Genomic DNA, 132,029 nt, shown 5'->3' on the forward strand with positions numbered 1-132,029 from the left:
GGCACTGGCCTGCGATTATGCAGTCCCTTACACAGAAGGCTTAGATACACTGTTCGTTGTGACACACTGCCCTCATCACCAGTATTAAAATGATCTGCAATTCAAGCCACAGTAACCCTTCTGGGGTTGGCATTTTGTGGCTACTCACCTCAGCTACCTTTAAGCACTATTTGCTGTTTCAGGGACACTTTAACCCAATCGTCTGACCCTTATCCAACCCACTCAGGTCTGTGTAATCATGTCTGCTGCATTCTCAAATCAAAACTTAAGAACCAGTTTACATTCGCAGGTGACGACTTTAAAAATACCTCTGGACATCATTTAATTACATCTGGCAACACATACTTCTTTGAAATTCAGGATCTGTTACAGACTTGTGCAGTCTGGAGCCTTACAAAATTCTAATTTATCATGCAGATCTTTTTCCAAGTGAATTGCCATGATCTTGGGCTGTAAACAGCACTGCTGATGGATTACGATCAGTGCGTGAATCATCTAAAACTGTGTGGATCTTAAATACAGTAGACAGCAGAGTAAACATGTGAATCAGTTATGGATTGGGTTATTCAAACAGGTGCATTTCTGATAAATGATGCAAGGTTTATCATTACTTATCTTCTAGATATTCGAGTGATGGAACCATCTAAATAAAGTTAACAAAGCTAGAGATTGATGAGAAAGGCAAGACAGGCTAAATAAGGAGTCCTCACTCAGATAAATTAAATGCCAAACAAGAGTTATATTTGTCAGGAGTTAAACAGCACCACAACAGTCCACAAACGTGCAACAAATTCAAACTACTATGTAGACACCCCTCCTGTTTACCCCACCCATTGTTAATAAGTATAAAAAATAAATCATTTAAGTTATATAAATATATGTAATTGTGCAGAAAATCAAATACATAAGGACATGGTTTAAAATCCTTCTGGATAAATTGGAACCTCACTTGTGAGTCAGGCTTTCTTGTTTACCATCAATGACTGTCCATGCAAATTTAAATGAATGTGCACAAAATCATGGAAACGTAAATGACAAAGTAAATTTAGTAATATATACGTATCCTTTATTAATTAATCCTTAATATGATGTTCAAAGAATCAAAGCGCTGTCTGATCCCCAGTAACAAGTAATGAGTAGAAATGTGTAAATCACAAGTGAATTACTTTGATAATGGGCTGCTAATGGCACATCTGATAATATAATAGCATTTTAAACTCAGATCCCAGCAGATCCAGTTTATTGTTAAAAGTCACACCACCCTGGTGAGAAGTACCAAGACAACTGTATCTTGCCTACAGTCAAGCATGGTGGTGGTAGCATCATGGTCTTGGGCTGCATGGGTGCTGCTGGCACTGGGGAGCTGCGGTTCATTGAGGGAAACATGAATTCCAACATGTACTGTGACATTCTGAAACAGAGCATGATCCCCTCCCTTCGAAAACTCCCTTTTCCAACAGGACAACGACCCCAAACACAACCTTCAAGATGACAACTGCCTTGCTGAGGAAGCTGAAGGTAAAGGTGATGGACTAAACCCAATTGAGCACCTGTGGCGCATCCTCAAGTGGAAGGTGGAGGAGTTCAAGGTGTCTAACATCCACCAGCTCCGTGATGTCATCATGGAGGAGTGGAAGAGGATTCCAGTAGCAACCTGTGCAGCTCTGGTGAATTCCATGCCCAGGAGGGTTAAGGCAGTGCTGGATAATAATGGTGGTCACACAAAATATTGACACTTTGGGCACAATTTGGACATGTTCACTGTGGGGTGTACTCACTTATGTTGCCAGCCATTTAGACATTAATAGCTGTGTGTTGAGTTATTTTCAGAAGACAGTAAATCTACACTGCTATACAAGTTGTACACTGACTACTCTAATTTATATCCAAGTTTTATTTCTATAGTGTTGTCCCATGAAAAGATATAATAAAATATTTGCAGAAATGTGAGGGGTGTACTCACTTTTGTGATACACTGTATGTATATATGGCAAATAAAGTATGATTAGAGTAGTTAAATGACATGAGGGAACTCCTTACAGACAGTAACCAGAGGTGATGATTAAAGCCGTGTTCTATTCAAGCAAGAGTTCCAATTTTCCCCCACACACATTTCTATGCTAAAAAACAAGCGAGGCGCATAATTGCTAAAAACGTTTGTCTTTTCACTGCATTATTCAAACACTAAACACTTACATCTAAATCTAAATCACAGACAATTTTCTCTCCCAAAACCATTTCAACAAACTGAGAAAAACAAACAATATTAATGTTGTAAACACTGGCGATTGCCATTTAGCTGGTGGACCAATTTCATTTCAATCTAAATTTGTGATGAAGTTTGGTGAAAAGGACAGAGAAATAAACTGAAGCATAAAATCAGAAGAAAATACACAGACATAGCTTTGGTTAAATGAGCGCAAAGACCACATTTCATTAATTTTTTACTAAAAAAAAGTTTGATTATTTAAATTTCAAGTTCTGATGTGTGCTATTTAATGTTTGTTTGCATTTTAAACTATGGGAAGCCTTTAATATCACTAGGTTTCTGCATGTACTTGTGTTTTGTTTACTATCCTGTCTGAGCATCCAACCTCTAAACTTCAAGTGATGAACTGTACTGTTATTTTGTTATTTTTATCTCCCTATACTCCCAATTTAATGTAGCCAGTTTATCTTCCTCTGCTGGAGACCCTGATCACATCCGAGGAGGGTATACTTGCCTGACATATACTCCCTCCGACGCATGCACAGTCCACGGACCTCTTCTTATTTGCCCACAGTGGATACAAAGAGTCACACGCTGACCTCCTCTTCTGTACAGGCACCTCGGGCTGCTTACCAGGGTTCTTACACAGCACCGAAGATCCCACCCTCTTTTAGTCTGGTCTTTTCCCACCCAGCAATTTTGTCTTCCAATTGTGCCTGCTAGGGGGTGCCAAGTCGACTGGCAGCAGAGCTGAGATTCGAAGTCAAAGGGTTCAGAATCCCAGCCCTGTGTGCTAGCGGAATATCCCACTGTGCCAGCTGGGCGCTCCTGTACTGTTTTATACAATTAAGTATTATGAGCCATTTGGTTTCTGGGGCTGCTGTGATGCATCCTCCAGCATGCTTCACATTTGTTTGGGTATGTTTTTTGTGTCCATTGGTATTTGACACAATATTATATATTTGTTATAATAAGCTGTTATAAAAAACTCCTCTATAGGGTCTATGGGTCAATTTACAGTGGCTGGCCAAGAAAATAACCACACAAAGGTTGAGCAGTAAGTCTGAAGTTTTATTCGTACAAGTTGTATATATAAACAAGAAGAGTATGTGTATGTGAAGGTCAGTTCCCTAATCTAGGATGAGTGGAGTGTGTGTGTGTGTGTGTGTGTGTGTGTGTGTGTGTGTGTGTGTGTGTGGGTGTGTGTTTGTGTGTGTGTGTGTGTGTGTGTGAGTTGGTGTGTATGTGTGTTGGATATTGGTGTGTAGAGATGGTTACGGCAAGAGATAATTTTAATCATAAGAGAAATAAAGAAATACAGAAGCATAAAAATAAGGGGTCAGATGCCTTAGCAACAGCCCTAACTGTGTTGGTGCTAAGTGGATGGGGTGACATTTACCAGAAATACTCAGCTTGTTTTGTAACAGAATGTTCCAACGGTTAACTACTATTAAATGATAGTTAACCTTGTGTAACCATGTATCTACGATGTCAAAGAGAGAACTCAACTCTGTGTGTATGTGTGTGTCTCTGTGTGTGCATTCTTGAGAAAGCTAGAAAAAATATTTGTGAACCCTTTAGAATGATCAAAAAAGACCTTGAATGGTTGTCTACCTGCAATGAGGAGACTCTTTTATGAGGTTATATGCATTATGCCAGTATGGTTTCATTACACTTGTCCCCACAGTGGAAAGAGTGTCTCTGAATCAATATACACTATACCATGCATGTTATGCATATTGTTATTCAGTATTATTCCTCTAAGGTTCTATCTATCTATCTATCTATCTATCTATCTATCTATCTATCTATCTATCTATCTATCTATCTATCTATCTATCTATCTATCTATCTATCTATCTATCTATCTACCTACCTACCTACCTACCTACCTACCTACCTACCTACCTACCTACTACCTACCTACCTACCTACCTACCTACCTACCTACCTATCTATCTATCTATCTATCTAGTTTGTCTGTCTATCTATTCCATCCATCCTTACATCTATTCCATCCATCTTTCCACCAATTCTGTCTGTACGTCTGTTCACCCATTTATTCCATCCATCTGTTCCATCCATCCACCCACCCATCCATCCATCCATTTACCATTCATCCATCCATCTGTCTAATTCATTTGGCATACAGCACATTTGCTAGTGAAATTATTACTATGGAGCAATCCATGTTCAAAATCCAGCAAATAGCTAAATGCATAAAACTCTGACTCAGCTTATTGAATTTTGATGCTAAGAGGGGAATGAAATGGTTTAATGCTTGAGCAGACACACCGGCAGTGGTGGTGCTATCAATAACAAGTGAGAGCCCAAAATCAGCACATCTCACTTTATTAATGTTGCCTTTCTGCTCCCAGATCTGATCTGATGACAGTTGAAAAGCCTGTGATTTATGATATCAGAGTTATCAGATCTCTAGAAGTTGGGACCATCAGGACACACACTTGCTGGGTTTACAAACACATTTTGTTGTGTTGTTGTGTGACCTGGTTTGATACAGAGTTAAATAATGTGTCTAACACCATGATTAAGAGGGCTGGGCATTGATTAAATTAAAAGATGTATTGACATAGCTTACAGAGCAACTGATGGGCTACAGTCAGTAATTGTATACCAAAAAGTGCATCTATTTAGTATATGTATCTCAGAAAATGGCAAATGAATGGACTGTATGAAGAAAATACATTTACTGAGCATTTAATTAGGTACACTAATCTATCACAAACATACATTGATTATTTAATAGAGTACACAGTACACATTTCATAAAAATGAACTATATCCCCTCCATGCACTCTCTTAACCAGTGTTTCTCAGGGCTCTGTACTTGGCCCACTTCTATTCTCTACCTACACCCGCTCTTTGGGTTAGGTCATAGCCTCCCATGGCTTCTCTTAACACTCCTATGCAGATGATACTCATCTCATTCTGTCATTTCCTCCTTCAAACACACAAGTCTCAGCTCGCATCTCAGCATGTCTGCGAGATATCTCACAATGGATGACAGCTCATCATCTAAAACTTAATCCCAGCAAGACAGAGCTGTTACTTATTCCTGGATATCAATCTCCAATCCAGGACCTAGTCATCTCTCTTGATGACTCCCAGATCAGACCATCTGATAATGTAAGAAGGCTTGGTGTTGTCCTGGATAATTAGCTGACCTTCTCTTCTTATGTAGCCAACATGACAAGATCTTGCCAGTTCCTCCTCTACAACATCAGGAAGATTCGGCCATTTTTCTCCATGGAAGCTACTCAGATTCTTGTGCAGTCAGTTGTAATCTCACTGTTGGACTAACCTAAACACTGCCACATCACCCCACTGCTGCATTCTCATCACTGGCTTCCTGTAGCTGCACACATTCAGTTTAAAGCCCCAAGCTACATTTGTGGTCTAATCAAACCCCGCTCTGTACCACGCAACCTCCGAGCCACTAGTCTCACTCGACTTAAACCTCCACCCAGGACTCAAGGAAGACAAGCATCAAGGCTCTTCTCTGTACTGGCACCCAAGTGGTGGAATGAGCTTCCTCTGTCTGTCTGAACATCTGAGTCTCTTGCTGTCTTGAACGATTAAAAACCCACCTCTTTACTAAGCACTTAAGCTGACTTGTACTTACTTACTTACTAACACTCTTATTCATTTATTAAAAAAAAAAAAAAAAAAAAAAACTTTGGTTCTAACAGCGTTTCAGCAGATTTGTGTTCTTGGACTATTGTTTACTTAAACTAGAGTAAGGTAATGTTTACTATGAAAGCACTTCTGTAAGTCGCTCTAAATAAGAGTGTCTGCTAAATGCCGAAAATGTAAATGTATACTTCAGGCATTGAAAGTCGCTCACTTCTGTACGAAGGAGGAACGCACACCGGCCAAATACCTTACTGACTGAGTATGTCTCAGCACTGATCGCGTGCATGAGGATCTCCTAAATAGAGCATGATCAGGTGCTGACAATCAGTGCAGATTGGCACTGCTACAGCTTCTGGGATTTGCAGTTAGTTTTGGGCTACAGCGGGTCGACTTGCGCTTCCGACTGCACGCGGAAATGGCCGCAGGTAATCGACCTGTTACAGATTCCACATTTTAACTACATTTTCTGTTTTTTTACCCAGAGGTGGTTCTGACCGAAACCTGTTTACCGACCCAAGTAAGGACTGCTGTGCCAACAATGCTGCTCCTGTTAGATGACGAGTACCTGGCATGTTTGCACCAAAAATGTCCGGAACTCACTACAGACTTTATCACAGACTAGACTGAATAATGAAGAATTTCAATTGCTTGTTTATTTAAAATTATTTTTACAAAAAATATTTTGTGTATGTATGATTTGTGTACAACAATTATTCTCCAGGCCACACAAGGAGGATGAGGGTCCCTGCTGAGTCTGGTACCTCTCAAGATTTCTTCTTGTAATTTTAAGGGAGTTTTTCCTTGCCACTGTTGCCCTTGGCTTGCTCAACAGAGGGTTTTGGTCTGTCAGTCCAAATTCTGTGAAGCTGCTTTGAGACAATGTCTATTGTAAAAAGTGCTATACAAATAAATTTGATCTATGGTCCAGCTCTGATGCTCACATGCCCATTGCTTGTGTTTCGGCAGTGGACTTGGGAATGGGCACTCTAACTGAATATGCAGCATATGCAGCAGTGTTCTAAAACATTTCTATTATACCCTTGATGACCTTTTTTTACCAGTTTGTGCTACAGTAGTTCTTCTGTGGGATCAGACCAGATGTTTTAGCCTTTTCCCCCAAGAGCTTGGACAGCTTAAATATGCTAAATACTAACCACTGAATACCAGGAACAACCTACTAGACATTTAGCCTATTAGGCTATTTTGGAGATGCTGAGACCCAGCCGTCTAGTCATCACAATTTGGGTTTGTCACTGCTACTCAGATCCTTATGCTTGCCCATTTTTACTGTGTCTGAACAAATTGACTTCAAGAACTGAAATTCACCTGCTGCTTACTATATTCCACCCTTTACAGGTGCAATCATAACAAGATAATCAGTGTTATTTACTACAACTGTCAGTGGTTTTATCTTTATAGCTGATCGCTGTATATAGTAAATGTATAAATTAGCATATACGTGGTGAGATTTCTCAACCACCCCTGTCTGAGACGAGATTAAATGGTGTTTTAAATTGTACGCCGGGGTGTTGATTTGTAAAGCGGCGCCTGGAATGATTTTTATCTTTTGCGAGATAGAGCAAGTCTGATTTGAATGTGATCTTATATCTGAGGATTAAATGACAGTCTGTGAATAAATCATTGAGTCAACACATATATTATCTACCAATTTCTCTTATGCAGGATAATTAGGTCCAGTGTGGTCGATGGCCGACCCCATAGTCTGACCTTTTATTCTGCACGCTATAATTAGAGCAAGTAATGAAAAATGCATATTCATGTAAAATACTTTTTTTTTCTATTGCAAATGTCATGCATCCTAATTACCTTAAGAGAGAAACGTTCCCATAACACCTCACATGGGCGTAGATGTTTTTTGAGCATTTCCTTTCTGCTACTGCTAAACAACACCAAACAAAGCCACTTTCATCTGATTTGACAAGAAATGCCTGATTAATTCCATCAAAGCTCGCTGTTGTTTGATGTCGGAAGGTTAGAAAGTAGCAGTAAAAAGAGGATTAAGCACAGAATGTGCCACTTTGGCATCAATAAATGATTAATATTCTCACTGCACTGCACATGATCTGAACCCACAGAGGTCTTTCGTGTCATTTGTAATTGGCCGGTGCGTGGAGATGTTTTCTGTGCACCTGTTAGGTCCCGCAAGACTCCTTCTCAGATGAAGCTGTGTATAATTATTAAGCCCACCTGTACTGTAGAGAAATCAGACTTGAGATGTTCTAGTCTGTTAATCTTTTGTCAGAAATTTGTTTATTTGTATGACAGCAACCATGGGACTTGAATTTATTGACAGCAAATAGACCTGGTCTCCAGTTTGCATTGAGGTATTCATTTATTGTGTAGTACTTAATTCCTTTATTATAATAAATCCATATATGCTTAGAGTTTATGATTGCAAATTCTCTTTCAGACATGTCATCTATACCTTTAGTTGAATAAAGCTAAATTCTATTTCTATTCTGCATGACCAATCCTCACTCCACAAGTCCTACTGATGAGGATCTTGCCCAATTTACTTTGATAAGGCAAATTTGTATAAAAAAATAAATGTTTAAGCATTTGTTGGTGCATCAGTCTAATGCCCTAACTAACCAAATGGCTGGGCACTGAAGAGAAACATCCCACTGATGCTTGATCACATTGAGATCTGGGGAATGTGAAGTTGCAGTTTGGAAGGGTGCATTATCATGCTGATAGAGCGCACTGCTATTAAGGTTTACTGCTGCCAAAAAGGAAATGTACTTTGTCTGCAACAGTGTTTTTGTTGGTAGTATGGATCATAGCCACATAAATACCAGGAGGTTTCCCAGCAGAACATCACACTGCCTCCACTGGCTTTTCTTCTTCCCATAATGCATCCTGGTGCCATTTTTAAGTAAATGACACACACAACACACACAACACACATAATGTAAAAACATGATTCATCAGACTATGTTATGATTTTCCTACGGGTGGACTCAATCGCGGAGCGTCGGCCCGGGAGAGGCGGAACCGACGCAATCTAAACTCGCCGTGAACCTAAATTAAGTAGAGTGGCTGGAAAAGAGGGCGGGGCCAGCCCAAGCCAACAGAAATAACGAACTGAAGGTTCACGTGTGAAAATAAAACCCCAATAACTAAATAAACAGTTCTGGAGTTTAGTATACGCTTGATGCGCTAATAAATAATATATTCACGCGCTGCACCTATGCGCGCTTGTCCAGCGAGTGAGTTTCGAACCGGGAACCTCGGACTCTATGACACAGTGACTTAAACCGGAGAGCCACAGCGCCACTGGTGTCGATGCCGACGGTTTGGGATATAAAGGGCAAACAAAAGAATCGCCTTCTTGCGAATTCAAACAAAAGATGAGTTCGGAAAATTAGGGAAACTTAGATTATTCTCTTTCAATTAATTAATCATTCTTTTCTGCATTATTAACATTAAAAAAAAAAATAAATAAAACTAAAGAGCAGGTTCACGCCCGGGAGCTGAGAAGTTAGAGGCGTGCTTTTGAACTTTAATCTCAGTACTCCCGAGAATGGGCGTGACCACCTCAAAAGTTATAGAGCACCAAGCGTGTTCGCTCGTGCCGGCAAAGAAAGGGTAACAACCTCGATCCCCGTAGGGAACGAGTAGAGAGCCTGGAAATGGCGAGAAACTCCCCGCTTCACTTGAAGGACGGGGAGAAGAAAGGTTTTAAGGCTCTACCTCTAGCAACGAGGCGGAGTGACAGAGAAAGAGTACTGCGGATCCTCTGGTCGAGGAGGAGGCGCATTTAAATGGAAAGAAAGGAAAAGCGTTTCTCCTAGTAAAATCAGGAGAACGCAAAGAAGTCACACACTGACTAAATCTTTCCCTATAATGCTTTTATTACCTCGGCCCCTGGGCCTACCGCAAACTCTCTATGAGACCTTGCGTTACCTGTGTCCCTGACAACTAATGTGCAAGAGAGCACGAGAGAGGGTGTGACGAGGAAGCCTGGCTGAGCGCTATCTTAAATACACGCTCAGCCAGGTGTTCCTCGTGAACGCTGATTGCCCGAGGGTGTTTTGGGAGTTGTAGTTCTCCTCCCTCGGGGCATGTTACGGGCTGTATGCCCTCTGGTGGCCACTGACGGAGTTTCGCGAAGTTGGCTCCCTCTGGTGGGCGCAAAGGGAGTCGATCGGCCACCAGCCGCGCGGGCACCAGAAGCCGCAGGTTGAGCCACGGTCTGGCTCCCTCCAGTGGCCGTGGGGTGTGCAGGCCGACTCCTAACAGTACCCCCCCGTCTTGGAACGGCTCCCGACGTTCCCATGCCAGCTGCCCTGTTTTCTCGGAATTCTCGGATTAGTGCTGGGTCTAAAATGTGGCGCGCCGGGACCCAGGTCCTTTGCTCAGGACCATAACCCTCCCAGTCGACCAGGTACTGAGTGGAGCCCTGGACCCGTCGTGAGTCAAGTAGACGACGGACGGTGTAGGCCGGCGCTCCATCTATGACTCTGGGAGGCGGTGGAGGTTGCTGCTGTGGGAGAGTCCGGCATAAGTAGGGCTTTAATCGTGATACGTGGAACGTAGGGTGAATCTTCATCGCTGGGGGTAGTTCCAAGCGATATGTGACAGGATTCACCCTTCTGATGACTTTAAAGGGTCCCACGTATCGAGGCGCTAATTTACCTGACTCGCCTCTGAGTGGTAGATCACGGGTGGACAACAACACGCGTTGTCCTGGCCGAAAACAGGGGGCTGCTTGACGTCTCCTGTTGGCTGTGCGCTGCATGGTTGCGGAACTGGACTCCAGTGCGGCTTTAGCCTTACGCCATGCCTGTCTGCACTGGAGAACAAAGTGCTGAGCCGCTGGGGACCCTACCTCTCTTTCCTGGGTTGGGAAGAGTGGGGGGGGGAAACCAAACTGGCACTCGAAGGGCGACATGCCAATAGCCGAGTGCCTGAGGGTATTGTGAGCATATTCGGCCCAGGGGAGTTTGTCGGGCCATGAGCTCGGGCAGCCGGAGGTCAGGCATCTAAGGGAGCGTGTAAGATCCTGAATGACTCTCTCAGACTGTCCATTCGACTCTGGGTGGTACCCAGACGACAGGCTAACCGAGGTCCCCATGAGGCTGCAGAAGGCCCGCCAGAACCTGCTCACGAATTGGGGTCCACGATCAGACACAATATCGGTGGGTATGCCATGGGGTCTAATGACGTGCTGAAGGATGGGCTTGGCCTCTGAGTTAGGTTCAGGGGGATCCCACTGGCGGGAGAGGGCGTCCGGTTTGGCGTTTTTTGAACCTGGGCGATAGGAGAGGGTAAACTGAAACCTCCCAAAAAACAGGGACCAGCGAGCCTGCCTTGAGTTTAGCCTTTTGGCTTGCTGAATATACGCCAGGTTTTTATGATCCGTCCAGACCAGAAACGGATGAGGTGCCCCCTCAAGCCAGTGGCGCCACTCTTCTAATGCCAATTTTACTGCAAGGAGTTCCCTGTCTCCAATAGGGTAATTGCGTTCGGCTGGGGTAAGCCGATGGGAATAGTAGGCGCAGGGATGTAATTTCTGATCCTTTGCCGAGCGTTGAGAGAGGATCGCGCCTACCCCCACATCTGATGCATCCACCTCCACTATGAATGGGAGCTCCGGGTCAGGGAGCCGGAGCACAGGAGGAGAGATCAAGAGCTCCTTGAGGGTGTCAAGTGTCTTCTGGGCCGAATGGGACCACTGGAAAGAGCCTTTTGACCGTTTGGTGAGCTCAATGAGAGGAGCTGCAACTGAGCTAAAATTCCGAACAAACCGACGGAAAAAATTAGCGAAACCCAGAAAACGCTGAACTGAGCGCAATGAAGTGGGAACTGGCCAATTCTTAACCGCTTGGTTTTTGGCTGGGTCCATCCTAAGCTCACCATGCGAAACTATAAAGCCCAAGAAGGAGACTGAGGAGGCGTGAAACGTTGATTTCTCCAACTTCACAAACAAATGGTTTTGGAGGAGAAGTTGGAGGATCCTTCTGATGTGGACAATGTGGTCTTTGAGCGAGGAGCTATAAATGAGGATGTCGTCCAGATAAACAAATGCATAGCGGTCCAACGCCTCCCGAAGTACCTCGTTTATGAACCGTTGGAAGACCGCCGGAGCATTGGTTAAGCCAAAGGGCATGACCCTGTACTCGTAATGCCCAGTGGGAGTAATAAAGGCGGTCTTCCACTCATCCCCCTGTCGTATGCGTATAAGATTATAGGCACTGCGAAGGTCCAGTTTCGTGAAAATCTGAGCCTTCTGCAGTGCCTCGAACGCGGTATGCATAAGGGGGAGAGGATAACGGTCCTTAACCGTGATTACATTGAGACCTCTATAATCTATGCAGGGACGCAGGGTTCTATCTTTTTTGCCCACGAAGAAGAACCCCGCGCCCGCTGGTGAGTTAGAATGCCGGATGAAGCCCAGTGCCAGAGCTTCTTTGATATACTCTTCCATTGCCTTCCTTTCCTGGGCAGCGAGAGCAAATAGGTGACCTCTGGGAGGTGACGTACCTGGAAGCAAGTCAATAGCGCAATCAAAGGTCCGGTGAGGCGGCAATTGTTGGGCTTTGGCTTTACTGAACACCTCTGCTAGGTCGTGATAAACAGAGGGGACAGTAGTGAGGTCCGGAGAAGGAGCCAACAGCTTGCCCGGCAGATCACCAGGCGGCACTGACCGTATTAGGCATGACTCCTGACATCTGGGGCTCCATGAGTAGACCGTGCCCAACTTCCAGTCAATGACTGGGTTATGGAGTCTGAGCCATGGGTGACCCAAAATAACCTGCATTTTGGGAGAGCGAGTAATAAAAAAGGACAATGTTTCAGAGTGGTTTCCTAACCGCATGGTGATGGGAGGGGTCTTAAATCGAACGGAGCCCCCCCCAAGGGGATGACCGTCAATAGCTACTATGGGAAGAGGGGCGGCCAATGGTTGTGGAGTAAGCCCAAGGTGGCTAACAAGTTGAAGATCCATGAAGTTATTGGCGGCTCCAGAATCTATCCAAACTGCCATATTATTAGACGTCCCCTTATTCCAAACGAAAGTAGCCGTTAATGCAAGACCTAAGTCGGGGGCAGTGAGCCGGCCTCGACCCGAGCCCCCACTTAGGGACGGGCCGGCGCGTTTCCCGACCTTGACCGTCCGCGTTGGCGCTCCGAAACTTCGGGGCGTGCGCGAGAGGTGCCTATTTGCATGGGTTCCTCCCCGACTGGGGATGGACCCAAGGAGGTGGGAAGTTGGGACCATGATCCCCGTGTGGTGGTATGCCGAGCCGTCTCAACCCGTTCACGGGCTCGTTGTTTTAGACGGAGGTCGAGACGACTGACCACCTCGTATAATTGCCCTAAAGAGGAAGGAAGGTCTCGGGTGGCCAGCTCATCTTTGAGCTTTTCGCTGAGACCTTTAAGAAAGATGGCTCTAAGGGCAGCCTGGTCCCAACCACACTCGGCGGCTAGGGTCTTGAACTCAATTATATAATCGATGGCTGGGCGCGACCCCTGGCTCAACTCTAACAGCCGGGGTCCTGCCTCCTTGCCTCCCCGTGGGGCATAAAAGGTGTCCATGAGTGCTTTCGAAAACTCCTCAGCTGAGCTACACTCTGGTGCTTTCTGTTCCCATAGGGCCGTGGCCCAGAGCAAGGCACGGTCCGACGAGTGAAATCATATATGCAACTTTTGACCGTTCAGTAGGGAAACGGGAAGCCTGTAGCTCAAAAACTAAGGAGCACTGTAGGATGAAACCCCTGCATCGTTGAACCTCCCCTGAATAACGTTCTGGAGGGGCTATCGGGGGCTCGGTGGTATGGGTATGAGGCGAAGGACTGGCCGGAGGTTGAGACACCGTAAGCGAGCTAAAGCGTTCGGCCAGTTCGTTAAGCATACTTTCGTGTCTATGAATGACTGACTCCTGCAGCGTGACGGCCTGCTGCAGGGTTGTGTGACCCGCTGAGTCCATTGTTGGTCACACCCTTCTGTTATGATTTTCCTACGGGTGGACTCAATCGCGCAGCGTCGGCCCGGGAGAGGCGGAACCGACGCAATCTAAACTCGCCGTGAACCTAAATTAAGTAGAGTGGCTGGAAAAGAGGGCGGGGCCAGCCCAAGCCAACAGAAATAACGAACTGAAGGTTCACGTGTGAAAATAAAACCCCAATAACTAAATAAACAGTTCTGGAGTTTAGTATACGCTTGATGCGCTAATAAATAATATATTCACGCGCTGCACCTATGCGCGCTTGTCCAGCGAGTGAGTTTCGAACCGGGAACCTCGGACTCTATGACACAGTGACTTAAACCGGAGAGCCACAGCGCCACTGGTGTCGATGCCGACGGTTTGGGATATAAAGGGCAAACAAAAGAATCGCCTTCTTGCGAATTCAAACAAAAGATGAGTTCGGAAAATTAGGGAAACTTAGATTATTCTCTTTCAATTAATTAATCATTCTTTTCTGCATTATTAACATTAAAAAAAAAAATAAATAAAACTAAAGAGCAGGTTCACGCCCGGGAGCTGAGAAGTTAGAGGCGTGCTTTTGAACTTTAATCTCAGTACTCCCGAGAATGGGCGTGACCACCTCAAAAGTTATAGAGCACCGAGCGTGTTCGCTCGTGCCGGCAAAGAAAGGGTAACAACCTCGATCCCCGTAGGGAACGAGTAGAGAGCCTGGAAATGGCGAGAAACTCCCCGCTTCACTTGAAGGACGGGGAGAAGAAAGGTTTTAAGGCTCTACCTCTAGCAACGAGGCGGAGTGACAGAGAAAGAGTACTGCGGATCCTCTGGTCGAGGAGGAGGCGCATTTAAATGGAAAGAAAGGAAAAGCGTTTCTCCTAGTAAAATCAGGAGAACGCAAAGAAGTCACACACTGACTAAATCTTTCCCTATAATGCTTTTATTACCTCGGCCCCTGGGCCTACCGCAAACTCTCTATGAGACCTTGCGTTACCTGTGTCCCTGACAACTAATGTGCAAGAGAGCACGAGAGAGGGTGTGACGAGGAAGCCTGGCTGAGCGCTATCTTAAATACACGCTCAGCCAGGTGTTCCTCGTGAACGCTGATTGCCCGAGGGTGTTTTGGGAGTTGTAGTTCTCCTCCCTCGGGGCATGTTACGGGCTGTATGCCCTCTGGTGGCCACTGACGGAGTTTCGCGAAGTTGGCTCCCTCTGGTGGGCGCAAAGGGAGTCGATCGGCCACCAGCCGCGCGGGCACCAGAAGCCGCAGGTTGAGCCACGGTCTGGCTCCCTCCAGTGGCCGTGGGGTGTGCAGGCCGACTCCTAACAGACTAGGCCACCTTCTTTTATGGCTCTGTGGTCATATATGTGGTCGTATACGCTGCATACGCTGACACCTTTCTATCTTAGCCGGTATGTGGGAGGGGGCCAGGTCTGGTTGAGGAGCCATAATGGGTGGTGGAAAATGGCATAGAGCATAAAGTGTTCAAATCACTTCGAAGAAGTCCACCTGCTGGTGATAAATGTATAGTCAGCGACTTCACATTTTTTGATTGTCGAAGGCATGTGCTAGAAAATAAATGCAGCAGAGTAATTGCAGCAATTAATAGAAAGTACTTAAAATTGTGAAAAAAGCACAAAATAGGATAAAATAAAATAATAAAAATAATAAAATAAAATAATAGGCACCCAGGTGATGCAGCAGGACATTCCGCTAGAGCACCTGTGCTGGGATTCTAAACATCCCGGTTTGCTTACTGCATTTCGTTGCCTTGTACCTGTACTGAGCAATGACAATAAAGTTGAATCTATCTATCTCAGCTCTGCTACCGGTCAGCTGGGCGCCAACTAGAGGGCACAATTGGCAGTGCCGTGCCTGCAGCAGACAAAATTGGCCATCAAGTCTGCTGGGCGAGAAAAGACTGTACTAATAAAGTGGGTGGGGTCTTCAAGTGCTGTGCAAGAACCCTGATTAGCAGCCCGAAACACCTGTGCAGGAGTGGAGGAGCCTCATGTGCAAATCCACTGAGGCATGGGTAAAAAAGAAGGGGTCAAGGAACTGTGCACACATCAGTGTGGGGCAGGCAAATATACACTCCTCAGACACAATCAGGAAGAAGACGAATTGGCTATGCTTAATCGGGAGAAAAATGGTAGAAAATGCATAAATAAATAGAAAAAAAATATTAACTTTAACAATAAATGGAAAGAATGGACAAAAAAAGTAAATGTGATACTATTAGATGCTACAAAATTAATAGCACTTCAGTATACGCAGTTAGCATCTGTGTAAAATATTGTGATTGTAAGCGACTGAGTGAGGAAACTTTGTTACAGGCTTCTGTAGAGAATCAGTTTTCTGCTTACTGTGGTGGAAAATCCCCTGGATTTGAAATAGCAGGGTTCTGGTTCACTCTCGATAGGAGGCTTTTCTATACTTAATTTATCACTTATGTTCAGACCCTACAGGGTTTTTTTTCTGTCAGGAATTCTGAAGAAAAATCCTCATCGTCAAAGGGAAGTCATTTTTAGTAAATGTAGGCTTAATGCTAATTAATCGGATAATTGCAGGCACTGCATTTAGCAGATTATTTCATCCAATGCAACTTACATTTGTAAATGTATACAATCCAAGCAACTGAGGGCCTTGCTTAAGGGCCCAACAATTGCAACCTGGCTATAAGTTCTGTACCTTAACTGCTGAACTACCACTTGCAAGGGTTGGATTTTAATTAAAATACTGTCATTAATTAAAATAGATTGCATCAACTATATTACTGGAGCATTAAAGGTAACTTGAGGGGTCCAAAGTCCAAGAAAACAAATGTTTGTAATTATAATAAATGTACAATTATGAAAACTGATAAGAATTCTCACTGACGAATGAAGACGATCAGATTGAGAAAGCAGTACAACTGTACTTTATGCAATGTAATCAACAGGAAAGAACCAAAAAAATGATTTAGTGCAACTCAACCAGCTACATAGTTCACCATCTAGTTACAAAGTCTAGCAATTTCTAGCAAGAGAGAAAAGGAGAACTCAAGCGTCAGCTAGAGAAAACTTAAGACAACCATAAGAATCTCAAAATAGAAGATGCTGGACAAACTAAGCTGAATGAACTGCAAAAACAAGTGGGGGCCACAGGGAGATAGTCTCAGGTGTGCTTATATATGAGTTTCCCCAAGTGTAGCAAACAAAGAGCAAGAAATGCTATGAAGTGTGGTTCAGAAAGAACTGAACACCCCCATTCCCCCAACACCACACATCACCATCTGATGCCAACTGCTGTGCTTACATTTTCATTTTCAGCATTTAGCAGACGCTTTTATCCAAAGTGATATACAGTACTGTGACAGTATATTGTATTAGCAATTAAGGGTTAAGGGCTTTGCTCAAGGGCCCAACAGTGGCAACCTGGCAGCAACCAGCAACTTTCAATTACTAGTCCAGTACCTTAACCACTAGGCTACAACTGCCCTACAGCTTAAAGTACTCAAGTACTTAAACGTATCTGTAAATAAAATCACTATGGGAGGAAGGCAAGTCGGCGGAGGCAGTGTGATGTCTTGGGCAATGTTCTGCTGGGAAACCTTGGGTCCTGCCATACATGTGGATGTTACTTTGACACATACCACCTACCTAAACATTGTTGCAGAATATGTACATCCTTTAATGGTAACGCTATTCCCTGATGGCTGTGGCCTCTTTCAGCAGGATGATGCACCCTGCCACAAAGCAAAAATGGTTCAGGAATGGATTGAGGAGCACAACAACGAGTTTAAGATGTTGAGTTGGCCTCTAAATTCCCCAGATCTCAATCCAATCAAGCATCTGTGGGATCTGCTGGACAAACAAGTCCGATCCATGGAGGCCTCACCTCCCAACTTACAGGAGTTAAAGGATCTGCTGCTAACATCGACGGGTCATGGTTGTTTTGGCAGCAAAAGGGGGACCAACACAATATTAGGAAGGTGGTCATAATGTTATGCCTGATCGTGTAAATGCAAAGCAAAAGCCATATATCAACACACATCCAAAACAACATCCTCTGGAGTCAAGCTCATCTTAAATGGCTTGATTCAAAATAAAAATGTGTGCTGTGGTCTGACAGGTCCAACTTTCAAACTGTTTACTGGAACAAAAAGAGGATAGGTCCATCCCAGTTGTTACCACAGCAAACATCAAAAGCCAGCATCTGTCCTGGAATGAATGTGTGTCAGTGCCACACATCTGTGTTGGCACCACTAATGCTAAGAGGTACAAATGGCTTTGGAAGTACCATATGCTTCTTCCATTTCGACAATGGCTTTCAGAGGTGTTTCTGCTTGTGTCAGCAAGACAATCCCAAGCATGTCTACATGTGCAACAACAGCATGGCCCTGTAGCAAAAAAGTGCAGACCTGTCTGCCATTAAAACATGTGAAGCATTACAAAGTGTTATAGAAAACAAAAATGGGGAAAAAAACTGTTAAATCTAAAGGATTTGGTGCGCCCAGTTCCCCAACAATGATAAGCATTTTATAAAAGGACAGGTGATGTAACACAGTGTGTTTATGTCCCTGTCCCAACTTTTTTGGTGATGCTTTTATTTATTATAAAATGTCTTTATTTACATTTTCTTACTCTCCTAACTTTTTTTGGAATTGATGTTTTTTACATGAGTTAGTTGAGGGTAAATACATAAAATATTGCACAACTATGGCCAGTTTAGTATATTTTTATTTATTTATTTGTTTATTTTTGTTTATTATTTAGCAATTTTTGCCTTCTTTCTTTTTAGCTGTTTTTTTAATGTAAAAAAACATACCATTTCCCACATAAGCACCAGCACTTTGAGGGAAAAAGCTGTATTTCCATTGTGCACATTGAAGACTGCAGTGCAAATTAACATCCAGTCTTATTATCCTGCACTTCAGTGCACTCACATAGCCGCTCAATTAGCTTAAACAGCTTAGCTATACCGCCTCAAGGGACCTTTCTTTCTACTGATGACTCAGATATCCATGGTCATAGAGACCCCCAGTCTGTGGTTCAGCTGGGATTTGGTTCGGAATTCACATACTAATGTGCCAGTGTTGACATTTTCCAAAGCAGAGTACACACAAGGTTTACACAAACTAAAAATATAGCCAAAAGTATGTGCACACATGACCATGGGCTTGTTGGACACCACATTTCAAATCAAAGCCATTATTATGACGCTTGCTTTAATACCAAACCCCACTCATGGTTTGTGGGAACTTATGTTCATTTAGTCAAACAAAAATTCTCAGGCTAGACACTGATATTGGATAAGAAGACCTGGATTGATGTTCTAATTGTTCCCTAACACTGTATTATAACAATGTTACGTTGTACTATAAGTACAGTATACTATACCATACTACATACATGGCAGTTGGCAATACAGTGGTACCTTGTAACTCGACGCCCACTAAACTCGAAATTTTTGAAACTTGACGCCCTTCATTGACAAATTTGTATCCTTAAACTCAATGACTCCCTTAAACTCCATGTGTGTGTGACTGCAGCTTTGCGGTGCAGTAAAATGTCATCAAGTACAAATATGAGACAAATCTGCATTTGTGTGGAATAACCGTCAAATTCACTCTGAAAGCGTCCACATGTATCTGTGTTCAGCTGGAATTTCCTCCTGTTTCACTTTTTAAATTGTGAGAATCAGCTTTTCAGAGAGAGCTTAAAGCTTAATGTGATTTAATGTATTAAAAGAACGACATAGGAACACTAAACTTCTCTTAGTTAATACTGCTCACATGTTGAAATGAAATTCCTCTTTGTTTTAGTACAATAAGCTTTGTGCACCGCCACCGCCACACTCCATAGTAAATAACGGCACAGTCAGCGCAAAAGCGGTTTTGTCACTTCTCGTGTGAATGCGCACTTACTAAACGGATTACGGTATTTCAAGATCAAGCATCTCCATGATTAAAAAGTATAAGGAAACAATAAAGAAGTAAAGGAAATGTGCAGGTTTGTTGTATTTCAATGTTTTTATATTATATTTGTGTATAAGTGTCAAAAACAACCCCATTATTTTACATTAGCCTAAAATATATGCAGTTCCACGGGACTATGAAACGCATTAACAGGTTTCCCATACATCCTGATGGGAAAAAATACCTTGAGACTCATAACAGCATATAACATCTGCCATTAAAAGTGTATGGCATTCTTATGTCAGGTTACATCTGAGGGTTTAGGGATTTTTTTACCTAAGCATATGTCTATTATCAAACACTGAAATATTTAGAATGATACAAAGTACAAAGGTCTGTGAGAAGTGTATCTTAATCTTACTTTTAATTTTTTGCTGAGAAGAATTACAACTCATACAATGCTTGTAATGCAGTTTCACTCATCATTAGATTTAATGTGTTACTGTCTGATCATCGAAGTGGCAAATACAAAAATAATTACCAACTTATAGTTCTGAATAAAATGCCTCCAGGCCTTGTTTTGGGTTCCTTTTTAAAAAATACTAGTAAACATATAGTGAAACACTTTTGTTTTGTCAGAGAAACTGGCAAATATTACCTCACTATATGGACAGACGTTACTAAAAAATCAATTAGATGAATAATTAAAACTTGATCTATGAGTCTAAAGTGTGCTCACAGTTTGTTTTGGCTCTCCTGTGAAGTATTGATGTCAAGGCTGAGATGTGCGGTAAATAATCAATACCATAATGATATTAAGGCTAGAGGCCATGTTTTTCACATGCTGTGTGTATTTTGTACAATTATAGGTCTACAAATAGGAGTTTATTTTTAAACAATAACATGGGAATCAGTTTGGGGAACTGGGCCAGAAAATGAGCACAAGACATACAGTATGTACATTGTCAATACATCATTTTTTAATAATAAACATTAAAGTTAAGCACACTTTTGTGCAATGTACTGCTTATAAAATAAATTAATCATATTGTATGACAGCCTGCTATTCATTATGGTCACAATATACACAATATCACCAAATGTATAGTTAGAAATACTATTTTTAATCATAAGCATTATTATAGAGTTGCCTACTTCCATTACTGGTTATAGCTTTACCTGTAATAAGGCTGATGCCTCTGTGGAAGGGTGCAACCCCATTGTGGTGTGTAATAACATGGACCCAAATATAAATTTGAAATATTGTGTAAAAACCAAATGAAGTGTGGATGAAATTGCTGTACGATCACACTTGGGACAGGGAAGCCAATGAAAACAAATTAAGAATAAAGCATTAAAACACTTCTGACAACAAAGTCAAAGTATAGATCTCCAGAAATACAGCTGTTGGACCGCCTTTATCTTTTGGCATTACAGTTACCCAAACCACAAAGTTTAAATTCAGAAAATAAAAAAGTAGGATTTAAATATTAGTCGGTTACTGGCTAAGACTCTTACCTAGCTTACCTATTTGAATCTGTTTGAACTAGTAGACATAGACACATGAAGTCCTGGTACCCACCCTAAAACATGAGCAATCAGAGAGAGTGAGAAAAATAATATTTAGTAAGGGAATATGATAGAAATGAAATTATAAGGTGTTAATATAAAATTTGCTTTATTGATCTCGCTGTTTCAGGCTGAACACTAGCAGAAGAGAGCAGTCGTGTTCCAAATATTACACTATTTACATTACATTCGGACCAATTTTAAGGCTTCTATTTTGAGGGTACTGTGCATGGTATTATGTAGATTTAAATACAGCTCTCCACCTTGCCAGTTGAAGCAGTATCCTCAGTTTGACAGTATTTTAACCGTTTATTGCATGTATAATATAGTACGCCCTCTATAAAACAGTGCTTTAAAGGCTTTATTTTGATTATTTTTGTTTTTTTTTATCATATTTAACTCTTGACAGCGTTGCAACCACAACTCAGACTTTGCCCTGTTTACATCGATTTAGGCATCAATTAAAATGATTTTAAAGCATCTTGATTCAAAAGATGTGGTCACACCACACTTTAATGCAGAATCGATATAAAATGAAAGCTTCATTAGCAAGATAGCAGAATGCCAGAATACAGGTAGGACATGAAACTGCTGACAATGCTGCTGCCGTTTGATTATTCAGCACCTGTACCAGCGATAGCATGAAGTGATAAAAGTGTTTATTGGTAACATTGCTGCCAAACAGTCATTGTTTGTTTAGGCTATTTGTTTCAGTCCTTTTGGGTGTGTGCGCTCATTTAAATTCTTCAATGGACTACACTAGCTTCAGATGGAAGTTTGGTCCTCTTTCTGCCAGCCAGTGCAGGTGTAGCAGGTTGAGACATTTTTAGTCAATAGAGCATTTTCAAGCGGCTCAGACACTGATGTTTGATGTTTACTTTAAACTCAGCGTGTTTTTAAAAAAAATTTAATATTTAATTTCAAATTAACAATGAACAGCTGCTTTGTTCAGCGCTTGGCTTGGGTGGTGCAGTATGACGTCATCAAAGTGTGAATATGAGATGAATCTGCATTTGTGTGAAATAACTGTCAAATCCACTCTGAAAGCTCCACTCTGAAAGCTCCTGTGTTTAGCTGTGTTTAAGAAGCACGATTAAGAAGCATAAGAAAACAATAAAGCAGTAAAGTGCAGGTTTTATTGGTTTTTTTTTATTATTTTTGACTGTTTTCAATTGTATTTCAGTGTTTTTATATTATATTTGTGTTATTTTCAGTGTATAAGTGTCAAAAACAACCCCATTATTTTACATTTGCCTAAAATGTATGCAGTTCCTCGAGACCATGAAACGCATTAACAGGTTTCCCATACATCCTTATGGGAAAAAATACCTTAAAACTCAACACCTTTTAAACTCAAAGCGACTCCCAGAACCAACTGACGTTGAGTTTTAAGGTACAATTGTACATATAAACTAACAAGGAGCTGTTAATTGTTAAAAAGCTATTTTAGGCCAAAAGTATGTGGACACCCCTATAAATACTAACTTCAGCCACAACCATTACTAAAATGTGTATACAATCATGATTATATAATATACAAACTCATTCAGCCATAAATCATAATTTATAAACACATTCATTCATTCATTAAGCGCAAAGGGCAGACATACACACACATTTTCATATGCACACTTAGGGCAATTTTTAGTAGCTTCAGTTGTGCTGACTTTAAACTTCACACAGAAAGAACCCTTGCCACCTAGCTGGAGAATTGAACCCAGGCCCATCTTGCTGTGTGTGCAGTGCTACCCACTGCGCCACCATGTCGCCTAAATTATAAACTTATAATCTTAAAATAAATGTTATGCTTTTAATTTGGCAACAGTACAAGAAAGGCACTTCCCTGTCCCAGCATGACTGTGCCCCTGTGCCCAAAGTGAGGTCCTTAATGACATGGCTTGGTAGGTTTGGTGTGGGGGACCTTCTGCACAAAGCCCTATAATCAACCCCACTGACTTTGAGATTAGTCTAAACACTGATTGAGAGCCAAGACTTCTAGTCCAACATCAGTGACTGACCTTATTAATGTTTATTTTATTTTATTGTGGAAAAGCCTTTTTGGAAACGAGATGCCCGACAAGCTCACGGTTGGGTGTTAACATACTTTTGGCTATACAGTTCACAACAAAGAACTAAACAGTCAAGAGTTTATATAACCATATGCTTTTGTTTTTAATGTTTAACAATGTGCATTTTTTGAAAACATGATGGACCCTCTTAAAAAAAACAACAACTGATAAACGCTTGTAGTTGAGTAATTCAGCAGGGCTTAGATCACTGTACACTTAGTTTTACACTTACAGCATTTAACACACATGTTTATCCAAAGTGACTTACAATCAAGTTCAGTCCAAGCAACAGAAGGGTCAACAGTGGCAACCTTGTAATTGTGGTGACCTCCCGAATTCTGAGTCCATTACCATAACCACTGAGCTGCCACCACTTTACATTAGTGTTTATTATCATTAGTGCTTACCAGAAAACATGTGGTGGGCAGCACAGACTACATTATTATACATATACACTCACTGACCACTTACAGTACACTCATTAGGGATATAATTGGGAACACCAATCTGATAGGTACATTTCTTGATTATTTTATAAGCTACAGCTACCATACAGATAAACTTTGTGAGAAAACAATTAACCCAGACTGTAACCCATCTGTTGTTCTGTACTCTTTGGCACCCCCACCACCGTACCTCATTAATCAATCGCAAGGGACCCCCATAGTACCTCTACTGACTAAATATGATTGGGAGGTGGCCTGTAATATGGCCTGTAATGTAATACGGTAATATTTGTTTTACTGGTATAAGTACAGCAGGTACAGCAGTGTTGTAGGGATTTTTAAACAACATAGTGTCAAGGAAACTAGTGCTCCAGCCAAAACTAAGCCAAAAGTGAACAAAAGTGGCCTCAAATAAACGTCTAGAGAAAATTAACACACAAATTGGGCTCTATTCTTTAAGTGTACACCTAGAATGAGTGCTAATCAAGTGTTCCTACTGGAGAGGCCACCACCCAAACATCATCTAGTCAAATGAGGTTTTATGGGGTTCCCTTTGATTTAGACATGGGGTACAGGGTGCTAACACAAGTTTATCTGGTTGGTAGGTGTAACTTAAAGGTCAGGTTCCACTGGGTAACACACGGTGTAAGAAAGAAATACCCTGGATAGGGCACCAATCCATCACAGGGTTTCAGCCATCTCATCTCTCAGAGGTAGCTATCGCCTGGCCGGCTGATAGCACCGGTGAGATTCATACTCGAATATCAGCAGTGGTGGGCTGGCATTACAGTTGACTGGTCTACATGACTGCCTACCCAATGAAGTGTTTGGTGAATGTATCTTCTATAGATTCATTCATTGTCACTATAATTCAGGGTTGTAGTGGGTATAAATCACTAGGCAAAAGGTGCAAAAACCCAGACAGGTCACAAGTCAATCGCAGGGCAATATTCTATACAAAGTACTTCAATTTGACATATTTTAGACAAACCTACCACAGAGGTGCACTTCTGGGTATACAAGTACTAACTGTAAGCCATTTGTTGCTCTGTACATTTTGGAATGCAATGTAATCCCCATAGGTCCCCCACTAACCAGATATTATTTAGAATGCCTTTATTTGTCATATATACCTATACAGATGTACAGTACAACAAAATTCTTTCTTCATGTATTCCAGCTTGTTTAAAAGCTGGGGTCAGAGCTCAGGGTCAGCCATCGTACAACCTTTCAGTTGAAAGTCTAAGGCTTACCCACAATGCTACCACTGTCCCAGTGGCCAGCTGGACCATTTTTTTGCAATGCAAAGGCACTAACATGGTAATGGCATGGTTGTTGAACAGTGGTGATTAAGTGGACTTCCAATCAGAAGGCTGTTGTTCAAAACCCTGCGTATGCCAGGCTAGGGGTGTTAGAACCTCAAGTGAGGCCCTTAGCCTCTCAATTGTAATAAAACATCTTTAAACACACTAATAGTGGTGCATTAGGTGTAGCAGTGTTGGTGGGGTTTTAAAATATTGTTCACACCCTTTTGCCTCTGAATTAGGCACACTTACCCTGTTGACACTGTACAAATAAAACTAGAGCTATTTTCTACAGCTAGTTATGAGCTATGCACAATGTGTGTTAATCATCCTCTACCCTGGTAGCTTATCTTATTTTTATTTATTCCCAGCACAAATATTAAGAAATTAAGTTTAAAAATCCTAACAACACTGCTGCACTTTATACACTAATACCAGAACAACACACTGTACCATGTTATTATCATGTCAATGTAATTGCATTGTCTCTTGCATTGTCTAATTCACACTACACAACTTGATCTCTTGTAATCCAGAGTCTTTTAAGTCATGGTGTTTTTTTTCACACTTTATGATTGATCAGCGATAAGCGGTCACACACTACACCAACTATCACCAGGAGGAATCTTAGATAAGTTTGTCACAAAAACACACATGATGTGATGAGGGGTTTAATGATACTACGTCCAAAAATGCAGGTCAACAAGAAGCAAGCGATTAAAGTTGTTTGTGCGCTGATATGCAGCGAAAATGCAAAGAGGAAAAAGAAAAGAATCTGGGTGAAGGAGATTGTGTGTCCTGAGAGACCGAGGTAAATAGATCATTTTTGCAATGCAACGTTGGTATTATGGTTTGGCGTGGACGATAAGTCACAAATACTGTAAAGCTTGTGAGTGTGCTGATGTATTTTGATTAAAACTATATTATGCACCTGCCCCACACATTTTTAAGTCCTCCCTAAGGTTTCCCATAATTTGCACCCTTACTGGCTGTAGTTCGACACCACACATTTACTGCCAGTCACAATCTTTCACACTACATAATTTAGAGTTCCCGACAGGATCAGATTTTTAGTATGCTAGATATTTTTCTTGAGTCTGCAAGCCACTCTGATCAAGTCATTAAACAGTTCACACATAGTGGTCAAGAGCACATCTGTAAGTGACCTGCCAGGGACCAAAATAATGGCAAAAATCGTGTAGTGTGAACTAGGCATATCTGTTAATTTGCGGTCCAATAGGGGTCAATTTTAATCAATTAATGGAATATAAAGTGGTGACAGAACAGCGTATACAAGTGTACAGAACGACAAATTAATACTTGTATACCGACAAGAGCATCTATATGGTAGACAAAGCTCCTAAAATGGGCAATAACTGCACAGACTTGCTAGATGTACTTAATAAAGTGGTCGGTGAGTCTATTCCTTCTACATCCAGCATCAAAGCTATAGCTCATCTGTATTTTCAGTTCTACTGTAAGTGCACAATAGCTCATTTCATTAATTCCAATACCAGACTGAAAAAAACCCAGAAACACAACCATTACAAAGATAATCTGTACATGTATATATCAAAATAATATTTACAGTCCATGTACGCACCATAAAAACACCACTATTTGTGTCAGATGTTGGGGTTTTGAGCATATGGAGATTCGCTTCATGGTTTCATCATCTCAAGGCTGGATCGGACATTTCATCATATGAAATACTCTTTTTGGCTGTCAGTGATTAGACTCTGTGAGTTGGGGTCATTGTTAAGGGCGGCTTCTGGACTTTCTGCCACTTTGGCTTCTTTAGACTCTGGAGTCTGAAAAGTCTCCTTTCGTCTGTAGAAGAACCGTGCCATGACAGCCAGACAGGCCAGAATAACAAATATCACCACAGCGATGACGCCTGCAAACACGGAACACAACAGTTAAACAGAATTCATTACAATTCTATTAAAATTGTAAACAAAATGCAAATAAATAGTTAATCAAGCAAATTTCTTTGCACTTTATTTTGTGTTTTCTTTTATGATAACTGCACTGTGATATTATTTTGCAGAAAATCAAGTGATGCAGAACAATGAAATGAGCATAAACATCAGGACCAGAATTAATTCAGTATTGCTTGATGTTTAATTTATTAAAATTTGATTAATATATATTCTAATTCTAAATTAGTCTACAGCGCGTTGCTAAAATATCAGAACAGGGTCTGATTCTAGTAAACAGGTGATGTCACGTTTGGGTATCAGTGCATAATTGTTCCTCTGCCTCATGAGCTACATCCATGCTGAGCAGACTAGCACAGAGTAGCACATCCCCTATCTGGCATGTATAAAACCATAGGCTTCTTTTTACCAGCTAATGACAGATCCACACCATGCATAGTGGAACACACTAGCTTGAAGTATTCCTCCACCACCTGTGCAGGCGCTTTGACCAGACAGTGGGATTTACTGTTACAGCAGCAATGAGGTGACATCCCTGCCAGTCTTTTCTTCCTTAGACATAACCGTAGTGGGCCAGCATAAAAACGCTTTGCCAGGGGTCCAATGTGCCAGCCCACCACCACTGAGATCTGAGGTCTTTGGGCTTTGAATCTCAGCTGTGTTAATGATCTGGTCAGGTGTCCACACAGGCACAATTAGGGTCATTCATTACTGCTGTAATTGCTGCCTCTGCTGGCAGGTCAAGACATCTGGACAAGGGATGGTTGATCCACAGTGCGTGACTCTCCATATGTGATAAATTCTCTGTGAAACACTATCTCTGGCGGGACAAAAAAAGGTTGATTACTGTGTGTGTGTTTTGGAGGGGGCACATGATAGCCTGTGAATCTCCTTGTTCAGGCCAGAGGGTCACTTGCTCAGACCAAATTACCATCAGGGATTGGACCCAACTACACTGAGAGAAAGGGGGTGAAATACTAAAATATAACATAGGGGTCTGTCTGAAAACCTAGTAAACTGCTTTGCTGTCTACTGCCTACCTAGGCAGAGGATTCTAATAAGACACCAAACTTATAAGGTAGGTTATTTAGATGCACTACTTAGCGATAACGTAACCGCAGTTTTTGCTTACTAAGCTAACACAGTTATCCTCAGGTCATTAAAACCAATGGGCTGAAGCAGCACAACTTTCACCGCTAAGGAAGCTTTGGATGCTCCCTCGTTGTTCAGTCAGTTTGTAGCTTCAAAATGCACCTCAAGAGGCAGCATTTTAAGGTATCTAAGAATTTTCACATCCTTCTTCTCGGGAGTGCGAGTAGGATGATGTAAAATGCTGTCTATGTAGAGAGCTCACTTGGTTTTCAGACAGACCCAATGTCAAACCATGTCAAACTTCTACTCAGGAAAGTACAGAACAAGGGTGGAGCAGAGGAATAAAGCAGAGGAATAAAATCTGAACAGATCCAATCAATCACATGGGAATAAATGAAAGTAGAAGGAACAACGACATTTGCGTTAATTTAAAACTAGAAAAATGCAGTAGAGGCGCTTTTACCTCCAATCAAAGCCGAGTCTCTGCTGATTGCATTAACTACTGGCTCATCTACAGAACTGACATGATCTACAGCAGAGAGAGAGGAAGAAACACACAGAGCATTAAACAGTCACACAGAGAAGATGCAGAGAGAGTAAATTCAGATTAGAAACAGAAAAAGAATTCTCATACATGCAGATTCATGAACTGATTGGCGGGACTAAATCTATATGTGATTTTCTTTTTAAATTAGAGGCATGCAGGCATTCTCATAGACCCTGTTTACTTTTGCTTTGGAGTATGGAAATGAAATACTGTAGCGACCCGCTGCTGTGGCTGAGAAGGGGGCGGAGCTTTACCCAGAAGGACTTGCGGCTATGGTTACAAGATCCACCGTGACCGTGTTATTCAGCACTGGAAATGGGGTTGGCTGTGCTGAGTAATGCAGCAGATGGCTTTGGGTTTTGGGCTGTGCAGTTATTAGCTGTGTGGCTATGTATATGTGGTATGAATGTCTATGTGTGTGAATGGATGTTTGTCCACATGGTCACGAAAAGAGCTGATTTCCCATCCCATTTCGTCTTCGACGCCGTAGAAACGCTACATTGGTGTCAGAAGTGGGATCCAGGTGCCCTGGACTGGGGCAATGGCAGAAGAAATTAAGTTTCTTCAACAGGTGAACCCTTGGCGGACGGCGAGAAGACGATCTGGCGAAGAAGAAGCAAACCTGACGGGAGCTTAAGTGTAGCAGCAGTGGCGGTGACAGTGGAGCGATGGCACGGCAACGTGTGGAGAATGTCGCTTGGATGGACAAACATGACAGCGAGGTGTCTGGCGGAGCTAGGCGGCGAAAGACTGCAGTGGGCTGGCGAACGGACTGGTGTTCGGGGTGGCTCTGGCTGGACCGGCATTCTGAGCTCGGCGCGACGGGAGTTGACGCGGGTTTGCTGTGCGGGTGCGCTGGCCCAGATGAACTGCTGGTGGCTGAAGAGGCTGGCGACTACAGGTGGCGAGCAGGGAGACGGAGCGTGCAGAGCGTGTGACGCTTGTCTTATTGAGCTGCGCCCGCTGGACTGGATCGGTGCGGCATGCCAGTGGCCCAAATGAGCAGTGGGCAGTGACTCGGCAGCTGGCGAGATGAGTGCGGACATGGAGCCACCCGGTGCACCACCCTGGGGGACATTGTGGGGCTTGATTTGGACACGACGAATATCCGGCGGAACGGGCGATTGGCGGCAAGATGACATCATGACGCTACGCTGGTGTTGCTGAGCTCGGTACGGAGGAAGCGGTGCTGGATTGCTGTCGGGTGCGCTGGTCCATGAACTGCTGAGGCTGTGAGAGACTGGTGGCTTTGGGCGGCGGTCAGGGAGCCTGAGCGTGTAGAGCTCGTCCTGATGGACCACGTCCGCCGGACCGTATCGGTGCGGCATGCCAGTGTTCCAGATGAGGCGGTGAGTGGAGGCAGCGGCACGGCAGCTGGTGTGATGACTGCGGCGAGTGTTGGCACCGGGCTACCCAGCGCACCATCTCTTCAAACTGGGGGTGGGTGAGCAGAACTTCCAAAATGGGGACTTCATTGGGGGATGGCTTAGTTGGGTCACCGGGACGGTTGACCTTTGAGGGGGGAGCTGTGTAGCGACCCGCTGCTGTGGCTGAGGAGGGGGCGGAGCTTTACCCAGAAGGACTTGCGGCTATGGTTACAAGATCCACCGTGACCGTGTTATTCAGCACTGGAAATGGGGTTGGCTGTGCTGAGTAATGCAGCAGATGGCTTTGGGTTTTGGGCTGTGCAGTTATTAGCTGTGTGGCTATGTATATGTAGTATGAATGTCTATGTGTGTGAATGGATGTTTGTCCACATGGTCACGAAAAGAGCTGATTTCCCATCCCATTTCGTCTTCGACGCCGTAGAAACGCTACAATACATTATATTGCTAAAAGTATGTGGACACCTGACCACTAGATCAGTAGACATCTTTTTTTAAATCCATCACCATTTATTTAAAGCTGTCTAGTCAACCCTCCCTCTTTACTCTTCTGCAAAGGCTGTGTATGTTTCTGCCCACTAAATCAAAATAGCATTTGTGAGGTCAGAGACTGACGTGGACGAGGAGGCTGGGCTCACAATCCCTATTTCAATTCATCTCACAAGACTTTCTCAACACTAACCATGTCAAACCATGTTTTTTGTAAACCTTACCTTATGCACAGTAGCACAGTAATGCTGGGACAGTGGCATTTATTTTGTAGAACTGATTTTGTACACCCCTTAACAACGAGCGTGTCCAAAAAAGCTAATCTTAATAATTAGCATGGGTGTCCACATACTTTTAGCCATTTAGTGTACCCTAACACATGCGAACATTTTATAATGTAACCCTGATTTTCTGTTTACCACTTTGAAACAGTGATGTCTATGTTAGACTTTTACACATTTAGCCTAATTCAGATTGCAGAGAATATTTAAAATAAGTAATGTTTAGATTTTACAGGGCTGCCAGTAGTTAAGCCTGAATGTGACTAGTCTAACTAAACCTAAATATCAATAGCATTTGGTCAAATAATAAATAAAATAATAAAGAAAACTGTCGTAAACAATTATATGCGACAGATATATAATGTTATGTGATTTTGATATAATTATATACCGAGCAGCCATAACATTAAAACCACCTCCTTGTTTCTACACACACTGTCCATTTTATCAGCTTCACTTACCATATAGAAGCATTTTGTACTTATACAATTACTTATACATCTGTTTCTCTGCATGCACTGTTAGCCCCTTTTCATGCTGTTCTTCAATGGTCAGGACTCTCCCAGGACCACCACAGAGTAGGTATTATTTGGGTGGTGAATCATTCTTAGCACTGCAGTAGTGGTGTGTTAGTGTGTGTTGTGCTGGTATGAGTGGATCAGACACAGCAGCGCTGCTGGAGTTTTTAAATACCGTGTCCACTCACTGTCCACTCTATTAGACACTCCTACCTAGTTGGTCCACCTTGTAGTTGTAAAGTCAGAGATGATCGCTCATCTATTGCTGCTGTTTCAGTTGGTCATCTTCTAGACCTTCATCACTGGTCACAGGATGCTGCCCACAGGGCGCTGTTGGCTGGATGTTTTTGGTTGGTGGACTTTTCTTAATCCAGCAGTGACAGTGAGGTGTTTAAAAACTCCATCGGCGCTGTTGTGTCTTATCCATTCATACCAGCACAACACACACTAACACACCACCACCATGTCATTGTCAATGCAGTGCTGAGAATGATCCACCATCTAAAAAATACCTGCTCTGTGGTGGTCCTAGGAGAGTCCTGACCATTGAAGAACAGCATGAAAGGGGGCTAACAAAGCATGCAGAGAAACAGATGGACTACAGTCAGTAATTGTAGAACTACAAAGTGCTCCTATATGGTAAGTGGAGCTGATAAAATGGACAGAGTGTAGAAACAAGGAGGTGGTTTTAATGTTATGGCTGATTGGTGTATATATTATTAAATTTATATATATATTTTTGTACTAATTATACTTTAATTGTAGTAAAATAATACAGTAATACAAGTTTAATTATTTGATGCTAGTTTATTGTATACTTAGACAAATCTCAGTATACTTTAAATACACTTTTTTCACTAGGATGTTTATAATATGGTAAGTTGTTTGTTCGACAGCAAGTAAATAGTCAATGTAATATGATACGTTGTGGTAAATTTTACCTGATAGTGAGTGGGTGGTATCAGTGGAGTAGGGACTGGATGATGAAGCCGAGGCGCAGTTGGACTCTGTCAGCAACCCCGTTACTATAACAGGACTGGTGTGTGGGTACAGCAGTGCTGCTTTCAAAGGGGAGATGGAGTTAAACTGCACTACAGACAGACAGCCAGTGAAACCCAGAGCACACAGTCGAGTCGTCTCTTCATCCAGATCTTCTGGTTCTGTGTATTTAAATATACACATATACATTACGCAAAGGCTAAATACACACACACACACACACACACACACACACACACACACACACATATATATATATATATATATATATATATATATACACAGTAACAATATTCTAACTTACTGTTCTTCCTAATAAAACTAGTTACATTTCTTAGTCATTTTATCAACACTTTATGGGAGCTTTTACTAATGCCTGGATCACACTGCATGATTTTTACCCTGATTTTCACTCGGCAACAGGTCACCGGTAGATGTGGTAGCTCAGACGCAAATCGGTGTTTGCTCGGGGTTCGAAAATCAGCTCTCGATCTCTATGTGTGAACTGTTTAATGACTCGATCCAAGCGGCTCGCCAAACGCTCGCTGACTCAAGAAAAGTATCTAACATGCTAAATATCTGGACCTGTCGGCGACTCAAAATCCTGTAGTGTGAAAGGTGTTGCGATTGGGTTGTGACTGGCAGTCGAACTACGGAGTGAGGGGAAACCCGGGGGAGGAGTTGTAAATGTGTGGGACGGGCATTATATAATTTCTATTAAAATACATCAGCGCACACACACAAGCTTAACAATATTTGTGAATTTATCATCCACGCCAAACCATAATACCCACGCTGCATTGCAAAAATAATTATTATCCCTGCTGCCCGCGTAACCCAATCTACTCCATCACACAGATTCTTTACTTTTTCCTTTTTGCTGTTATGCTGCATATCAGTGAACAAACAACTTGACAACAATCACTCTCTTCTTGTTGACGTGCATTTTTGAAAATGGTATTATTAAACCCCTTGTCACTTCTTGCTTGTGTTTTTGTGACAAAACATAGTTTGGGAGACCAGACAGACTCGTTCCTTCTGTTCCTTCACTCTTTCTGGTGATAGATGGTGTAGTGTGTGATCCCTAATCACCGATTAACCGTGTAGTGTGAAAACCAAAACGACTTAAAAAACTCCCGATTACAAGAGATCAAGTTGTGTAGTGTGAACTGTACAGCGATCTAAACAACGTGAAAGTCGTGTAGTGTGAAGTTAGCATAAGCACTCCCCAACAGGCAACCCATACCCACCATTTACTTTCCCGATGATGATGGCTTTGATAGCACCCAAGTCAATGTCTGATGATAGGTTAAAGTCCTCCACAGTGTTCTGGTCAATCTAGTAATGGCAAAAAAAAGGTTTAGTAAATGTGGAACTAAATGAGAACTTTCAGACTAAAAATGTTTCCAAAGACTCCAAGATTCTGAGGTTCTTAAGTTTTAACATTGCATTGCTCAGCCTCTTACTGCTCCTCATGGAAGTCAAAAAAAAGGTTGTGATTGGTGGTTTTAATGTAATTTTATACATAGAATTTCAAAAACAAAAACAATGGTCTGAACAGGCCCTGAGAAAATAACCCCCAAATCAGAACAAGTTGGGACAGTATGGAAAATGCAAATAAAATAAAAATGCAGTGTTTCTTACATTTACTTTGACTTTTATTTGATTGGAGACAGTATGAACCCGAGATATTTCATGTTTTGTCTGCTCAACTTTGTCAATAAACATCCATTCCTGCGTTTCAGGCCTGCAACACATTCCAAAAAAAGTTGGGACGGGGGCAATTTAGGGCTAGTAATGAGGTGAAAAAACGAAATAGTGATGTCATTCCAAACAGGTGATGTCAACAGGTGATTGTAATCATGGTTTGGTACAAAAGCAGCATCCAGGAAAGGCTGAGTCTTTGATGAGCAAAGATGATCAGAGGATCTCCAGTTTGTCAACAAATGTGTGAGAAAATTATTAAAATGTTTAAAAACAATGTACCTCAAAGAAAGATTGGAAGGGATTTGCATATTTCTCCCTTTATAGTGCATAATATCATTAAACGATTTAACAAATCGGGAGGAATTTCCGTGTGTAAAGGCCAAGGGCACAAGCTGAACATCAGTGATCTTCGATCCCTCAGACGGCACTGCATCAGGAACCACCACTCAACAATAGCTGATATAACCACATGGGAGAGGGATTACTTTGGCAAACCTTTGTCAAGCACTACAATACAGAGTTACATGCACAAATGCCACTTAAAACTTTACTGTGCAAAAAAGAAGCCTTATGTTAACCATGTCCAGAAGCGGCGTTGACTTCTCTGGGCTCTGAGGCATCTAGGATGGACCATCACACAATGGAAACGTGTATTGTGGTGAGATGAATCACCATTCCAGGTCTTTTTTGGAAACAAATGGACGCCGTGTGCTCTGGACCAAAGACGAAAAGGACCATCCAGACTGTTATCAAGTTAAAAACAAGTTAAAAAGCCAGGGTCTGTCATGCCAAAGGTAATTTACACTTCTGTGATGGCAGAAATGCAGAAAACTACATTGAGATTTTAGAGCAACATATGCTGCCTTCGAGACGTCATCTTTTCCAGGGACGTCCATGCATTTTTCAACAAGACAATGCAAAACCACATGCTGCACACATTACAAAGGCATGGCTGCAGAGGAAGAGGGTACGGGTACTGAACTGGCCTGCCTGCAGTCCTGACCTGTCCCCAATAGAGAATGTGTGGAGAATTTTGAAACACAAAATTTGACAACAGTGACCCCATGCTATTGTACATATTAAGACGTGTTTGCAGGAAGAATGAGACAAAATAAAAGCTGAAACACTAATCACTTGATATCCTCCGTGCCAAAACGTCTTTTAAGTGTGGTGAAAAGAAATGGCAACATTACAATGGAATGGATGTTTATTAATAAATGAAATAAAGGTGACCAGATAAGACATGAAATATCTCAGGTTCATCCTGTCTGCAATCAAATAAAAGTCAAAGTAAATTCTGTGTTTTTTTATTATTTGCATTTTCCATGCTGTCCCAACTTTTTCTGATTTGGAGTTGTAGAAAAAACGCCCTTATTTGCATGACTGAGAACAGCTTTTCTTATTGTGCATCAAGAAAACACTTTGTACTGAATGTACAATTAAAATCTAAATTCAACAAACAAATCATTAATTTTTTAATAGAGTGAATTCCATTTATTTTACCTGTAAACTGAGACTCGCTGAGACTCTCCTGATGGACACTCGGTGCAGTTGTCCATTAGCCAGGTTCTTCACATTCGATTTGAATACATCAACATCTCTGTTATTCTGCAGTTTATACCTGACCTCCAAATGACCTTCAAAAACAAAATATCTCATTTTACATCAGACTGGCAAAGCAGCACCTCGCAGCAAAAGTGCACTAATTCCTATTCATGGGACTATCAAACTGGATTAATGCTATCTTTAATCTAAATGTCTCATTTTATTACCGCACAGAACTGTTTATGGAAAATCCAAATATCCAATATGTCAACAATATTACCATCTTATTCACTTTTACATCCAGTACACAGATTTCTGCTCATGCTACAGTGCAGTCTACAGTTTACATCTTACAAAGGGTAATATTGATTTTAATCACACTGTTTTTCATTTGCAAGACACAACTCTACACTTAAATCACATGCTATAAGGTAATTTCTACGTGTGTGGACCTTCTTTTCCCAACAATTTCCTCCACCAGTCCCAAACCACATCATGTTATACATGATGTTTAACAATACCTATACAGCTACACACCTATATATATTGTATATATTTTCACTCTAGAGTGCAATCTGGGACATATTGGGACAACCATCTAGTTTTACTACAGCATATAGGTGGTACAGTGGCCTGGCAGGTAGTGTGGGTGTTGCAAAGCAACAAATGTCCTGGGGACCTGGGATGGATGCTGGCCTCTAGTTACTGTATTTGAAGAATTTTGCATAGTAATCCCATCTGAATGGGTTTCCTTTGGGTAATCCGGTTTCCTCCTACCTCAAAAATTAAACCCATAATGTAAGTTAGTATTTATTTTCAATAAGAAGCTACTGCCAGTTGTTGCCAATTAGTGGGCAATATTTTACTGTTCACCATAAAAATTTATTACAAGTTTACTGGTAGGTAAACATTTGGCTTTAATATTTACCACATGGTCCTTTTTTAGACTGGATGGTTGGCCATCGTTGGCCATTTTTTTTATTGACAACCCTGCCCTAGATTGTTGATAGTTTTGCAAGAACTTTCAAACCAGCTAACACAAAGGTCACAGTTTTAATAAGAACAAAAACACTTTTTTATTATTATTGTATCAGGATGATCCCTTCAAGCTAAGGCGCCCTGTACAGCAGGGGTTTTTAACCTTTTGAGGCATGCGCCCCCCTTCGTGTGCCAAGCGCGGCTTGCGCCCCCCTCCCCTTGGTGAGACAGCGCTCAATTGCGTATACCACACTCAGCTTCCAATTGGGTGTCACTAAACCAGCTACTTAGCAAATTAACCCAAGAACCCAAGGATAGCAAGTAATGTAGGTTTGCCATGGCAACCATAAGAAATGAGTGGTCATGGCTAAATTAAGTGGTAGCTAACAGTTACTGGACTAGTAAACAGATGGTTGCTGGTTCAAGTCCCACCAACACCAAGGTGCCACTGTTGGGTCCTTGAGCAAGAACCTTAACCTTCAATTTCTTGCATTATAATTGGCTACAAGGTAAAAGGCAGGTCAGGACGTTATAATTATGATATGAATGTGTTTGGAATGTAAAACTCATGCAGACACACCCAATGTATGCAAGAATATCATAGAAATCAGGGACATGGGCCAAAATGATCAAACATAATACAATAGTGGGGTTTAAACTGGAATTATATCTAGTTTCTCTTTTTTTCGAACTTCATGTTAGAAATAGTTATCAGGACCGTGGCTCGTTTTGACTTTTACTGACTGGAAAAATGTGTTACTGCAGTGGATACGTGACAATGTCTTTAATAAGGAGCTAGCAGAAACCTATAATGCATGCCAATTATATTCTTAACCTGTACTTTTCACTCCAAGTTGGAGCAGTTTTATAAGACTTGGAAAATAATTTCTTAATGTATACGACCAAAAGAATGTGGACACCTGACCATTAGACATACCATTCCAGAACCATGAGCTTTGGTAAGTATTTGGCCTCCCTTTAAAGGGAATATATACTCATTGAGTCAGAAAAAAAAAGTGTCGGTCATAAAGACCTGGTTTACAAAAGTCATTTTAATTAATCCCAAAAGTGTTTAATGGGGTTGAGGTCACTACAGTTCTTCTACACCAAACTTGTCCACCCATATCTTCACTGACCTTGCTTTGGACTGTCATTTCTGGAACAGGAAATGTCCTAATTGGTTTTATACACCTGGTAGCAAGGGGTGTGGCCACATATTTTGATCCTATAGTATATACAGTATAACACATTTCTAACCTGGATCAGTGTTAAACTGCTGCTACCTAGTTTCACACCAATCCAAATGTCTAGTGAAAGGAGGAAAAGTAACAGTGAGGTTTTGTACCATTCCTGTTGAGGAAGACGGTGAGGTATTCTCTGTAGTAGGTGCTGATGTAGAGGAGCATGGCGGGTGTTTGTGTGGTACGGAAACTCAAAGATATGTTCTCTCCTTTTGATGTCAGACCAGAATAGATAGAGGAGAGTGCACTTTTGTTCCTGTTCAGCTCATACGGCTCCTTCAACGTGTATTTTACTGAGGTGTCTGGTCGAAAAAATGCAGAGATCTCTGAAAATAAAAATAAAAAAAGAGCTTTGTCATCCAAAAGTATGTGGACAGCTGTCCTAATTACATTTTCCAAAATAAATGATACGTTTCCAGCTTCATGGCAACATTGTTTACTCTGGTAAGCTTTGTCTTATGTAAAATTTGATAAGGCAATTTTATTTATTCATGTTCTGTAACACTTTTTGTAGTCATGGTCTAACAGATACTACAGTGAGCAGTTAAAATCACTTCATGCACAGGGAAGGTCGACTAATCCAATGAATCCTGTTTTCCCCAACAGTATTAGGCTGAATGTGTGTCCTCATGGACATGATTACGCACCTGGATGCAATGTAAGACCATAAAATTTACAATGGACAGAAGATAAAAGGACCTAGTGGTATTGTACTGGTAACAGATTTCTTGTTGAGTTTATGCCTTTGTGGGTCAGAGCTTTTTTGAAATCATATTGCCGGTTTGCCATAATAATAGACAAGGGGGCATTTTCCCTGTGTGCATCATCGGCCGTGGGAGTGTGGCATCCCAGAATGAGGATTAAAAGTGGGTTTTGTGGTTAAGATACTGTTTTGCTTACATGCCCACAGTAACTATGTTATGATGTGACTGCTGATGTGTTTTATGTCCATGTTAAGAGTTTATGTTAAATGTGTTTTGTTTAGTGACCCTACTGTGCTGTTGTTAGTTAAAGCATAGTAGAAGTGGTCTGTGTATTGCAGATCTAGCTTCTTCTTTGTGCTTTTGTACTTGCTCAGAAGTAACTGAATAAAGAGTGCTGCATTTAACAGCTTAAAGAGTGGAAATGTTTCCTTCCTCCTCGCCAACACCACAATATTAAGTGTAAGTGGGTGATCCTAATGTTTATACATAAAGGGTTTTTCAAAAAGCTTCCACACTTTTTTTTAACGCTATTTATTAAAAATGTTAAAAACTAATTACACGACTTTTCTATAGTCACCTTCCGGTGCATTTTTCCCAGAGTCGTACCAACTTTTTAATCCCATCAGCAAAAATGTTTTTGGTTGAGTATGTAGCCACTGATTCACCGCTGCCCAGTCACATTAGTGCCAAGTAACAAAGGGAAAAAGAACACGTAAAGTACAAAATAAAAATAACTTCACAAAAATATATAAAAATTTAGGTAGAGATAAAACTTTAAGCAGATAATATATTTTTGTCTCTTTTTCTCTGATCCCTCCCCCCAATTTTCTCCCCAATCTAGTCGTATCCAATTACCCTGATTGCGCTACACTTCACTTCTACTGATACAACCCTTCACTGCTGACTGAGGAGCTTTACAACTGAGACACATGTGCAGTACTGACTGCATCTTTTCACCTGCACGAGGCGAGTTCATATGCGAATTAGCCTTGTGCACGGAGAGCCACACCCTGATCAGCATTATTTCCCAACTCTGCGCAGGTGCCATCAATCAGCCAGCAGAGGTCATAATTCACCAGTTATGAGGAACCCTGGTCCGCTCATCCCACCCTGTGAACAACAGCCAATCATTGTTCATGTAACCGCCCAGCCCATCCGGACGTATTTTACTGCTGCGCCACCTGAGCGGCGCAGACAATACATTTAAGAATGTAAAAACATCATCACATGAAAATCTTCTTCCCCTTAAAACTTCTTGGTGGCTAAATCTGGACTATACGCTCTCTCTCAGTTTCTCAGACACCAGCAATTACTACTCCTCCCGCTCTCACCGTTTCTAACCAAAATATAAAAGTGCAGAAACTTTTTGAAGGTCCCTCATACATTTCCTTTTTGTCCCAAACTTGTTATTAATAAATTGTTTAATAAAGTTTTCTATTACATTTCCTGGGATCTAGGGTTTTAGACCAGTGGTGCTATTGACCAGTCAGGCATCTTCATACAGACAGGATTGGCTGTGTCTGGAGGGGGGGGGGGGGGGGGAAGGGGAGGGGTGGTCGAGGCTGTACTGGCAGCCTGACTGGGGTGTGTTACTGCTTTGAGGCCAGTGAGTCAGGGAAAACCCAACCCACCACAGCCCTGATTAGGATAAAGTGGTGGTAAAACATTATCTTCTGTACACAGAGCAATCACAGCAGAATCAAAACTATTAATTTAAGGTGTTAAATATTCCCAGATGTTACTGTTACTGTAATGTGTTAGATCATGAACAGCAGCCGTGTTAAATCAGCTGGTCCCGTGCTCACCTTTGTGACAGAAGGTTCCCGAATACGGCAAAGCATCACAGTCACAGGTGAAACCTTTAAGCTTCTCCAGGCAGTGCCCCTGATTCTGGCACAGCTGCCCATAGCTGCTGCAGTGACCCGGGCATCCGGGGTGCACGTCAGGCGTGATCTTTGCCCGTTCTTCCAGATCCAACGTCTTCCCATTCAGCTTCAAAGAACGGATACAGCCCAGGAAGCCTTTCTGTCTCGAAGCAGTTCCTCCTGTACAACGAGCAAAACGTACGTCGCATGGTCAAAATTATGCTGACCTATACTTGCTAATACCCTGTTTAAGATTAAGACTAAGGGAGCATTCACATGAGAAGTGGCAAAACCGCTTTTGCGCTGGCTGTGCCGTTGTTTCCTATGGAGTGTGGCGGTGCTGCTTAGCTTGCCGCTGCACTTCCCCGAGTGGCGCGCACCATGCACTTTTGCTGAGTGGGCTTGCTACTTCTCCGCTTGCCGCAGCGCTCAAAGTTCACCTGATTTAATTTTGACCCAGTTTGCTGCTGACATTTTCAAAGCGCCTCCAATGAGACAAACTGTTTGATACGACTCAGGCAGTATGAACAACCCTTCACATGAACAAAGCTTTACGTGACTTCTTGTATTAAAATAATTAGCAAGGAATTCTATTAGTGGAGAGAACTTATGATCAGTAATAATTAAGAGAGGTTTAGTGTTCCTGTGTTGATCTCCACCCTGGCTGACTGCATCTTTTCACCTGCACGAGGTGAGTTCATATGTGGATCAGCTTTATGTACAGAGAGCCACACCCTGATCCCTATTATTCCTTGTCTCTGTGTAGGCGTCATCAATCAGCCAGCAGAGGCCATAATTGCATCAATTATGAGGTCCCCTCTGGCACCCTGCCCTTAAACAACAGCCAATCGTTGTTCATGCAAGCGCCCAGCCTGCCTGATGGCAGAGCCGAGTTTCGAACCGACAAGTTTAAAATGTCAGCTCTGGTGTGCTAGCGTGTTTTAACGCTGCGCCACCTAAGCGCTTCATTAAGCTTTTTTAACGCTGAGCATTTTAGACTCTCTCTGAAAAGCTGATTCTCACAATTTCTCAGCACCCTGAGCTATAACACAAGTTTAAAAGTGAAACAGGAGGAAAGTCCAGCTAAACACAGATACATGTGGATGCTTTCAGAGTTGATTTGACACATTGACACATTTGACACAGATTCTACACAAATGCATATTCGTCTCATATGCGCACTTTGATGACGTTTTAGTGCACCGCTCAAGCCAAACGCTGAACAAAACGGCAGTTTGCGCCGAGGCTCGCTTCTCATGAGAATGCGCCCTAAGAGTACCAAGACTTAGACCTAAAACTTGAAATACTAAGTGAAGTGAAAACTGTTGAACTGTTCTTCATACCGACATACAGCTGACTGTTGAGCCGGAGGTATATGTGGCCCTCAGCAGGGGCTTTCTGGACCACTATGGGGTAATGGTCCACACTGAGTGTTGCCTCTTTCACATTCCGTTCGGCAACCACATAGTGCCAGCGCTCATCATTCAGAGGTACTGAAGTCACCACACGTACCTCCAATGGTCCGTTGCCCACATTGAAGGAGAAAGTAACTTCAGTTGGTGCTGGAAAAAAAAAGAAAAAAACAAGAGCAATTTTAATTGACAGTCAAATTTAATTCTACTGAACAGCTTGAACAGGACAAAGCAACATCAGTACGGGGACTCAATTATGGGTAGAATGTTAATTTTATTAAACAAAATAATGTAAAATATTTACACTGCAGAATCAGAGCCGTGTTTCTTCTCTCAGTATGCCTTTTAATTTGCTTTTAGATGAGAACGCCCTCACACTTCGGGACGACAGACAGATATAAGAAACATGGTTCCTTTTTCTGTTAGAGCTCCATGGTGCAATTTCTCAAACAGAATTAAATTCAGCTGAGCTTTTGGAGCAAAACACGTTGGCTGGATTTCAAAAGGAATCCGCTGTTTCAGGTTCTCAGAGATTACATTACAATCACATCAACAGAACTCAACCCAGGCGAATTTCTGTGTCAAGCGTTTCTGGGATGGAGTCACGGATTGCCACCACCCAAATAATACCTACTCTGTGATGGTCATGTGGGGGTCCTGACCATTAAAGAACATGGTAAAAGCAGGCTAAAAAGGTATGTAGGGAAACAGATGGACCATACTCAGTAATTGTAGAACTACAAAGTGCTTCTATATCATAAGTGGAGCAGATAAAATGGAAACAAGGAGGTGGTTTTAATGCTATGGCTGATCAGTGTATACTCGCTTACTCTAAACTAAAGAGGTGCAACACATTCCAAAAACTTTAAGACAGGGGTATGATTAGCAGTTTGTAATCATTTAGAAATTGAGGACACCTATGCTTGGAGTTGTAAACGTTTACTCTTGATTAACATTTCTGCTGCTCAACAGTCCAAATGTTTTTATTGGGCAACAGGACTGGACTGCAGGCAGGCTAGTCTAGCACAAGCACTCTCATGCTACTAAAGTAAATTATGAAAAAACGCTTTTATATTTTTTTGTTTATGCATTTTTCTTCCCTTTTTCTCCCTTTTTTAGCGCGTCCAATTGCCCGATTGCGTCATGCTCCCTTCCAACACGTGGGCAGCAGCCGCATGCATTTTGTCACCTACACTTTGACGAGTGCAGTGCAGCTCAGCACTGTGTACAGAGAGACACACCCTGAAAGCACTCTTTTCACATCTCTGTGCAGGCGCCATCAATTAGCCAGAAGAGGTCGTAACTGCATTAGTTATGAAAGAGTCCCTATCCGGCTTTTAATATCCCACTCCTATCTGAACAACAGGCCAATCATTGTTCATGTGGCTGCTCAGCCCAGGCGGCAGGCATAGCTGAGACTCGATACGATGTATTCGAGATCCCAGCTCTGGTTCCAGCATGTGTTTTTATTGCTGCACCACCTGAGCAGCCCCATGAAAAACAGCTTTTAATAACATAAGTAACTGAAGAGATAAGTCTAAAAGCCCCTTCGGCCTTATGGCCTTGAGCCTTGAGGGAATGGAATGCGGACTGTACCTGGTAGAACACTGGTACAGCTGAGGTCATTGTGCATTTAAAGAAAAACTGGAAACATCTGTTTGGACATAAGTGTTTAAACAGGAAATGATGTATGGAAATTCAAGTTTTGGGATGGAATGTAAAAAGAAAGGCGGGGTAATGTACTTTGCATTTTTCCAGATTGATGCCCAGGTTGTGATCATACCAGAAATAAAGTTTGTTTTATGTGAATAAAGTTGTTTTATTAAGTATGGCGTAAGTGATTGGTGTCTTATAAAATAAGTTGTATGAAATGATGTATTAGGGTTCTTCAAAAAGTTCCCTCACTTTTTTTCAAACTCTATTTATTAAGAAATTCAAAACAAGTTACATCACTTTTCTATAAACTCTCTCTCAGTCGCTCAGACACAACCAATTACTACTCCTCCCACTCTCACCGTTTCCAACAAAAATATAAAAGTGTGGAAACTTTTTGAAGATCCCACGTACATGCTTTTAATTTGGTGGCATGTGTGCCCATGACTTTCCAACAAACTCGTGGTCAGGCTACTAGATACTTTTAGGAGGGCAGCTTCTATAATTAGATCTTTACTGGCATGAATAACAACCGTGAAATAAAAATGCTGATTATATGTTATGACCTTTTTATTATTCGGAGCATGTCTTAACAGATGCGATGCAGTAAGTCAAGCGGAACAGAAAACACAAGGAAAGAAGCAACTTTCCGGGATCTGTAGCATTATGAAAAGCTCTTGTGGGGTTGTACTGTTGTCAGCTTTCACCTTTCAGAGCAGGTGACCTTTATCAGGGTAAAGTCAGACTCAATTTGGTGAGCCCTGTGAGAGGCTAATGAAGCTTGTCCAGTTTAAGGATGGGTCATTATAGCAGAGCAAGTTTCAGGTCGTAATAAAGACTTCCAATGTGCTGTGGATTTTAATAGGAGTTGAGTGGAGTTTGGAATCTTGGTGGACGTTTAATGTTTGGAAAAGATGTCAAGACCGCAACTAATATTTAGTGTCTGATAGAAACTAATAACCCTCCTACTGTCCTTTGCACCAGTAAAAGCTCAATAAAGAAATAGTTTTTTTAAAAACAAAGTAGTTTTTATTTTTAGTAATCAATTACAGATTTGACCATGAGCTTGTGGGACATTTCATTTGAAAAACAAAAACCACAGGTCTAACACTTTAATGGTCTTGCCAAGAAAATAATGTTTAAAAAAGTTATTTCTTTGCATTTCTTAGTTTCTTGGGACTATACCAACAACAAACAATTAAATTAGGGATGTCTCGATTACAGTTTTTTGTTCCCGATCCCGATCCTGATCATTAATTTTGATCCTGATCGATACCGAGTCTCAAACCGATACTTGTATTTTCTAGATATTGTCTAGATAAGAACTAGATAATACTGTTCACACAGTGCACACTTCAAGTACATTACAGTTATTCAAATTAATCCAATGTATATGTTTAACAACTGAATAGCTCTGCAGTGCTGTAGGAAAAAAAATGCCTGCATTCAAGCTATTACTTAATGTTCTTTTATTTTTTACAAAATAAAAGTAAACAAACTTAGTGCAACATTGTAGTAGTAAAACTAGAACACTCAAGTGTGAAGTGAAGGTTCTTTTTGAGGAAAATCAGCATCTCTGCCGTGTTAGCGGACAGTCGGTTCCTCTTTTCATCATATAATAATAAACTCGCTGTATTCGACTGAGTGTTTATTTTTTAGGTGCCATATCAAATTGGTAGTAATTGTAGATCGTTTGGTTAAATGATATCTGGTTTGTTTCTTATGAGCCACCGTACTTGTATGTGTGTTGTAACTGTAACAAACTTTTCTGTGGTTGTATTGTGACAATGGTTTGATGGACATTTCTACACAAAGTGAGTGTGTTTTGACCCTTAGGGGCTTCCATAGTGCATGGAATAGCGTGCTTGGCTAACGCGATGACTCTAGCTGTCCGCTATTCTGTACCGTAACAGAAGAAGTTAATAAAGTGTTATGCTCCCGACAATTTGTAAATATACCGTGTATTTATTTCTTTATTAAGAAATTAAGTGCATCACTACGACGCTCGGTTACATAACTAAGCCAATCAGAGTGCTTGATACTGAGATGTCATTCAGTCTTGTAACACGTAAACTCGTAAAAGCTGTATGTTATGGTCCTGAAGTTTTCATACTCGAATTAAAAGTTATTGTTTTGTAATCCGGAGTGATCCTTGACTCACACACCATATAAATAGTAAAATTCTACAGTAATGAACAAAGCTCTGCTCCTACCGCCACGTGAAACGCTTGCATTGCAGACATTACACTTCACTGTTGGACTTGTTTCACTTTCCAATTTAAAGTATTTCCACACAGCAGACATGCTGACGTAAAACAAAGGATCGGAATTAGGATTGGCCTTAGTAAAGCCGATACCGATCAGTTAAAAAATGCCTTGATCGGCCCCGATTCCGATCTTTGAGATTGGCTCAGGACATCCCTAATATACTGTATATGTATATATATTTTTAATAAACCTCTACCAAACAGTTTATATGAGCACAAAAATTATGCAAGTTTTTGTGGATGATTTTTCAGCTGCTAGCTTCAAGTTTACAGATAGGTTAGAAAGTCTGTTTTCTTAAAAGTTGTAGCGAATGGGCTTTATGGGAGACGAGGGGCGGACACACACGCAGAGACATTGAACAAAATGTTTAATAATAACAAAAGACAAACAAGACAAGACACACTAATACATGAACTAAACACTAATTGCTAAACACACATGAAATTTGACTAAACTATTCTAGACCCTACGCTTAGCTAACACAGACTAACATCAATCTAAACATGAACAATGCTAGAGCTAGTGATGTCAACCTCGAAACTCGTATTCGAAACTGAATCGATTCATTTGAAGCTCAGTGTTTCGAAACATTGCTTCGATGTCCGTATCAAAATGAAAAATTCACGTGACTGTCCCGGAAAAGGTGTCATTATGTCACGCTGTTTCGAAACTGGTCAATGTGTAATAAATATTGCATAGCCTGGTTGCACAAGCACTTCCCCTTATGATTGTATACTAAATAATGGTCAGGGACAGTCATTATATGACGGAATGATGTTTCATAGCACTATCAAAACACACTTCTTTTAGTGATCTATAAGACAGATGTCACTGATTGGACACTGTACCTGTGGTGCGATGATTCCAACGTTTCACAAGCTCAAATCTTTTTCCAAATCATTTGTTTCATTTGCTTCGATCTCTCAAAAGTCCTACTTATGCCATCACTAGCTAGAGCTAAACATGAACAAGACTTCTAAGCAAGAGTTTAAGCATAATCAAAGTTCTCACACTATAAACCATGACCAGGTCAAAACCATAACTAACAAAGACTAACCAAAAGCATGACAAAGTCAAAACAGTCTCTGCTGAAGGATCCACAGCTGCTTCCTTAAATGCCCTGAGCATTACACCTGAAACAAGGAGCAGCTGTGGCTCATTAGCTTTGTTCACCAATCATTGCAAAGGGGTGTCAACTTGGAATCATAAACAAGATCACCTCCAACATGTACAAAGAGGCTTGATTCGTGACTAAACCACACAGACAAATACATAGTAGATACGGTAGATGCGGTCCAAACAAGATTAAATACAGCTTATTTTTACCCAAGTATTTAGACTCAAAGTTAGCTCTACCAAACGGTTAAGCAAACCACTAAAGGGTTCAAATTGATTTTTTTAAATTGGTATGACAGAACATTGTTGAAAGGAAAGTTGATGTAACGATGAGTTAAACATACCTTTGTCCCAACTTTGGAATGTGCTGCAACCATTAAATTGAGATAAAAACAAGGTGTGTTTCCTGATTAAATATCTTTCTAGGTTTTTTTAGGCATCCACGGTGTGGCTATGTTTAAGGCATACTTTAACACAAACTATACGTCTATGTTAAAGCTTTATTTTTTAAGTTTGGGAAAAATAGGGTCATTGTTCTGAGAAAATATAATAAATTATAAATAATAAATATAATAAATAGGGTCATTGCTCTGAGAAAATATAATAAATGCAGAACATGATAAGCATACAGGGGTTCAATTAAAATAAAGAAGAACATCTGCTGCACTGTCTATCATCAATGCAGTGCATACATTTTTTTCCTGACAGGCAAGTTTTTTTTCTTTCCATGTCTACGTTATAAATACATAGAACAAACATAAACTGTGTTACCTGATTAAATAAATCCAGCTGGTGGAGGGTTGGGATTAGGGTTAGACTATTCTACCGACTGCATATAATGGAACTACTCACAGCTGAGCTCGATCCGGATGAAGTCTTTAATGCCCAGGTTTTCGAGAAACAACCCAGAGTGAGAGGACGTCTTGAAAAAGAAGGAGATGTCGGCACTCAGCTCAGCATTAAACGTGGGAAAGTGCAGGTAGGAAGTCTCCTTGTCGAAGCGGGCTGCGTGCCAAAATTCATCTGAAAGGAAGAAAGCAGGTAGGAAGGCGCCATGGCTTTCAGTCATTATTTGTAACTCAGTATGTTAATGATTTGAGAAGTACGACTGGGGTCCATGAGTTAAGGAGTAGAGTCAAGTCATCTTAAGGTCTGAACATTTTTATATGTATACAGTTTTCCCTGCTATTTACAAGTAGATTGTTTAGCCAAACTGGTATACAGTGAAGAATCAATTATTTCTAAATTTATATGGGGAAAATTTGGACCCAAAAACAATCTACTTAATTACACTAAACAACTGATAAACCCTACCAGAGTAAACACACGAATTATTTGATGAATACATGTAACGTATGTAGAATGTAGTTTCACATACCAGAATGGATAAAACATGCCGCTATAGTGGCTTTCTGCCAAAGAAATGCTAAAATATCCTCTTCAGATTACTTTCATTTAATGAAAACAGCTATTAATGTGTCTTTAATTAAAGCAAGTGGTGTAAAGCAAACTTTCCAAAAAGTGAGGTGCCTGTGCCCATACAGTGGTACCTTGAGTTTTAAAGGTGTTGAGTTTCAAGGTGTTTTTTTTTCCATAAGGATGTATGAGAAACCTGTTCATGCGTTTCATGGTCCTGTGGAACTGCATATATTTTAGGCTAATGTAAAATAATGGGCTTGTTTTTGACACTTATACACTGAAAATAACACAAGTATAATAGAAAAATACCTTGTGCGCTTTTCCGCTTTTTTCCATGTTAAGTGTTATGCATCATGTAAATGTGCCTTTACGGAACAGAATACGGTATTTCGAAATCAAGCATCTCCACAGTTAATTAGCATAAGGAAACAATAAAGAAGTAAAGGTAAAGTGCAGGTTTTATTGTATTTTTATATTGATTTTAACTTTTTTAATTGTATTTCAGTGTTGACTTATTTTAGACTTATTGTACTAAAACAACGAGTGATGAATTTCATTAGTGGAGAGAACCTATGAGCAGTAATAATTAAGTTTAGTGTTCCTGTGTCGTTCTTTTAGCACATTAATCCATGTTAAGCCACCCATGTTTTTAGCCACCACTTTTTTTTTAGACTCGGAAAAGCTCTCAAATTCTCACAATTTCACAGAACCAGAGCTTTAACACAAGTTTAAAAGTGAAACAGTGAGGAAATTATTCATCTTATATTCACACTTTGATGACGTTTTACCGCACCGCTCAAGCCAAGCGCTGAAAAATAAATACATTTTTTTTAAATGTAAGGGAAACCGAGTTTAGGGGTACAAATTTCTCCCTGAAGTACGTTGTTTTAAGTTTAGGGGACATCGAGTATTTGCATATATTAAAGAGGCTATGGAATAAATCCCAATTGTCTGCGTTTAATCATAATGTTGCGTCTTATCGGAATTTTCTCCCACCTACTTTTTTAATGCCAAAAACATTAACTTTACTACTTACTGTCACCATAGCACTGGAGAGGACCCACTCGATATGCCGCCTCCAAACCTGGTCTGTTCATATCACCCACAGCTAAAAGTCTAATAGGTAAATGCTCTTTATGAGAAAGAACCCCAGAATCATTCACCCTGTCCAACAAAAAAACAGAAACATTCAGGTCATTAATATGGACTGTTTTTAAAACATGGATAATATGGAGTATTTAAAACAAAGTCACAATTTGGTAACACTTTACTTGAACCTGTCGTCATAACTCTAACATAAAAATATCAAAAAAACAGGGAGAAAGATAATGCACTAGCACATCTGCCTTTAGCAAACAAAATTGGCTTTTAGTCTGCTGGGTGGCAAAAGACCAGACAAATAATAGGTGAGGTCTTCAACTCTGTGTAAGGACCTTGGTTTCTCAGGGCGCCTGTACAGTAGTGGAGGAGCGCAGAGATCGGGACGTGGCTCAATGTATGGGAATAAGAAGGGATTGTGCACACAACGGAGGGAGTGTGTGTTAGGCAAATATACACCCACCTTGGACGCCATCAGAGTCCCCAGTAGCAAATTGGCTATGCTAAATTGGGGGAAAAATAAAAGTACTTAAAAAAAGGATGTCAAAAAACAGTGGGCATTTGGGTAGCACAGCTGTACAAAACATTTGCCAATCACTGTGGAGAGTCAGAGCTCTCGAGTTTGAGAGTCAGTGCTACCAGACTGGCTAGATGGTCAACAGACACAACTGGATGGGTCCATAGCAGGGAAGGTCAGATGGAGGTGTCTGGTTATGGTGCCGGTACAAGTAGTGGATGGACACATACGCATCAATGGAATACCATGAATTTCATATGATATGCTTCTCTGTGAGTATCTAATGCTGGCTGGTGTAAGCCAGAGGCTGGCAACTGCACGTGGGTGCTGGCATGGGGGTGGTGCAAGCAGCAAAGGAATTGTTGTAGGACATTGAAAATAAATAGACTGAGGAAAAAGTGGGACTTGAAATGCAAAAGTGTTTTATAAGGGTTCTCAAGAGTCCACCCGCTCTACGTTTCTTCTCAAGATATTTTATATAACTGTGTTCTGAGCAAAAATGTAACATCTGGCAACCACACATTCTGCAAATACATGGCTGTAATCTGAATTAAAGTGAATTAAAAAGGATGCAAAGAGCTTTGATATAAAATACCAGTCATCCAGGTCACTGTCACAGTTGCAGAAGCGTTCCGGGTTTAAACAGTTTTCATGGACAGCACAGGCGCATCGCTGGAGACCCGGTACTGCCCCTGCCCAGTACGAGTTGGCATCTCCTGACCTTCCCACCCACCAGGTGAATGGTGCACCATCTACAAAAAGCAAATTACACTCATGATGCAAAATGTAAGCACCCATTAATACATACTCAGCATTATACATATGCAAAATAAATACACAATGGCAAAAATATGTGAACACCACTCTTAATCCTTGAGTTCAGGTGTTGAGCTACACCTGTTGCTCATCAGATGTAAAAGAAGTACCTTTTAAAATTCTGGCAACAGTTTGTGGAAGACCATTTCCTGTTCCACAATTTGCCATTGGGCTCACAGTGAAGTCCATAAAGACAAGTTTGGTGTGTTTGGAAGTCAGTTGCCCTCACAGTTTCTTAACTTCAATCCTACTAAACATCTTCCGAATGAATTGGAACAGCGAATATTAATGACTGTGCTCACAAATGCTTGTTAGACTTAATAAGCCAAAATGCTCACAGACACACTTGTGAAGGCTTTTCAGAGTAAAGGAGTCTGTTAATGCTGCATAGGGGGCCAACTTCATATTAATACCCATGGGTTTAGAAAAGGACGTCCAAAGATGTCCAACAAGCTCAGTCAGGTGTCCACACAATAACCATCTAATGTATTAGGTTCAAGGGAAAAAACTATTATGACAAAACAATGGCTCCCCCTAAACTGACAGCAGGTCAGGTTATGACCCAGGGCTTTCAAGTCTCAAGCACTGAGCGTGAGACACACACATTTCAACAAGCTCACACGCCACACATGGTATTTCTCACTCTGAGAACTGATTACCTTCGCCGCACAGAAATGACTATATCCTATCCTACACACGAGTCAAAGGCAGACTACTCTGCGCTCATACAGCTGTCTTGAATTAGCGACCTATCGGCCAATCAGAAAAATAGAATTTCTCAGCCAATCAGAAAATAGAATTTCTTGTTGCTGGGTGAGGTCTGAAATAGGTTTCAGCTGCAAGCACGCGTTCCATGAATGCACAGCGGCTGGAACCTATGCTCTGTGCTGGAGGTGGAAGAGAACCTAACCTATTTATTAGGAACACTGTTCAAAGGAATATAATATCTAAACCAGCTGCAATATTCTTTAGGAATAACTTATATTATGATATAGATTGGAAAATAACATGGCTTTTACCAAATATTTTTTAAATCACAAATAAGGTAAGGGAAGTAACTCTAAGGATTCTGCATAGATGTTACCCTATCAATAAAACTATTGCTAAATTTAAAAAAGATATAAATACTGAATGTTCATTTTGTCACAAATATGAAGAATCCCTTACTCAGTTATTTTGGGATTGTTCATTTTGCTCATTTTTGTGGACTGATTTAAATAATTTTATTAATAGAAAAATTAGCTATAACTTTAAATTGAAAACTGAATTTATTCTATTTGGAATATCTAAAAGTGACATTGAATTCAGATGAGACTTATATTGTCAACCTTCTCTTAATATTATCCAAATATCACATTCATTGTTGTAAATTTATGAATAATAGCAAAATAATAACAAAACACTGACAAGAATTTTCATCTTTGATATCATTGTTGGGCGTTCTAGGTTTACATTAAACTATTAAGGTAGGCTGTGCTGTGTATTGTAGCTTCTATTTTCCCGTGAATTGAGTAGGGCCCTTGTCATAACTTAATAATTCTTAAGCCTCAGATCTTGGAATGATGACTGGATATTCTTATTCAGAATTTTCTGGTGGAGAGCAGAAGCACAGAAAACTGTGTTTTGTGTTTAATCAGGTTTTCCTTAGGTTTCATATTACATCTTAAGCAATCTGAAATGGGGCAGGTACTTTTCTGGCACTGTTAATCTAGTAGTGGTGATTTTACAGGATTCCTTTTCTATTGATGGTGGCTGGCTAATAAATTCTAGCAGCTATTAAACTGTATTTAAAATTCAAAGACAGATATTAGCACTGATTATATTAACGCCTTGGTTAAAACTCCTTTTTTTACACCTCCGCAATATTGCTCACTTGTGCCCTATGCTCTCACACAAAGATGCTGAAATTCTGGTTCATGCATTCATCTCTCTGTTAGATTACTGCAATGCGCTTTTCATTGACCTTCCAACCAAAATCATACTGTGTCTTTAACTCTGCTGCTTGAGTTCTTTCATATTCTAAAAAAATCATATAATAATATTAGCCCAATTCTTTATCAACTACACTGGCTACCTGTCCCACTTTGTATTCAATTTAAAGTTCTACTGCTAACATACATATCACTCAATGGTCTGGTACCAGTGTATTTATTAGAACTTTTACACCCCTATTCTCCTGCATGAGCTCTTAGGTCCTCAGATAGTGGTCTCTTGTCTGTTCCAAAATTCAGATTACTTACTGTTGGTGGTAGATCATTTAGTGTTATGACACCCAAATTGTGGAATGCATTACAACAAACTCCTTCCTTCTCCTCTGTCCTAAGTGTTTTTTCCTCAAACCTTTAAATATGTAAATATGTATAAAAAGCAACCTTGGGTATAAGATAGGCACTATATAAATTCAACTTATTATTATTAATGGATCATTATTGAGAAGTCTCCCATCAGTATCACATCAGTCATCTGCTCACATTCATTCATCCTGACTTGCCCGTATTAGCTTTGGGAAAACCGTGAACTCAGAGTTCTCTTCAGCCAACATTCAGGGCATTAAGTATTTATATCTGCCACCATCTTTCTTCTCAGGTCATCAGCACTCTTGATAATGAGCTCACTAATGGGCAGTGATTTATGGCAGAGTACCAGGGTGGCTCCAGATTGTTCAGAAGCCATAAGAACTATTGAATCACTCGAGCTTTGAAGGACTGTAGAAAATGCTCAAAATAATAATAAAAAAACATGCTCACAAACCAAACAAATTATATACAGCTGAGCATTAAAAAATAACATTGTTTGTTTGTTTCGTTACACTTTGCTTACATTCATGACAGGAACGGTAGTTACTCATTACATAAGGTTCATCAGTTTACAAGGTTATATCAAACACAGTCAGGGACAATTTTGTATCTCCAGTTCACCTCACTTGCATGTCTTTGGACTGTGGGAGGAAACCGGAGCGCCCAAAGGAAACCCACGCAGACATGAGGAGAACATACAAACTCCACACAGAAAGGACCCGGACTGCCCCACCTGGTGATCGAACCCAGGACCTTCTTGCTGTGAGGCGACAGTGCTACCCACCAAGCCACAGTGCCGCCCAAAATAACATTGAAATGAGGTTCGTGACTTGCTTTATTTAGATTCACAACTGGACACAAACCTGGGCAAGTATGGGAAAGGAATCCGGGACTCTAGTTCCATTAATATCCATAAATAATATCAAAATAAAAGAGAGTAGGGCGCCCAGGTGGTGAAGAGGGATATTCCGCTAGCACACTAATGCCAAGATTCTGAACACCTTGGTTCGAATCTCTGCTCTGCCACTGGTTGGCTGGGTACCATCTAGCAGGCACAATTGGCAGTGCCTGCAGCAGACAATAATTGGCCACCGTGTCTGCTGGGTGGAGCGACCGGACTAAGTGGGTGGGTTTTTCAAACTCTGTGTAAGGACCCTGGTTAGCAGATAGAGGTGCCTGTGAAAAAAGCATGGGCGAAAAGAAGGGGTCCACTAGGACTGTGCACGGGTCGGAGGAGGCGTGAGCAGCAATATACCCTCCTCAAATGCAATCAGGGATCTCCATCAGCGGAAGACAAATTAACTATGCTAAAAATCATGAGCAAAAGGGAGGAAAATGCATAAATAAATAGAAAAAAGAGAGCAAGAACACTATATAGCAAAATTATTCAGAATCACTTAATAATGACTTCCACATCCAATGCTATCAGGTTAAAACAGAAGCCATTTTCTATACATAAACACATAGTCTGACCCACTGACCACCACCAGCGATCCAGGCCATGTCGTTCAACATTAGCACCTGGCCTTACTAATGCTTTTTGACCAAATGGGCATACATCTTGTGGAATGCCTCTCCAGAATGTTGAAGGCTGTTGTCCACACTGATGCCCATGATTTTGGGAAAAAAAACTCCTACCCAACCCTGAATAGAATAAAGCTGTAGTAAAACAGACAATAAGTTAAATAATTAAAAAAAAAAATCTGATTAAGTGTCCACACACTTCTAGTCATATAGTGTTTATTGGGTAATAAAAAGTCACACTATTAAAATATGCTTTTGGTTAATGGGACTTATTTTTAAATTGTACTTAATTCATAAAAAAGATGGTGATGATGGAGATGAATGAGTTTTTGGGACAACAAATAGGCCAATTTGTCTGCTGTTGCAGGTTTCCACAGCAAAAATGGATTTATTTAATAAATCTGCCCTATTTTAGCATGTATACATGAATGAAGATTTTTCTATAAGAAGCGTTTACCTGGTGTGTTTAAGAGGCGAGACTTTTTGCAGTGGTAGGAGACTTCCTGCTGGCAGCGCTCTGACCGGGTAATTATAGCACTGAGCTGCTCGACGTCAGCAGAATAGTTAAAGAACGCCATATGCTTAGAGCTTCCAGTGGACACCCGTAATTTAGTAAGCTCAGTGTTGTTGTGAGGGATCACTGTCCACACTTTATCTGCAATTTGGGAAAGATGGAAAGAAAATCGATAAGATGCAGTTATGCAGATGTAAAGAGGCTGTCAAAATACAAACAACATTTTGTAAATGACACTAAATTGCAGAGTAAAACACGGCGTTTAACTAAAGGAACGTTTTAAGAAACTATTACGTTTGCCCTCTTCTTGCTCAGACATGGTCAGTGTTTAAATTAGCTTCTTCAGTTTGAAACTTTGGCATTAGGCTGTGAGGTTAACATGGCTAACAAGTAACAGAAGTTAATGATTGCTGATTAGCATGGAGACTGCATGATGAGGAAAACTAGAATATTAAAACACACCAGTAGACAATACATGGCCAAAATTATGTGGACACCTGAACATAAGCTTGTAGGACATTCCATTGACAATAGTTTGGATTTGCAGATAGACAGATGGGTGGATGGATGGTTGGATGGATGGATGGATGGATGGATGGATGGATGTAAAAATGGATGGATGGATAGATAGATGGATGGATGGATAGATGGATGTAAAAATAGATGGATGGATGGATGGATGGAAAAATAGATGGATGGATAGATGGATAGATAGATGGATGGATGGATAGATGGATGTAAAAATAGATGGCTGGATGGATGGATGGATGGATGGATGGAAAAATAGATGGATGGATAGATGGATAGATAGATAGATAGATGGATGGATAGATAGATGGATGGATAGATGGATGGATAGATGGATGGATGGAAAATAGATGGATGGATGGATAGATAAAAGGATGGACGTATGGAGAGACAGATAGATAGATAGATGGAAAGATGGATGGATGGATGAATGAATGGATGGATGTATAGACAGACATACAGACAGACAGACAGACAGACAGATAGATAGGTAGATAGAATGAAATGCTTTTTTTAACAAAAAAATTTGAAGCGTTTATATACTTTTGGCCGTATAGTGTACAGTCTGTGCTCCTTTACACTGATCATGGTATATTTTAAACCTCCATTCCCCCAGTGTAAAACTTAAAACAGAAAGAAATTGCTCGACCAATCACGTTACACTATTCCCAGACTCATTTCACATTCACACCTCAAACTGCATCCAAATTTATAACCATTTCTGGTTGACCAGAGATCTTCTGAACTGGTTTTGCAAGTGCCCACCTGTACTGAACTCTGTTCTTATTTCAGTACTGTACTGAAATATATTGACCGCTTATATCACAGCAGAAAAAAAAAACTGTAGACCGCTTTTTATTCAAGCTTTATCTAGCAGTTTACAGTTTTTTTTATGAACAGCACCTAGGTGTCCAACATTTACCTGACATATTGCAGTAAACAAGTTGTGGCTTCATGGGTCCCCCTCCATCTACGTCTATGTGGTAGAATCCTGACGTATTTCCTTTATGCTTGTACGCCTCACACGATGCCTCATGAATGGCTGTCAAATATAAAAAAAAAAAATACAGTCAGAATCTCTGACCATGCAAGGAACAAATCACCCAGAGACAGATGTAGACTCACATCTACATCAAAAGTGTCTCACAGTTCCTGTTTCCCATGTAAATGTATTTTGGAGCAGAGATAATGAAGTGTAACAGTCCTCATTAGAAACTCGACATGAAGCCTGCAGAGCAAACAGCTCCATTAGTATCAACCTCAGAAACAGTGTGAGGTTGAAAGCGGCATCTCAGCTAATGGGATGTTCATTTTTCATGCATGGTGACATGAGAATTTATTTTATATTGAAGCATGCTTCCAACACATCTGAGTAAACACACCAACCAGTATAAAGTAAGTGTGTGAAGTGATTTTAGATTTTGGAGACACCCTGTTTAAAATTATGCTACTGTCTGCTCACTAGGACTTCGAATAGGAGCTTATTAGCTCATACAGTGGGGTCAAAAAGTATTTAGTCAGCCACTGATTGTGCAAGTTCTCCTACTTAGAAAGATGATAGAGGTCTGTAAAAAAAAATCCAGGAAATCACATTGTAGGATTTTTAAAGAATTTATTTGTAAATTATGGTGGAAAATAAGTATTTGGTCACCCACAAACAAGCAAGATTTCTGGCTCTCACAGACCTGTAACTTATTCTTTAAGAAGCTCTTCTGTCCTCCACTCGTTACCTGTATTAATGGCACCTGTTTGACCTCGTTATCTGTATAAAAGACACCTGTCCACAGCCTCAAACAGTCAGACTCCAAACTCAACCATGGCCAAGACCAAAGAGCTGTCGAAGGACACCAGGAAGAAAATTGTAGACCTGCACCAGGCTGGGAAGAGTAAATCTACAATAGGCAAGCAGGTTGGTGTGAATAAATCAACTGTGGGAACAATTGTAAGAAAATGGAAGACATACAAGACCATTGATAATCTCCCTTGGGGTCAAGATCTCATTCGTGCGGTCAAAATGATCATGAGAACGGTGAGCAAAAATCCCAGAACTACACGAAGGGACCTGATGAATGACCTGCAGAGAGCTGGGACCAAAGTAACAAAGGCTACCATCAGTATACACACTACCCCGAGAGGGACTCAAATCCTGCAGTGCCAGGCGTGTCCCCCTGCTTAAGCCAGTACGTCCAGACCCGTCTGAAGTTTGCCAGAGAGCATATGGATGATCCAGAAGAGGATTGGGAGAATATCATGTGGTCAGATGAAACCAAAATGGAACTTTTTGGTAAAAACTCAACTCGTCGTGTTTGGAGGAAGAAGAAGAACCCAAGAACACCATACCTACTGTGAAGCATGGGGGTGGAAACATCATGCTTTGGGGCTGTTTTTCTGCAAAGGGGACAGGACGACTGATCCGTGTTAAGGGAAGAATGAACGGGGCCATGTATCGTGAGATTTTAAGCCAAAACCTCCTTCCATCAGTGAGAGCATTGAAGATGGAACATGGCTGGGTCTTCCAGCATGACAATGATCCCAAACACACCGCTCGGGCAACGAAGGAGTGGCTCCGTAAAAAGCATTTCAAGGTCCTGGAGTGGCCTAGCCAGTCTCCAGGGTTGAGGACCCCATAGAAAATTTGTGGAGTCCGTGTTGCCCAGCGACAGCCCCAAAACATCACTGCTCTAGAGGAGATCTGCATGGAGGAATGGGCCAAAATACCAGCTACAGTGTGTGCAAACCTGGTGAAGACTTACAGGAAACGTTTGACCTCTGTCATTGCCAACAAAGGTTATGTTACAAAGTATTGAGTTGAACTTTTGTTATTGACCAAATACTTATTTTCCACCATAATTTACAAATAAATTCTTTAAAAATCCTACAATGTGATCTCCTGGATTTTTTTTTCTCATTTTGTCTCTCATAGTTGAAGTGTACCTATGATGAAAATTACAGACCTCTCTCATCTTTCTAAGTAGGAGAACCTGCACAATCAGTGGCTGACTAAATACTTTTTGGCCCCACTGTATGCAGTCTTCACTAAGGATTAGCAATCTATGCTAATGTTTCATCAGGACCTAATTGGTTAATCAGTGGGATAACTCTGGTTTTTACTTTTTTCTACAAGCATTACAAGCATGGCAACCATCTCTTTATTAGTTTTCCCATCTGGCTGCATGTCACCAGCACACAGACGTTTCTTTACATTTTCATTTTACATTTTCAGCATTTTAGCAGACGCTTTTATCCAAAGCGACTTACACAATGAGCTGAACACAATGAGCAATTGAGGGTTAAGGGCCTTGCTCAGGGGCCCAACAGTGGCAACTTGGTGGTGGCGGGGCTTGAACCGGCAACCTTTTGTTTACTAGTCCAGTACCTTAACCACTGAGCTATCACTGGCCCCGTGTTTAGTGTTGTGCCTGTCTTTCAAAGTGTAAATATTGAGTGAGATGTAACTAAATTGGCTCTGAATTAAACACTGCCATCTCCTCAACAAATTAAGGATGTAAATTATAATTAAATTCTACAAAATTAGAAAATGACTAAATTAATTGAAATGGAAATAGAATTTCATTTGGTATAATGAGGTACGAGCATATTTATAGACAGGTTTAACAAATCATCAATAATAAAGCTTAATAACGTTCTGGATACAAGCCCAGACATGTAATTACTTCAGAATTTTTTTTTTTGAAGGAACATGAACTCACACTCTAGAACATCTAAACTCTTCCAAATCACTGCTTCTAATTGGCGGAGTAATTTGGAAATAAATGATGTTCAGATGCCTCCACTTGATAGCAGTAGCCCATAACATAGCCTTCTTTGTTTTGTCCCATTTTACACTCAGAGCATGTAAATACTGGCTTATCTTTATCAGTAATTCAAGACCTGGAGACAGACAAGACTTGATGACTTTTGCCAGTACAAGGCACAGTGACTAATGGTAAAACAAGTGGTATTTGGCGCAGCCATTACGAGGACTTGTATGACCAGCTAGACATGTCCAAAGTAGCATATAATATTAACCTTACGGCCAAATCTCACAAATTGACAAAACAAATACTTTATAACTTCTAACTCCCAGGTTCAAATCTCAGCTCTGCTACCAGTCGAATGGGTGCCCTCTAACGGGCACAAGTGACAGTTCCTGCAAGAGACAAAATTGGCCATCAAGTTTGCTGTGTGGGAAAAGACCGAACAAATAGGTGGATGGGGTCTTCTTTGTGTGTTCTCTGTGTGCAATATCTGGCCTCATGTGTGAATCCATTGAGACACGGGCAAAAAAGAAGGGTTTGAGAGACTGCGCATGCGTCGGAGGGGGCGTGGGGCAGGAGAATATACCCTTCTCTTACGCAACTGGGATCTCCTGCAGTGGAAGACTAATTGGCTATGCTAAAACAGAAAAAAGGGGAGAAAATGCATAAATAAATAGAAAAGAAATACATTTGAGCAAAAGACATTGTTCATGCCCCAATAGCCATTCCTAGACTCTGAAGGGACCAGTGTGCAGAAGTCTGCAATAGGCAGTTACCACACCTGCCCATCACAGCGCTCAGTCCACTGGAGGACCAGCACTGCCAAGCACCTCTCACAGTACTAATCAAAAGACAAAAAACACCAATGACATCCCAGCAGAGGTGTGAAAGATGCTTGGCAAATGATCCAAGATCTTGGCCACAATTCAACCTCATCATCGCCCATGATCACTGCCATCCATCTGATCGACCAGTATAACTGTCAATCTGGAAGGGCAAGGGAGACGTCTGCAAGTGCTCCAACTAGTGCTCCGAGAGAATCTGGCAGAGGTGGTGGTATAGGTTTGCTCTTGACCAAGAAATCACACTTTAGTCCTATTAACCCTCCTCATCTTAACATATAAGTCTTTAAATTTCATGCTGTTACTGTTATCTTCCCAAAAACCCTTTGTATTACTGTTGTCTATTGGCCACTTGAGTAATTGGGAGACTTTATAGAACAGCTGGATATTCTTCTGAGTCTCTTCCCTGCAGATGACTTCTCACAGGAGGAACGCGAGGTGTCATTCGGTGCCATGTCCTACAGTGTGTGTAAGTAAACCATTCAAAGTGCCATAAACCATTCTCAAAAATTGTGAGAATCAGCTTTTCAGAGAGAGTCTAAAATGCTTATCATTAAAAAAAAAGCTTAATGTGACTTCATGTATTAAAAGAACTTCACAGGAACACTAAACCTCTCTTATTTATTACTGCTCATAAGTTCTCTCCACTAATGAAATTCCTCGCTCATTGTTTTAGTACAATAAGTCACGTTGAGCTTTGTGCACCACCACACTCCATAGGAAATAACAGCACAGCCAGTGCAAAAGCTATTCTGACGCTTTTCATGTAAATGCACCTTTACTGAACTCGCTAACTTGCTCAGTATTTCAAGATCAAGCATCTCCACAATTAAGAAGCATAAGGAAACAATAAATAAGTAATAGTAAAGTGCAGGTTTTATTGTATTTTTATATTGATTTTAACTGTTTTCAATTGTATTTCAGTATTTTTTTTATATTATATTTGTGTTATTTTCAGTGTATAAGTGTCAAAAATAACCCCATTATTCTACATTAGTCTAAAATATATGCAGTTCCACAGGACCATGGAATGCATCAACAGGTGTCTCATACATCCTTATGGGAAAAAAATACCTTAAAACTCAACACCTTTTAAACTCAGCGCCACTCCCAGAACCAATTGACGTCGAGTTTCAAGGTACCACTGTATTAAATATTTAAAAAACTGTCTCTGTTTCTTATGTCTAACAGTGGTGTGTGTTTTCTTACAGCTGTGGCACGTTGCTCCTCTGTATCCGGTGCCGGTGCAGTTACAGTGAAAAGTGCTCCACGACTGTGTGCACTTCCCGCCATGTTCACAATGATTCGCTGAGCATCTGAGAATGAGAAAGGCAAATAAAGTGAATTTACATTGGCATAGACTATATGGATAAAAGTATTGGGACACCACTTCTAATTTTTAAATTCATGTGTTTCAGCCACAACAATTGCTAACAGGTGTAATAAATCAATTAAATAAAGGAACTTATATGCTTTTAACTTTGCAGCAACAGTTTAAGGAAGGCCCTTTTCTTTTTCAGCATGAATGTGGACAAAGCAAGGTCTAAAAAGACATGAAGAAAAGCTTTGTTTAAAAAAAAGGAAACACCAGTGGTTTGCACAGAGCCCTGACCTCAGCCGACTGATCAATTGACCAACATCAGCGTCCAGCCATACAAATGCTCTTAATTAAATGGGCATAAATTCCCACAGACATAATTTAAAGTCCTGCGAGAAACCTTCTCAGAGTGGCTGTTGTTATAGCTGAAAAGATCACATGGAGGTTTTTGAAATGGTCAGGTGCCCAAATACTTTTGGTTATACAGTGTACATTATAAAGACCAACATGTAAACATCCCATAAACACCCAACCCCTATGACTTAAACAGAATTTGTAGAGTGTCTAAGTGGATTTGTGCATTTAGTCCAAAGGGCTTGTGAGGTCAGGCTCTGATATTGAATGAGAAGGCCTGGCTAGAAGTCGGCGCTTCTGTTTATCTCAAAAGGTGTTGAAGCCAGGGTTCTGCCATCTATTTATAGATATTTCTTTGAGCACATGGACCCAATAACTATGAAGGATCTGGGAATATTCTCTAAACTGTTTCTAAAAAGTAGGATGCATATACAGTGGATCCTCGATTTAACAGACCAAAGGGGAGAGCACTGGTCCGTAAAATGACTGGTCCGATTGTCTGAAACAGCGAGGTTTTTTTTCCAGGGAGTGTGAAAATATACAAAAACACAGCACTAAGGTCCACAAAGGTGCTAAACATAAATATCATCCACCTATTTACCACCTATTTACTTGTGTATTGTCAACAATGTCCAGAAATGCTGACAACTTCTCTGGGCTCGAGCTAACCTGAAATGGGTTGATGCAGTGGGAATATGTATTGTGTTCATGGAAATTCTGGTGGCTGAAGACTTGTGTATGTGAAAAATTTCAAAAAAAACGGTTTGTAATGATATACACCTGAAGCAGCCCTGTGGTATCTGGTACCAGGAAATTACCAGCAGGTTTTTCAACTTCTGTACATTGCAAAGTACTACAATGCATCCTGGTGCCATCACTTTCACAGGCAAATAATGCACAGGTGCCCAGCTTTCCACATGATCATGGGAGAAAACAGGATACCATTGCTCCGATGTCCAGTTCCGAGGACAGAATGTCCATCATAGGTACTTTTTACAATAGACAGGAGTTAGCTTGGTCACTTTGACTGGCCTGTGACTACACTGTGATGTGATAAATGATCTGTAATTTGAGACAGCAGCCTTTCTGTTGGTCCATACTAGATGCCAGAGCCATCATGTCCTCTGGCATCAACGAGGCTTGGCCGCCCAACATCCTGTTATCGGTCCTTGAACCACTGACAGTGTGTACTCACGATTTTTGATTTAAACCAGTCAGTCATCTGGCCATAACGATACAGCCACTATCAAAGTCACTCAGGTCTTTATTCCTCATCATATCTGCTGCATATGGACTGTGAGTAACTGCCATCAGTCCAACATTTAATCAATCCCTGACCATGACATGCACAACTGTTACAAAACAAGCATTGTAATGTTAACTTTTTATTGGTTGGTCCTAATGTTTTGGCTGATCTGTGTTTAATCTCATCAGCCCACACACATAAATACACACATACATTCCCATGAGACACTTTTATTAATGACTTTATTTTCTCTGACAAGCCTTGGAACAAACAGCATTTACTCAGTGAGGAAATGGAATCTCACAATTACAGAGGGAAACTGACAGGCGTTCGGTGTCTGTGGCTGTGGCTAAAACTGTTCACTATGCAGAATTTCGCCTCGGGTTCATGTTCACCTTTACAGCATCACTTAGTCAGCAGTGTTGTTGAAACAGATCCATGTTATAGGTTTACCTTCATCTTGTTCCTGAACAATCATCTTGTGCAGAAATTATGAGCTTTGCATTATACAGTACACTGGGTGGGTACATTTCTGGCAACTTAAGCAAAACTTCCTGTGCTGCAGTCATGATTGATTTTTCATTCTGCCTGAAGTAAAAAATGTGTTGTTTTTTTAACAAAGCCAAAAGCCTTAAAGTGGACGCTCCATTCTTTGGTAAAATAAAACTGTGAGCCCAGGATCTAAAACAATACCCACCAAGATCTATAATTAACTGTATGTATTTAATTCTAATGAAAATGGTCCAAATATGTGGACACTGATTCTAATGAATTTAATGATATCTGCTGTGCTCATTGCTAGGTGGTGCATTCAATCAGTCCTAAAGCCCTGTGATAAAGCAATGGCAATATACAGTAAGTGTATAAAGAGCTTTTCAGCTTTTAAAACAGGTCAGTTTATTTAATTCACTATAAGGCCAAAAGTATATGGACACTTCTCCTGATGATTCAGTTTAGGCATTCAGCTTTAGCGTGAAGTCAAGAAGACATACAAACCCTATTTCCAGGATACTGGGACATTTTGTATAACGCAGTGAATTTGTTATTAAACCGACAAGTCCAAATATGTTACTTTTAATGATCAGGGCTGACAAAGTTGAATATTTTCTTTTTATAATAAGCAGGTGAATTGGTAACGGGTGAGATATCATGATTGGACGATCATCATGATTGCAAGGTACAATAGGACGATCTACTTTGGTCAGCCTTTGCAAGTAACGATGGGTTGTGGCTAACCACTTTGTGTCAAACTTTACGAGAAAATTGTCAGTTCCTAAGGAACAATTCCCAAAGTAAGACTGAAAATAATTTAGGTCTTTCACCGTCTACCGTACATGATATTGTAAAGGATTCAGCAAAACTGAAAAAGTTTCAGAGTAAACATGACTCTGTCCCAACTTTTTAATCGTTGAAAGGATCAAATTCTTAATGTGTTTATATTTACAAAATTAAATATTACATTGGTCAGTGGAAATGTTTTCTTTATTCTTTTGTCAGTTAAATAAAAATCAAAGAGAATTAATTTATTTATTTTTGTTTTTATTAACATATTATTTATATTTTGCATATTAAAAATTGTCCCAGCTTTTTTTGAAAATAGAGTTTGTAGTACTTCACGTTTGATTTTAATGACATACAGTGGCCTGCACAGAACCCTGACCTCATCCCCACTGCACACCTTTGGGATAAATTGGATTGTTGACTGGGAGCCAGACCTCTAATCCAGCATCAATGCTTACTTATCAGTGCTTACTGAACAGCTCCATGATCAGGCACTGGCAATATAAGTGTATAAAGAGCTTTTTAGCCTTTTCAACATCTTATTAATACACTATATGGTCAAAAGCATACATACACTCCTCCTAATGACTGAGTTTAACTTTGTGACAACAATTTAGGGAAGGCCCTGTTTTAGAATGAAACTGTGCTACTGCGCACAAAGGCAGGTCATGAAAACATAAACTCTCTATTTTCTCTATTTTCTCTCTATTTTCATTGGGTCATTTTGTATAATGTAATGTGAACAAAAATCTGTGATTTGTTCATTTTCTCAAACTTTTTATTGAAAAGACAAAGGCCAAAGAAATAACTGACAGAACTGATTGTAGTTTCTAAATCTAAACAAACTTTAAATTTAATGCCTGAAGTGCAGTCAAACAAATTGAGATGAGGCAAAACAAAAGTGAAAATTTGATTTAATATTCAGGATACACTGTTTTGAATAATTTCACATTAAGGTGAAGTGGTAGCAGGTAAGGTATCATGACTGGGTATAACAGGACTACTTTGGTCAGTCTTGCAACGATGGGTTTTTGGCAAATGTTATGAGAAAATTGTCAATCAGTTCAAAAGGAACAATTCTTAAAGAAAGATTGCAATTAATTTAGGTCTTTCACCATCTACCGTACATAATATTGTGAAAAGATTTAGGGAAACCAGAGTGGTAAACATGGCTCTGTTCAACATTTTCAAGTGTTGCAAGGATCACATTGTAAATATGTTAATAATTACAAAATACCAATAAGTTGGTCAGTAAAACAGTGGAAATATTTTCTTTATTTATTTGTCTCTTTAATAAGGATTAAAGCGAATTAACAAACCACAGATCCTTTTTTTTATTATTTATTTACAGAACCTGTAACAGAACCCTGACCTCAGCCCTATTGAACACCTTTGGGAAGAACTGGATTGTTGACTGGGAGCCAGACCTCTCATCCAGCATCAGTACCTGACTTTACAAATGCTTACTTTGACTGAACAGGCACACCTTCCCACAAATACCCTCAGAATCTAGTGATTTTGGAAAACGTTCTCAAAAAAGTGGAGGCTGTTATAACTTTCAGTGTATTACCATGCATGGTCAGGTGTCCACATATGTCAGCTAAACTAAATGAGACAGAGGTTTATTTATTAGACACATAAAATCTGCAGTCACAGACGGCTCATACCTGTCAATGATGCCACACACGTCCACCTGCAGGCCACTGTAGTTTCCCATCAGCATCTGCTGAACCTTGATAAGATCCACTAAACTCTCGTCCATGTGGATGAGACGCATGCAGCCATGGAAAACGTCGAAGGAATTCCTGCAGCCGTAATTTGCACTTGGACATCCTGTGGGATAGAATAAGGTGAATTAAGAGAAATGATTAAAACTGATGCTTAGCATAAAAATAAATAAATAATCATTGTCATTCTTCTTCTGTTATGGTCAAGGACTTGGCCCTCTCTGATCATTTTTGTGTCTTCTTTGAAATGCTGATCACTCCAGATGCTCAAACTAGCTCTGTTTCTGTTAAGAAAAGGTGCATAAATGAAAGCACTAGTTCTCTAGTTTATAGAGGCCATAGCTATATCACCAACTTTAATTGCAGAGTCAGTTGATGAACTCCTGGATAACTTTAACATGAAAATATTGACTGTCATGGATGTGGTTTCCCCTGTAAAAGTCATGAAAACGTTGAGCAAACTCTGAAAAGAGAATGCAGGAGAGCTGAACGTAAGTGGAGGAAAACTAAACTTCAAATCCACTATGATCTCTATAAGCAAAGCCTTTGTAGTTTCAACTCGGAGTTATGCAGGGCTAGACAGCTGCACTTCTCTAAGATCATTAACAGAAACATCAACAACACCCGCACTCTATTCAACGTGGTCGACAAGCTTACAAATCCTCCAAATCCTCCAAGCTTACAAATCCTACAAATCCACACCAGAACTTCTGTCCACAGAGAAATGTAATTAATTTGCTCATTTCTTCTGTGAAAAAATCCAAACTATTAGACTGACCATCAACGCCACTCAGTCAAACGATGAAACCATGCTGCCCCTACAGACACCTAAAAATAACATGACTATTATGTCACAATTTAATACAATAGACCAAAAAACACTGGAGAAAACAGTTCAGCATCTTAAATCATCGACATGTTGTCTCGACATACTGCCATCTGAATTTTTTAAAACTATTTTTAACTCTGTAAAAACTGATTTGCAACAAATAGTTAATGGCTCACTAGAATCAGGTGTTTTCCCAAAGTCACTGAAAACAGCTGCCATTAAGCCATTCCTAAAAAAGAGAACTCTGGATGCGTCTGTGTAAAACAACTACAGGCCGATCTCAAATCTTCCTTTCATAGCCAAGATCATTGAGAAAGTTGTTTACAATCAAGTCAGCAGTTTTTTGAATTCCAGTGGTTATTTTGACAAATTTCAGTCAGGCTTTCGAGCTCACCACAGCACTGAAACAGCTCTCATAAAAGTGTTAAATGATCTACGGCTGAATACTGACTCGGGTAAAATATCAGTTCTGGTTTTACTGGATCTTCGTGCTGCCTTTGACACTATAGATCATAGAATATTGCTGGATAGGTTGGAAAACTGGCTTGGACTTTCCGGAACAGTCCTTAATTGGTTCAGGTCTTATTTAGAAGACCGGAGTTACTTCGTCACTATTGGCAGCTGTGAATCCGACAGGGTGGCTATGACATGTGGAATCCCCCAGGGATCAGTTCTCGGACCTCTTCTGTTCAATCTTTATATGCTGCCATTAGGCCAAATGCTACAGGCTAACAACATTGATTACCATAGTTATGCACATGACACACAGATATATCTGGCTCTCTCACCAGATGATTACAGCCCAATAGATTCACTGTGTCAGTGTCTGGAGGACATCAATAACTGGATGAGCCAGAATTTTTTACAGTTAAATAAGGACAAAACAGAGATTGTTGTGTTTGGTAGCAAAGAAAAGAGGACCAGTGTCAGTGAACACCTCAGTTCCCGGGCTCTAAAAACCAAAGACCAAGTCCGAAATCTTGGCATTCTAATAGATTCAGATCTCACATTCACCAGCCATAAAAAAACCATCACCAAAACAGCCTTCTACCATCTTAGAAATATAGCCAAAATCAAGGGTCTAGTGTGCCAACAAGACCTAGAGAAGCTGATCCATGCTTTTATCTTTAGTAGGGTGGACTATTGTAATGGTCTCTTAACTGGACTTCCCAAAAAGACCATTAAACAGTTACAGCTCATTCAGAACGCTGCTGCTAGATTTTTAACTAAGACGAAGAGAACTGAGCACATCACTCCAGTTCTAAAATCTCTACACTGGCTTCCAGTTAGTTACAGAATAGAATTTAAAGTGCTGCTACTGGTCTATAAATCACTGAATGGGTTCGGCCCAGAATACATCTCAGAAATGTTTAGAGAATATAAACCCAGTAGATCTCTTAGATCCATGGACTCAGGTCAGCTAGTTGAGCCCAGAGTCCAAACTAAACATGGTGAAGCAGCATTTAGCTGTTGGGCTGCATATAACTGGAACAGACTGCCAGGAGATATTAGATGTTCCTCAAATGTAGAAATCTTTAAATCCAGGTTAAAAAAATTTCTTTTTTCTTGTGCCTATGATTGAGCTCGAAATTTTTGCTATTACCCTCATTTTACCATATTTCTTTTAGTTTTTCATGCTCTTCTAAATTGTAGTGTATATTTTACTATATTTTCTTTTAGTTTTCATGTTCTTAATTTTTTATCTCTCTTGATTTAATTTCATATTCCCTAAATTGTAGGTTATACTTTACAATATTTTCTTTTAATTTTTCATGTCCTTAATTTTTTTTATCTCTTTTGTTTGAACTTCATGTTCTTAATTGTAACTAAATGTTTGCAAGAAGTCTTTCTGAGGTTTTAGATCTCAGGAATGTTTTAATGCTTTTAATTATTATTATTTTTTCCTTATGTAAAGCACTTTTAATTGCCACGGTGTATGAAAGGTGCTATACAAATAAACTTGCCTTGCCTTGCCTTTATTATTAGTGTTATTACAACCAAGTCCATCAGTCTCTGTCAAATATATCTCATAGAAATAATAACAACTAACATTTGCCTGCTATAACAGCCTCCACACTTCTGAAAAAGCTTTCCACAAGCAAAGTTCATGGTTATTTAAACAAGACAATGCCAGACTTCATTCTGCACACACTACAACAGCATGGCTTTGTAAACACAGATTCCTCATAACTGACGCAATTACGACCTCTGTGGGCTGATCGACAGTGCCTGCACAGAGACGGGGGACAATGGGGATCAGTACATGGCTCTCCATATGCGAGACCAAGCTCCATAAGTAACCTGCCTCAGGTGCAGACTGCACATGTGTCAGAAGGGGCTCTCCCTCGGTCAGAAGTGGAAGCCACAAGCAGTAGAGAGGAAGCACAGTGCAATCGAGTAATTGGACATGACTAGATTGGGAAGAAAAATTGGGGAAAGAAATGCAAAAAGAAAATGTATGGTGCAACAATGGCAACCATGGACTGTTGAGAAGTCTCGTATCAAGCAAGAATGGGGAGAAATTCCACTTGTAAAACTGGAACAATTAGTGTCCACAGTTCCCGAACCAATAAAAAGTCTCATTACCAGAAAAGCTGATGGAATAGAGTGCTAAACACACCTCTGTCCCATTTTTTTTAAGTGTGTTGCAGGCATCAAATTCTACATGTGTTTATAATGACAAAATACAAAAAAAGTTGATAAGTGAAAACACTGGAAATGTTTTTATCATTTAAATAAAGATTCAGGATGGTTAACAAATCACAGATTCTTCTTTTTACTTAATTTGGCAAACTGTACTTTTTTCTGAGGTGGGGTTTGTATTTAAAACAGGACATTTTAACCATTGAAGTAATCCAGATGTGTTGTTAGTGCTTAATCTGATCTGGGATCTTCAAAAATTAAAAAAATTTCCGCACTTTTATATTTTCGTAGGAAACGGTGAGGGCAGGAGGAGTAGTAATTGGTCAGGTCTGAGAGCCTGAAAGAGAGCTTATAGTCCGGATTTAGTGCCATCTGATATCCACCTTTTTGGACCACTCAAAGAAGCTTTAAGGGGAAGAAGATTTTCATGTGATGATGTGAAAGCGGCGGTGCATCAGTGGCTAGATGCTCAACCAAAAACATTTATTTGCTGATGGCATTAAAAATTCATCAGAAGGTGATTATGTAGAAAAGTGATGTCATTTGTTTTTGAAATTCTAAATAGTTTTATAAAGTGTAGAAACTTTTTGAAGAACCCTCGTAATTAAAAAAGTTAGTAATCTGTACCTCCTAAAAAGAGATGACTTGCAGGTATAACTGAGAAGGACGTAGTTACTGCAGATGAGTCTGATTTGTCCACTGACAGGATCAGACGACCTCGACGGAAGCTTAGATTCACAGAGTGCCACTGACCATCATTCAGTGCTGAACCTGTAACAGAGTTATATATAGAGCTGATTTTTTCAGTGACTATCAGTAAAACATGTTTAAAAATATATATACATAAAATCTGGTATGCCCTTTCATTGATTATTTTATAAGCTAAACTTACCATACAGATTAACTTTGTGGGTATACAATTACTGACTGTACTGTCTTAATGTCCTCCCCCCACAGTACCCCATTTATCAATCAGAAAAGACCACCAAGGGACACTCGGTTTATTTAGATGGTGAAGCGTTCTCAGCATGCAATGATGCTTAAATGGTAATGACAGGGTTTATTGGTATAGATCTAGCAAGTTGTTGGGATTTTTAAACACCTATTTGTTAATGCAGGAGGGAGAATAGTGCAACCAGGGCTACAAAACTACAAGTGCCCTGTGATCAGAAAGTGTTCCCTAATAAAAAACTAAAAGTGAACAGTTCTAACCTCTACCTGTACACCTATGCTGAGTGCTAAAGAGTTTAAACAGTATTTAAAGATCCAAACAACACTGTTGCACCTGATACACTCATAGTGGAACAACACACACTACTTGTTATTATCATTCAAGTTCTGAAAATGGATCACCACCCAAAATGATCAGAGGAGGTTCAGTTGGTGTCCCTTTGATTGATAAATGGGGTACAAAGAAGCAAGTCAGTAACTGTGTACCCACAAAGGTCATCTGAATGGTAGATACATAGCTTATAGATAAGTCTATGCAAACATTTGACTTGAACTGTAGCCATGTATTAAAATGCAAATATTATCTTAAAACGCCTGACACAAATGTTAGAATGTGGATAAGTAAGGCCATACGTAATTCATGGCCAATTCGCTGTGAAATTCAAAATTTGTGTTTAACATTTTCCATTCGCGTAGCATTTAAGTTCCTCACATTTACTGGTTAGTTTGCAATATGAGGCGGTCCTAGCAATCCTAGGGCAATTCAGTTAGCAATCAGTTAGTTAAAATGTAATGTGTAATGTGAAAAATGTGTAAAGCAGCTAAAAACACAGCTCGGATAACTGAGTTCTCCCAACTTCCAACCAATTGGGGGGGGGGGGGGGGGGGGTCAAAACACAGATGAGAATTTCCATCTTTGAGATATATGTTCTACGTTTACATTCAACCATTAAGGTGGGCTGTGCTGTGTATTACAGCTTCTATTTATTCTGTCATTTAATTTATGAATGTCACTTTTCTTTTAAAATCTGTTAAATCTGTGATTTTTGAAAAACAAGCTCCATGAAATTAAGCACATTTTCTCGTGAATTTAGTAATTGGGGTCCAAGTAATAGATAAGTCTATAAAAACATTTGACTTGAACCATAGCCACGTATCAAAATGCAAATTTTATCTTAAAACACCAGACATAAACATTGTAGAATGTTTATAAGTAACAGTCCTAGGTCCACTTGTTAGGCATTTTATGATATGATATAGGGCCAAAAGTATGTGAACACCCTTTCAAAATTCAGCAGAAAGTCTTCTGACTATAGAAGCCATACTAAATTCACGAGAAAATGTGCTTAAATTCACGAATCTCGTTTTTCAGAAATTACAGATTTTACGGATTTTTACAGAAAAGTGCCACATTTCACTGCAGTCATTGAATAACAATCATAAATTTAATGATAAAATAAATGGAAGCAACAATACACAGCGTAGCCTACCTTAAAAGTTGAATGTAACTTTAAAACATCCATCTTAAACAAATTCTCGTCATGTGTTTTGACACCGAAACCACCACCCCCCAGCCCCCACCTGCATCCACAGAATTGGTTGGGAGTTTTCCAAACTCAGTTACCCAAGTAGTATTTTTATCTGTTTTACATTTCGACATCTTAGACATTTTGACTAACTGATTGCAGTAGGATTGCTAGGACCACCTCATAGTGCAAATTAACCTTAACGTTTGAATTTCACAGCAAATGGCATATTTCACAGGTAAAGACTCCGTAATGCAATTTTTTACAGCCATGAATTAGGTAGGGCCTTACTTATAGTGGATAGCTGTTTATAAACTTTTGTATATGATGTTAATATAAACTAGACCCTGTTTGATGTAATTTTAACACAAAAGTCGATCTGATACTTGTGGTCAAGTTACCACTAACCTGATGCACTGTCGGCCATGACCCTCCCAGCCTTGTAGATTTGCATCCTCATTCTGCCCTCACTCAGATAAACCCACAGTGTTCCCTCCTGGTGCTGGAGGTCAAAGGTGATAATGAGACCCGCCTTGTTCCAGGTTCTGAACTGTAATCTTAGCGACATGCTATCACGCGCTGACGTCCACGGCAGCTGAAGGAAACTTTCAGAGCTGGAAAACGTCACTGGCACGTCGACGTCCTCCAAACAGGAGAATGTAATGTTTCCCTGAATAAAAGAGAGATACAATTCTGGATGTATTGTTTATCTGATATTCCTAATCATGATTCATATATATTTAAAAGGCTTTAATATCTGCTAGTACACTAAAACAAATAGTCATTTAAAAGTTTCATGATTAAATTTTTAATATCATTAAAATTAAATAGAACAGAAACTTTGTCATTGTACATAGTACAACGAAATACTGTGCTTCTCAACTAAATGAATATAAATATAAAAGAAAAACAACAGCAACAAGAAAAATTTGATTGTGCACTTAATTGTGTCAAATCATCAAGAACCACTAAGATAAGATAAGATAAAATAAGATAGCCTTTTATTATCCCACAGGGGGAAATTTGTAGTGTTACAGCAGCTTTCAAGAATACAAAAAATATTAGTTAAATAGAAAGTTAACCAAATATAGCACAGTTATTACAAATATTGCACAAAGTACAGCAGGTACAGCAAGTATTGCACATAATTAAAAAGTAATTGCACAGAGAAGTACTAAAAACCAAGTTAATTATTGTGACGGTAATTATCTACGTTTGGGGCGGTGCTGGTTGTATAGCCTGACAGCAGAAGGAAGAAAGGAGCTGCGGTATCTCTCCTTTGAGCAATGCAGGTGCAGAAGCCTGTCGCTAAAAGAGCTGCCCAGTGCAGCCACAGTTTCATGCAGCGGGTGATCAGTGTTCTCCATTACGGATGACAGCTTGGTCATCATCCTTCTCTCCCCCACTGCCTCCACTGAGTCCAGGGTGCAGCCCAGGACAGAACTCGCCTTTCTAATCAGTTTGTCCAGTTTCTTCCTGTCTGCTGCTGTCATGCTGCTGCCCCAGCAGATAACACCATAGAAAATGGCTGATGCCACCACCGAGTCATAAAAAGAGCTGAGAAGGGCCCCCTGTATTCCAAAAGAACGAAGCCTCCTCAACAAATAGAGTCTGCTTTGGCCCTTCTTGTACAAGGCCTGTGTATTGTCCGACCAGTCCAGTTTATGGTTAAGGTGAACACCCAGGTACCTATAGGAGTTAACAATCTCGATATTCCGTCCCTGGATGCTCACCGGTTTCAGTGGATGTGGTTTAGACCTTCAAAAGTCCACCACCAGCTCTTTTGTTTTGCTGGTCACTACGTCATTACAATAACATGATTTGATCATATTGTTATTACTTTTTCAAACGTAATTAATCAAAGGGTCTGTGCAGCCCTTTTCCAAATTTTTATTTATTTATTTATATTTTTCTCCAATTTTTTCTCCCAATCTAGTCATATCCAATTACCTGATTGCATTACGCCTCCACTCTACTAATGTTGACCTCCACCCTGATTGAGGAGAGCTGTGACTAACACATGCCCCCTCAGACACGTGTGCAGTAGCCGACTGCATCTTTTCACCTGTTTGAGGTTTTGTGTATGGAGAGACACACCCTGATCAATTCATTATTCGTCATCTTTGTGCAGGTGCCATCAATCGGTCAGCAGAGGTCATAATTGCATTACTTATGAAGAATCCCCTTCGGCACAACAGCCAATTGTTGTCCGTGTAGGTGCCCAGCCTGCTGGACTGCAGAGCTGAGTTTCAAACTACTTATTTATTTATTTTATCATTACTATTTTTATTCTAACCATTGACAATTTGCCTATTGCAACTTACATGTTGCTTGCACCAGCCTGCTTAGGAAAGCTGAGACCACCCAGCACCCCCTCCAACATGCCTGAAGTCACACATTTTTTTAACTGCCAGTGACAGAGTGCACTAGAGAGCCACATTGCATATGGAGAGACATGCTATTCCTCTTATAAATGCCTAGCAAATGTACAGCAGCAATGTCAACCCAGTCAACCCCCATACTCAGGAACAGCCCACTGTTACCTTTACATGTCTGGCCAGGTTGGTAGCCTGGCATTCAACCTTAAGAGCTTGAGATCTCAGCGGTGGTGGGCTAGCACATTAGACCACTTCACCTTCTGAGTGCCCAAAAATAGCTTTTTAATGGCTCTCAGTACAAAAAAAATTGAATAAAGTCGATTACCTTCATCTAAATTATCTCAGGGCAGAAAGTAGTCGGCCTGTTGTAGTCCAAAATAATCTGCTAGTCCCAGAAGCTGTAGTGGTAATGAACACTAATGCACCACACCTGAAATTCGGGCTACTTAGGCAAACCCTGGAGGACAATGCAGACTTGAATCATCATCCATACTCAGTTGTTAAGGTAGTTGGCTGGTGTGCATTCTTCCTTGCTTTTTTAAAAGAGAGCTCTTTGAGCTCTCACTATTCCCAACAGCTTGCAAACACTGCCACTCATTTCTGCATTTATGGAAGTCATCTAAGATTCCAGAATCACTTACGGTATCGGTTTATGAACTGCCTCCCCTTTGTTCTTCCTATTCTTTCTTTACCTTTTAACTTCGGGAGAGAAGTATTAGGACTTTGACCCTATGTGAGCTGACTGATGGGACAGGTAGCTGGTTGGTTGGCAGTGGTCGAGGTTCCATATAGCACCCTCTACCGATAACTGATTGATAGGCGGTAGAATCGTAATAGGGAAAGAGTCAACTCCTTTATGTCTTCCCCTCACTTAACTGAACAGTTCTTGTCTTTAAAGCTGAGCATGAAAGATTACTGTTGTTATGGATTGCCACAGTGGATTATTCATTCACATTTTTTATTTTTAAAAGCTCTTCCTGATGCATTTCTTCTATTTAGTCAGTCTTTGGACCTGCACCTAGGGTGCACTGATGTTTTTTCCCCAAATGGCTTTCTGTATTTGTGAGCCCAGCCTGGGATTCAGACCCTTGGAACTCAGGCACTGCTGTTACCTGCAGCATAGCTCCTACCATTACACCACACAGGCTTACTATGTCTGAAAATCAGATGACTTATAATTTATATGTGATTTAAACAATTTGACAAGGATTTAAGGAATTCTCAAGACCTCTGTTCTTTTTTATCTTGTGGAATAACAGGATTTCAGCAAAGCTTTGAAACAGTTAGTTGGAAACTAATTATATATTCAGGTCCAAAGGGCCATGGTTCAGGTCCAAAGGGACATGGTTTCAAGAGTTTGATGTGAGGAAACTCCAGGGATTTTCTCAGAGCCCCATTTTCAACTCATGAAAATATTTTAAGGTGAATTGAAATGCTAAAACCAAGCCTTTTCATTTAACATCACTGCCTGACCTTGCAAATGTATTTTGACTGAGCAGAAATTCTCCCCCATCCCCCCAAAAAGAATCTTGTGAAAAACCTTCCCAGAAGCGCCTGACCTCTCAAACGCTCTTATGTCTACACAGTATGATTATCTAAGGGGGGGCTGAGGTGGTCGAAGCCCTGCAATTGACTGCCACCCTGTCCAGGGTATTACTAGCTTGCACCCAGTGTTTTCCAGTATAACCGAACCTGCCCCACCCTGACAAGACAAATAAAGACATGTGATGAAAATGAATTAATACATATGAACAACTACATACTTCTTTTTCTAATTCATTAAAATTGGTAACCGGGCTCAGGCGGTGCAGCAGTTCAAAACTCTCTGTAGCCCCCCACTACAGAAAGTTAGAGCTTACAAGTTTGAGGCAATGCTACCAGCCTAGCTCGGTGGCCAACAGACACAACTGATCATATCTGAAAAAGAGTTTGATTGTTTAAATAGTTTCTTATTTCCGCTGCTGTCTGGTTGAGGCGCCAGCACAAGTAAAGAAGAAACACAGAACATAGCACTACATCGTTCTGTGAGATTCTGGTGTAAAGAAGTGGTTACAATTGCAAGCGCTAGTCTGCGGTCTTCCTCTGCCAGTGTGAAGGTCGTAAAAGCGGCACAGGAGTAACAGGGAATTCAAAATGACCAAAGTAAAGAAAACAAGGCTACAAGTAAATGCAAATTGAAAAAACAGAGTTTCAGCTTACCTTAATGGTGAGTCGTTTTTCTTTGGCCAGTTCAATCACATTAACGTTGTTGTACAGCACGTTCTCCAAACAGCCATGGAATTTCCTCCTGGAGTTTTCAGAAGTCCTTACTGCTGAAACTCCACCGAAGCTGATCTTATTAAAAAAGGATTGTCTGATGTCAGATTACCTTCAAGAACCTTCAAGTTTGTTTTTTAAAGATGACCTAAATATTACACACTGAGAACATATCAATATACAAGATTAAGTATACATCGATCAGCCATAACATTAAAACCACCTCCTTGTTTCTACACTCACTGTCCATTTTATCTGCTCCACTTACCATATAGAAGCACTTTGTAGTTCTACAATTACTAACTGTAGTCCATCTGTTTCTCTACATTTCTTTTTAGCCGGCTTTCACCCTGTTCTTCAATGGTCAGGACCCCCACAGGACCACCACAGAGCAGGTATTATTAAGGTGGTGGATCATTCTAAGCACTGCAGTGACACTGACATGGTGGTGGTGTGTTAGTGTGTGTTGTGCTGGTATGAGTGGATCAGACACAGCAGTGCTGCTGGAGTTTTTAAACCCAGTGTCCACTCACTGTCCACTCTATTAGACACTCCTACCTAGTTGGTCCACCTTGTAGATGTAAAGTCAGAGACGATCGCTCATCTATTGCTGCTGTTTGAGTTGGTCATCTTCTAGACCTTTATAAGTGGTCACAGGATGCTGCCAAGGGGGCGCTGTTGGCTAGATATATTTTTGGTTGGTTGACTATTCTCAGTCCAGCAGTGACAGTGAAGTGTTTAAAAACTCCAGCAGCGGTGCTGTGTCTTATCCACTCATACCAGCACAACACACACTAACACACCACCACCATGTCAGTGTCGCTGCAGTGCTAAGAATGATCCACCACCCAAATAATACCTGCTCTGTATTGGTCCTGGGAGAATCCTGATCATTAAAGAACAGCATGAAAGGGGGCTAACAAATCATGTAGAGAAACAGATGGACTACAGTCAGGATTGTAGAACAACAAAGTGATTCTATATGGTAGGTGGAGCTGATAAAATGGACAGTGTGTGTAGAAACAAGGAGGTGGTTTTAATGTTATGGCTGATTAGGGTATATGGCCTATTCTAAACAGTAAATAATTTTCTCATAAGTAGTTCACTGATTAAAACAAGTACTTCTATAAAAAAATTTATATAAATGATCAGGACCTATGGTTCATCACAACATAAATTTAACAGCTAGCCCACTGTGCAGGTGAATCCATATTGTGTTTGCTCAGAACAGATATAAACAAGTACCCTACAGAAATGACTAAAGACAATAAATGCATGAATTAATCATAGCTGTTTATGATTTTGTACTTTTATAAAATGCATTTTGCATCAAATAATTGCCAGCATCAGTCAGCAAGACGTTAATCTGTTGGGAACTCAAACAATGATCCTCATCATTTACAAAGGTATTTGGGATGGAAGCTGATGAAAGCACCAAATTCAGAGACAGATTCATCATTAATAAATTGTTCAAATTATCCATTATCACAGTTTGGTACACCTGATATGCAAGCAGTAGAAATATAACTCCACTATTAGCCAACATATTAGCCACAGACGTAGCCTTTGTTTTGCTAATGCACAGATCTGATTGGCTTTAAAGGGCTGGGTTTCAAATAAAAATTTAACCCTTCCTCACCAAACACTTCCTCATCCAAAATGTGCACTTGGAGACATCAATGATAAAAAATATGGGGCAACCTTAATTTGTGACAGTACCTAATTCACGATCACTCTAAGATTAAACCTTTAGTACTGCATGGGAATCAAAGTACTTGTTAAATTTCTTTGGCAAATTTCAATTCATATTTTTTGTTGATGTTATTATTACAGTATTATTCTTTTGATTTAAGAATGGCTGGTGAGGGTGCTCAGGTGGCACAGCGGTAAAACACGCTAGCACACCAGAGCTGACATTTTGAACTTGTCTGCCATCCGTCAGGCTGGGTGCCTACACAAACAACGTCTGGCTGTTGTCCATTCAGGGCGGGTGCCGGACGGTGCTGGCTGATTGATGCCGCCTGCACAGAGTCGAGGAATAATGTGTTGATCAGGGTGTGTCTCCCCGTACACAAACTGATCCACATATGAACGCGCCTCGTGCAAGTGCAGTCGGCTACTGTATACGTGTCGGAGGGGGCATGTGTCAGACTTGCTCTCCTCAACCAGGGTGGAGATCAACATCAGTAGAGTAATGCAATAGGGTAATTGGATATGACTAGATTGGGAGAAAAATTGGGAAAATTCCAAAAAAGGGAGAATGCCTGGTGGTCATCATTATAATGCTGCCCACTAAGAAGCCTGTCCACAGGGCAAGTATAATAAAAGACTGATAGCTCACAGAATCACAGAATCCATGGCTAGGTTTTCAGCTTTGCTTGCTTTAGTGTATGCTTGTATTTATTCAGTGTGTAAAAAAGAAAGAGACTATAATATTTTTCATTTTACTAAAACATGTGACTGTGGGTGCACCTCGTTCATCTCAAAGTGACCCTGGTGTTCAGGGAGCTGGAGCTGCTGAGTGGTTTTATCTACTGTGAAGTTAAAGTGTCCTTGGTGTTGCTCGATGCTGACATGGTGCCAGTGTTGATCATCCAGCAGGCTGCCCAGTGCCGCCCCGGTGTGAAAATAACCTGCAAAGATATGAACGTGCAGATGAACACATGAGTGGTGTAAAATTAGGAGATTACAACAATTTATTTACTAGTGGATTTACCAACAGAGAAAGGATTCCAGTGGTAGTGCTGAGACAACAAAGTGTTGTATTATTGGGCCAATGAATCAGACCCACAGTGACCCTTACCAGGATAAAGCGGTGGTATGAATGAATGAATGAATGTTTGAATACTTCCAAAGAGTGGAATTGGATTGCAAACTTCAGCACACATTCACTTTTAGAGTAACCCTCTATGGCCAAAAGTATGTAGACACCCCTCATGATTTTTGTGTTTATCCACTGCTAACAGTTATATACAATAAATTACAGAAACTTTATGCCTCCAACGTTGTGGCAACAAAAATGTTTAAAATTTCCATGCAAGCTGGAAATGCAAGTTTATTTTGTGATGTTTTATTCATATATACAACAAATCAGGAGTCATTTAAGTTTGTATTTCTACAGGAACTCATTTTCAATATTTATTTATAGTCCATAATAATTCTCAACAACACCCTCCCTCATGTACAAGCTTTAGGTATCATGAGAATGCAGTGCATACTGGAAAATAACAAAATGCAATACATGAGCGCTCAGGTTTCACAGAATGAAATTACCCGAGCCTACTACTGCTGGAAATCAGGTTACGACTCCCCAGAGGGGCTATCAGTCAGTCGGGAGTCTACATACAGACATGATTGGCTATGTCTGAGGGGACGGGATGGCTGAAGCCCTGTAATGGATTGGCATCCTGTCCAGGGTGTGTTACTGCATTGCGCCCAGTGATTCCTGGGAAGCTGGGGAAGCTGGGCCCACCCTTACCCCACCCTTACCCTGAAAATGAATGAACGAATAGTTACAATAAATGGAAAAATCTGGAAACAATATATTGATCAGCAAGCTGAGGGTCCAAGTTCCACCACTGGCTGTCTTTGGGGGCGCTAACCCTTAGATGCTTGGACTGTATCTACTATCGGTTGTAAATTGCTCTGGATACAAAAGCCTCAGTTACCGAGTAAATACACAAGTTAACCAGTACCTAGCAAAAGATAACATTTAGCTAAATTCTAATAATTCCCAAAAGTTAAATTTCTAAATTGCTAAATGTAGTCCTGACATGTGTAGCTAAATTCTAACCTGCTAAATGTTGTCCTGACACTTGTAGCTAATTTCTAAATTGCTAAATGTAGTCCTGACATTTGTAGCAAATTTCTAAATTGCTAAATGTAGACCTGACATGTGTAGCTAAATTCAAAAATGCTAAATTTAGTCCTGACACTTGTAGCAAATTTCTAAATTGCTAAATGTAGTCCTGACATGTGTAGCAAATTTCTAAATTGCTAAATGTAGACCTGACATGTGTAGCTAAATTCTAAAATGCTAAATTTAGTCCTGACACTTGTAGCAAATTTCTAAATTGCTAAATGTAGTCCTGACATGTGTAGCAAATTTCTAAATTGCTAAATGTAGACCTGACATGTGTAGCTAAATTCTAAAATGCTAAATTTAGTCCTGACACTTGTAGCAAATTTCTAAATTGCTAAATGTAGTCCTGACATGTGTAGCAAATTTCTAAATTGCTAAATGTAGACCTGACATGTGTAGCTAAATTCTAAAATGCTAAATTTAGTCCTGACACTTGTAGCAAATTTCTAAATTGCTAAATGTAGTCCTGACATGTGTAGCTAAATTCTAACCTGCTAAATGTTGTCCTGACATTTGTAGCAAATTTCTAAAATGCTAAATTTAGTCCAGACATTTGTAGTTAAATACTAATAATTCTCGTCATTTGTAGCTAAATTTTAAGTCACTAAATTCAGTCCAGACATTTGTAGCTAAATTTTATTAATTCTCGGCATTTGTAGTAAAATTGTACATTGCTGAATTTTGTCCAAACATTTAAAGCTAAATTGTAAATCATTTAATTCCCAACATTTGTAGTTACATATAGTTAAACAGTTATAGCTAATTTTAATTCCTGACATTTGTGGCTAAATTCTAAATTGCTAAATGTAGTCCTGACCAGTGTAGCTAAATTCTAAATGGCTAAATGTGGCCTAGACATTTGTAGCTAAATTCTAAATGGCTAATTTTAATTCCTGATGTGTAGCTAAATTCTAAAATGCTAAATGTAGTCCTGACACTTGTAGCAAAATTCTAAATTGCTAAATTTAGTCCTGACACTTGTAGCAAAATTCTAAATTGCTAAATTTAGTCCTGACATGTCTAGCTAAATTCTAAAATGCTAAATTCTAAATGGCTCATTTTGATTCCTGACACTTGTAGCAAATTTCTAAATTGCTAAATGTAGTCCTGACATGTGTAGCTAAATTCTAAATTGCTAAATGTAGTCCTGACATGTGTAGCTAAATTCTAAATTGCTAAATGTAGTCCTGACATGTGTAGCTAAATTCTAAAATGCTAAATTTAGTCCTGACACTTGTAGCAAAATTCTAAATTGCTCAATTTAGTCCTGACATGTCTAGCTAAATTTTAAAATGCTAAATTCTAAATGGCTAATTTTGATTCCTGACATTTGTAGCTAAATTCTAAAATGCTAAATTTAGTCCTGACACTTGTAGCAAATTTCTAAATTGCTAAATGTAGTCCTGACATGTGTAGCTAAATTCTAAACTGCTAAATGTTGTCCTGACACTTGTAGCAAATTTCTAAATTGCTAAATGTAGTCCTGACTGTGTAGCTAAATTCTAACCTGCTAAATGTTGTCCTGACATGTGTAGCTAAATTCTAACCTGCTAAATGTTGTCCTGACATGTGTAGCTAAATTCTAAACTGCTAAATGTTGTCCTGACATGTGTAGCTAAATTCTAACCTGCTAAATGTTGTCCTGACATGTGTAGCTAAATTCTGACCTGCTAAATGTTGTCCTGACATGTGTAGCTAAATTCTAAAATGCTAAATGTTGTCCTTACATGTGTAGCTAACTTCTAAACTGCTAAATGTTGTCCTGACATTTGTAGTTAAATTCTAATGTGCTAAATGTTGAACAGCACACACACACACACACACACACACACACACACAGGAAACTGAGTTTCAGAGACAGACGTGATAATTGTTTGACGGAGTCAGCAGCAGAGCACTCATCAGCATGTGTCTATTTCTGGCAAAGTGAAACAAAACAGACCAGAGTTCAGAAGAAAAACAAGAAGATCTTGGGGCGTTTTTAACTTGTTTTAATTAATAGAAAGACTGAAGTGTTTATCAAGAGGGTTCTGTTCTAGGCTGAATAATATCTCACAGACCCCTGTACAGAGAGATAAAGATCTTGTTTTGTCCAATCAATTAATGCATTTAGTTTTTGTCTTTAATTTCTAAACATCTGGTCAATTAGTTTGATATCCAAAATTCAAATTGTGCCAGGCACTGCACTCTGAGTATTTCTACAACATGGCAAAGAAAGGACGAGCCAAAGCTGCAGTCACTGAGCTAATTTGGCATGTCTTCTATAAGACAAGCAAGCGCATGCAGATGGCATTCCGAGTGGCAGAAAACCAAACTATTTCTATACCAAAGCTTGAAGGACATAAAATACATCCAACACAAGGATGCCTGGGTATCAATACAGTGTAAAAGAATCATCAGTGTTATTACCTTTTCTGAGATGTAGAAAGAGTTTCCCTTTGATTAGCTCCAAAGTGACAGTATGGCCATGTTTTCCTTCCATGTGCATCAGGACCCCGGAGTTGTGGACAGTTTTGAAGTTCATAGTCAGCAGATCTTTAGGTTGCGGGTTGGTGGTCGGATTCAAGAGCAAGTAGCTGCTTCCATCAAATCTAGCAATGTTTGATTCTAAAAAAGTACACAGCAAAAAAACAATAATGGAATTCACATCAGCAATCCATGTGAATATGAAATCCATTTACAGCATGATCACACAATTTCAAATGATTTTGTAATAAGCGGGTCACACCTCGCCACGACAAAGTCCAGCTAGATTAGAAAATAAGAACCCAACTGTAAGACACTTAACCAAGGTAAAACTATACTGATGCCTAAGTGCTACAAACAAATGTCCACAATTACAGACATGAGAACAGAAGGAAAATCCACAGCTCAAATCAAGAGGGGAGATACAAGAGATAGGGGAGTAGGGGATATCGCACTTCACACGCTCACCTAGAAAACAGAGAAAGAAAAAAACGTCTACCCCACAGGGATATAAGTATGCTGCCCCAGCAAAGAAAAGACAGGTAACCATACGGTCAGCTTACTGGTGCATCCAAGATAAGCCCCCAGCAAAATGCACAACCGCAAAAAGAAAATATGAAAGGAAAACTATAAAAGCTTGGTCGTCACATAGACCAGCTACTCAATCCACCAGCCCATGGAAGCCCAGGATCTAGAGGAAAAAAGGCATGGAACTTCATGAAACTGAGGACTAAACTAAGAACAAAAATGGACTGTTACTCCACACCTGACACTACCTACATCCAGGATGGATATCGTTTGGAAGCCCACTGCAAAGTTGAAAGGCTTCCTGACTGAGCTCCCAGAAAAAGTGGTCAAATTTCCTAAAACGTGACTGTCAGGCACAGGAGCCACATCTTCTCTACTAGGACAGAAAGACATGATTGTTGCATCTCCTAAACTGTAACTAAACAAAATGGGGGCATTGTCTCTGCTGGACTTTAAATGGGACTGCGACTGACTGGCATAAAAAATTTGGACCGACGAGCATGCCAAAATTGATGACTGGCAGGTACTAGGACAGAGACAGAGACCCTGTACTGTACACTGAGACTGACAGGCACAAGGTCCACATTTTCTAAACCATGACTGACTGGCACAGAGACAGAGTTTTATCCACTGTATCTAACAAACTCAGAAGCCATGTCTTCTACACTAGGGCAAAGGGGCCACTTCTTATCCACTGTGTCTGATCCACTGTGCACAGAAGTCAGGTCTCCAACAAAAAGACTAACAGGCACATGCCACCCGAGGACCATGTATACCAAAACTGAGATGAACACCTCGTTCACTTAGACTAAAAAACCCAAGGACACTTCTACTCCACTCTGACAGTCAAATAAACAGTTTTCATCTTCAGTAGTCCTGGCAGGCACAGAGGACACACCTCATTCAATAACTGAAGTTAGAATGCAAGGCCATTCTTGCAACTGAATAGCAATAGTTCTGACTTTCACCATTTTTTTTTATTTGGCCAAGCCTCTGAGTCATGTCCCGAAACCAGATGGTCTCTTCAAGCAAGGTCGGCTAAACTAAAATGATTGGTACTCCAGTCCATATATTATTTCTGTGAAATGTGACACAGAAAGACTCTAATATAATTACAATTCGTCTTCTAGATTCTGGACACGGTTGTGTGTCATCTAAAAGTTGAAAGCCCTTTTGGATTCTTTTGTTCAGTTTTGCTCAGCTAATGGAGCAATTTAAAGCAGTGGTGCAGGAACCATTGTGTAAGAATGGATAATAAAAATGGTCGATAGAGAAAATAAGTCAAGATGAGCGATTGCTGTACATCTACACTGTGTGGTCAAAAGTATGTAGACCAGGAGTCACCAACAAGGTATGCGCAAGGTCCGTGTACCTTTGGTAATTCGTTTTTCACTTTAAATCCCAAAGTTGAAAAACAAGAAAACGGGTCGTTTTTCGTTTCAAAAACCAATATTGAAAAACGGGAAAACGGGGCGTTATTCATTTTAAGATCAAAAATCAAAAAACAAATAAGCAGAAATTGAAAAACCGGTCGTATTTTAATTTTCCAAAATCAACTTTTTTTATCAGTTCAACCAGAAATAAAAGTGCAAGCGCGTGCACGCGCTGACATGCGTATACACGCTTCATATAAAGTGTAAATCAGGTACAAGTGTTGAGAAGACGGAGCAAAAAGTCATAATAACGTTACGCCGCGTCCCCTATTCTGACTTTTGTGTCTGCCATACTTTTGCCTGGCCTTGTAATTCACACAAGAACTATTTATCCTAAAAAAAATAGGGGGCTATTCTAAGAAAAAAGAATGCTGCATTATTTTTTACATTATTATTATTATTATTACTGTATAGGACTCAGTTCTGTAATACAGGCATAACTAATCGTACATGTCACATAGTGGTGGTAAATTCGGTTCATTTTATGGACTCGGGTTAGTCTGAGTCACTCAGTGATGTGATTCGGTTCACTTGTACTGACATCTTGATTGCGACTGATTTACTGCATGAAAATGCATCCAAATATCACTTATCTTCCGTGCACTCAGAGCCAGTGCCAATCAGAGGACTCATAGGATCCGGGTTAATTGAGATCTCAGACTCGTGATTCCTGATTCAGTACAAAGATTCGAATCCTTAACCGAGGCGATTCAATATTTCTTGTTCTCGGCCAATAAACATCCAAAAATTATGAACTAACTCTGCAGTAAACAAGGAGCAACAACAATCAAATATATTTCAAGTTATTTGGTAAATAATAAGCAGAACGCTGATTGAAAAAAAAGCATTAGATGTTGTAATAGTTTCACCGTGACATGTACCATTAGTTATGCCTGTGTTACAGAATTTAGTTCTATAGGGTAATATAACAGGGGACGCTGCGTAACGTTATTATGACTTTTTGCTCCATCTTCTCAACACATACCTGATTTACAGTTTATATGAAGCATGTATACGCACGTCAGCGCGTGCACGCGCTCGCACTTTTATTTCTGGTTGAACTGATAAAAAAAGTTGATTTTGGAAAATTAAAATACAACCCGTTTTTCAATTTCTGCATATTTGTTATTTGATTTTTGATCTTAAAACGAAAAACGAATAACGCCCCGTTTTCCCGTTTTTCAATATTGGTTTTTGAAATGAAAAACGATGCCTTTTCTTGTTTTTCAACTTTGGTATTTAAAGTAAAAAACGAATTACCAAAGGTACACGGACCGCGCAGACACCTGGTCACAGGGCATGTTCTAAAATAGCACTAGTGACCATAGAGCTCAGTCTAAAAATTATATTTCTGTTGCTGTTGTTTTTAAATGAATAACACTTGCATTGATGTAGATTTAAAAATGACAATACTAAAAATAAAATTTTAAAAACAAAAATGTTTTATGTTTATATGAGCTCTGATCTTGTCTGTTCAATATCATGCGCAAAACAAATGTCCATCTCGCTCTTTGCTGAGACAAGCAAGACAAGCAAGCAAGCTTGTCTTTCTTATTAAGAATAAGAAAGCGTTTTCGGGGGAGGTTCTAAAAGGAGCAATGATGATAACAGCAAACACTGTTTTCAAAGACGAGAAGAATACTCCCGATATCACCTTCACTCTCTCCGATGAGTGGGGGCAAGTACGATGGTTAGAAGAGTGTTGGCTATGTCCGGGATCTTAACAGAGCAGCTGGACCGGGATCTGGTTATGTGTAGTTGGTTTAGCATCCAGTGCGACAAGTCCATGGACAGCAGCAGTACAAACATTGGACAAAGTTTATGATTTGTTCAAACATTTTACAAAGGTAGTGATAAGTACAAACGAGACGTGATTTGAAGATGTGAAAGTTAATGATTTCCTAAAAAAACGTTACAGGTGTAATTTGTGCTTTCAAATATTGAAACAGATTAAGATAAACAGAAATACATAATGTTACATATTTAAATATACACTGATCAGCCATAACATTAAAACCACCTCCTTAATTCTACACTCACTGTCCATTTTATTAGCTCCACTTACCATATAGAAGCTCTTTGTAGTTCTACAATTACTGACTATTAATGAAGCATCTGTGGGACCACCTTGATCATCATGTTCGCTCTATAGATCCTCCCCCACACACCCTCCAGCAGCTGTGGGATGCACTGCAATCAGCATGGCTCCACATACCTGTGACAACCTACCAGGACCTTACTGAGTCACTCCAAGCCCGTCTAGCTGCTGTCCGTGCTGCACACGAAGGTTACTCTGAATATTAGCTGGTGGTCATAATAATGTGACTTGACTGTGTATAATGTATTTTAGACTTCTGAATCTGCTACTATATTTTATTAGATCAATTGTAGACAGTCCACTACCACTAGGATCCAGGGTTAGAATTCCCAGTGGTGCTGTTGGCTGATCGAGCGTCTACATACAAACATTATTGGCTATGTCTGAGAAGCGGATAGGATATTTGTAGTCATATAAGACGTAAGATAAAAGACAAGGGCACATAAAACAACAAGACTATAAAAATAAAAACAATTTAGCACCTAATATACGTAGAAACATATTGCATGTTCTTCACAGTGGTGGTATTATTGCAGAGTGTAGCAGGAAGTGTAAAACTAACGCTGGTGAATAGTAATAAAATGCTCAAGTGATGAGAACGCTGAATTATTGCACAACAATAATTGTATTCTTCAAAGATATGAGTTCCAATAAATGTGTTCCAAGTTCCAAATGAAACAAAATGAGTTCTGAGTATATGTGCTTAGACAGTCTGTGTGTGCGTTCGAAACAGACTGTGTGTGTGTGTGTTCAAGAGTTCAACGGTCTTGATGTGCCAGCATGTTGTGTGCCCTGTTTGAGGGAACTGAGTAATCTGATGGCCTGCTGGAACAGAATCTGGACACAAACAGAACATTTCTGGTGTAAACAAGCCTTTCTGGTTTAGATTTTCTGAATTCTACTTACTGTACTGACAGCCGTAAGCCTCCAGTCGTAACCCGACTCTTCCATTGGGATTCCAGTCCAGAGGTATCAGACGAAGAAACTGGGTGAAGACCGGATGCTGGAGCTTATATGCTACCACACTGTCAGCATTGGTGTTCCCTAAGAATGCCTATAGAACAAAGGATGGAAATGTAAATTTATATATTTATTAGGATTTTTTGTCATGTTTTACAAACTTTGTTTACATTCATGACAGGAACGGTAGTTACTGGTTACACAAGATTAATCAGTTCACAAGTTTAATGTCAAACACAGTCATGGACAATTTTGTATCTCCAATTCACCTCATTTGCATGTCTTTGGACTGTGGGAGGAAACTGGAGCTCCTGGAGGAAACCCACACAGACACGGGGAGAACATGCATACTCCACACAAAAAGGACCCGGACCACCCCACCTGGGGATTGAACCCAGAACCTTCCTGCTGTGAGCCGACAGTGCTAACCACTGAGCCACTGTGCCGCCAAGAAAATGTAAATCCAAATCTCAGACTAATTATGCATGTAGGGATGTTACATTGATGTGATTTTTGTGTGATTCTGTGTTACAAATAAAACATACAGAGCCTTTATAGATTACTTTGTCTGGTGTGATAACCTTGCATTGGTGCAGTAATAAGTGGCCGAAATGTTATCATGAATTTAATTATATTGTCAATATTGTCACAATTGGGTGCTCGGGTGGCACTCCAACACACCATTTACAACAATAATTAGAATAAAATTTTATTTATAAGCGTTTTTCAAGATACTCAAGGGCATTATAAAACAACAGACATAAAACAGCACATTAATTAATCATAAATACATAAATATATGAAATAAGACACCACGCAACATCAAATGTACTGTAATGTAATAGCAGGATATTCCGCTAGCACACCAGCGCTGAGATTCTGAACACCCCCGTTCGAATCTCGGCTCTGCTACCAGTCGGCTGGACGCCATCTAGTGGGCACAACTGGCAGTGCCTGCAGCAGACACAAATTGGCCACCGTGTCTGCTGGGTAGGGGAAATGACATGGGGTCTTCAATTGCTGTGCAAGGACCCTGGTTAGCAGATAGAGACGTCTGTGCAGAAGCATGGGCGTAAAGAAGGTGTCCACTAGGACTGCGCACATGTCGGAGGAGGCGTGAGCAGCAATATACCCTCCTTAAATGCAATAAGGGATCCACAGCAGCAGAAGACAAATTGACTAAATAAATCAGGAGAAAAAGCATAAATAAATAGAAAATAAACAACAACATGTAAGCAATTTAAGTACCTAGCAGGAAAATTAACTTTAAAAAGGTGGGTATATAACAGGTTTTTTTGAAAAAGGAGAGTGACGAGCATGCTTGAAGGTGCAGTGGTAAAGAGTTCCAGAGTTTAGGCCCTGCAACACTACAAGTTCTATCAAACAAAGAGCAGATGGAAAACAGAAGACCAAAAAGAGCGTGAAGGACAGTGCTTAACTAACCAACAAGTTAGTGAGATGAGGGGGAGCCAGGCTATGGAGAGATTTTAAAGAAGAAACCAAAAGAAGGATTTTATACTGGATGCAAAAATAAACCGAACAAACATGCACCACTGGCTGGGTCTAAAGGAGGGAAGTTGACAGGGTCTTGTTACTGCTGCAACTGTGACCTCTGCTGGCTGGTTGAGGCTGGAAACTCACAGTGAAAGCATGTGTGTCCGAGGGGGAACGTAATAGTCTCTCTCCTTAGTCAGGCCAGGAATGATAGACATAATAAAAGGTTGTGTAATTATTTTTTTATATATTTTTAAGATTCACCCTTTTAGTGGTAGACGTATTAAAAAATCCAGGCAAATACACTTTCGGACTTTCACAATATGCAGACCATGTACAAATTTTTCCTAGGCAAAAATTTTCATATATACAAAAAACAGAGAAATAGCAGAAATAAAAATAAAATAAAAATAATAAAATATAAAAATCAACTTACAGTACAATACTGTATGTGTGAAGTGCAGTGTGGCATGTAAACAGAGTAATGTGACATGTAAACAACAGGTCAGTTATAGTTATTAATAAGTTTAATGGCATTTAAACTTTTACCAATTGCGGAACTAGTAAGGGTGGAAATAGGACCTAGGAATGATGTTTTCCCATCTGGCTTCCTAATGTCCAATAAACTCAATGTTGAAACCATTTTTGTCACCTTAGATTTCTTTAGTTTGTTCTAAAAGTTGTTAAGGAGTACACATTTGTTATATAGTTTTTTTTTATTATTATTTAGGATGTAGCTGCTTACCCCAATGCTGCCTTCTTGCTGGAACTGTTTCCAGTTGTGTCCTGTGTCACTAAACATGAGGTGGTACCGAGTTACCCAGTCTGAACTGCCATATCTACCCTGGGTAGCAACAGCTGTCACCTCAGTTCTCTCTCCAAGATTAATCTCCAACCACTGATACTTGCTGGAGTCGAGTGGAGACCATCCACCAGCACCTATAAGACAGATGATTTCAGATTAGATTGATTGGATGTACTCAATATGAATAAAAATGATCATAAAGTAAAGTACTACATATTTTGGGCCATTTTAAATGTTTACCATAGTAGAAAAGAGGGCAGATATTCTTTATATAATAATTAAAGTGAATATAGGGTACATGATCCAAAGACACCTTTCCTAATTAATGTGTTGAGTATAGAAGCATCAAGTAAATAAAATCAATAATTTTAATACAACTTTGTGGCAACAGTTAAATGAAGGTTCTTTTAGTGTTTATATGCTGAGTGATCTTTCACATTTGGTTTAGATTAGAGATCATTGTAGCCTTTGTTATAATTTTGATAATAAAAACCTAAAATTCTAATCCTTACTCCAAGTTAAGACAGTAGGAAATATGCAAACATAAACTGTTATGCTGCTTTTTACAGGTATTTATTTTAAAACAGCATGAAGAAGAGATAATAAAGTTTGCATTATTGACCTGCTAATTTCTAAATGGATGCCTGAAATTTAATCTGACATGGTGAAACATTTAAAATGTGTGACTAAAAAAATGTGGAAGTTTGCCACTTTGAGAAAAACTCTACAAAACTGTGCAAGAAATGTGTGAATTCTACACTCTACAGTCCATATATTCATACAATATTTAGAGAATCCAAGAAATGTCTATGCGCAAAGGGCAATTTTGCAAAAAAGAAAAAAAAACTTAATGCTCGTGACCTTCAATCCCCTAGACATTACTGAAATGAAAAACCAACATGCTTCTGTAATAAATAGAACCACATGGTTTGGGAAATACTTGGCAGTCAACACAGTTTGTCTACTGATGTAACAGCCTGTACTGTGGTCTGACGAGTCCACCTCCTAAATTGTTTTAGGAAATAATGAACTTAGTTTTCTCAGGCTAAGCTGGCATCCACTATACCATGGGGATGTAATAGCGCCAAAAGACTTACATAAGTTGCACATCATTAAAGCTGGGAGGTACATATGCATTTGGACCAACATACGCTGACGTCTAGACAATGTCTTTTTTATGCATGTTCCTTGTTTTAGCAGGGCAATGCCAAGTCACATCCTGCATGTATTAAAACAACATGGCTTTATAGTGAGTGTATGTGCTAGGCTGGCTTGCCTGCAGTCCAGACCTGCCTCCCATTGAAAATGTGTGGTGAATTATGATGTGTAATTTACAAAAACCAAGACCCCAGACTTTTAAGAAGCTCAAGTGTTCTTGAGTCAAATGAGAATAAAGAAAATTCCACTCTCACAACTAAAACAGTTGGTGTCTTCAGCTGCCAAATGATTACCAACATGTGACAAGGTCTAGACAATGTCTTTCTCATGTTCCTTGTTTTAGCAGGGCAATGCCAAGTCACATGTTGCATGTGTTACAATAGCATGACTTTTTAGTACAAGAGTGTATGTGCTAGGCCGGCTTGCCTGCAGTCCAAACCTGCCTCCCATTGGAAATGTGTGGTGAATTATGATGTGTAATTTAAAACAACCAAGACCCCAGACTTTTGAGAAGCTGAAGCATTAAATCAAGCAAAAATAGGGAAATTGGTGTCTCCAGTTGACAAATGATTTGCATGTGTGTATATAAACAACAACAATAAATAATACTGATTGCTTAAAACATGAATATATTTAATCTACATTGTTTGTAATTAAATGTGTCAAAAAGATTCGAATATTTTTCTACTGTCCCAACTTTTTGGAAAAATTTGGGTTATTTTCTAGTCATACCTAATAAGGCTTTTCTTTCTGCATTCCCTAAAAACAGTCCTAAACTCCCCCAGTGTTCACTGTCCAATCGGAAACCTCATTGATATTCTTAGTCCATATGGGTTCAGTGTATTAACAGAGTCCACTTCTCCACAGAGGCATTTTAAAACTTGTCCAAATAAGAATGACCTCTAAAGTCTTAATGATTTTGTCACTAATCTAATCCAAACCAGTTCAAAGTAATTCACTCCTTCTTATTGCTAGTCATGTATGGAATTAAACTGGGGTGTTGAAATGATAATGTTTTTTTAATAAATTTAAGTAATAGAGCTTAACAGGGAGGGTCTTATTATGAATTACATTATTTGCTAGCCCAGCTGGGGTGCAGACTAGCCATCTGACTTAAATTATGGGACTTTTCTTTTTTTCTATTTTATTTATGCATTTTCTCCCTTTCCTCCCAATTTCCATCTTCAACTGTTGGGGACCCTGATTGCATCCCAGGGTAAATTTGCCTAACATACCCCCTTAGCCTAACATAGCCCCCTTCTATGTGTGTGCAGTCCACTGACCTCTTCCCATTCGCCCATACTTCAGTGGATTTGTGTGTAAGGCCAGTCTTGTGCATGAGTCACACACTGATCACTGTGTTCTTCCACTTATGTACAGGCACCTCAGGCTACTAACCATGGTCGTTACACAGCATTGAAGACCCCATCCCTTCTTAAGTCCGGTATTTCCCACCCAGCAGACTAGTGGCCAATTTTGTCTGCTGCAGGCACTGCCAATTGTGCCCGCTAGGGGGAGCCCAGCCGACCGGTAGCAGAGCTGAGATTCAAACTCCGGGAGTACTTTTTTTTCATATTTCAGATTTCTACACAGAGCCGTAACATGCACCAAGGAACATGCTAGACTGAAGTACTATTCTACCCCTCCTGAAATAGTGTCACTTCCACTTCTCTATTCTAATGTCTCTGCTGCTTTCACCACTCCTGTGCTGGGTGCCGTCCCATCCAACATGTTCTTTACACCAGTCAGTGGTAGATTCTCATTTGTCACATACAGAGAATCAAGCTTTGTTCAATGTGTTCCTCCATTACTCACGCAGACACCCTGACTAGACAGCAGGTGTTGCTCAGGCAATAACGTTAACTTGCTTTTCGTCCCTTATACATGACCAGTTTGGTCTGTTAAACACCTTTTTTGGTTTAGCAGGGTTGAGATCCTGTGTATAAAGAAAATGTATCAAATCTGGTTTGATATGTTTGGTGTATAGAAGCTCCAGTGGCTTGTATAGAGCCCTGAGATCATCACTATTAAAAAACTTTGAGTTGATTCGGAACATTTATTGTGAACTAGGACTTTTCGTCCAACATCTGTCCATGACACCTGTCCCAAGAACAGTGAAGGCTATCGTAACCACATTTGTGGACTCCATAATAAATCTCATGATTTATAAATATGACTTTTGGTCATATTGTGTTATTCAACAAAACGTACCCCACTGAAAAGTGCTGCTTTACGCTAATAAATAATTCCAGAGTTGAAAACAAGTTTATTATTTACACAATTGATCTGCATATGACAGCCGTTTTTCCAGATAACGTCAACCTTTAGCATGCACCACGCATTCTGAGTTCACAGTTTTGGTTTGGTATATTTACAGTGCAATAACAAGTCTGTTTTGGCATTTAGGAGAGCGGAAAAAAGGCCAAGTATGAGCGCTTTCCTCACAGATGCAGCTGATGATAGAGAAACAAAGAAGAGAGCAAACACATTAACCTTTAGTCGTTATTGAGAGACGAGTGGAAAGTGTTAGGAGAGGAAAGATGTTGAAGCTACACATGATTAGTCTTGCAGGGCCAGAATCTCTCTTTATGATGATTTTAAAGTCTGAAGAATCTTCTAGGTGATTTCAGCAAGGAGATGGAGGGAAACAGACTCAATAAGGAGGGAAAAAATGACATATGCCTCCTCAAGCGGAGCTCGAAGTTACAACAGCAGTCAAAGCAGCTGTGTCCAAAATCGCACACTACTGCACTAAATAGTACTGTATGTCTAATTTTTCTGTTTTTAATGCTTTAGTTAAACACTACGTGGTACATAAAATGCACTTTGGGATGCAGCCAGGAAATCAATTGTAAACAAACAAAGTCTGTATAAGTAAAGGTTGCCAGATGCATCAAATAAGTGTGAAGTCTTGTCTCACAAAAAAGGACACCAATGTCGTAAACATAAAACTTCAGCCCCGCCTGGTGCCGCTCAATCTCAAATCTTGCCATGATCACCAATGTAGATTTTATACAGTAGCTATAGCAACCAGTTTAACAGTTACAAGCACTAGCTAAACCTGCTAATTAGGGTGTCCATACATCCAGGTTTAAGGGTGCCACAATGCCTGAACAGACACGTAGTTTTCCTGCTTTGGAGACAAATCGGATGCTTGTAATGATCATAATTAATTTGCCTGTCTCTGGCTCACAACATGTCAAAAGAAATGACTTGTATTTGATTGGTTTAAAGTCACTATTTTCCTGTTAATGCGTTTCATGGTCCCGTGGAACTGAATATATTGTAGGCTTATATAAAATAATGGGGTTGTTTTTGACACTTATACACTGAAATTCAATTAAAAAACAGTTATAATTGATAACACAATTAAACTGCTCTTTTTCTTTATTTTTATTATTCTTTGAATTTGACACAAATGCAGATTCGTCTTATATTTGCACTCTGAGCGCTGAACAAAGCAGCAGTTGCACACATGTCAAGTTTAAGGTAAACGTCAAGTTTAAGGGTACAAATTTGTCAACAAAGGGCATCAAGTTTCGAAGATTTCGAGTTTAGGGGACGTCAAGTTACAAGGTACCACTGTACAAATATGTAGCAGTACAAATGATTATTGTTCAAAATCGTAAAATCGTTTGCCGCATTTTCTAAGAAAATTGGGACAGTTCATCATTTGGAAAAGTGTTTTTTTAATTTAACACTTTTGCTATATGCAACATAATGGCATATTTTTAATATGACACATATTTGTAATAGGAGAGGTCTGGACTGCAGACAGGCCAGTCTTGCACCTGCACTCACTTACTTATTACTCACAATGCTGTTATGGATCAAGTTCACAAGAACAAAACAATGGTTTTGAAGATGTATCCATAGTCTTCAATAGTTTCAATTTCACTGGTTTAAAGCCACCACTTTCCGTGAGAACATCAACCACTTTATTGTGGATTGTTCAGCCCTGAAATACTAGTATATTAACTTAATTAGTATTAACTAGTATATCAACTTATATTAGCTATAACTATAGCAATATGCCACATATATTGTTAATACGCCACATATTTTCAGTTGGAGAGGGCTGGACTACAGACAGGCCAGTCTTGCACCTGCACTCACTTACAAAGGAGCCATAATGTTGTCTGATGCATCAAGGTCACACACATTCAATACTGGTTTTGAAGGTCTATCCATAGTCTATAATATTATAATTTAATAATATTAATAATATTATGGACTGTAGCTGGTAAAACTGCTTGCTGTTGTGCAGTATTGCGAAATGTTGCTGTGACTATTATATTTGTTGGGCAATTTTTCATGATGATGAAATTAAATGGATGTATGCATCACCTGTAGAGTTCCCAAACAGGTGATTTTGATCATTCTATAAATCTATATTGCCCTTGTTCCAACTTTTTTTGCAATGTGTTTTAAACATTTAACAATAAGCAAGCGGATAACAGGCAATGATATCATGACTAGCTATAACAGAAGGATTCACCAAAGGCTCAGAAACCACTGTTTATTGTGTGTGACCTTCGAGCCGTCAGAAGGCATTGCTTAAAAACCATCATGCTTCTGTGATAAATATAGCCACATGGGCTCAGAAGTACTTTGAAAAACCACAGTCACTGAACACAATGTACTGCTGCATCAAAAATGCAACATGAAACTCCATTATTCAAAGAGAAACCTATACATCAATTCTGTGGAGAAATGCCCCTGAGTTCTGTGGTTCTGAGCTCATCTCTTATGGCCTGAATGACAGTGGAAACGTGTACTGTGGTCTAATGGTTTATTAGACAATGGTTTAGCTTGTTTTGGGGGAAAAACAGAATTCTCCGTTAAAGAAGAAAAGGACCTTCCTGACTGAAATTAAATAAAAGTGCAAAAGCCAAGATTTGTCATGTCACTGCATAGGTGACAATGCACTTCACAAAGACAATCCTTTATTACATTTCACAGTGGGTGCAAGAGACTGTAGCTTGATAGGCCTCTCCAGTGCTGGATTTCATTCCACAGAGTCTCTACGCAGTGCCCTTGTATTCTCTACACACAAATTACATGATATTGGCAAAAAAAAACTTCAGATGCTTAAATCTCTTAATCGGAACACTCTTCAACGTCATCACGTGAACGTCAGAGCGTCACATTGACAGCAATCTTTAACCGTTCCTTTGCTTTTAAAAGCAGGGGTTTTTAACCTGTGGGGCCTGTCTGGAGGGACATGACATTACGAGATTTTTTTTACTTCTAAAACTAAAGCAATTTATTTTTCACCCACAGGAGGCAAATTTGATGACTCTTGCTGACCACACACAATATTCATCTAATTTTATCCAGCTCAGTGTGAAAAATTTACCTAGCAAAACAGGGTGACAAAAACAATGACTGTGTTGTTTCTGATACTAGCGATGCCGATAAACAATCTACATCAAGAGTTTTGGCTGTCAGTCAAAGCAGAGAATCCTGAACTGACAAACTTAGCAATTTAAGTATTTTTGCCTCTACTTGGCTCTGTGAAGTAACATTTTCTGCATTTATCTACATTAAAAACAATGCTTATGATTTACGACTAGCTGTAACTAATATTAAACACTGAATTTCTATGATGTGCTTGCAGTAACAGGCTCAGCCGAAGCGTTGAATAAGCATCAGCAAAGAATCAGCAAAATTGCATCTTATATATGATGTGCACAATGCTAATTATATTATTTTAGCTTGTCAAGAGCTTTCGCAATGGTTTCTGGGGTATGGGGGGAGCAAGTTCAATGTCGGCACACGGAAGGGGCACATTTCAAAAAAGGTTGAAAACCCCTGATCTAAAGTAACTGGCGACTAATGAACCACAGCCATGTATCATGAAGTATGTGTAATATGGGAATGAACATGAATGTATGGACATTCAACAGGTTTGTGTTGCGTTTACATCGTGTTGTATTGTTTGTGATTACCTATGTAAAAGGTAATAAGAATTTCTGGACATTTGCTGGTTACTTTCACATTGTTGGTAGTTTTCAACTAAGATTAATGAAACATTAGTCTGACATCTCTTGATGCATGCTCAGTAATCCAGGTACACAAATCCATAAAGTTGAATCAGTTCATCTGGACACAAGTTTGTTGTAGAGATACGTTTCGCCACTCAAGAACTGAAGAAGTCACTTGGATTGACTGGCGAAACGTATCTCTACAACAAACTTGTGTCCAGATGAATGAAATCGCATACTTCCATACTGAACAGTACACAAAAGCAGTACGCAAGATTGGGTAGTGTGTCCGTATGTCGTATTCATTAAACAGTATACAAAAAATACCCAGATGACCTACTGCATGGGCAGGCATTTTTGAGTATGCAAACACAGCACACTGCAATCCCATTATCTATCCCATAATTCAACTGGAGCTGTTTACAATTGTAAGTAAGACAAAAATTTTAAATGTAATGATCACATACAACCCTAAGTAATGTTATGAGTAGCTTTGTGGAGAACGACAGAAATCATTTTGTCTGATTTTAAAATGGCTATAACTGTGGCAATGTGACGTCATGCATCACGTGACAATTATAAGATGGCGAACATAGTACATACGAGGTTGCGTGCATACTGCACACTTGTGTACTGCTTTACCATTCGAGCAGTGTGCACTGTCTTGAATTTAGTACACACTTTTTAAGTATGCGATTTCGAACGCAGCCAATGATTGAGGGAAAACTTTACTGTCAACTTCCTGCAATAACCCGTTGCTCACTACTTCCTTCGCAGTTTGAACTCCCTACAGTTTGTAATCGCACTTAAAAAGGCAAAATTCTCTCTGTAGTCCACTTCAAAGGGAACTACTGGGGTGATTGGAGTGCACCTCAGGTTTCTGTCTAACCATTAGATGACACAATGTTTGGCCAAACTAAAAAATCTTTTCATCAAGCTAAAAAAGCCTTTTCTCCAGTCATCTCCAGTTCAATACTTACAGTCTTAGACCGGTTTTGTAAACGGTTAGTATGGTTGCATAAAGCCAACTTTAGTCTTGTTTCACAAAATTTCATTTCAGCCCTCAGGAGCCTGTTTCAAACTGTCCTTGCTGTGAAATTTGCTTCAGCTGCCACTTGCCATTCTTTTTTAAATCACTTTATGTTATTCTTTGGTTGTTAAATGACATTTGAATTGGGTGCTGGTCGTCTAAGTCAATGGAGAATTGTTTTTTGCCCTCTTTTGTCTGTAGCTTTGTTTTTTTCTAATGTCTGCTGTTTGACCTTGTTCTTATGAGCCACCACAAAATCCATGGAACATGAAAAATGGTTTAAAAAAAATGTCTGATCTACAAAGTCAGCCAGATAAAGGAGATATAAAAATGCAGTGGATGCTGAATTGCCGGAGGTGTTTCTATGTGTGACTTTACATATTGTGGTGTTCAGGATATGTCATGTTTTGTGTTCAAGCACATGGTTTGCGTACTTTTTTGTGTTCGATAAATTGTTTCTAAGAAATAATTTCTCAGAAAAAGCACATATTTCCAAACATTGAAGAAGGTTTGCTATTTGAGAACATTTTCAAGACTTCAACTCTTATTTTAACTTTTGCTACTGGATAACTGTCAGAATAACCTGAATGACCAAGAAACCTTGTACTCACCATCTCTTCTGTTCAGTTTGGCGTAGCCTGGTCCGTGACTGTTGGAAAGTTGAGATGAACTTCTAAAGGCTGACTGAGGCAGATTGGAAACCAGTTGGTTGTCACAGCCATCTGCTGAGAAAATAATTGTGTTCATTAGAAAAGGTATACTCAATACAATAAGAGTTATAAAAATAAGAGTTATTCAGAACTTGACAGTAGCGTTCTTTTGTTATACAGTAGCTGTCATGGCAAAATATAAAAGAAATCACAATGGGAGGAATATTTGTGGTTTGTAAGATTGCAAATGCAAACTGAGCTGTAAAGAAAATCTCTGTGGAAAAGATAAAAGTAAATAATAATGTGTTGGCGCTAAATGTTGTGCTTGCAAGTCTATTTAAAAAAGATACACGTTTAGGATTTGAAATGTTCTCAGTGTGGGGGTGGGTTTTGGATTAAATGCAACCCAGTGCTCGATTTTAACTGCATGCATGGCAAAGTTTTAATGACTTACACCAGAAGTCAAATCCCACAGAATGACCATGACTGTTGATATAGAGTTGATTTAGAATTATTACAGCTATAACAGCCACCATTCCTCTGTGGGACTGTGGGTAGAGTGTATCTCTGTACATATTAGTGGTCAGGCAGTAATGTTGGACGAGAAGAACTGACTCGCAATTAACGCTCCATGTCATACCAAAGATGTCTCCATGCAGGCAACTGGAGGTCCTCCATACCAAACTGGTCTAACCATGTCTTTATAGTAGAGGAAATACTCTTTTTTTTAATTATTGCCAAAAGTGTATTTATTTATTTATTTATTATTAGGATTTTAACATCATGTTTTACAAACTTTAGTTACATTTATGACAGGACAGGTAGTAACTGTTACACAAGATTGATCAGTTCATATTTTTCAAACACAGTCAATTTTGTATCTCCAATTTACCTCACTTGCATGTCTTTGGACTGTGAAAGGAAACTGGAGAACCTAGAGGAAACCCACGCAGACACAGGAAGAACATGAAAACTCCACACAGAAAGAACCCAGACTGCTCCACAGTGCGACAGTGCTACCCACCAAGCCAATGCTGAGAGCTCCATGTTTGTGATCATACTCTGTGTTTCGGTACTGTTGACTAAGAGCCTTGCCTTATCCTTCTGAGTCGTTTGCTGATCAAGGGACTTGAATTCCTGTTTGTTGACTAGAGTTTTGGACTGTCTTTGTGGGTACTTTTGCTGGAATGTTTATGCAATCTATCTGCACCCTCATTCTCTGTGTTATAACTAAGGCCCTACCTAATTCATGGCTGTGAAAATCGCATCATGGACTGTGAAATCAGCCTTTTCTCGTGTAATATGCAATTTGCTGTGAAACGTTTTTCATTCAAGTAGCATTGAAGTGCCTTATGTTTACTGGTTAATTTGCTCTTAATTTGCTGAGATTTTAAAGTAAAAAACTGTACATAGACAAACGATTGGGAGCATAATACTTTACTGGCCTGTTCTTTTGAGGCACAGCACAGACTGCACCGAGATGATCATGTGTGTGGAGAAGCACACTTTTCCATTAATTATGGCATCCCCAAAGAGACAAAATGCACTCAATACGTAACACATACATCAAACATTGTCAACACACTACACCACAGAAGTCAGTTACACTAGCAATCCACTAGGGTTGGGGGAAGACGGACGTGAATTTTCGTATTTGAGACAGAGCATGAAGCCTCGCACCGTCGCTGGATGTTCTAGGGTTACATTCAACCATTAAGGTAGACTGTGCTGTGTATAGTAGCTTCTATTTATTCTATCATTCAATTTATGACAGTAATTTAATGACTGTTAAAATGGGGCACATTTTTTGATATTATGGCTTTATCATCCTTCCATAATTTGGTACACCAGAACATATGAGACTCCTGTTCATTTGAGCATGAGGGCACTGACACATGAACCAAAGCAGAATATCAAAATCAAAGAAAACAAAAGCCCTGCTCAGGGCTAGCTGAGATAATGACTTGTATTGTGGTAGCTGACATTCTACTGAAGCATGAAAGCTAATGGAGTGGACATTTTGACAAAGGAGAATTGTGTGCCCAGATGTCTAACCCTCAGTCCACAAGATGGACATCAAAGTATCTAAATGCGATGGATTTCTGACCATGGTGGATTGCTGTAGATTTTTACTGAAGATGATCAAACATTCGACACACACCCTACAGCAGAAATTATTTCTGTCTGATCAAAAAAAGTGTGACCTACAGTGTCTTTTAACTGTAAAACAAAGTATTATTTGTCCTTGGAGTCTGTAATGATGCAGAACATAGTACAGCATCTTGAGATCTGAAGCATATCAATAGCTCAGAGGTTCCGGGACTCAACTGTTTGACTGAGCATTTGAAGTTCATTCTATCCTCGTTAAATATTTAATGGTGAGTAGAAGTAAAGCAGACTCTGAGCTCTTCTCTGAAGCAACGTGGTGTTTGATGGTTAATCCTAACCCACACACACCTGCAGTTTAGCATTACTGTTTCCGTCATCTCCTGATGAATAAAGCTAAACGATCCAAAGCAATAAAACAGCCAGCAAGTGTCTAATCATCAGCAGCGGGAGAGCCGGGCATAATGATGGAACAAAAAGAATGAGCTCTGAAGTTTCAAAACAGAAGTGACCCACTGAAGCAAGAAACGACTCAAGCTGAAGTAAATGTGATCAATAAAAATGCATGTGGTGCACCTCATGCAGGTGATAAGGAGCGGTCAAAAGTTACACATGTGTCAAGAGTGAAGCTCCTCAGTCAGGAGTGGAGGTCAGCAGCAGTAGAGGAAGTGAAATGCAATTGGGTAATTGGATATGACTAGACTGGGAGGAAAATTGGGAAAAAATTCAAACAAAAGTGGTGATTTCTAAAACAGGAACTTTATCAAATGTAAATCAATGACAATTCATGATATGCGCTTATTACTAACCTGATGACTGAAACAGATTCCAAAAAAAAAAAAAAGAGAGAGCCGGGCATAATGAAGAAATAAAAAGAATAAGCTCTGAAGAATAAGCTCTAAGTTTCAAATCAAAAGTGACCCACTGAAGCAAGAAACGACTCAAGCAGAAGTTAATGTGATCAATAAAAATGCATAATGGCCCAGCGGTAAACATGCTAGCACAGCACTCGCAAACTCTAATCTGTACGCCTGTATGGCAATGATTGGCTCATCCAAGGGTGGAATGCTGGAGGGATTCATAACTATAATGACCATTTCTGCTGGCTGGCCTGGACAAAAGACGGGTGATAATGGAGATCGGTGCGTGACTCCACACGCAATATGGATCTCCATATGAACCCACCTCATGCAGGTGATAAGACCCGGTAGACTACTACACATGTGTCAGAGGGGGTATGTCTCTTTCCTCAGTCAGGAGTGGAGGTCAGCAGCAGTAGAGGAGACTACTAGACTCCTAGGATCTGACTAGACTGGGCAGAAAATTAAAAAAAAAAAAAAAAAAAAAAGTGGTGATTTCTAAACCAGGTACTGAATCATTATCAAATGTAAATCAATGACATTTTGTGATATGAGCTCATTATTAATTACTAATATCGACTGCATTATTTTTTGATCTGCATATTTGAGCATATGCTTGTAATGAACTGTTTGCTACCAACTTTACAATCAACTTTCTGAGTTCTGAACTCCTTCTACTTTTACTGCGTTTATGGTCTTTTTATTTTTTTACATTACTGCCATACATTATGCCATTTTTTTTTCATTAAATGAAGCATGAAGTCTGGTTAATATGAAACTCAGTGAGGAGATTCATATTTTGTGGCATTTGCTAAGAATGAAGAAACATTACAAGGGCGTGGAAAAAGAGGGCAGATCTTACGTACGGCAGATCCCTTCCACTTATCCAACAAGTTAAAATGAACACATGTACAACACACGAAAAACACAAAAATGGTGACTTTATAAACTCGCTACATCTTGAACATTTACATTTGCTGCATTTAGCAGACATTTATATTCAAAGTGACTTACAATTATCACTGAATACAATTCGAGCAAATGAGGGATAAGGGTCTTGTTTAGGGGCCCAACAGTGGCAACTTGGCAATGGTGGGGCTTGAACCAGTAACCTTATGATAAGACCGCCAGTACCCTAACCACTAAGCTACCACGGCCCACCGATGCCCTGTGCGCTACATCACTTCAAACACATCTCACTCAATTCAACCATTAATCCTGTTTTAAGCCGTATTACTGTTTCGGATGTGGGCACACTGCATCGTGGTATACAGCACTCCCACTGCCGGTGGCATAAGTAGGTGGGGTGTCCTGGGGGGACCCTGCTTACCTTTCTATGACAGTGAGCCAGTCGCTCCCCACAATATTTTATTTGGACTCTACTTGCTTGTCGGTGACCAGGTACTCATTAACTAATGTTATTGGTTAAAAGAAACTGGCAAAATTTCAATCCCAAATGTCCAAATATAATGTCCAGATATAAACTGTACCAAGCACCTTTTTGACTGCAGTGCAAAAACACTTGGATCTGGAGATGTTTTGACCTGGAAAATGCACCATGTACCATTTATAATTTAGCAGCAGGTCAGACAGTCAACAAGCTAAAGCTTTTGGGACAGAACTGGAAATGGTTGAATTCATGTCCTAGGGCTTGAAACTTTTAATGCTACTTTTAAACCTGTACTGGCATCCTTTTAGGACTCAGTATGTACAAACCATTTCCAGAAAAGTTGGGACACTTTCTAAAAATGGAATTAAAACTGAAATGTGTAATTTGTTAATTTACTTGAACCTTTATTTAACAGACAAAAGGACATAAAAGATTTTCACTGTTTTTAAGGATGACATTTCTATTTGTTAAATATAAATACATTTAGAAATTGATGCCTGCAGCATGGTTGTTAGTGGTCTCCATGGTCTGATTCTTCTTTTCATGACGAAACATACATTTTCAATAGGAAACAAATCTGGACTGCAGGCAGGCCAGTTAAGCAAACATACTCTTTGTCTACAAGGCCACACTATTTTAACTTGGGCAAATTAATTATCATGGGTCTGGATTGTCTTTTTCATCTTTTGCACATAAAATCCGATGTCAGTTTTTCACAAAACAAGCTGAAACGTTTTACCACAGAACTATAGCCACTGTCTTTCGGTCTATTTAAGATTACTTCTTGGTCTGTCAGATGACAGGCCCACCAGTATTTCTGTGCAAAATTAATTGTATATTCCTCTTTCCATAATTGTTCCAGGTTGCATTTTTTAATGTAATGGTGCAGTGTGTTAGGTGACAATTATTTTCCAAAGTACTCCAGGCGTCAATCACAGTATAGCCTGATGGTCTATCACATAAGACTGCTTGAGGGCACCATGGTCACACACATTCATCAGCGGTTTCCACCCTTGTCCTTTGTGCACCAAAATTTCCTCTGACCCCCTGGATCTTTTTATGATATTATGAATTGCAGAGGGTGAAAGATCTACATTCTTTGCAATCTTGCTTTGAGAAACATTAAACTGACTGACAATTCTCACAAAGTTTGGCACAAAGAGGTGAGCCACAGCCCATGCTTGCTTGCTTGCGAAGACTAAGCCTTTGCTGGATGGTCCTTTTATTGTCTTGAAGAGCTCACCTGTTATCGGTAAAACTGATAATTGTGGAACCTTCCAGAACAGATTTACTTGTGTAATCTTAGTCTTATTTTGCCTCCATCCCAACTTTTTTTGAGTGTGTTGCATTCATTAAAAATTAAAAAATAAATAAAACATAAATTGCTGTGAAAAAGCTGTGATTTCTAAATCAGTAACTAATTGTTTTGCTATTTCCGCTAATAACTAATGGTACTAAGTGTACATTTTTTGAGTGTGTTGCTGCCTTCAATGCTAATTACCAATTGTATACTAATTGTGTTTTATTTTTACAAAATACAATCAGGTTTGTCAGTAAAAACACTGAAAATGATAAATGATTCATTGTACTATTATCAAAAGTTCAAGCAATTTAACTAATTACAGCTTTTTTTTTTATTGCATTTTTAGAAAGTGTCCCAACTTTTCTGGAAATGGGGTTTGTTTGAAACATTTGTGACACATTCGAATATATTCAAGATTCTGTATTAATTGCTTATAAAATTCCATCTGAGCTTCTTCTAGGTTGTAATTAAAATATATATATAAATTAATAACACAAAGGATGCATAACTTAATCATTCACAATCCAAACTGGAAGAATTACATTAAAAGTCAGGGTTAAAAACCTGGAGTCTGCTATTCCTAAGAAAGATCTGTTTCTGTAAGTGTGTAAGTCCTGCCCTGATGAATAATTGAAAAGCACCAAGTTATAAAAGCTTTTAAAGCCTTCCTGGGTGTTATTCCAGAATATGACAAACTGTCTAAACCAGAGGAGGTTCAATATTGTTACTACTCTCTGTGGATGTCTGTGTCCTGCACAGAATACACCAAGAGAACAGCAAAGGGGTCAGTGGAAATGTCTTGTTTTTGCTGAAGTGCCTGTTTATCAGTTCAGTGTAAAAAGTGATCTGTGGACAGATGAATTATTTAAACAGTAAAGCATGGAGATGGGTGCATCATGGTTTGAGGCTCCTTTTCTGTTTACAATAATTGGCAATGGAATTAATGTAAAATTGTATTTCGTTGTATTACATAAAAAATGTCATTTAATGGTGCATCATCTGATGCAAGGAGTTGAGACATTAACTCAGGCTGCTGTAACATGACCTGAAAAAGCTGTTCCTGTAAAAATGACCAAATTGTCTAAAATTTCTCCTCAATGTTCTGCAAGTTTGACCTGCAAAAAATGCTGTTTATAACACCACACCAGTGTCCGATATTTTGTGTCCAGTCGGTGGATGCTGTGGCAATCATGTGACAACCAGAGATCAGAAAAATAATTCAGTAAACAGCTGCCGGAAAAAGTAATAAATAACTCAACAAGGAGAAACTGTGATATTTTTGAGCCTAAGTTAAAAACTGGGCTCATATTGTGAACAGACACACAGTTTTTCTATAACTAGAAGAACCAAAACATTAAGACCACCCACCTAATATGCTGCTAAGACATGAACTCTACAATACATTTGGACCTGTGGTATTTGCCAGGTGTCAAGCCATAATGATTTTGCTCTTATTAAAGTCACTCAGGTCTTTATTCTGTCTATATCTGCTGCATTCAACATTTGTGCTGAGTTACTATAAGCCCAGCGTTTAATACAGCTATGTTCAAAATGTATCTTTAGCTTATTTTTAACTCTTATATTGAGTATTATATAGTGTGTCAAACAGTTTGAAACCCTGTTGGTAAAGCATTTATTCTGCATACCAATTTGTACAATAGTCCAGGGTTTTTCAAACCCTGGGTTGTGACCCTTAGGTGGGTCGTGAGCCAAAAAAATGGGTCACAGAGAAAAATAATAAAAATTAAATAAACTTGTGTGAGAACGCCCCCTTGAGAAGGCTTTGTTACATCATGTAAATCAAAGTGTAATAAGGTAAGCTGCATTGTTTGTGTTGAAAAAAACATGGACAAAATGTGGGTCACCTGAAAAAAACCCTGCAGTAGTCAACTATTTGGGACACAGCCACATGTAATTGGACAAGACATTTTACCAATTATTTTTATTCTAATTACAAAACAATATGATTAAACAGAATAATAATAATAATTACAACAATAATAACATTTTATTTATAAGCACCTTTTAAGATACTCAAGGACACTACAATCACATACATAAAACAATACAGAAATTTATCAGTATAACTACAGTGGTACCTTGAAATTCAACGTCAATTGGTTCTGGGAGTGGCGTTGAGTTTAAAAGGTGTTGAGTTTCAAGGTATTTTTTCCAATAAAGATGTATGAGAAACCTGTTAATGTGTTCCATGGTCCCATAAAACTGCATATATTTTAGGCTAATGTAAAATAATGGGAATGTTTTTGAAACTTATACACTGAAAATAACACAAATATAATATAAAAAAAAACACTGAAATACAATTAAAAACAGTTAAAAATCAATATAAAAATACAATAAAACCTGCTCTTTACTTCTTTATTGTTTTCATACACTTCTTAATCGTGGAGACGCTAGATCTTGGAATACCGTATTCTTTAGTGAGTTCAGTAAGTGAGCAGTCACATGAGAAGTGGCAAAACCGCTTTTGAGTTGGCTGTGCCGTTATTTCCTATGGCATGTGGTGTACAAAGCTTATTATGACTTACTGTACTAAAACAAGCGAGGAATTTCATTAGTGGAGAGAACTTATGAACAGTAATAATTAAGAGAGGTTTAGTGTTTCTATATTGTTCTTTTAATTCATTAAGTCACATTAAGCTTTTTTTTTTAACTATAAGCATTTTAGACTCTCTCTGAAAAGCTGATTCTCACAATTTCTCAGAACCCCAGGCTATAACACAAGTTTAAAAGTAAAACAGGAGAAAAATCCAGCTAAACACAGATACATGTGGACACTTTTAGAGTGGATTTGACTGTTATTCCACATGTAAAGAGTGAGGTAGGTTGAGCCAAGTGTTGGAGGCTTGCAAGACGGACATTAGCTCAGAAGTCCAAGTTCCCAGTGCTACTGTTTTATTTGCACACATAAGAAACATTTACAAATGAGTTAAAAATAAAAACCAAAGCTGGTTGACATAAGTAACCCCATTGACCTCAGTCAACTAAAGGCAGCACCCGGATCATCTCCACAAAACAGGTAAGTACCTATTTATTTATTTACACTATTTACAATGGATAAATTAGTCTAATCTCCTGGTAATCAATACGGAAAGACCTTTTGTAAGGAGTACTTACATCATCACACCACACAAATGCAAATTCGTCTCATATTCACTTTAATGACGTCTTACTGCACCGCTAAAGCCAAGCACTGAACAAAGCGGTGGTCGCACACATGTCGAGTTTAAGGGAAGCGTTGAGTTTAAGGGTACAAATTTCCTGACAAAAGGTGTCGAGTTTCAAAGATTTTAGTGGACGACGATTTACAAGGTACCACTGTATATATATATATATATATATATATATATATATATATATATATATATATATATATATATATATATATATATATATATATATAATAACACACAACAAACAGTTAAAAATGGAGGGAAAAATGAATAATAAAAACAACATGTAAGGAATAAAGTAATTGCCTTGTGTGTTTAATGTTTATGCTTGCCTTACTGCACCATTCAGTAAGAGTTCGTGGACTAAAGTGGCATAAGGACACAAGTCGCATCCCATTTTTCAGCCTACAGAAACAAGTCACCTAGCTGGCACACTAATTAGAATCTGAGACCAAATTGCACGTCTCGTCCAGATGGCGCAGGTTACCGAGAAAGCCTCACACAAGCCACATTGGCATAGAGAGCTTTACTACATGCACAGAAATGTCTAACAATTTCTCTTTTCATGGGTGAACAGAAGTGTGAGGTCTCCTATTGACCCACTTTGGCAGCAGATCTGTCTTCCTCGCCAGTTCGTCCCCGGGGAAAAGCAGTGGAGGATGAAATAGAATACGAGTGCTGAATCCCCACACAGATTTACAAAGGTAGGCAGATAGAAGGTGGATTATAGCTGAGACGGTCCTGAACTTCTGGAATTATCTTCCTGCTCATCATTTGTGTTGGTGGTTGGACTTGGTTGGTTTACATTTGAAAATGTTGAGTCCTTTTACGACAAGACTATGATTCATTTGTATTGATTGCAGTTGTGCTTGCAATTATTAAATTAGTGCAAGATCAGTGAGCAGGCAAAAATTCAGAATTAACAGTCCACACAAAATTAATGAACTTTGGGTACATTTTCTATTTTGCTCAATTATCCAGTCAAAACTGAATGTCTAAATCATTTCACTTTTCCTTTAAACCTGGGGTGCCCAATAAATCTATCGTGATTGACCAGTCAATTGCACAGTGCACGCTGGTAGATCGCGCCTCATTCAAACAGGTCAAAGTAATTGACATGAAATGTGGCCACTGTTTCTTAAATCTGCGATTTGTTACCAAAGCTACGCCACAGCTAGGGTGGCCAGACGTCCGGTTTTAGGTCGGACAGTCCGGCTTTTCAGCTGCCAGTCCTCCATCCACGCAACGCTAGGACAGACACTTAAAAATCCTCCTTTTGGAGTGAACTGGTTTCATTTTTGATCAATATTATCTGTCATTGGCTCAGGTACATGTCAAAACAAATGCTTTGGATGTCATTGGTTTAACAGCCTCATTTGACTGCTTATAGTGCTACCACTGGCCAATCGCAGAAGGTCCGCCCTCTAAATGCCCTCTAAATCAAAGTGGTTGAATTTCGCCCGCCCGCTCTGTAAACACCGCTACCTGAGTCAATTAGTCAGCTTTCATGCTCAGGAACGCTGTAAAAATGCCAAAAACTTTTGGAGGCAGCGAGAAACGGACTTAAATATGAAAAGTAAACACAAAATTTAGTGAGTAAAACAGTAATTTGTTATAGAATTCTTTCTTAAATTGGTCAAAAACTCTGTTATATGGGTTATGGTTTCATTCTGTGTGTTGCAGTATCATGTCCCCCTGTTCCTAATATGACGTCCTCCTTTTGGGTGTAATGTCCTCCTTTTTGTGACTATGAATGTGGCCACCCTATAGCCTCAGTCCGCCTAACGCACTGCTAATCTAAAAAGTTTTCATTCATCAGTAGCCAGTTTTCACAATTCTTGCATTTTTCCTTTTGTAACCTGCACTGTTTGTGCAGATGAGTGCGCAAGCAAGAACAAAGAAACCAAAAAACGATTAGATTCGGGCAAGACCACTGCAAAGGCGGCTGTTTGTGTTAGACGCTGATGGAGAATATTCAGATCTTGTGTTACAGACAGAAATTTTAAACCCTACAATTACACATTCATATGATGTCAAGGGCCTCTGCTGGACAATTTTGGAACTTGCTGGCTGAGGAAAAATATCCAAACATAAGAATATGTGCCACATATTTGACAGCATTTTTTGGATCAACATACTTGTGAGAATCAGCCTTTTTCCCACATGAAAATAATTTACTCTAAATATTGGTCCACCCTGACTGATAAACACTTGGAAGCCTGCTTAAGACTTGGCATCAGCAGCTACTGTTCAGACTACATAAACCTGGCTGACACCATTTAGTGCAAATCATCAGAATAATGTTAGTGTTATTTTTCAGTCGCTTGCCATGTAAACCTGATTATCAATATATGCAACTGAAGGGCATTTAAAAAAAGCATCACAGCTTTGTTTGAAAAATGATGAGGCCAAACTTTTTTAAAAAGTAGATCGCAATGAACAGTCAACTAAAATAGTAGATCTCAGGCCACAAAAGTATGGGCACCCCTGCTTTAAACTGTGTCAGACTTGCTAATCTAATCATTGCCCCTCTTGCCATTTTCATGCTGCTGGTATCACCCCAGCACTGGCCAAAAAGAGCTCAGAGCTATTGGGCACCACCAGTGGCAGAGTTTTGGGAAAAGTCGTACCTCGTTATGCCATCTGCAGATCATCCATCAATAGAGTAGTTGCCTCAACCAGACAGCAGATCGGTCACAACTGCACAGCAGCACTGAAACTTCTTCAAATTCCCTCCCTCATGCACAGCCCATTGTGACTGTCTGGACTCCCGGCAAAGTAGAAATTAGCCATTTTTATTTTGTCCATTTGCATCCACTGTTGCATACATGTTATCTCAGCAGTAAATTGAATACAGAAAATAATAAAACACCCAGGAATGATTATTTTATGCCTGTTATTTTATTATATGATTTACATTTTTCTCCTCTGTCATATCATTTACATTTACGCAATTTAGCATTTACATTTATGGAATTTACAACCCCAAATCAGAAAAAGTTGGGACAGCATGGAAAATGCAAATAATAAAAAAAAACTTACACTTACACTTACTTTGACTTTGATGTTTTGTCTGGTCAACTTCATTTTATTTATTAATAAACATCCATTTCTACATTTCAGGCCTGCAACACATTTCAAAAAAAGTTGAGACAGTAAAGCATTTACCACTTTGTAATGTTGTAACGGTGGCGTTTTGGCACCGAGGATACCAAGTGATTTAGTGTTTCAGCTTTTATTTTGTTCCATTCTTCCTGCAAACACGTCTTAAGATGTGCAACAGTACGGGGTCGTCGTTCTTGCATTTTTTTGTTTTAAAATTCTCCACACATTCTCTATTGGGGGCAGGTCAGGACTGCAGGCAGGTCAGTCTAGTACCCGTACCCTCTTCTTCCACAGCCATGCCTTAGTAATGTGTGCAGCATGTGGTTTTGCATTGTCTTGTTGAAAAATGCATGGACGTCCCTGGAAAAGATGATGTCTTGAAGGCAGCATATGTTGCTCTTAGATCTGAATGTACTTTTATGCATTAATGCTGCCGTCACAGAAGTGTAAATTACGCCAAGGGCACTGACACAGCCCCATACCATGACAGACCCTGGCTTTTGGACTTGTTGCTGATAACAGTCTGGATGGTCCTTTTCGTCTTTGGTACGGAGCACACGACATCCATTTTTTTTCCAAAAAAGTCCTGGACTGCTGATTCATCTGATCACAATACACGTTTCCACTGTGTGATGGTCCATCCTAAATGCCTCAGAGCCCAGAGAAGTCGACGCCGCTTCTGGACATGGCTTCTTTTTTGCAGTAAAGTTTAAAGTGGCATTTGTGCATGTAACTCTGTATTGTAGTGCTTGATAAAGGTTTGCCAAAGTAATCCCTTGTCCATGTGGTTATATCAGCTATTGTTGAGTGGCGCTTCTTGATGCAGTGCCGTCTGAGGGATTGAAGATCACAGGCGTTCAGCTGAAGATTGTGCCCTTGGCCTTCACGCACTGAAATTCCTCCCGTTTCCTTGAATCGTTTAATGATATTATACACTGTAAAGGGGGAGAAAGATGCAAATCCCTTCCAATCTTTCTTTGAGGTACATTGTTTTTAAACATTGTAATAATTTTTTCACGCATTTGTTGACAAACTGGAGATCCTCTGATCATCTTTACTCATCAACGACTCAGCCTTTCCTGGATGCTTCTTTTGTACCAAACCATGATTACAATCACCTGTTGACATCACCTGTTAGAAATCACATCATTATTTAGTTTTTTAACCTAATTACTAGACCTAATTTTTTTGGAATGTGTTGCAGGCCTGAAATGCAGAAATATCTTGGGTTCAAACTGTCTGTAATCAAATAAAGGTCAAAGTAAATGTAAGGAACACTGCATTTTTATTTTATTTGCTTTTTTTATACTGTACCAACATGTTCTGATTTAGGGATGTACTGTAGATCAAATACTTTGAATTACAAAATATATCAGTATTCTACTTAATCTAAATTACAAATTAAATTTTATCTGTATTTACCAGCTTCACATTTGTGCAGTTTTACTGAATAAAAATTAAAATTAAGCCCTCGCTCAAAACAGAGAGCCCTCACTGACAGAAGAGGGCCAAGGGCTAGCACCCGGCCAGGCCACTAGCAACACTGAGACTTAAATTTGATAGCTTAAATGCTATGCCACCTGAATGCCCCCAAAACTTTGACCAAAGTTTCCATCATATAAAGGGTAACATGCAGTTAGAGTCCCAAACCTCATAGCATTAAACATAAAGTGCACTGGAGTGGCAGTTTTTTCTGTTCAACATAATGGGTATTGAGAGGGCAGTGAACACAGTTTGAGACACAGCATGGACAAGTACTTAAACCAACCTTTAAAAACGTGGACAGTGGTACCTCAGTGTTTATGGTACTGGACTAGCAAACAGAATGTTTCTGGTTCAGTCCCTACCATAAAGTAGCTACTGTTGGGTCCCTGAGAAAGGCTTGTCACTCTCAACTGCTTGCACAGTGTTTGTCACAAATCAAAATGTAAATTATGTAAGCTACATAAAATATTAAGGACAAACATTAAACTTAAATTAAATGTTGATTTGTTTTATTCAGTGATTTATACGTTTTTTTTTTGTACTACAGGTCTGTTTGCTTTGTCTGGGCCAATACAGTCATTAAATATTCAAATGCATTTACGTACTGTATCTTTTAAATAATGAAATACTTATTCTTAAACAAATGTCATTTGTATTTTAATTTGGTGCATGACAAAAATCGAAAAACCCTTTTAAAACATGTCCAGTGTTAATTGGTCCTAAGGCAGCATCAGTCAGAATGATGAAATATCTTCCCACTATCACCTATCAGCACTGACAGGTATGTAAGATGAATGTGTCCAGCTATCGTGCTTAAGTCTTTGAGGATTTTGGCTTTGGGAGCAAACAGTAAAGCTTGAGTCACTGACAGGTGAAACATCATTTTTGGCCAATTTGCCATTTAAATGGAAATGAATTACATGTTCATAAATCTTGATTCGTGTGTGCTAGCTGTTGGTACACACTGTTGTGTAACCTTGACTCCATTACATTCTCTTTTTAGGGCTGAGTTTCCAAACATATGTTTTTTTTTTTAAATGACAGTATGAAGATGTATAAAGAGGAATTATTCAGTAGTTCCTTTACTCCAGCTCTGTGTGATCGTGAATCATAAAGGTCAAAGAAATACCCAGAGCTTTCCTGACAAGCTTAATCTTATTTTAGAGTTCATGAAATTCAATGTTATGATTTATTTTTGAAAATAATAAAAAAACACAGAGTAATCCCTTGCCCATGTGGTTATATCAGCTATTGTTGAGTGGCGGTTCTTGATGCAGTGCCGTCTGAGGGATCGTAGATCACGGGCATTCAGCTAAAGCTTGCACCCTTGGTCTTTACGCACTGAAATTCCTCCCGATTCCTTGAATTGTTTAATGATATTATGCACTGTAGATGGAGAAATATGCAAATCCCTTCCAATCTTTCTATGAGGTACATTGTTTTCAATAATTGTCTCACACATTTGTTGAAAAACTGGACATCCTCTGGCCATCTTTGCTCATCAAAGACTCAGCCTTTCTTGGATGCTGCTTTTGTACCAAACCATGATTAACATCACCTGTTTGGTATCACATCATGATTTAGTTTTTTCACCTCATTACTACCCCTAATTGCCCCTGTCCCAGCTTTTTTTGGAATGTGTTGGAGGCCTGAAATGCAGGAATTGAGGTATATTAACAAATGAAGAAAATGTAAGGAACACTGCAGTTTTATAAAAAAAAAAAAATACAAGACAACTCAATTTTTTATCTGAAATCAGCATCTGTACATGTATAGCAGAAATTCTATTAAAGTGTCTGGTAAATTCCAACACAAGGACACCTCATTCAAGATAATGACGTACTGATTAAATTATTATACAATCTAAATCTTATTAAACAAGGAAAAATTTAAAAAATCAATATCCTATTGCAGCTGGGTGACAGAAAAGAGCTAATATTACCTTAAAAGTATAAATATTACCTCAAACTGGAATTAAAAAACCTATTGACAGTAGATTGAGAGTGAAAAGAAAAGTTTATTTTGCTTTTTGCTTCTTACTGTATCTTTGAAATAAAAGTGTTTCATTAAAACAAGGGCAAACAGCAGAAACTGGGGACAACAAAGCTACACCCAACAGAGGGTGTAAATGACTTTCCACTGACCAGTAAGACTGTCAACTGAATGTCACTCAACAACCATAGAATGACATCAAGTGACCTACAAAGCAGGCTTCTGGGGGAGTGCTGAAGCCTGTAAAGCAAAGAAGGGCCAGGACGAGATTTCCAAAAGGCAGTAAGGATTGAAGCATGGAGGACTAGATTATGACTAGGGCTGTCGTGGTGAAAGAATTTCCCCTTTCGGTATTTAGCGTGGCTCAACACCGCAGCATGCGGTATTACCGCCATTTTTTTTGTTTTTGAAAATTACTTAATTTATCTGAATTTTAGAGCTATATAAACAAGCTTTACTGTTAGGCTATAATTCGTTATATTATTGCTTTTTAATGACAAAGATGAGACAGCTTTAAGACAAATCATATGCGTGTTTATTGTTAAGTACAGAACAAAGAAGAGCAAGGATGCGCAATAAGAATGCACGGCTTTTCTCTATTAAAAAAAGGTTTAAATTTAGCTTCTAGCCTAGGCTAGATATACACTGTGAAACGAAAAAAAGCAAACTGTTTAGGCTAAATATTTTAAATGCACATCTAATCAAAATATGGTAAAAAAATTTAAATAAATAAATAAAACGAAACCTTTCGTTAAGAATAAAGAATAAAGTCTATAAGACCTTAAACCTGCATTATCATGTCCTTGTTGCGCGCTAGAAAACCAACATGTTCACCTGATGTGGTTTCAGAGAGGATCTGAGTTGGGTAGCGATGGTCCCGGCGGCACTAAAAACTCTCTCTGATGGTGTGCTCGTTGCACAAATACACATGTACTTGCATGCGACTTTAGAGAGCAGAGGAAATCTAGCCTGGTTGTCACACATTAAAAATGCACTGAAAGTAGCCACAATTAACATAACAACACATACTAAATTTTAAGTTATTATTTCAATACATTTTTATTCAACGAAAAAATACATTTAAATAATTCCAGCAAGCCAGCAAGAGAATATTTGCAGGCTGCAATGCCATATTAACTGTCTTTAAGTGTTTTAGTACGCCAAGGCTGTTTGAATATAGTCTAAATTACTGTGAACTCAATTTGATTATTAATAAACTTGCCTATAATTACTGTTGCCATTGTTTCCATTTTAAAACACAAAGCCTGACACTTAGCAGCAATGGATGCGAACAGGTGGCGGGAAAATGACTTAGCTCATTTTCATTACGAATTTATTTAACATTTTTTACACCCGAATGTAAGCGTATAAAACAAGATGGACCCTGCAACAAAAAAAAAAAAAAAAAAAAAAAAAAAAAAAAAAGAAAGAAAAAACGTGAACATCGCAGTTGTGACGGTTGCTTGGCATGCCCTGCGGTTGGCTAGTCTATAGCGCGGTATTTCAAAATTGCAGTTACCGCGACAGCCCTAATTATGACATAATCACCCCTTGTGGAGGCTTTACGTTACACATTGTAAACCACAGTGGGACCGGATTGCCACCATTTTCAGCTTGGTATGTGCTGAAGCCTGTTAAGCAAAGAAGGGCCAGGATGAGATTTACAAAAGACAGTAAGAACTAAACCATGGAGGACTGGACTATGACATAAACACCCCCTTGTGGAGGCTCTACGTTACACATTGTAAACAACAGTGGGACCAGATTGCCACCATTTTCAGTTACATTTCACAAGTTAAAAATCAGTAATATTTTATTTAGGTTTGAAAATAACTCCATTCGTTTCTCCGCACCGTCAGCCATGTTTATTTTTCTGTGAGAGAAGAGCGCCCGACCCGCAATGAATTCTGGGATTGCCTATCACTAAGGCAGCGTCGGATGCTCACTCGTTCTTGGGTCAAAATAACATTGAAATATTAAGATGCCTCAGTAGGGAGGATATTAAGGCATCTAAGATTTCGAACAGCCTCCTTCTCTGGAGCGCACACAGGATGACGTAAAATGCCTCTATGTAGAGAGCTCCCTAGCTTTCGAACACACCCCTTGTCCGCAGAAATCCGCGAACCAGCGAAAAATCCGCGTTTTATATTTAGACATGCTTGCATATAAAATCCGCGATAGAGTGAAGGGCGCGAAAGTCAAAGCGCGATATAGCGAGGGATTACTGTACAATAAAACACAAACATTCATTTTACTTAAACACATACCTATAAATGAAAACCGCTTCTATCATTACAGCCATTAGTCTGCTTGTATATGTCTCTACCAGCTTAAAACTAGATTAGGCAATTTTTACCCATTCTTCCTAGTGTTAAATTTAATGGTGAGCATAAATAGACTGCTCTTTCCAAATCCATCCATAGATTTTTAGTTAGATTTAGGTCTGGTCTCTAAATTGGCCACTCAAAAACATTCACCCTTCTATCCATAAGCCACAGCATTGTGGAGAGACATTTTTAAACTAGAAGAGCGCTGCATGTGTTTTCTTTAAGAATCTGGGAGAACTTGGCAGCATTTGTTTCCCCCTCAGTCCTAACCAACTGTCCAGGTCCCACTGTAGAAAAACACTCCACATTATAATGCTTCTCAGTAGGTATGGTGTATTTTGGTGTGTGCTGTGGAGTTCAGTCTACAATGTTTAACCAATGTTTGGTTAAACATAAAATATTTTACCACATGGCATCAGAGTCTTCAAACAAGAATCAGGTTGGCACTATTTTATGAAATGTTTCTATTTTGCCACCCTGACATACAGCCCAGGTTTTTGTAAAGTTTATTAGATTGTAGTCACATGTACAGACCAGCCCATCTCGGACATAAAGACTTGTAAGTACTTTAAAGTTTCCACTGGCCTCTTGGTTGCTTATCTGATTAATATCCTGGCTTGGTTGTTAATTTTGGAGTGACAGTCTGACCCCAGCAAGGAGTTGGTGTTGCCATACATTTTTCACCTTTAAATAATATTCTGATCAATACTTGGAGAAATGGTGTCAATAGCTTTGCAACACATCAAGCTTTGCAACACATCACTGTGATTTAAGTATCTCTGCTTTCCAATATGCCTAGTCATTGTCTATTTCTTCCTGTTTTTGTAAATCCATATATGACTTTTTAAAACCATACAACCTTAAACTACGCACAGTTATAAAGAAGTGCAGACTTTACACAGACTCTGAGCCTGTGTCACTGACTATTACAATATACCATCACCAGGACTTTTTGCAATAAAGCAAACACGTGCGTTTCTGTGCAATAAAGCAAACACGTGCGTTTCTGTGTGATTTGACACTATAGCATAAGTCAGTTACCTTTTAGGATAAAAACATAAAAACAACAAAAAGTACTACAAAAATAGTAATTAAAAGTAATAAATAAATAGTTACCCATTTAAATTATAATCCAAAGTTGCCGCCTGTTACAAATGGCAGGTTAAATATTTACAGTACTCGCAAATTTATATTTGTGGTTGCAATTGTGACCGTTTTATTTGCAGTTTGGAGCCCTGTTACTTGTGCAGCTGATCATAAATAACTGCTAGCTTGGACCGAGAACTCTCAGTTTATCCTTTACCATCGTTTTAGTGCTGTAATGAATTTGCACATTTGCCTTTAGCCACATCAACATCAATTACAGTTACATTCCCCTCTGGCTCTCACGTCAGCAACTATTTTATCATTACCAGCTTACTTTACAGTTTCTAGCCAATAGTCAAAAATAAAACTGAGCACTCAGGTACCGCTAGGTCTGATTTTGGTTTAATTAACAAGCTCTGCCAAGATCAGGCAGGATGATTTAACTTAAAGCCAATTCCTGAGTGGAAAGAGTGGATAGCAGTACATGGAGAGCAGTACAGGGAGCAGTACAAGTAAACATATAATCAAAAGCCACAGTTTTAATAGGCTTGAGTCGATTAAATTTAGTAATGATTAGGTCACCTGGACAAGCAATTTAAAAAAAATATGCAGAAAAAACAGGTAGTTAAACTGATTGAGAAATCTCAGACAGATTCAGATATACTTGATTCAGCTTCTTTGTCTATTCATTTAGTCACAGAAAGTCACTGACCCATTCATGCCAAAGGTGTCACCACAACAATTAAACAATATAAGATAATAGCTTTAAAATCAGCTAACAATTTGAAACCATTTGTTTGAGAGTGTTTAATGCACTATTTTTTTTGCAAGTAACATCACATGCAAATCCTAATTTTTATAATTTCCAAAGTTTGAGCTTATATTTATGTTCAAGGCACACAGTACTAATAATCACTATCAGAGATTTATTTTCATGCTACAAAAAATTAAACATTTTATGCAAAAAAGTGAAGACACATCTTTAGGCTCAAATTGTTCCCTCTTGCCAATAGACAAGACAATAATTTATAATAAGAATTAAGTTCATCTGCGCTGGTACCACAGTAGAAAGCCCAGCTAAACTTTGCATGTGTAAATTATCTGACAAGATGTCATAGAAAGTACTGATGCATGTGATAAATCAGATCCAAATACATTTACAGATCAGATTATATCTATATACAAATCTCTACCAATATATCTACCAATTATAACTATTATAAAGTCTGCAAATGCAGTGCAGAAAGTGTAGAAGTGGGTAATTAAGTTGGTCTTTAGCTGCACGGAGATTTTTTATTTTTATTTATTTACTTTTTGTCTTGTAGCAGATTCTCTCAAAGAGCATCACTGTGTATGGAGAGTCAGAAAACTGGTTTTTGATGCAGCAAATGTCTTTTTTGTTTGTGATTTGTACTATTTACAGATTCCAGTCTAGCCTAGTCTGACTATTCCCATCAGTAGTTTCACAAGGTGAGACTGAAATAATGATGCACTCTCTACCACCTGCTTAGTCCTACCACTTTTCTGCATTCACATGGACATATTTGGCATCCTTCAAAATGTTTAGACGCACCCTCATGCACCAAAATTACGCTCAGGCGTCTGTTTGAACAATTCACAGGGTTTTTAACTTTTGACACATGAACATGCCTCAGTCAGTGAGAAACAAACGTTAATGTTTTCATTCGGGTCACTGCTAGTCGTGGCTATCAACTCTAATCTAAAACTGCTCACTTCAGCACCTAACATTTATTTCCCTCGTTAACATCAATATGAAACTTAAATCTAATGGGTATTTAGTAGCACAGTATGCTGTATATAGTCTGTATTTAATAAAGTACCATGCTGTATAAATAGTACGTATTCAGAATGGTAGTTTGCAGTATATATGAAGTGCATTTAGTAGTATATTTTGCAGGTTTATAATGCATTTGGTTCTTTGCAGTTTGCAGTGTCTATTTAGCACTATAGTATACAGTGTATAGTGTTTAGCAACATTTAATATGAATTATATAATAATTATTTGTTTATTTATTTATAGTGTGTGTGTGTATTTAGCAGCTGTATATCGTGTGTTTAGCAGCATAGTATGCAGTATGTAATGTGTATTGAAAAGTACAGTATGAAGTGCATACAATCTGAGTGTTGAATATGGAGTGTCTCGTACAAATGGAGTTACTTAATACTTAATAGTTTTGTTTATTTGTGTTTTTGTTTTTTCCACTAAAACATTTTTCATCAGGTCTATATCGGAACCCCGACTGGTCCAGCTGTTATGCTGGTGTTGTGAAGATGCAAAACCTGTCAGTAGTTAAAGCAGAAAGCAAGCTGGTGTAATCTCACCTTTGCTGAGAGCTACACGGCTGCAGGACAGAATGACTGAGAGGTGGAGAAATGCACTGGGAGCAGAAGTGAGAAATAAATCCATGCTGATCTGATTTCTTCTCCAATAATCCAATAGTTCAACAGTCCGCTATCCAGCAGCAGCAGCTCCACGCGCTCTTCGCTGTGCGCGTATCCGCGCTGCAACACTCACACTGAGAGACTGACAGAAGAGTGGAGGAATGCGCGCGTTCAGCACTAAACATTAGGACACGCCCCCAAACTGAGTTTAGAGAGAGAGCGCGGTGCGCGGCGAGAGCGCGCATCAGCCCCCAAAGCAGGAGTCTGCAATCTCACTATCAGGTAAATCTCACAACACAACACCACCAAGGCAGAGTGAGAATTATACAGTGAGTTGGGGGGTCAACTTTATTTATTAACTATATTGACCCCACAGCCTTACATACTAGCTAACTAACGACCCCTTAACCTTATATATTAGCTAACTAACTACCCCTCAACCTTATATATTAGCTAACTAACTACCCCTCAACCTTATACATCAGCTAACTAACGACCCCTCAACCTTATATATTACCTAACTAACGACCTCTCAATCTTATACATCAGCTAACTAACTACCCCAACCTTATACATCAGCTAACTAACGACCCCTCAACCTTATATATTACCTAACTAACGACCCCTCAACCTTATACATCAGCTAACTAATGACCACTCAACCTTATATATTACCTAACTAACGACCCCTCAATCTTATACATCAGCTAACTAACTACCCCAACCTTATACATCAGCTAACTAACGACCCCTCAACCTTATATATTACCTAACTAACGACCCCTCAACCTTATACATCAGCTAACTAATGACCCCTCAACCTTATATATTACCTAACTAACGACCTCTCAATCTTATACATCAGCTAACTAACTACCCCAACCTTATACATCAGCTAACTAACGACCCCTCAACCTTATATATTACCTAACTAACGACCCCTCAACCTTATACATCAGCTAACTAATGACCCCTCAACCTTATATATTACCTAACTAACAACCCCTCAATCTTATACATCAGCTAACTAACTACCCCAACCTTATACATCAGCTAACTAACGACCCCTCAACCTTACATATTACCTAACTAACGACCCCTCAATCTTATACATCAGCTAACTAACTACCCCAACCTTATACATCAGCTAACTAACGACCCCTCAACCTTATATATTAGCTAACTAATGACCCCTCAACCTTATATATTACCTAACTAACGACCCCTCAACCTTACATATTACCTAACTAACGACCCCTCAATCTTATACATCAGCTAACTAACGACCACTCAACCTTATATATTAGCTAACTAACGACCCCTCAACCTTATATATTAGCTAACTAACTACCCCTCAACCTTATACATCAGCTAACTAGCTACCCCAACCTTATACGTCAGCTAACTAACGACCCCTCAACCTTACATATTACCTAACTAACGACCCCTCAATCTTATACATCAGCTAACTAACGACCCCTCAACCTTATATATTAGCTAACTAACTACCCCTCAACCTTATATATTAGCTAACTAACTACCCCTCAACCTTATACATCAGCTAACTAACGACCCCTCAACCTTATATATTACCTAACTAACGACCCCTCAACCTTATACATCAGCTAACTAATGACCCCTTTAACCTTATATATTACCTAACTAACGACCCCTCAATCTTATACATCAGCTAACTAACTACCCCAACCTCATACATCAGCTAACTAACGACCCCTCAACCTTACATATTACCTAACTAACAACCCCTCAACCTTATACATCAGCTAACTAACAACCCCTCAACCTTATATATTACCTAACTAACGACCCCTCAACCTTATACATCAGCTAACTAACGACCCCTCAACCTTATATATTACCTAACTAACAACCCCTCAACCTTATACATCAGCTAACTAACGACCCCTCAACCTTACATATTACCTAACTAACGACCCCTCAACCTTATACATCAGCTAACTAACTACCCCAACCTTATACGTCAGCTAACTAACGACCCCTCAACCTTATATATTACCTAACTAACAACCCCTCAACCTTATACATCAGCTAACTAACGACCCCTCAACCTTATATATTACCTAACTAACGACCCCTCAACCTTATACATCAGCTAACTAACTACCCCAACCTTATACATCAGCTAACTAACGACCCCTCAACCTTATATATTACCTAACTAACGACCCCTCAACCCTATATATTAGCTAACTAACGAGCCCTCAACCTTACATATTAGCTAACCAACAACACCCCAACCTTATACATCAGCTAACTAACGACCCCTCAACCTTACATATTACCTAACTAACAACCCCTCAACCTTATACATCAGCTAACTAACGACCCCTCAACCTTATATATTACCTAACTAACGACCCCTCAACCTTATACATCAGCTAACTAACTACCCCAACCTTATACGTCAGCTAACTAACGACCCCTCAACCTTATATATTACCTAACTAACAACCCCTCAACCTTATACATCAGCTAACTAACGACCCCTCAACCTTATATATTACCTAACTAACGACCCCTCAACCTTATACATCAGCTAACTAACTACCCCAACCTTATACATCAGCTAACTAACGACCCCTCAACCTTATATATTACCTAACTAACGACCCCTCAACCTTATACATCAGCTAACTAACAACCCCAACCTTATACATCAGCTAACTAACGACCCCTCAACCTTACATATTACCTAACTAACGACCCCTCAACCTTATACATCAGCTAACTAACGACCCCTCAGCCTTACATATTAGTTAACCAACGACACCTGTCTTATATAATAGCTAACTAACGACCCCTCAACCCTATATATTAGCTAACTAACGAGCCCTCAACCTTACATATTAGCTAACCAATGACACCTCAACCGTATACATCAGCTAACTAACGACCTCTCAACCTTACATATTAGCTAACTAACGACCCCTCAGCCTTATATATTAGCTAACTAACGACCCCTCAACCTTATACATCAGCTAACTAACGACCCCTCAGCCTTACATATTAGCTAACTAACGACCCTCAGCCTTTTATATTAGCTAACTAATGACTTCTCAACTTTATATATTAACTAACAACCCCTCAGCCTTATATATCAGCTAACTAATGACTTCTCAACTTTATATATTAACTAACGACTGTTCAGCCTTTTATATTAGCTAACTAACTACCCCCAAGCTTATATATTAGCTAACTAACGACCCTTCAACCTTATACATCAGCTAACTAACGACCCCTCAGCCTTACATATTAGCTAACCAACGACCCTCAGCCTTTTATATTAGCTAACTAATGACTTCTCAACTTTATATATTAACTGACTAACGACCCTTCAGCCTTTTATATTAGCTAACTAATGACCCTTCAGCCTTTTATATTAAGAAACGGGCAGAGAAAATTATTACTGACTCCTCACACCCTGGCCATAGCTGCATTCAACCCCTCCCCTCCGGCAGGCGCTATAGGTCCATCCACACCAAAACCATCAGATTCAAGAGCAGTTTCTTCCCACAGGCCATCTCCCCCCTAAACAAATAAATGACTGACAATACAGACCTAAGCGCAACAATATTCACCTGCTGCCAATTGACTACACTGTAGTACTCATCCTACATGCTGTGCACTTTACTGTTTTGTAAATATACCACATGCTGCTAAATTACATATCTGTATATTGCTTGTATATAGTCTTATAGTTTGTTTGTATATTTTTGTTTTTAATGTTTAATGTATACATTGCTTGTACACTGTATTAATACTAGAGCGATACCATCAGCCGGAAAAAAATTCCTTGTGTGTATCCACATAAATCTGATTCTGATTCTGATTAGGTAACTAACTACCCCCAACCTTATATATCAGCTAACTAACGACCCCTCAGTCATATATTAGCTTACTAATGAGTTCTCAGCCTTAAATGATAGCTAACTAACGAGTTCTCAGCCTTAAATAATAGCTAATTAATGAGCCCTCAACTTTATATATTAGCTAACTACTGACCCCTCAGCCTTATATATCAGCTAACTAACTAGGCTTCAAGCTTAAATATTAGCTAACAATTCATTAACCTTATGCATAACTTTAACTAACTAACAAGCCTTCAAGCTTAAATATTAGCTAACTAACTACCCCTCAACCTTATATGAGAGCTCTCCAAAAATTTTTTCGTTGGAAATTGGTGGTAATTGGTCATTTCTGAGAGTCTGAGAAAAAGCTTATAGTCTGGATTTAGCGCCATCTGATTTCTGCCTTTTTGGACCGCTCAAAGAAGCTTTAAGAGGAAGAAGATTTTCATGTGATGATGATGTGAAAGCAGCAGTGCATCAGTGGCTTCTTTTTCTTTTCTGAAGAACCCTCGTATATTAGCTAACGACCCACGTTAGCCCAAGTATTAATTAGGAGCATCAGACTCCCCAATTCCCCCCATGATTCAAACCATGTTTCAAAGTACAGTTCATTATCAAACGATACATTTAAAGAACTGACTTGTTAAATAGATGATAGATGACATTCATTCATCCATTTATAAGTAGTATAATTTATTCATCTTCAGTGACTGCTTCATCCTATCAAGCTGTGGTGGGTTCTGCTGAACCCAGGTCAAAAATACACTTTGTACAGGGCTAAACATATCGTTGGCGGGGCATGTCACAATCATTCTGATGCTCAGCTGCTAAAGAGCAAATAGGGTGGAAAACCCCAGCTGCAACTTCAGGGGAGAAAATTACTCAAAACCATCTAACCTTCTAACCCAACACACACCTGAACACATGAATGTACTCCAGAATCGTTTGTTAGCTTGGTGCTGTGCTAGAACATAAAAGCACATAAATAGAAAGAACATAAAATGTATTGTCTTCAAAACCATTAAAGTAAAGCAGCCCTTTAATTATTTATATAATGAATATAAACTAGGGCTGTCGAAGTTAACGCGATAATAACGCATTAACGCAATCTCAATTTAACGCGATTAAGATAAATAGTGCCATTAACGCAAATTCTAGTTCATGTTGAGACTTGACTGGTAGAACAAACGTTTTAATGTCGGACATGTCACCGTTTTTCATTTGCGGTTTGTTAACAAAATGTAAAAGAGCGTCGTAGCATCTGCACTTTCATAATAAAGAAATAAATACACGCTATATTCACAAGTTGTCGGGAGCAGAACACTTTATTACACTTATTCTGTTACGGTAAAGAATACCGGAAAGCTGAGTCAAGCACGTTAGTCCATGCACTATGGAAGCCCCAAAGGGTCAAAACACACTCACTTCGTGTAGAAACGTCCATCAAACCATTGGATAGTATTACTACCTAGTATGTGAGTGAATAAAACTCCCTTACAGTTTTCTCTTGTCCCAGCAGTTTTTAACATTAGTACATTTAGCATAAAATGTGTTCACCATTTTAATTGTAACATTTCACTTAAAAATCCTTGTTTTCTATAACATTTACACACATTTTTTTGTAATGCGATTAATCGCGATTAACTATATGAAATTCTGAGATTAATCGCGATTAAAAATTTTAATCGTTTGACAGCCCTAATATAAACAAATCCTTTCTGTGTGGAGTTTGCATGTTCTCCCTGTGTGTATGTATGTGTGTGTGTGTGTATGCCACTCTGCCCTATGATGGACTGGCGCCCCGTCCAGGGTGTTACTGTGTGCCTTGTGCCCATTGAGAAGCTGGGATATACTCCAGCAGCCCCCCCCCCAACACCGTGCGACCATAATTTGATAAGCGGTTAAGAAAGTAAGTATAGAGAGTAAGAGTAAGAGAGTGAGTATAAACAAATGTAGAATTTGATACCTGCAACACATTCAAAACATTTTGAAACAGCAGCATATTTACGACTTTGTTGCTTTAACTTAGTTATTAATGACACTTTGTAATAGTTTAAAATATTAAATATTAATAGTTTTTAATATTATAGTTTTGCTAATTCTTGCTTGATACAAGACTTTAACTGCTTAACAGTCCTTGGTCGCCATGGCCTGATTCTTCTTTCCATGGTGCACCATACATTTTCAATAGGAGACAGATCTGGACTGCAGGCAGGCCAGTCAAGTACACACACTCTGTGTTGACAAAGCCACACTATTGTACTTTGTGCAGAATAAGGCATATCATTGTATTGCTGATGTAAACATGCACTCTCTGGGTGTGTTCGAAAAGCTAGCGATCTCTCTACATAGACAGCATTTTACGTCATCCTGTGTGCGCTCCCGAGAAGGAGGCTGTTCGAAATCCTAGATGCCTTAATATCCTCACTACTGAGGCATCTTAATATTTCAATGTTATTTTGGCTCAAGAACGAGTGAGCATCGGAAGCGTCCTTAGTGATCAAGGCAATCCCTGCATTCATTGCGGGTCGTGTGCGCTTCTCTCACAGAAAAATAAACATGGCTGACGGGGCGGAGAAACGAATGGAGTTATTTTCAAACGTAAATAAAATATTACTGATTTTTAACTTGTATAAACTTGTACCGAGTGTTTTTATTTGCAAGTTCGGGCTTGTCAGGAAATAAAATTTATCGGTACATGAAGGAAGATGTTATATTTACGTTAGCATGCTGTGCTACCTCAGTTTATTGGTTTTAATGGCAAGATGCTAAATGCTAAACACAAAATGCGAAACCCGATGGAATCGCTGTCTAAGTCATTGACTTATTAGAATCCTCTCTATTAAGGCAGCTGCCTATATAGACAGTAAGACAGCAAGGCAGCTCCCTAGGTTTTCGAACACACCCTCTGTGTGTAGACATCTTGATGGGAGCATATGTCTCTCTAAAATTCCAATACATACCTCCACATCAATGGTACCTTTACACATATGCAAGTCATCTATGTCATGAACACTAATGCACCCCCATATCATGACAAAAGCTATTAAATTTGCTAAAAAGCTTTCCTAGTAAATACAAAAGTGAAGGGTGATGGGAAATAAGATGGGAAAACTAAGGACCTTGTTTTTCTGGCTGGGATTTTAATGGGACTTCCACAGCCTCACAGTCCAATGCTCAGCTTATAGACACCACAGCCACCGAACTCCTTAATGGAAGTATCGGGTGTCCCTGTGGGTAGAAAAAGCTATTAAACAATACAAGAGGAACTGGAGCAGCGCTCTGGGAGAACAAAAGATCCAAAGAGCGGCTGTATTGAAAGCACACAGCAAGGATGGAACGTTTTTCTCTGCTCAGATTTCCTAAGCTGTTTAGAACTACAGAGGCAAATTGTTATGGAGTTGAATGGAAAAACAGATGATTATCAACACAATCTCAAATAATGTATGTTTCTCACAGGCGGTTTTACATCCTATTGAACATGTTAATCATCAAGGGAATTCAGAGAATTGTCAAATCAAGAAGGTTTTTGTTGGACTCCATATGAAAGAAGACCAATACTTCCATCCTGATCTATTACTCTAACCAAATGTGGGTTTTTTTTTTTGTTTCTTTTTTCTTTTTCTTTTTTTTTACCAACTGCCTAAATCTGGTCAGGACTGTGATGGGTCTGGTGCTACCTGGAAAAAAAAGGGTAAAGCAGATACACACACTAGATAGAATGCCAATCCAATGGGTCTGATCAGACATATACATTTATATAGCAAGTTTCATCATGCAAATTCTTATGAATGAATTTAATTAAACCATTTTAAAGGATTATCTCAGCCTTACTTTCTGATTATATAAGCTAACCCTTGGAACTATTCATTAATTAATTCATTCCTTGTCTGTTGTTCCACTGCTTAATCCTATTCTGGGTCATGGTGGATTCGATTCACTGGGCGAAAGGCAGAAAACACCCTGGACAGATTGCCAGTTCATCACAGGGCAAACACACACACACACACACACAAACTCACACATACACAAACACACACCTACTTATACATAGGGGGACTTTTTAGTATCTCCAATTAACCTGACTGCATATCTTTAAACTGTGTAAGAAAAACCGGAACAGACACGGGGAGAGCTTGCAAACTCCACACAGAAAAGACCTAAAACACTCCAGCTCGAAATCAAACCCAGGACTTTCTTGCTGTGAGGCAACAGTGCTACCCACCGAGCCACCGTGCTGCCCCCTGCGGAACCAGCAAAAGCTTTATGGATTGGTTTTTCATGGCAGAGTGGCTGCACACAAGCCTATGATCACCACATGCAACAGCAAGCTGGGTGCATTGGTTAGTGAAGAAATGGTTTGCTGAGACCTGAAATGAATTTAAAGGCTGATTGTTTTGTTCAGTGTCGCTAATGTTCATATGGCTGAATGAAAGCAAGCATTAGTTATGTTCCAACAATGTTTCACAATACACAACCCCAAATCAGAAAAAGTTGGGACAGAATGGGAAATGCAAATAATAAAAAAACACAGAGTTTCCTACATTTCCTTTGACTTTTATTTGATTGCAGACAGGATGAACCTGAGATATTTCATGTTTTGTCTGCTCAACTTCATTTCATTTATTAATAAACATCCATCCATTCCTACATTTCAGGCCTGCAACACATTCCAAAAAAAGTTGGGACAGTAAAGCTTTACCACTTTGTAATGTTGCCATTCCTTTTCACCACACTTAAAAGTCGTTTTGGCACCGAGGAGACCAAGTGATTTAGTGTTTCAGCTTTTATTTTGTCCCATTCTTCCTGCAAACACGTCTTAAGATGTGCAACAATACAGGGTCGTCGTTGTCACATTTTTCGCTCCACACATTCTCTATTGGGGACAGGTCAGGACGGCAGGCAGGCCAGCCCAGTACCCATACCCTCTTCTTTCTCAGCCATGCCTTTGTAATGTGTGCAGCATGTGGTTTTGCATTGTCTTGTTAAAAAATGCATGGATGTCTCTGGAAAAGATGACATCTGGAAGGCAGCATATGTTGCTCTTAGATCTGAATGTACTTTTATGCATTAATGCTGCCATCACAGAAGTGTAAATGACCTTTGCCAAGGGCACTGACACGACCCCATACCATGACAGAACCTGGCTTTTGGACTTGTTGCTGACAACAGTCAGGATGGTCCTTTTCATCTTTGGTCTGGAGCACACCGTGTCCATTTTTTCCAAAAAAGACCTGGAATGCTGATTCATCTGATCACAAAACATGTTTCCACTGTGTGATGGTCCATCGTAGATGCCTCAGAGCCCAGAGAAGTCCCCGCAGCTTCTTTTTTGCAGTAAAGTTTTAAGTGGCATTTGTGCATGCAACTCCGTATTGTAGTGATTGACAAAGGTTTGGCAAAGTAATCCCTTGCCCATGTGGTTATATCAGCTATTGTTGAGTGGCGTTTTTTTATGCAGTGCCGTCTGAGGGATCAAAGATCACAGGCGTTCAGTTTAAGCTTGTGCTCTTGGCCTTTATGCACTGTAATTCCTCCAGATTCCTTAAATTGCTTAATGATATTATGCACTGTAGAGGGAGAAATATGCAAATCCCTTCCAATCTTTCTTTGAGGTTTATTGTTTTTAAACATTTCAATAATTTCCTCACGCATTTGTTGACAAACTGGAGATCCTCTGATCATCTTTGCTCATCAAAGACTCAGCCTTTCCTGGATGCTGCTTTTGTACCAAATCATGATTACAATCACCTGTTGACATCACCAATGGAGGTATATTAACAAATTAAATGAAGTTGAGCAGACAAATATCTCAGGTTCATCCTGTCTGTAATCAAATACAAGTCAAAGTAAATGTCAAGTCAAGTCAAGTCAACTTTATTTATATAGCTCTTTTTACAATATACATTGTCTCAAAGCAACTTTACAAAATCCAGGACCAACAGATACAAAAACCCCTGTTGAGCAAGCCGAGGGCGACTGTGGCAAGGAAAAACTCCCTGAAAATTACAGGAAGAAACCTTGAGAGGAACCAGACTCAGCAGGGCCCATCCTTCTTGGGTGGCCTGGAGGATACTTTAAATAAATACACGATTTACACAAATCATACAAACACAGAATTAAATGATTAAATGTAAGGAACACTGCATTTTTATTTTATCTGCATTTTCCATACCGTCCCAACTTTTTCTGATTTGGGGTTGTATGTTGCAGTATCCAACATTTGTAAAGCTGCCAGTCACAATTTTCCAATGGCCAGTGCTGGATTCAAACAGAGTGTTCGGCACTGACAGATCTCAACTTGTACAGAGGACCACATTACCACTCCATATCCTTCCACCACTTGTGTCAGCACCTTGACTGAACAGTAGGAGGCACTGATGCAGCACCAAGAGGTGATTTCACTTCCGACCTTCCCTCACTCACAAAGAGCATCCGTTGACACCCCTGAGACTCATAAGAGTCAAGTCTCTGATGTTGTGACTTATTACCTCACCCACAGATGCTTTTTTGACTGAATGATCTTAAATTGGCACAGGTAGACTCTAAAATGTTTAGAAAAACCAAAGGCCTAGATGTGTCCATCTATTCAACAGGTACAAAAATAACCCACTGTGTGTGTCAGTGCAGTGTTGTGTTAGTGTAATGGAAGAACGAAGGAAACTGAGTGGCAGGTAATTGATGTGTATCTGTAGTTAAAAGCAAAAAGAAATAGAGTGTAAGTGAAAGGATGAAAGAAAATAAGTGATCCAGTTGCTTAGTGATTGATAGAGAACTTACTGATGTATTTTCTCTGTGGGTTAGTGTACTTGTGGTCAAACAACAGACTGCTGTAGAAGAAACAATTGTATCGTTTTCAGGAACAGGACATTTATTTTCTTAGCAGTACCTCTAACTGGAAGTAAAAAAGAACAGTGCTTCTTACATTTTATTTGACTTCATTGCAGACAGTATGAACCCTCTGGGATTCATGAATTCACCCTGGCCAGTCCATTATAAGAAATCACACTCTTTAATTTAGTCAACAATTTACTTAGCCAGTATACCTAACATTATGCTTTTGGGAAAATAAATAGAGTACCTGGAGGAAACTCAAGCACACACAGTTAAAAACAAACAGAGTCCACAGACATTACAAACCAGGCCATGGCCATGGAGAATCCAGAGCCAATCCTGTTCACAAAGTAGGAATACACACTGTGTATCTGTTATAAAGCATCTCTCACTCAGTCAATCATTTACACTGATTTACAGCTAGGACAATGTCTAATAGTTAATCCTTCATGTTTTTTGGGGGATTTAGAAAAAATACAGTAAGCAGAAGTCTGGATTAAAACAAGGTTACTGGAGCTGTACAGCCCCATTATGCAGGCCATTACAGTTTTTCACACTGCACCTTAAATAGTCAAAGTGAAAAATTCCTTAGTTTTTGATCCAAAAACAGCTTCGTCTGAATGAGAAACCCTAGAAATCCCAGAAAAACAAGAGATAAGGTACACAACACACTTAAGGGGAAATTAAACAATGCTGATGTATTCATTCATTCATTTATTTATTCATTGTCTGTTTTACCACAGCTTTATCCTATTCCGGGTTGCGATAGGTCCAATTAAATTTACATAAACTCACACACACACACACACACACACACACTTAGGGCAATTTTAGTAGCTCCAGTCTCTGGACTGTGGGATGAAATCGGAGCTCCTAGACGCCTGAACTCTCCACCTAGGAATCGAACCCCTTCTTATTTTAAGAC

The 132,029-nt window shown here is 39.6% G+C and overlaps 1 protein-coding gene across 3 annotated transcripts; it reads right to left on the reverse strand.

Annotated features, from left to right (window-relative positions):
- Positions 1–23,424: 23,424 nt before the first annotated feature.
- cntnap3 (contactin associated protein family member 3) lies at positions 23,425–120,438 on the reverse strand. 3 transcript variants are annotated; one of them, XM_063014529.1, is made up of 24 exons: positions 120,321–120,438; positions 99,091–99,201; positions 90,245–90,438; positions 87,952–88,099; positions 82,930–83,127; positions 79,131–79,291; positions 76,602–76,736; positions 72,433–72,694; positions 70,175–70,318; positions 66,016–66,181; positions 61,359–61,465; positions 56,472–56,591; positions 54,965–55,162; positions 50,466–50,622; positions 49,292–49,419; positions 47,689–47,859; positions 41,731–41,949; positions 40,328–40,567; positions 37,923–38,144; positions 35,558–35,691; positions 33,598–33,685; positions 32,290–32,508; positions 28,592–28,657; positions 23,425–26,993 (listed from the first exon to the last, which is right to left on the reverse strand). In XM_063014529.1, the coding sequence occupies exons 1-24, from the start codon at positions 120,403–120,405 to the stop codon at positions 26,797–26,799; spliced, it is 3,870 nt and encodes a 1,289-aa protein (XP_062870599.1). In that variant the 5' UTR covers positions 120,406–120,438; the 3' UTR covers positions 23,425–26,796. The 3 variants fall into 3 exon arrangements, with proteins under 3 accessions (XP_062870599.1, XP_062870598.1, XP_062870600.1); XM_063014528.1 differs by having other exon boundaries at positions 99,091–99,204; XM_063014530.1 differs by lacking the exon at positions 28,592–28,657 and having other exon boundaries at positions 99,091–99,204.
- Between the last annotated feature and the right edge of the window lie 11,591 nt (positions 120,439–132,029).

Source organism: Trichomycterus rosablanca, chromosome 18 (genome assembly GCF_030014385.1).
Source record: "Trichomycterus rosablanca isolate fTriRos1 chromosome 18, fTriRos1.hap1, whole genome shotgun sequence".
NCBI lineage: Eukaryota > Metazoa > Chordata > Actinopteri > Siluriformes > Trichomycteridae > Trichomycterus > Trichomycterus rosablanca.

Excerpts from the sequence above, each read along its gene's own strand:
- cntnap3 (XM_063014528.1), bottom strand. The coding sequence starts at position 120,405 with ATGGATTTATTTCTCACTTCTGCTCCCAGTGCATTTCTCCACCTCTCA. Across the intron at positions 55,163-56,471 it reads TGTTTACTGCAATATGTCAG|ATAAAGTGTGGACAGTGATC; the intron begins GTAAATGTTGGA and ends CCCAAATTGCAG. Across the intron at positions 35,692-37,922 it reads CGTCTTCCTCAACAGGAATG|GTCATTTGGAGGTCAGGTAT; the intron begins GTACAAAACCTC and ends TTGTTTTTGAAG.